The following is a 104747-nucleotide window of genomic DNA, read 5'->3' as shown; positions in this document are numbered from 1 at the left end:
GCATGTGAGTGTTTGTGTATGTGCATGGGTTCACGATTGTGTGTACGTGTGTGTGTGTGTGTGTTTGTGTGTTAGCCTTGAGCAACTGAATACATAAACGTTTCATCATGACACTATCAAACTTGGGGTGTGTGTGTGTGTGTGGGTGTTCTGCCCATCGGACACACCTGAGCAGGTACGAGAATCCTACATCTGCGCAACAGCTGTTTTTAACATCACTGCATTGAAGATGGAATCTAGGCCAATTGAATTACACAGAGAGGGGGAGAGTGAGGCAAGGGTGGAGGAGAGCGCTATGAGTCATCACCAAACTTGGGATGCGCTTGTTTTAAAAGGCAGCGATTGAGAAGGGCAGACTGGGTGTTGAGACAAAGAAAAACAAATGAGTGGCTTTACTAATTAAAGCAGCCCTGAAGGAGAGGGTAGGGATGTTACAGAGTTGGGGGGGTGGAGGAGGTCGAAGCCAGCTGAATCATTCCTTTACACCCATTTCCTGAGATCAGGGCATTTAGGGAGAAAGCGACAGGGTTAAATTATGCAATCCTTTCTCATTTCTCCTCCCCTTCAATTTATTCTCACACGCAATCGTATTATGCATGTACACTCACGAGAGCATATTTAAACACTTACGTGCAGTTTATGTATGCACACGTGTGCTCGCACATACACATGAGCCCTGACCGGTGTGGACATTTACAGGCAAATCATCTAAATACTAAGAGAGAAAACTCCTTTTCATACCTTGTATCAAAAATCTTGTACTATACTTACTATACTTCACTACATTGTCAGTCATGTTGTTTCCTTCTCAATAAATCAGTGGAAATTATAATAATAATAATTCGAAACTTCATACAACAGTGTATAATGTCAAATTTTCTAATGACTACTTTTAGTTTTGAATAGTTTTAAATTTGACAAGTGCTCACACTTATATTATTAAGTGTTATAATACTGACAGTATAAATGTCAGATTTATTCAGATTTTCAAAATAAAGCATTTCTACATTTTATTACAAATCAACTGTGCATCCTCATGAAATTCTGAGGTTACTCACTGATCCACTCAGTTAGATGTTTAAATGATGCTTTACTGAACTTCAAGGGTGTTACAGGTTTCGAAAAGGAAGCTGTGTTCAGACTTTCTACACCCAGACTGTTCAGGCAGAGTTCAAGTCAAAGGTCAGCACCTCCACCTAGTGTAGTCAGGTGCCTCCTGTTGAGATTTCATTGGAGACCTTCTGGAGTTTTGTTAATTTTTGAGAGCATTTTACTATTCCATTGAAATAAGGACTAAAAACCCGGTCGATAAGCTGTAATATTTAGAACAATACACTAGAGGGGAACCCAGAGATCTCATCAGGAGCTGCTAACGTATGCAGCCCACACAGGGGTTTCATGGAGACTATGAAACTGCTGCAGGATCAATATGATAGAAAACTGAAAATCACAGCAGCATATAGGGACAAGTCTCTGAGCTCATTCTCACTGTTGTCTGGTAGATTGTCATAATGCCATGGAGGACATTGACTACTTGGATGAGATGGACAATCGAGTTAAAGTGATGACAGATCTGTTGTTTGGTGACATAAAGGAGCCTGTGTCACACGACAAAAGGGAAGAGATAAAAATATCAGGAAAAGGTGCAAAGAGAGAGGAACTTAAAAGAATCAGTTTTGCTAAAGAGGAACCGACCAATCACGCTACTACATGTAATATTGAAGGTGCATTTCTCAAAGTGACCTGTGTCTATTGTGTGAAAAGAACCACACATTGGAAACGTGTTGTCTTGTCAGAGAAAAACCTCACAAGGACAGACTTTGTTTCAGCTGTTTGGTTAAAGGGCAAAATGGCATGTCAGGTTTACAGTCAAAAACATCCAAGTTAGCTGCATCCTTCAACATCAGAGGACAGCAAACCAGAGAAATCAAGCAGTGAGGACACTGACCCCAAATTAGGGAGACCTGTGCCTTCGTAGACCCAGGAAGCTAAATGTAACAGCGAAAAACAAAAATCTGTCTGCCCACCATCAATCAAAAGGGATTTGTTGAGAGTAACTTGTTAACAGATTTGGAAGTAAGTAGTTTAGGGGAATGTTCCTTTATATATTTTAGATCTATAGTTTTCACACAGAGCACTTACCAGTAAGCAAAAAGAGCCTCCCTCTGCAGACAGATGTGGATAAATGGCCATATCTGAAAGATGTCAAACTGCCACACTGACGTGGGACTTAACAATGGTCCCCTCAGAGAGCCAAAGGAGATCTGTTTGAATACAGATGCTGGGAACTGGAACTGTTCAGTTTTTGTTAAAGTTAAAACTGAATAATTGATATTTGCTCCATATGCACGTATGGAGCTGGGAAAGTAAGACCCAAATGTCATTATAAAATACTGTATTCCCAACCACTGCTTTTAATCATTCTCATTTTTCATGACCTTTTTCTTTTCTTCTAACCCCCTCCTTCAACTTTAAGGCACCAAACTTATAAATTGGAATTGACAACAGTCTTGACACAGATGCTCACACATATACACACTGAGGAAAGAAAGGAATAGCAGTTGGCATGTATAACAGAACCCAGACTTCAAAAGTGGGCAGTAATTCAAGACAGTCTATCGCAGCATCAGTACCACAATCCGGTCATCTGGCACCGCTGACTCATAAAGGCTAATGCTTAATACACTGGAACAGCTTAGAGCTCCACACGCGACTTGCTTTCCCTAGTGGCATTTAAGCAGTAGCTGATGAAAATTAATTGTGGGCAATCAGCTTTTTGTCTACATTGATGATAAAAGGCAAGATACTAAACTCGACTGCATCCTGCTGAGGCCTGATGAGAGTTTGGATAATGGTATCTGTACATGAATTGTGGGTCACACCACCTGATGAACACGTGCTTGCGCCACTGAGTGTGGTCCTCATTTTCTCTGAGATATACCACCGGTTTCTGCAGTGCAAATTGGTACATGGTCATGTGCTCGCACGAGTACCTAGATGTGATGCTGCCTCCCCTGCCTGGCCACCCAAGTGTACAGGATGTGAACCAATACTTTACAGTAACCTAGAGACTCCCTAGAGATAAGAAAATGGCTCAGGGATGAGTCTGGAAGGCACCCAAAGGTCTGTCAGTACTTAATACTAACTGACAGGAAAGTCCAACAGTAAGAGCAACAGGAAGAGGAAACTCTCCCCCACAACATCCTGGATGGGCTGCCTATGTGTGAATGGATATTTTCAGACACTGTGCAAGGTTTCTCTGTCTGTATTTGTACTTCACAGATGGATTTAACATGGCATACTTTGAGTGTCTTATTAGTAACTTAAAAAGCATATGTGTTCCAGTTGATGTGTGTCAACTATCAAGCAGTGGTTGGGAAAGTAAACTTATTACACCAGCAGATATTTACAGTTTGTCTTGAGTACTTGTCTGACTGCTGCTGTTTGTTCTCGCTGTCTCACCACATCAGATCTCAGTTATTCACGCCACTCGAGACAATTCAGTCCTTTGGAAAGGCTGAGGTGGTTTTCTTTACAAGCCATGTCACTTTCCACCTTATTTGCAGTGGTCTCTCGTAGTCTGCCTCTCCTTTTAAGTACTACAGTCATCTAATGGTCAGAGTGTGTGCACCCAGACATCTTGAGTCACTTATTATGTGGGTTCCCTTCTGTGGGAATGCTTGACCATGTGTGCTGTGCGCAATTTTTCATTGCTCATAAACAGTAGGAGCTCAGCCTGCGATGTAAAATAAACTAGCTGCCACAACATATCGTTGCTACCGTTAACTAGGGTGAAAACAACAACCACACTGCCAGATGAAAGGGCTGCAGCGCTTCACACAGCTGCTCTGTTTGTGCGCCTCTGTCGCTTTGATAGATAATCTTCGGGCTCTTTCTTGTTTTATGGCTGCTAGAGGGTTGGCTTTTAGCACATTAGTGCAACTGTGCAATGTGAGTGTGATGCACAACCTGTCACAAAGCTGGTGTTACTGCCAGGTCAACTAAGCAAACAAAAACTACGTTATAACTCTTAGGGGAGCTGTTGGTGTCCTCCAGAGCCTGGGCACTGAAACTGAACTGTGACCAAGTGAAATCACAGTTAAATGGAAGTTTTCATCTCTCTTGATGGTTCCGTAGGATGGTTGATGTCATAGGGTGACGTAGAGCCGTGTCTGGGGTGGTCACTGTCTATAAATGTCGTACTCTGGGTGTTCCCACACTCTTTTTTCCCTGTGCTTACATACAGTATGCAGCAACCTTTTGCCCTCACACATTTAAACCTTCTTGATTCAGTGTCTATTTCACATCCTCCACTGTCTGCCCTGCTCTATCTATCTGCATTCCTCCCTTGAACGTTCTGCCTTTCTCTCCGAGGCCCACAGACGCGGCTCTATTTGCTTGAATTTCTCATTTCCTGTTTGGGGTGTGTATCTGATCCCTTGTTCTCGTGCCCAGCACACATCAAACACTCATGCTGCTAAAAATGAGAAAAGGAGACAGAAAGGAGGACACATACACACAGAAAGCATATAAATGGCAAAATAATGTTGAATGGGAGAGGTGTGTGTGTGGGGAGAGAATCAGGATAACCGTGTGAGGGCAGTGGAAAGGAAAATCCTGAATAATCACATAGACACAGTAAAAACCAAAAACGTATGAATTGTTATCATATATGACCAAATAAGGCCAAACCTGTGCTAAACATTGACTTTATACTATAAGACTGTTCTTCAGCTTAAGCTAATTTACTAGGAATCTGCGTTCTTTTCGATTCCCATGGCAATTCATTTTTATTTATTCTAATTATCGGTTTAGTTTGTTATTTTCTAAATTCCCTTTAACAATACCATAGTGCCAGTTGGTCTAGATGGGTCTGCTGGTTACGTGCCATTTAAAAAAACACTTCCCGTAGTCTGCCCAACATTTCCGTCGTCAAGAACTGATTCCATTGGGTCTGTGTGTGGGCCTGCACAGAGGTATGGAGTTGTGGTTTCAGTGGCTAATACAGCTAACATAACCTTATAAAACTTCCTCTTTGGAAATTTTTCCAAAAATGAAAATGAGTCATATCTCAGCCTGAACTACCAGTAAATATGACGATCACCCCAAACTCTGCTCTTTTAATTTGTTATGTTGAAATGAAAGGCAATAGTATTACTGATGAGAGAGGTTATTAAATACATGTGACACCAGCCAATAACCAAACAAATTCACGTGTGTGGATTTAAGCACCAGTTTTTCCAGATTTTATGTAAAAGTTTTTTTTTTTTTTTTTTTTGTCTTACTATGGATAACTACAAACAAAACTCTCCCTCATATGTCAGTATAATAATGCTAGGATTATTATTTGCTATAGTTGCATTGGTCACTGTCTTTTAACTAAGATCCTATTTGATAAAATGTGTGAATACAGGCAAATCTTCAGTTTGCCTGTATTCAGATTCTTTGGCTCCACAGTTGGTAGCAACCTCACTTTAAAACAGCTTTAAAAGAAATACAAACAGACGCTGAACTAAATAAAAACAGAATTGTTTTCTATACTATTTTCCACTCGCCAGCTCCACACCTCGAAGTCCAACAAACACAGGAGGAAGCAGAAGAGGTTTTAATGTGGAAAGGTAAAGTAGCAGCAGGCGTTTCAGGCAGGTATGCATCATGTTTCCTTTTCCATTTACATGAAATTTCCAACTTCTCACTCCCCTGTAGCGAGCACATATTTTTAGTGAACATGTGATGTGTCATTTCAGGATGTTGATTTACACACTGGCTAATGGCTGCTCTCATCAGGAGGTTCCACTGGGACAAGGACCGACTGTTGTGCTGCTGCCATGTATTGTGAGGGATCTGTTTTGTACACAACTCAGAGACGACAAGATGCCAGCTCATAGTAGAGCCAGATCTAAAGCAAGCACATTCTCAAAGATCAGGGGTAATAAAATAAAAAATAAAAAAAGTAGGAGGATGGGTGGAGTTTTTTTCACTGAGTTATCTTTACCCTGCCCACTAGAAAAACATATGGTTCAAATAAGAGCAACCCCCCGCGGACCCCCTCAAGTCAAGCTCTCATTAGTGAATTATTTGTACAGAGTGGAGCAGAGGAGGGGGAAACAAGACTTGTTGCTATTCAACCTCTACAAAACAGAGGGTGGAGTGAACAAGTAAAAAGGGGGAGTACAAAACTCTCACTATGTAATAAATAGTATGAAGGTCTGGATCAGGCCTATGTAACGTATACTGCACTGCACGCACTCGGAGGTCTCATCATTCACTGGGTTGCAGCCCTGGAATGTCACTCACATTCCCTCTGACCTTCATCTGTCTCTTTCTCTGGTTGCTCGTATATCTGCATGCTCCCCCACTTGTGTTTGTTTTAACTTTCTCAGGACCCCTCCAAAGCCCACACTCATGCATCTTACACCCATGAGAACAGCAATTTCCCTCCTCCGTCCCGCCAGCAAGCCAGGATTTTCTTTACCTCTCTCTCTCCCACGCACCCACACCGTCTCTCCCACTCACTGTCTGCGTTTACTCTCATGTGGGGCTGAGGCTGAACGTCAGCATGTTCTCAGTCAGTCTTGGTTGTGTTTTATTTTCCTTCCCTCTAGTGCTACTAGCACAACCATCACCGAACGAGACGTGTTATGTCTCAGAGAAGGAGGCGAGTCATTGGTACTCTTGCTAAGAGAAAGTGAAGTCACACTCGGGGGCTAGTAAGCGCTCGACAGGGGTCACAGTGAGTCACCCAGCTGTTTGGCCTCTTACTCTTCACTGCGGGATGTCGTTTGTGAGTCAGGGCAGCAGACTGGACTGGGCTGTATCCTCTGTGTCACACATTTCTTTTAGATGTCTTTTAGTCTTTTGAACTTCTGACCCCAACCATCTAGAACCCAAACACATAAAACCACAAACCTTAAATCTCAAAGTGTGGACTTTTCCTTTCTGGTACATGTGACAGATGTCCCTCAGTTGAAGGAAAGGCGTCACAGCTTTGATGCGTTTCTGCTTAAGATTGCGTGATGGTTTTTGCAAAACAGTTATGTGAGTCTGGGGTGCATCCGATGCCATGTGCGAGATGAGTAAAGTTGTGGAGATGTGCACCTGTGCCATATCTGGGGTTGCCTGAGGCCGACATTGCTAAGTTGTGGCAGGAAACGTCCACTGCGAAGTCCTTAAGACTTGTGGCATCTGGAAGACGACCAAAAGGAAACTTGACTGACAAGATTGTGTTTAATGAGTCAATCTTTTAATTCATTTGGGTTTTATTGCAATTCTTTCAGAAAGGTACAAATTTGGGCTATTTATGAAAGTCATAATTCCAGGAAGCTTGATAACTTTGACTCGTAGATATATCATTTTCCTAATCTTCAGATAATGATTCAGTTGTAACACATTACTCACCTTCTAAATATTGTTCTGGTTTACCTCACACGAACACTGTTGACTCTATTAATCCCTGCTCACATGTGCAACTGCTTATGCTGTATTCCAGTGAAGGTCTATACTGACTCCTGCTGGCTAATAAACTTAAAATAGAAGTTAAATGAGCTATTTTGCTCTTTTAGATCTGAAAGCACATTGTTAGTATCTCATACATACAGTATATCCAAACACTTTAACACTGTCACCAAAATAATAACTACCTAAATAATAAAGTTTAATATCGTTAGGAAGCATTTAAACCTTAAAGCAAGTTGGTTATAATTAATGTCTTATCCTTATACTAAAGTTTCATTGTATACAGTTCACTACATAGAAAGCTATGATGTATTTTATAATTAATATTACTATTAAAATGACAGCTATTATAAATTTAACAGAGCTGACAGGACACACGTGTGTGTGCATGTCTGTGACATTTATTTAGACCTAACCTTTCACCTTTTTATCCTTAAAGGTGAAGTTCAACATTTCCTCAGACACAAAAACAACTTTGCGACCTTTACGACGTCCTTTCAATGGCGCACGTCTCGGAAAACGGCAGCGAGAAGAAGATGGCGGAGGGAGGTAATGATGCAGAGCTACTCAAGGAGAAGGCGAATACGTACTTTAAAGGTAATTTAGCAGATTTGTCAAGTTAATATCACCTGTGAACAGTTTGTAACAGATACATATGTGACCACTAATTGCTGTTGGGCTTGATTGTGCTGCAAAACTGTCGGGAGCCGGTCGCTAACTTGAAGCTAAGCTAGCATTGCTAAGCTAACTGTAAGCCCCATTCATTGGATTGCGCTGCACTGAATTGACACGGCGGTTAGCTTGTGTTGCTAATGCTAGCTAGCTAGCTAGCAGCAGGTACACAGCATCGATGTTAACTCATGCCGTCACGCGTGTCAAGTGTGGTTCACCGCTATTTTGCTCACTTTGACCCTCTAAAAGTCTCCATCGCCTGGGCCTCGAATGTGCTCAACAATCGCACTTTTTATTCCTAATCAGTCGTGTAGTTAAGTCATCTCTGTAGGTACAAGTAGAAATTTCTAGCAGCCAGTGAGCGCATGTGAGCTCCAGAAAGGGAGAGTGTCTAAAGTTCAGTCCAGTATTTCAGCTTTTCAGCACTAATATATATATATATATATATTTAATTTGATGTGTAGCTTTCATACTAGGTGGCATTTTGTTTTGTAAGGAGCAATTAAAGGAGATATTAGCAGGCACCGTGCTCCTGCTTCCTTCGTTGGACAGAAGCATCTATAATGACAGTAAAGTAGTGTGACCCCTGTGTAACCCTGCTGTAGGTGGTTGGTATTTTACTGCTGGGCTGTGTGAGAGTTGCCTGCTATCATGCTTCCTGTAGTTTGAAGTTGGGGATTTCTAAAGGCCTGGCTATTAGCTACCGGTGTTTACACCGTGATGAGTCAGAGCAGATGCATTGGGAAGGACTGTCTGAGATTTACTGCAAAAATAACCAACCATATAGGTTATATGTCCTCTCACACCTACAGCTGAGCAGTGCAGTGGGCAAATCCTTATATCATGCTACTAATGGGACTATAGGATCATTTCAACTGTCAGATAACTTCCTATTTTCTCCAGCAAAGTGTGCAGAATTGGCATTGCACACATTTTAGTGCTGTAATATTCCAAATGTGAAATATCAGTATGCACTGTAAGTTGATCCCAAATGTCACTTGTGATTTTCTGATTAAATATGTCTGGATTTATTAACATGGTTGTGTGACTGTACTACAGTAAAATGAACATTATATGTATTACTAATTACTCTTATCAGGGGCCATGGCATCCATTCATATCCACATCCACTCTGTACAACTACCACTAGCAAATTGATATTGTTTATATGTGCTGCAAATAAAATACTACTTTTTCATTACTATCTTTCAATGTAAATCATTTTTTGCATAAATAAAATAATTACTTAAATGACAAACACAGTTTACTAGATATTAGTGATCTAGTCAATTTAGTCTCACTGTCAAAAGCCCAAATATGTTGTGTTTATGGATAAAGTACTGATTATAAGTCTGATTTTTTTGTGCAAATAAATTATCCATTTTACTATTCTTAATTAGTACGTAATACTTAATTAGTTTTAGTACCAATTTTATTTTTTACTGTCCATCTTGAGCATGACAGCTGTAGGAAGTAAATCATAGTAGAAGTTGTATTGACTGTGTTTGAAGATTATATAGGAATTAAAGAACCTCAGAATGAAAGTAATGATGTAACATTAGTATTATTTTTGTTTGTTTGTTTGTTTTTTTCAGAGAAAGACTATGAAAATGCTATCAAGTACTACTCAGAGGCGTTGGAGCTCAATCCATCCAATGCCATCTATTACAGCAACAGAAGCCTGGCATACCTACGCACAGAATGCTATGGCTATGCCCTGGCTGATGCCACAAAGGCCCTGGAGATAGACAAAAACTACATTAAGGGATATTACCGCCGTGCCACATCCAACATGGCACTGGGCAAGTTTAAGGCTGCACTTAAGGACTATGAGACGGTAAGAAATATTTAGTCTTTGACTAGTAGTTGCAGTGAACTGGGAACATACAGGAAATGAGCAATGTGCACATTATAACTAAATATTTTCTCTGATTTTGTTGAAAGAAAGAGCTCTATAGGTTCATCTGTTGTCATGTCACCATGAATTAGGATTTTCATGTTGACTCAGCAGCTTACAATAGGGATTATCCTTTAATCCAGTCATGATGCCAATTAGATTCAGTCTGAACGCACTCATATCACAGCTAATTTAGTGTCTGTTGCTTTGTGCTATATTTATAATAAGCAATGTAAATATGTCAGGGCTCTGAAGCTCATTCACAGTCACAGCATATATCAACAAACATGAAAATGAATCCTTCTAAAGTTATGAGAGGTTAGAACCAGATGTATGTGTTTATAGATTCTTAAATCCTTTTATAAATGTACATCTTTACATTTACTTTTAAATGTGTAGATGAATGACAGGTCAATGCTTGGCTGTGAACATTTTAAATGTGCATTTATACTACTGTTCAGATACAGTTATCTTTTAATACGATCTGAATCTTTTCGAAAAGATCTTTCATAAACTTTTATTGCCACTTAAATTTTTTTATTTGTTGATAAATTAATGAGTTAATGTCTTTCCCCCTTCTGATGATAGGTGGTAAGAGTTCGACCAAATGACAAGGATGCAAGGATGAAGTATCAGGAATGTAATAAGATTGTGAAACAGAAGGCTTTTGAGAGAGCCATTGCTAGTGATGAGACAAAAAAGTCTGTCGTTGACTCTTTGGACATTGAAAACATGAGTAAGTTTCCTCTGTTACTGGACAAATATATTATGATTCCATACAGTATATGTACGACTAATTTTTAATTTGAATCTATTTGACATGAACCAGTAACAAAATGCAGTAACGTGAACACCGTGTCAACCATTTGATAATTTACTATACGATGTTTGATCTGAAATTAAGACGATCTTGTATTTGCAGCGATCGAGGATGACTATGTAGGACCAAAACTTGAAGATGGAAAGGTCACGTTGAAATTCATGAATGAGATGATGGATTGGTTCAAAGATCAGAAGAAACTTCACAGAAAGTGTGCATATCAGGTAGAGATGTTTGTTCCTATAAAATACATTGAAAACATTGAAGGAAACTTAACTGTGCCTGTAATTAAACATTTTTATACTGTTTCAGATTTTGGTGCAAGTTAAGGATGTTCTATCAAAACTACCAAGTCTTGTTGAAATCACATTAAAAGAGGTAAGGACTTTGCAGATAATCATAAGTGAAGTGAATAAAAGTTTATTTAATGTCATCAACAGCAAGTACAACAGATTGTAGAGATGATAAATAAAGAGTGACCATCTCTATGATGAGCCCATGCTGTAGGGGGTAGAGTCACGCCGGTTATAAAACGTAATTTTTCTTTCATGGTTATGCGTCATATAGTCCTCAGCTTTTGTTTGAACTTTGTAATATGTGTTGTTTTTCTTCTTTGCTACAGACAGAAAAAATAACAATTTGTGGAGACACCCATGGGCAATACTATGATCTCCTGAACATCTTCAAGTTGAATGGCTTACCCTCAGAGACCAACCCTTATGTATCCTTTGTTTTAGCACACAGCTGCGCATCAGGTTTTAAATTTGAGTTCAGTGCTGTTGGTTTGTTCTGCCTAAGACGACAACAAAAGCAAAACACTTGAATCCAGAACTTGTGCGTCATTGTGCTTAACCACAAAATTCAGCTGTTCAATGGTGACTTTGTGGATCGTGGCTCTTTCTCTGTTGAGGTCATTCTTACCCTCTTTGGCTTCAAGCTGCTCTACCCTGACAATTTCCACTTGCTTAGGGGTGAGAGAACTCACATTGTGTCTTTGTATGAGTTTGTGAATGCTTGTTTAGTATCTGCAGACGTGCTGTAATCTCCTCAACAAGTCACACTTTATGCATGCGTGTTGTTGTACAGCTCAACACTGTAATTCACTCATTCGTGGAATTGACCTGGACACATTCTGATTTGTTTCTGCTGTAAAATTAACTCAAAGTTATGAATACTGCATTATCTAGCATAAAATAACCAAGATTATGTCTGCAGGTAACCATGAGACAGACAACATGAATCAGATGTATGGATTTGAAGGGGAGGTCAAAGCCAAATACACAGCCCAGATGTTCCAGCTGTTCAGTGAGGTCTTCCAGTGGCTGCCTCTTGCACAGTGTATCAACAACAAAGTACTGGTAAGCAACATCAAAATCAGTCAAACTAATATTGTTGTTGTTTGTTGCTGTTGGCTAGAGGAGAATAAACAAGATTATTTCAAGCCAAATTAGTTAAACTACAATTGAAGAACTGTTGCTTGAGACAGTGTGTGCTAGTTTTGTGTAATGGACAAACAGCCACACTTTATGTGGTAACTGTTTCTGCATGTGTTGTTGTTGAGTCCTAATGAGATTCTCTCTTAGGTCATGCACGGGGGACTGTTCAGTGAAGATGGCGTTACATTGGAGAACCTCAGGAAGATTGACCGCAACAGACAGCCTCCAGATTCAGGTAGGATCAGACTCCAGACCATCAAACTGGTTCTAAGAAACATTTGTATAAAGAAAAGGAAAACGGGTACATTTCAGTGTCTTCCTCCATTTCTTCACAGGTCCCATGTGTGACCTCCTCTGGTCAGATCCACAGCCTCAGGTCAGTTACAATCTTTGATGAATCTATGATTATAGCGGTACCTAGTGTATGTTAGTGACACAGAGGTCACTTACATTTTGAATTAAGAATAAGTTTCACCGTTTCTCTCTCTGTCATGTAGAATGGCAGGTCGATCAGCAAGCGAGGAGTGAGTTGCCAGTTCGGGCCAGATGTGACGGAACGCTTCCTGGAACAGAACAAGTTAGACTTCATTGTGCGTAGTCATGAGGTCAAAGCTGAGGGCTACGAGGTCACTCACTCAGGGAAGTGTATCACCGTGTTCTCAGCACCCAACTACTGGTATGTAATCACCCTGGCTAATGTAACAGTGTTAACTATATTCAGCTCTTACTGAGTCAGCACTTAACTGTGTGTTTGCCTTCCTTTAGTGATCAGATGGGAAACAAAGGAGCATATATCCACCTCAGGGGATCAGACCTCAAGCCAGAATTTCACCAGTTCACTGCTGTGGTCAGTATCTTTATACTCTGAAGTGCAATATTAATAATTGTTTTGTTAATAAATTCCCCAAACTAAGTTAAAGTTATCTTTAATCGCAGAATGAGACTAAAACCAATGCTGAATTGCATTTACAATAGAGACGGCAGTGATTGATTAAAATGTTAATAATTCAACCAATTCAAACATATTTACACCAGTAAGGTGAGCATATGCATTCCAACTTTTAAAAGGTTTGTTTGCTGTAGAGCTCTCTTAATATTTAATGAGACGGAATTACATGTTGAATTCCAAAAGGGCTACACAAATTATAAAGTGAATGCATGTTACGTTATGTTGGTAGTTTTCTGGCTTTGTTGGCTCTATAAGTACCGCAGCTCGTTAACGCAGGATGCGGGAGATACTGCTAATCTTGAAGTTTTAAGATGAAGTTATTGAGCTAATGTATGTGTGTGGTCGAAGACACATATGATACATAGCATATTTTGGCTAGCTGACTTTTTTGTTAGTGTCAGAAATCTAACCGATTACAGTTACTCAATAATAAACTCTTGCAGTAAGCAAGAATTCAATTGTGACTGAAAGAAAATCTTACTGAAGGTTTAAATAGACATAGGAAAACCTGTGTCTGTGGGGTAGATGTTTTAAACATAGACCTGACTACTGCAGTAATGAAATACAGACCATCAGGGGCAAATGCTATTTGGTCTCCAGTTACATGTGTTTTGAGAAGGCCGTGTATAATGGCCATTTTCACTGACAACAACTACTGTACAGCACTGTTGTAGTTGAGAGTATATGACTGGGTCCTGTTTTAAATACTGTAGAGTGACAAACTGTACCAGTGAACTTTGAAATCCAAGGGAGTACAGGATGGCAGGTCAGCAGTCATGTTAAATAAAACCAGTCTGTTGTTCTCTGTTGTGAGGAATCTGGGGTCTTGTTTATTCAAAAACATCAGAAGGTATTTACTGCCTTACAGTAAATAAAACACATTGTTTTCCAGTGAAGTCTGTGGGTTCTGCAGCATTTCCTGTTATGGGTCTTGTGTGGACAATCTTTGAATAGTGACAGGATCAAGTCGGTTCATAAATTCGATTTACTGGACTTGGAATTAAATGTCATTGTGTTTAAATTATAAAATAACTTGGTGTGATCTGTTTTGAATGTCTAGTCTGTTCTGTTTCATAAAAAATAGGCCGAGTAAATGTATTTCCTAAATTGTTAACAATTAACTCATTATTGATAAATAGGACCACTGTTAATGAAGAAATTTGCTGAAATTTGCATTCCTGTTCTACTATTCTACTCTCTTGTGCCATTGACCTCCATTGCTGTCCAGCCACATTAACTGGTTGCTTCCTTTTGAAAAATAAGGGCACGGATGTTTGTGTATAAACGGCTCAGACAAATTCTAACAGCAATCACTTTCAGGGTCTCTAAGTTTCTAAACATTATCAAAAATATCACCAGCCTAATCATTTACTCAGAGTTTGCAATGTGCATTTTAATTAAAAAGATCTTTATATACTGACATGGATTCTATTTCCATCGAATTTGTCATCGTAACCATTTGTTGTGGTTGTAGTTTAATCAACAGCTTCACTGGACAGGTTTGGAACATTGGGTGAACTTATTGAGCAGCTCTATAGTGACATCTGTTGGATCCAGTTTATCTGAACTGTTTTAATGTGAATTTGAAAGCTCAAATTAACAATATTAGCAAAGCTTTTAAAAGTGATCTCATGTTTATTTTTCTCTTTCTCCTTTACAGCCTCATCCGAATGTCAAGCCCATGGCGTATGCCAACACGCTAATGCAGTTGGGGATGATGTAGAGGCCACAGTAATCTGTTTGTGACATCGACGACCTCCCATCTGACCTGAACCATCCCAGTCACCTCACTCCCTCCAGTGCTCGGACATGCCTTCATTCATGCATAGCCTAAGGGATCCCTCTCCCTGACAAACATCCGCTAGTTGTGTGCAGAAAACAGGTGGTGTAGTTCAGATGGGAAGAGATCACTTAGACCAACCCAGTCCAGAACTGGGTACATTGTTTCATGTTATTGGTTAAAACTGGAAAATTCTCATTTCCGTTGCCCGTTTGCCCACTCGTGCTCGATCTCAGAGTAAAGAAACCAGCCCTGACAATTTCAGATGAGTCTCCTCGGAGATGCTCGGTTTTTAAATATTTGATGTACTTAGCACATGGGGTCAAATATGTGGTATGTACCAAAGATCTGTAATGAAAATGATTGTTCAGTTTTTACAAGGAGCATCTAGTGACTCTAAAACCTAGAAGAATTGTAATGTTGGCCAGTGTACACAGCTTAGAGCATTGTAAACTGGTTTAAGAGGATCATATCTATCAGTGTTTCTCCAACCATCCTACAGTATGTCAGGTTATTTTTTTTATTTTACAGCAATTCAAGATTTGATTACATGTATCCAAGTCACCAAAATAATAGCTCTATTGTCACTGGGTACACTCTTAAAGGTGCTGTTTGCCATTAGTGGTGTGTTTAGCTGGTCCCGTCATGTAGGTAACATTTATTTTGCACTGCAGCACTGCTTCCTGTTGAGGAACTTACTGCTGCTCTCCATTTTTCATCCTTGACCGTCATTGTGCCACTCACCCGGCAGCTCCCGCACAGTCTACAACTAGCTTTGGTGTAAGGCAAACACAAAAGGCACCTAATTACTGGTGACTTTACCCCCATTTATGGATTTCTTCAGTACACAAACGTCCAAAACCTAATCCTGTCTTGAAACGCACAGCTACATTGTCCAATGGCCCTCAACTTTTAAGATAAAGAAATACACTTGTGTGTATATATATATATATATATATATATACATACTGTATCATTTAAAGATTCTGTGTAATGTTTGGAGAAAATTATTGAATAAAAAATGAAGTCTAGTGATTTTAGAAACAAGCTGTTATCTTTCTTTATGTCGGTTAAGATGGCTTTGACTTTAGTGTCTATATAAGTCACAAAAGTCTCTTATAAAGTAGCCCGTGAAGTTTATTTGTACTGCCCATAAAGAGATTTAAAAAACGGTCTTTCCGAAGCGTGAACATGTGTAGTATCTGATGTCTGTGCACGTTTTGTCCGTGAAGAGAATCGTCGCACACAATTTTCTGAAAGGGAAACGGCTTCCTGTTCGGATTACGGTCGCACTCGTTTGACGTCATATGACGTCTCAACAGCTGATCGTCGCTCGTCACCTGTGCGCCACGAGTTGACAACACAGCACGAGTTTCACCTTGTTGTTCACCCAGCTGGAGACGAAGACATCATCATCGTCAGCAGCAGCGACAGCATTTAGAGATGCCAAAATATTGTTCGGTGCCAAACTGTAAGAATGACTCCGGGAACGGAAACGAGAGGAAAAGCTTCTACAAGTAAGAGAGTTATGTCAAACAGGCTTTTAGCTAGCTATTAGTTTAAGGAGCGTCATCTAACTTTAACTGGAGCAACGTGTTCCTGTTCACCGAGTCTCTGACATTTAACATTTCTACTTTTAATATAAATTATTAAAGTTAGGACGTTTTACGATTTATTTCGGTTTTTAACGATTTGCTAAGTTTGTTCAGTTTTATTTTGACTTTTAAGATTTGCCGAGTTCTAGTGTACAGACTGGAGAATGAGATTTATTGACAAGCAAATTAATCTTACGATATGTTTTACATATTCGTTATGAAACTGTGCAGTTTGCGCCATAGTTTATAGATTAACAGGAAGTTCGACGGACTGTAGTGATGATGTCATCTTAATCCTGCACTTGATGCACACACACACACACACACACACACACACACACACACACACACACACACACACAGACTCCTGAAGCCCTGCATTGAAATGATCTATTCAGAGGGTTTCTCTGTTACCTGTCATTTGAACCTTTCAATCAATAGCAGTTACTATCTGTTTATTCCAGGTTCCCTTTACAGGACCCAGTCCGACTGCAGCAGTGGCTGAAGAACATGGGACGTGAGAGCTGGACTCCCTCTCGACATCAGTATATTTGCCATGAACATTTTGCACCTTCCTGTTTCAAGGTGCGATGGGGGATACGTTACCTTGAGAGTGATGCTGTGCCCACAGTCTTCCAGGATGTAGAGGTAAAAAAAACAACAAAAAAAATACTGTAGTTTGGCCAATTCTGTTGAGTAGAAGTAGGATGTTTGAAATATAATACGCTGATCTACGCTGATACTGCAAATGCTATCATGTTGCTTATAATAAACGCACCCTCCTGCTTCTTTCTAGAAACGAAAAGCGATGGATGAAAAAGAGAAGAAGCCAAAACGGCTTCGTGTTAACAGCAATCAAAGCGTAACAGCATCAGATGACACAACGGTGGCTTTTGATGCTGTGGACGTGGAAAGTATGTTGCATACAGTTCACCTGTATGAGATCACGGTCGACCCATCGCAGCAGGGAGAACCCAGCCTTGTAAAGTTAAGTGAGGTTGGAGAATCTGACTGTTGCCTCCAGACAGACCTGAACTCACTGGCAGCAGTGGACAGATTCAAAGCGGGACAACATTTCCCTTTAACTTTGATCCAGACCACAGATGATCTAAGTAACAGTTTCGAGAACACAGAGGTGGTTGTGATGTCTGAATGTCCTGCTGGTGAACGACAAGATGATCCTGTGAAAGGAATCACTGCTACCATTCTAACTCAGGGCCACGGGCTCCTCGTGAACAACTCCACGCTTGATCCAAGTGATGTTGTGGAGTCTTTTGCTGTTGAAGACGTTACCGATACCACAGAGGAATTCTCTAACACCCAAGTGATTGCCTACTTTGAGACGATACCAAACGTTTTCCCCAGTGAAAGCTCTACGCAGTTCACCTTCTCCCCAGATACAGTGCTGTCGTCTGCTCTGAGCTCCAAGCCCATCACCTCTACTCTTCCTATTGTGTCCAAATATATGCCAGCTTCTCCCACGTCACTTAAAATTCTTGCTGTAGAAGGGCTAGACACAGAGGAGGAAGAGGTAGGTGATGGCAAGTCAGAAGAGGATATAGACATGGAGCGGCAGGATCAGCAGCTAGAAGAACACTGGTGAGCCCTGACTCTTATGTTTATATTTTAATACAGGGAGTATTTAGTTTTGTTTTATGTTAAGCAGTTTAACAGCAACAATGATCATCAACGTCATATCACTTTAATTAGAACTAAAGAGTGCATCAGTAGTCAGACATTTGTCATACAGTATATTCTTTCATTGTATTATAGTTTTTGCAATGTCTTTCCTTTTTTACATGAGCAGCTACCATAAGAACAGTTTGAGTAAAGAGCAACTGGAAACGATTGTGACTGAGCTGCAGAAAAAAGTTAAAGTGCTGCAGCAGCGACACCGCCGACACCTGGAGAAACTTCTCGGACTGGAGAACACAGTCAGCCAGCTCAGACAAAGCAACCTGCTGAATGAAGAGCGACTGCAGCTGCTTGAGAGGGTATTTCCACGGTTTTTATTTTATGTTTTATGATTCATTCTATATTGTTAACAGCATATTTACTTTGAGAAAATGTCAGACAGAGCATTCAGCTTTCGTTTCCGTTCCTTTAGGCTTACATACAGACGAGTGCAGCAGTGTCGGATGGTGGTGAGACTGTAGCCATCATCTATGAAGAGGACGATGCTGCGTACTTGTATACTCCACTGAATGATGCAGAGGAAAAGCAGTGAGGCGCGCCTGACTGCAGACATCACATCTGTGTCTTTCTTCTGCTCGTTTTGCCAAAAAATCAAGTGACGTGGTGAATGCTGTTGAAAACCAAATGATAACCAAATGACGAGTTATTATTTTAGTTTTCTCTTCGTAAAAGGAGATCTGTGTATGAAATATGGTAATATGTCATTGGGTCTGGGTTGAGCTTTGCACAAATATGAATACGTAATATGGGACAATATTGAATGTGTTTTTTAAGGGCTTTGTCCTCTTCTTTCAACCACTTTTGTTTGACTTATTAAAATATTTAGGTTATGTACATATGAAATTAAAATATCTTCAATTCGAGCTTCTGCATCCTTTCCACTTTTATTATATGTTTTTACAGCTGTTAAACAACAGGCAGGCAATCAAAGATGATTTGATTTAATCATCATCGCTGTCCATCAATAGTTGGGTGGAACAAAGGAAATAAGCCAACACCCTGTTTAGTGACAGTAAATACATCACCACTCGTGGGATTTGTCTTTAGAAGTTTAAACACCCATTTTTCTAGTAACACAGAGTGTTTTTACATGTGTAGATTTGATTTAACAGTGACAGGGATGTTAAGTGCTGCTGTTTGTTAAATCATGAAAAGCACGTTCACAGTTTATCACAGTAAAAATAGGCTTTCTTCAGCTTTTGTCTTATAGGTGACTGAAATCTGAAAAAAGAGCATTCTAGCTGTACAGTTCTTGTGAACACTATTATTTCTTTTACATCCAGGACATTAGGGATCAGGGATTAGCATGATACTGATTAAATGAAGTGTATGAAGTGTTTTCTCCCCAGCAGATGGCATTAGAGGCAGCGCTATCGCACTCCAAGTTTCATCTGGATTGTAAGAGAAGCAGGAGGGATAGTTGAGTATTTAAAACAAAATAAATTATCCTAAAACTAAATGTTAGACGGTTCCTCTGTAAGTTGTAAAAGTTTCCGTTGTGTTGCTGCAGGATGTGTTAAAAGCGAGAGAACAGCCACAGCATGATTACCACCTAGTGGTGCTGACGTGAGAAGCCGGGCAGAGACGACAAACAAGCTCTGAAGTGAGGTACATGGATTTACTATTAGTGAAGTCAAATCAGGACTGTATTTGGTTTTGAATGGACCTACTTTTCAGGAAAGTGTTCAGTTGTCTCTAAACCGTGTTGTTTACCATTGTTTATTTAAGCTGCACTAATTTGTCAGACTGCAGTTATCGAGAAAACGCAGAATAACTGAAAAAACCTAGTTAGGAAACATGTATACGACATGAAATACAGGGAGTGAGATGAGATAAGTCTTTTTAAGGGGGATGTAAGCTTCTGTAGATGAGTAAGTGTTTTTTTTCTTGGAAAGACAAAATCACCAGGATTTTAATCCACTTTATGGTAAAATGTTTAATATGATACATTCAGCACATTTTTATCTTTCAATACCAAAAACTCAGAGGTAGACAAAAAAAGAAAAACTATATGAGAGTTAGCTGCTCCTTCACCTGGCAGGATGTGTGCTTCAGTTCAGTTTGTCCTTTGACGAATCTGTTGCTTTATGACTTAAACAGGGTCCATGAAATCCTCTAGATTCTGTCTCCACGTACTGGACCTTCTTCTGTGTGGAAGGAAGTGTGAATTCATCTGTTGCTTAAACTCATGCTGCATCGGATTTACCTTGGGTAACGATTCAAGAGTCACTTTAACTCTAAATAAATCACTGGGAGTTCCTTATTCTTCTTTTATTCTTCTTCTCAGAGATACTGTAATATGTCTTGAGCTGTTTCACCCCCGGATGATCCTGGTGGTGGGTGAGGGTGAGGAAGGGGGAGCAGAGAGAGAAGAGGAAGTGATGGCAGGGGTGCAGTGGATCGGTGATGCTCCACTTGGCAGTGGGTAGACGCCAAGCAGGGAGACAAATGGTGGCACTGGCTGGATGGTGGCGCGCTGGCACCGACCTGCACAGCAAGTTATACATGAAGTTAGTTAGTTTGGCTGATGTGAAACTCTAATCTAATGCTTGCGCAGAGTTAATCCAGATGAGCAAAGCTAATAAAAGGTTAAGCGTTTCCAGCGCTCGTCTTTTCAAACTTGCATTTGTAATAGAAGCATAGTTTCCGTGTTTACAGGCCTCCTTTACTGGCCTTCATACAAAGAATCTGATTAAGTGCATCTGTCAGACACACAAAGCCTTTGAATATAAACATGGCATGAAAAGAGCTTCTTAAGATAAACATTTTTGGATGAAGTTACATGGACTTATTTGACATGCTGCAGCATTTGGCACCCACAGGTGGGATGTTGCTGCCATTGTTTCTCAGGTCATCCAGGTCAGTAATCCCCAGCTTCCACCTGTGCCATTTCTTCTTTATCTCTGCCTGCACCTGCAAGACAAAAGTTACTTACAATTAAAAAGAGATAAGAAGCAGGACGTTTATGATGTTCATTGTCTATGGGGAGAATCATTGCACATGTTCTGCATGGATACACCCTCCTACGAGTTACTTATCATGATTGCCACCAATAAACGTAAAAGCATTTTATGTCAAGACTCAGTGATCCAGACCTCGACATGGCACTTACCTCCTTGTTGACAAAACAGTAAAGGACGGCAACAAGTAGACCCTGTGAAGAGAAATGACTCGATGTGTAAGCAGCAGCTTTTATCTTGAAAAGAAATCTTGTGAGTGCTGTTAATTTTTATCTTTGGTAGGTAACCTGGAAAGAGTTGAAGAAGAGCTGGAAAAAGAGGTTGATGTTACGAGGGACTCCGTTCGTGTTCTCCTCTGTTAGTACGGCAAATACAACTTCATGGATCCCAAGCAGTGGAATCAGTGTCAAGGTGGATTTGGCCAGTCTGGACAGAAAAACATACAAGAGAAATCTCTTTTGGTTTGTGCCTATTGAAGAGTAATAAGCTGCTGTAAAAAGACTCTGAGTTAATTAAGAGACCACATGTGCTTTGTAAGCAGACTCTCAAGCACACAGGTGCTGACATGAGCTCCATGCACCTCTGTTCATATTAATTCTTCTCTGATCCAGAGATGCTGCAGTGAGGAGGTTTCTTATACTGCTGTTCCCACAATGTTTACAGGTCCGGGTTCATTACACTGACCGAAAAGCCGTTCGCCTAATTGCTGTCTTGTGTGTGTCTTAACCTGAATTTGTAGTCAGTGTATCTCATCTGATGGGCTTTCAGTTTGGATACAAGGATGTGGATGATGCGGATAAAAATAAAGAAGTTCACCTGAAGAGACAAAAAGAGGGAAACAAAAGACCAGATCATTAATTCACATCCTCCAAGACTGTGTTTCAAATCATCACCTTAATTATTAAACCGCATTTTGCAGAAGCTGAGTGACAGTCAGACACAGAAATGTCTTCCTCATTACACACGCGTTTGTGGTGTGTGTTCATTACCAGAATGGCAAGAAGGATGGGGGTGCGAATTATCCACCAGTGCGCCATGTTCTCATTTATCTCCCAACACCTGGTCGTAAACACACAAAAAGCAATAATACACGAGGTGTTGTGTTTTTAATTAGATGAAATAAGGTCATATAGAGACAGAGTGTATTGTCATGTGTGTACTGTGACATGACTACTGAGCACAGAACAAAGATTGAGCAGAATAAACACGAGTTCCTGCACATTATTAGAAGAAAATACCCTGATGAGGCAAAAATAAATAAAAAGTCACCTTGTGTTTTCAAACAGATAGCGTACAATGATCCAAGGAACCACAAATAGAACCGGAGTACCTGCAAAACAGGACAAATATGTAAGAGTAGAAAGTTCAGAACACATCTGTATGATTACATCTGTGTGTGTGAGTGTGTGTGAGTGTGTGTGTACCCCATCCTATGAGTAGATATCCACAGAAGAAGCGGTTTTCAGAAAACACCATCAGCACCAGCAGGTTGTGTAGATACAGGCCTTCCACCAGCAGCCAGTAGTAGTTGGCTACCACACAGTACTGCATCAGCACCTGAGCCACACGGCAGCCAGACACTGCCTAATGTGTGTGATGAGTCAGTGTTAATAATGATGTTACCAGACTGCCACTGATCTTTTTCTATAACCTAACCTGGTCACTGAGCACTTTGGGGATGTCCCTGTTGTCTCTGAACTCCAGAGTGTCTCGGCTCAGCAGAGCATCTCTGGTCAGGATGGAAACAGCTCGTAGGATAAATGACGCAAATAAGTTGGTGTGGATGTAGTTTCTGGTGCAGTGCAGCTTCCTGCAGACATCCCATTAAATCCCCATAGACATAAAAAATGGTTTAAATTCAGATGTGACACGTTGAAATTTCAGTGCTTCCTTCTTTTATTTGCCTGTTACTTTATTCTTTTTGTTTTTTTACAAACTGTAAAAATAGATATTTAATGAATGATTCTAAAGAGAGTTGCGTAACCTACTGTAGCTTCAAAGTAAAACAAAGAGTAGTGGATAGAAATATGCCAAACAAATGGGATTACATGACAGGGAAGAACAAAAAACAGATTCGGTGTAGTCTTACTTGAAGAATAGTAGAATAATCACAGCCAGGGAGAGACTGGCCAGACTGACGCAGTAACCCACAGTGTACATGACTGTGAAGTAGGCTAAGATCATCATCTGCTTCTCCTGTGTAAAACAACCGAGACACAAGAGAGAGTTAACGTCGTGGACACACAACGCAAAGAGCAGCTGTGGTCGTTCACTCCCTCAACTCTCTGAACTCCACGTGGCAGTGAGGGTCAGTTACTCAGTGTTTTCCATGACATAACTACCTGCTTCTATCTCCCTGGAAGCCAATAACTTTCCCATGCAGCAGGTTTGGTTTTGAGGATCCAGAAACCAACAGCTGGCAGAGTTTTACTGTGACACCAAACCCCAACTGAAGAGTCAAAGGCTTTAACTAATGCAGTTTATGTCTGACCAAATGGTTCGGGGGTGAACGAGCGTCGTTACTCTGTGGTTATTACGTACTTGTACAGGACTCAATCCTCAAATACTGAACTGAATTTCAAAATAAAATACTCAAATTAAAGGCTTCTAGCAGATATTGGTCAACTGGCTCTGTAAGTTTTTAGGATGTGACTTGGATCGTAGTCCAGCAGTCAGCTGTTGGTAAGGTGAGGATGTACAGTGTGTGTGTGTGCACCTGAGCTTCCCTTTGACTGTTATCTTCACACTGGGAATGGTCTCTCCAGATGCGGCTAGAGTTGCTGGTGGCCCACTGACCATCAGAGCCGCATTCCCGCAACACAAAGCCATTCCGCACTACACAAACACACGGCAGAGGCTGTAACGCACGTGTCTGATCATATGCAAAAGTACTAAGTGAGTGTTACCTGTGTGAATTCATACCTTGGTTGTACCATGGCAGGTACCAAGGGCACGGTACCTTGACTGTAGAGTTGGGCTGTCCATCCGACCAGCAAGCGTACTTGTCAAACATACGACTACAAAACACTCCTGAGGAGAGAAGAGAGGCCACTGAACATGTTTAGACACGTTTTGGACGAACAAAAGCATAAAATCACCATTTTAAATGTGAATATAGTTATTTTTAGCTTTGGTTTCCTTTGATCTTGGTGTGTTTTACCTTTGGGAACGGGTTCTGTAGTCATCCAGTGCAGACATTCATTTCTGTAGCGTCTCCATTTCTCCACTATGTCCTCCACAGTACTCCCTGACACATCCTACACACAGTGTACTACATATTACTATTCTATTTATCTGCCCTATTGTATTTTAAGGGAAACTGTCAGAGATGTGATTTATCTAGTTATTAGTGGGGTTGTGTGAAGTAGTTGCACTCAACATGAAGCAGAGCAGACAAAGGAAGACAAGCAACAAGTACAAGAGACAGATTAAGACTGAGGAGCAATTTTGTGTGGTAAAAACATGCTGTGTACAGTACTGTAGTGGAAGGTGGTTCTAATGTTTTATCAGTGTGGATTAACTAGATAGTACAATATTAGCTTTAGCTTTTAGACTGGCTACTGTGTCATCAGTACCGTAGTCCTGTAGAGGAGGAAGAGGAAGGTTAACGTGGCAGAGGCCTTCATCATTCAGAGGTGTACCAGTGGACCAGGAAGTCATCTCAGACCAGAAAGTATATCGGGTTCACTGAGAGGTCATCAGGAGGTTCTGAAATGATACCGTAAATACTGATTAGTGGACTTTCAGTTTGCACTCCACTGCATGTAAACACAGGAATGCATCCTCAAATATAGCACGTAAAGGCCGTACATGAAGTCTACATACTGTAGAAAGAGGATGGCTTGAGGAAAAATGATTAAGAATCAAAACACATTAGTTTGTTAACAGACAGAAATAGTTTAATAATTTACAAATGATGCATTCTCTGCTCTTTACTGTAAATGTTTCCCACATTGGGTCTTTTTCTGGGTCTAACAAAGTGTTCACTTGAATGACATAACTCCCTCTACATTAGCAAATCTAAGATCAGTGAAGTGGAAATATATGTGAGGAGGAAGGAAAGAGTTGGACACAAAAAGACTGTGCTGTTTGTTAAAAGACTAATTAGGCTAAACTAATTTGAAATGATTAGCTGATGACTACTGAACAAATGATATGCACTTGACCAGCAGTGATCAGTGTGGGATGCACGACAGTTTAGAAAGCAGCGGACTCACAGCCGAGCGGATACAGGAGAACTGACCGTGCTCCTTTCATAGAAGAAATATTTATCTTACTACTCTGTTGGATATTCTGTTTAGAATAAGGTTTAAATTAGCAGGTGATGTGTGAGTGTGTTAGTGCTGCGCCATATTGTATCATCCACGATATATTATGCAAAGAATTTGTCATATTCTGATAGTGATGTTAGAGCAGCGTGACGACATGTTTGTAGTTGAGCTGCAATCAAACACATAACAAGCACATGGAAGACTGAGCTTGTATGTTGGAGTTAATTGTTTTCTCTGTCGTTTGGAAATGGTTCAGCAACAAGTTATTTAAGAAACCCTGAACCATCAGAGGGTCAAAACCAGTGACCAGTGATTCTCACCATGATGAAATGGAGCTGAGCCAAAGTCATGATTCAAGTCCAAACTGTAGACAGAGATTCAAGTGAATGATAAAAATAAGATACGATATGATAAACTTTATTAATCCCTGAAGGGAAATTCAGCATCCTAGATACTGCTATTAATGTTTTGTATTATGTAATATTACATTTTTTTAACATATGTAATTAACATAGTTAACAAAAGCCTGGAAAGACGGACTGTCTGGCAGGATGACTGCTTTCAGTGATGTGGTAATAAATCTAATGGCACCGTGATAAACAGTATCCATAAAATATTTCCCTAATCCAATTTGGACATTAAAAGGACATTTTTAAATAAGATATCAGGTCTTTTCCAGTGTAAAAATCCAATTTGAGCTTTTAATTTTTACCAAGATAAGATAAAATAAGTCAAATTTGAAATTCACAGTAAGTTTTAAAACAGAATCTAACGTCCAAGATGATTTCTAGGGATTTAAAGTTTGGGATCTTTCTACACAGGCTGGTTACAGCAGCTTTTCCAGACAACTTATCCATGTCTGTCAGCACGTGTGATGCATAAATTCAAAGCACAAAGAAAACTTGGTCATTAGCATCAAAAACCCTCAATCACTAATTTATAATTTAAAAATTATAATTTAGTGCTATTCAGTGATTTGTGAGTCTCATCGTTTTCCCAATGATGTCATCAAACTGACAAATCAAGTTGTTGTGCTTTTCCTTCCACACGGGCCAGAGGTCAGAGGACAGAGGACTTTACAGAGAATCATCCTTCATTTAAAAATCCATGATGTCATCCCTACTTGTTAAGTTCAGGACAGAGACTGTGTCATTAATTAATGAGCCAACATGAGAGATTTGATCTGTTCTACGTATTATCTCTGTTTGTTTGTCATAAACAGTTTCTGTTACCATTCAGAGGGAAAAGAACAAAGCAAACACCGTTAATCAAAGACACGACGCACAGGCACCAACATGGGACCGTAACTGAAAGAAGAAGTGTGGAGCTCACCTTTGAGAAATGAAAGCTGCACAGTCAAAGTCTGCAAACTAATCCGGACATGTCCTGAGGCAACTGTGATCATTTCAGAATACAGCACGGTTCATTCCAGTCCGAACATCACGACACATCCACGGAGCTCAGATCCACGGCCCCTACCTCCTCTCCCTCAGCTCATCACTGAGGGCTGGTTTATGGTGTTGTGCAGGCAACCTGCTGATCAGAGACATCGTCAGTGGCAGCGCAGGAACTTTGGGCTGTTCTTACTAAATGAAGCTGAGTTCCAATGAAATCCAAATCAGTTTAATGAAATATCAAATTATTTACTCACCAATGCTGCTGGTCTACCACTATTATAAGCACTGAAAGAATCTATAATATACAGATGTGACAGATGTGAATATGAAGTAAATTAAAAGCAAATGGTTCGTTGGGCATTAACCTGTGTGATCGTGGGTCTGTGTGCAAAAAGAAAGTGGTGCTGATGTATTTTCTCCCCTGACTGTGTTAATTATTAATCAAGAAGGACTGACCCTGTTTTAACACTGTTTACACTAAAACAAGCAGCAACTTTTAAAAAACAAACTGTAGAAACTTAAAGTGATTTAAAATAAAATGCTGTGTAAATCAGTCACAGCTGGTTACTGGTTTTAGCTTTTCTAATAATGGGGCAGTAAAGTATTAATCTCTCCTTTCTATCTGCAGACCAGCAGCAGGCACTGTAAACCTTTTGAGACCATTTTGGGACGTACTCGGTCGTAATGTGCTCGTGTTACATTATTTACTGTAAAGAAGATCAGTTCTTACAAAACACCTTATTTACTTTGTTACTACTCATCCAACTTGAACCGTTTTCGCCTCTTTCTCTCTCTCAGTTGCACACTTGCTTTAATGCTCAATATCGATAACACAGATGAAAGCAGTTCATCAAGTGAACGCATAAAACAGCATCAGAAGACCGGATCAGTGTGACACAACTTCACACCGGTTCTCCGAACACTGAGGGTTAATGTGAGCAGATTTACATTCTTCCAGACTGACTAAACAGTGCAGGTAGACACAGCCAAACAGTGCTGACACTTTACACTAAACAGCGTGTCACGGCGTTATTAGCACTTTGTATCCGACTCACAGTGACAGGGTTGATAATAATCATAAAAGAAAATGAAAATAGCAGACGATGAGACTTTTATGCTGCTCCAGCAGTCTCATATTTATTAGTGTCTTCCTAATGTTGTCTTTAACGTTTCAGTTTTATGTGTTGCCAAAGCAATGAAGATGATTTATAGTCAGGCCAAAGAGAAAATGTATTATTAAAATGTGCCAACATATGTGGATTTCATAGCAAAACCTTTAAAGTGTTTATTGACATAATTAAAAACGTTATTACCTTACTGTGAATATTGTTCTGGGGCTTCTGATACTTGATTGGAACATTTTACAAACCTAATTACAGATCTCTATCAGGGGTATGCTGGCATTCTTAATCAGTTTAATATTTGCTGATCATGAAATGTGATCTGGTCCAACATAGCAGACATCAGTGATCCCCAGTGGTTACAAAAATAAGCGTTTTAATAAAAAACAATGATAATAACAGATGCAGGAAGAAGAAATATAAGGAGCCTGGCAGGCGCCACGTGGGAGAAAAAAGGAAATTGTGTGCACGATTAGACAATTCGACAATCAATAGCAAGTTTGGTCTGTTAAAAAAAATCAGAAGCTCATGGAAATGTGCATCCTGCACAGGAAATAACAAACAAATGACCAGTTCTTTCTTTTCCCCCTTGCACAGCTGCAGTTGATGTATTTAGTATGTCCACAGGGGGGCAGCACAATGTTTTTCTCCGTTTCTTTGGCTTAAAACTCTGTTCATAAACTCTCCTCTTATATTGTAGTGGAAAAGCGATAAGAGTGAGCATTTCCTATCTCTGCTTTGGGAGGGATGTGGATTCACCAGCAGGTACATTCTCTGATAGAGTTTGTGCCTCAGCGATGAGCGAATCTGCTGCTGCTCCCAAACACTGCAAACACTACAAAAAAGACACACACCCACAGATACTGCCAGTACAAACTGACCTAAGTAAACCTATGACATGCACCTTTCTGCACACTCATCCTCCCTTTACATCCTCACGATACTTAGGAAAAACAATATTAATACACTGATAATGAATCTTTAATGGAGCTTTCCCTGTGACCTCAGAGTAAAGATACAGAAGATGTACCAAGGAAAGAATCCCGTGACTATGCACGATGTTTGTTTAATTGTCTTTTTTGATTAAATGTATTATATTTAATTCATTTTCTAATATTTTTTCTTTTGATAGTGACAGTGTTGTGCAGCTCTGTCACTGATAGCTCTTCCTTGGTAGTAGATTGACTCTTAATCGTTCCGACTGGCTTCTTCTGATCGACGTATCTGTTTGTGCCTCAGCTCAAACTGATTCTAAATCCTTTATTGGTTGAAACGTTTATTTTATTTTATTTTATTATGTGAGGCAGTCAGTTAAGGTTCTTTAACCTCTCTGATTCCTATGTGGGTCTACTGTGGTTTAGATTTGGATTTAGATTTCTTGCCATTGCAGGTAAACAACCTGCCCAGGTTTCCCTTCCCACTCAGTAGACACAGAGAGCCTGTATTTAGTTCAGGTATGGGGAGGGGGTTCAGGTGCCAGACAACCTCTCTGCCCTTCACATTCCCCAGTTTCGGTCATGTGACTCGAGTTTGGCCAGAGTCAGCGGAGTATGACCAGAGAGACTCACAGAGGCCTTTTTCTTCCTTTTTTTTAAGTCACCCAGGTTTAGGTATTGGAAGAGATTGAGTTCTTTTAGCCTCAGGCACTTTTGTTGAGGAGCCAGGTTTTCAACTACATGTAAAAGATTTTTGTTTCACATTTACAATTTAAATATTTCACATGCAAAAAGTGTGTAACGTAAAGTAACTGGATGTGCCACACCACACGGTTTCAGAATGGCTGTGAAGTACTCAGTTAGAATCAATGATTAAGTTAACGATGACCAAACATGCCCGAGGGTTTTACAAGTCAATGGAACAACACACAGGAAATGACACCCCATCATGATGCCTGTCACAGCTCTGTGGAAAGAGTGGAGTTAATTTCCTCCAGCTAGTTGTTCTCGCCAGAAATGTTTTGTTTGCTGCGTGACGTCCTCGACAGCCCCGTGTACTGGCAATCGATTTCAATTTACTCACAGAATAAAAAGACAACTGTAGAGATGGAGTACACTTCTATTTATGAGAAAGAGAGCGGTTTTGTTTTAATTGATGACAAATATCTTCAAAAAATGCTCTAAAACAGTAAAAAGTTGAATTTAAAACATGTGTTGAACAAAGTCCCAGGAGCAGCTGCTGTTAGCACTGGAACATTGCAGCTTTGAGCACGTGCCTGAATGTAAATCAGACAATTACAAGTACAAATGTACAAACTTAAAGATGTTTATTAAGTTGTCACATTAATATGTTTCTGAAAATCATGTTTGTTGCGAGGCTTAAAGAACTGATATTAGATCTCACCTACAGACTGGAGTTGCCCTGACAGTTTCAACTTACTTCAAATAATAAAGTAATATCAGAAATGATCATTATAATTTAAAAATAATCTATAATCTGATCTGTACTTACATGACCAGTAGTTCTTTGTTACAGAGGTGATGTTGATAGAGGAAGAAACAACAGTTGGAACGTAAAGTGATATTACAGAGACCTCTCCCATATTTGCAATTACATGTTCATTAATTTTTCACGTTGCTGCCTTCAGGTGTGACAAGGCCTGGTTCATGTCATGAAGACTCTGCTTGACAGAACTTCTGTTACTTCTTATTATTAAATATTGATTGTGGAGTTCGTATCCAAAGCAGTTAGATGAATGTGGGAAACTGATGGTGTAAGTAAATTAGAAAAACAGAGGATGGACAAAGACTTCCCGTCAGAAACTCTGACAGTAAAAATTTCCAGTGACACAGACCAGCTCCCACAAACAAATATGTGTAATTGTACACATCTGTGGCAGGATGTTAGAAAGAAATGTGTAAACTCGGCTCAGAAACAAAGACAGTTAAAGTCTGTAAATGAATGAAGCATGTCGTGTTCCTGGAATGACTCCACTGCTCTGTGCTCAGACTCCTCACCTCTGCTCGTTAACTGATCTCAAGGCTAATTGCGTATGGCATGTGTGGTTAAGTTGACAGGTGAAGGTAATGTAGACCTTGGGATTGAATGTCAGGTTACTGTTACAGAGACACTTGGGCGAAACTCATGCCGTCACTTTTGTTACCCGTTAACTGACTCATGCGGACGTGAATACGCTGAAAAGAAAATGAGAAAGAAACAACTTAAAAAATATTTAGTTTTATTTAAAGTAAAAACACTTGATACATGTACATGTACTGCAGTAGCATATAATACAAACAGTATTGTTGTGGCTGGACCCAGGTGCTTTGGTGCTGCCTCAGTACACATTGTAAAGCATTGAAAGTCCCCCCCACACACCTTTATCAGCGTTACAGGTAGTTAATGATCCATATGTTACAACACACAGTCAGTTTGGGTTTGGAGTGTACCATTGAACACATCTTTTTCACGCAGCAGTGTTTTATATTTAATGGCAATTTAGTGGTAAACAATAAGAAACCAGAATGATATAAAAAGCCAGTGATTGTTCAGTGATTTGCATTAAACCATGAAATGTCTTTAAATTTTCAGCGTCTAATTAAGAGATACTTTACATTACAGGTAAATTCAAACACATCCATTGTCTCTATCCCTTCATTGCGGAGTCTCCTTGTTTCCTTGAGGTCTTTTCTTCAGTTCACCCTCAGTTTTCTGTGAAGAGCAGGTTTGAGTTTCTGTAATGTCCGTTCCTATTCGACCTTCCTTTATACATAGTCTTTCCGTTCTAGTCCTGGACCACCTACAGACCGTGAGGCAGAGTAAGCCATTCGTGAGGAGTTGTATCTGGTCTCGCGTGGTGGACAGGAGCAGCAGAGGAGGCCGCCACCAAGAACCAGGAGGGCAGCAGCTGCCCAGCCGATGTAGAGTGCAGCTCCCAGCTCCCTTCTCTGAGCGTCATTAAGTATAGGGTTGTAGAAGTCCCTGATTATTGTGTTGGCCGACCAAGAGACCGGGATAAGCTGCATGACGCCAGAGATGATGAAGAAGACTCCAGAGATAATCATCACCTTTGCCTTGGATGCCTCATCATCAATGCAGTTAGTGCACTTTGCCCCAGCGATGGCGATGAGCACGGCCAGGATGGCTAACAGGATGGAGATGACGGTGAGGGCGCGGGCAGCTTGGAGGTCTTGGGAGAGAGCAAGCATGGAGTCATAGACCTTACACTGCATCTGGCCCGTGCTCTGCACCACACAGGTCATCCACAGGCCCTCCCAGATGATCTGAGCCGTCACTATGTTGCTGCCGATGAAGGCAGTCACCCTCCACATGGGCAGGGCGCACGCTACAATGGCGATAATCCATCCCAAAATGCAAAGCGAGATGCCTATCAACTCCAAACCTAAAGACATGTTGAAATGTCTTCCTCTGCTGTCGCCAAACGTGTGCCACACCAACAGATCACAGAAAAACCAATCAGCTGAAGGGACGAGTCAACCAGAGAGCCAACTGGTCAGTACGTTCATTTCAGGCCTCGCATCTGTGCACATGTGAAGTTCTGTTACCTCCGCTTCAGCAGTATCCTTTATAAGGCATATCAGATAGAAGGGGAGGAGTCCTTGAAGGACCTAAAAGGGGAGGAAGTTCCTGGACACTCTCAGAGCTCTCAACTATCGGCTTACATGGCCAGTTTCACAATAGCACTGTCCACAAAGAGACCTTTCACTGCTGAAATGGCACACCAGCCTAATGTGTTGTTTTGACCAAAGAGACAATTTCTATGGTTGAAAAGTTGTGAATAAAAATACGATGCTTAACCTATGTATAACCACATATTTATGGTTTATTTAACAATCACTGACGGAAAAGCATGAAAACAACGCCTAAATATCTCAGCTCACTTGCTTTAAACAAACCCATCTTAATGATTTAATATTAACAGTTTTCTTGACTCTGTCTTTTGAGCATGCAGCAGGCAGAGGACACGGTGTTTTTCAGAGCACATGTTGCTTTTGTCTTATACAATGTGTAGATCAGTTCACCATCATTAGGCCAGTAGCTTTAAAATCTAATATATAACATCATGTGTAATAATTCTCTGTCCTCTAAAACTTCTCAGTGTGGAGAAAATCTTGTATTAACTGCAAACTGATTGACTTCAGGTTAGTTTCTGAATTCATGTGAATTTTTTAAAGACCAAGAACAATGAGATTTTATTAATCTTTACCTGAACGCGTTTAGTATTTACTTGACTTCACAAAGCTTTCACTGGACAGCAGTCTGATGGACTTTAATAACGCTGTCTGTCTGCAGGATGTCCTTGAAATTTTTTGGTGCTTAGACCATTTCTCTAGAAATGCTCCCACCTCCTTTAGGCCAGTGCTGACAACACCCCCAGTTTCTCCCTCTGCTGTGAAATGAATCCATTGTTGAGAGATAGTCGAGTGTAGAGAAGCTGACAAAGCAGTGGTTCTTGTTATCATAGAGCCAACAGACATATGGGAGACAGCCAGGTGAATAGGTGCTCCCTCTCATCAGATCAATGGCTGGCTGTGCAGGCTGCATGGAATCCGACGTTCTCTTTGCACATGTTAACATGAGGATCTAACATCTTTCTGAATTAAAATACAGAGAAGCTGAGTTCAGTTTTGAATGATAAAAAGACTCAATTATTGTCAGAAGACTGAATGAAAAGACCAAAAGACGTTTAATGAAAATCAGCATTACGTCGCCTCCCATGACACACTTTTTTTTAGCTCCTTATTCAAAGGGATTTTTTACATTAAACATCACTACCACAAAAAAGTCACCTACACTACATTACACTATTAATCTTATGAAGTATAAAATACAGGTCACACTATAGATGAGTTGTTGACTTTAGTGAACTCAACAGTAACAAAGTTATACACAAAAAATATAAAAGGAAAAACAGGTTTGTTGTAGGTTCTGTTTAAAATGGAACACATAGTGACATGAATCAGTGTTTTTGCCTCTTTTCTCAATGTGGACAAAAATGTTCAAATCAAGCTGTAAATGTTGTCTTTGATCATTTCCACGGTGGTGAAGGTGTGAGAAAACGGCAGCTGCGAGTTCAGACATAGTCTCTCCTGTCATAGCCATTGCCTGGGACAATGGATCTGGTTTGAGGGTAGATCATCTTTGATGGAGGCCCGTACCTTTTCTCAGGATTCGGGGGGCAGCTGGAGCAGAGGATGCACCCTCCAATGAGCAGAAATGCTGCTGCAGCCCAGCCCAGGTACAGAGCGGCACCTATCTCCCTCTTCTGGGCCTCAGGTATGACTGGATTGTAGAACTCCATGATGATAGTATGGGCACACCATGAAACAGGGATCAACTGTGTGAGAGAAGCCAAGATGAAAGATCCTCCAGCAACTATCATCACTCGAGCCTTAGCTACCTCTTCATCCACGCAATTGGTGCACTTTGCCCCCATAATAGCCACAAGGACTCCAAGGACACCCACCACTATGGAGATGATAGTGAGGGCACGGGCGGCCTGAAGGTCTGCACTTAGAGCCAACATGGAGTCGTGGATTTTACACTGCATCTGCCCCGTGCTCTGGACAACACAGTTCATCCAGATACCCTCCCAGGTCACCTGGGCAGTGACAATGTTCACCCCAATGAAAGCAGACACTCTCCACATGGGCAAGGCGCAGGACACAATGGCTGAGATCCATCCCAGGATGGCCAGGGTCACTCCAAGTATTTCCAGTCCTAATGAAGACATGTCTGAGGTGGTACAGGTGGCGTCTTTACCTCAGTGGTCTGATGGTGATCGAGGAAGTGTGCCCCGTGGTGCTGCTCGTAAAAACAGTGGATTTGAGTGTTGCAGAAGGTGGAGTTACTTGGTTATTGGTCAGGGCAAATTTTAAACTGTCTACTATCCCACCTCGTTTGAACGTCCAAAAACCAGCCTTGACACAAGAATAGCCTCAGCTTAATCATCAACGTCTGTGACCCTGGAAGCCCTCCCACCTGTTTGGGTGAGGGGAGAGTAAACAGAAGGCCTGTATCTCAGGTCTGGAGTAGTTAAAGTATAACTGACATGGTAAAGATCTGTGGATCAATGATTAAAGGTGTTCGTCTTTCAGATTCTTTCATTATACTCTTCAACCTTAACACAAATAATTCATCATTCTAAGTCTTTTATGATGACTGCAACTGCAAGTTTTGTATAAGAACTTTATTGTCTGGGCCTGTGGAAGAGGGTTAAAGCAGTTTAGCATTTTCGGAAACCAGTGGGAATACTGTGATTATTTGAAGGGTGTATTTGTATCTGTCTGTGTCAGCCTTGTCCTTCCAAAGAATTCTTCAACGGCAGGTTTCGGGAGAATTTTTTCAGAAGAATCCCCAACAGACTTGTGGGAGAAAATGTTCAAATATTATCAGTGCAAGATAAAATTAAGGTATTTCAATGACCTTTGAAACACACAGCACCCAAAATGCTTCCAGCAACAATCCCTGACCTAAAACAGCTTCAGTCAAAGCAGGATGTTGATGATGATCATGTTATTTCACATATTCAGATCTCACATCTAACACCTATTTCCCAAATTTTATTTAGGAGCTACAAAATGGAGAAATGTTATGTAATAATGTTGCAGTGTGCGCGGCTGTGTGATGCAAAAATCTGCTTTTTATCTAGCTCACAGGTCACCCTGGGAACCTAATAACAGAGACCACATGTGTGAACTGCAATACACACAAAACACCCCCCCCCCCCCCCCCAATCATACAATATCTGCATGTGAAAAGAACCGAGACTGATAATGTAAAAAGCTTGTTTCTTGGGAGTCTTACAAAGAGTGTGACCAATGGGTCGAAACGGAAACGTTAAATCAAAACACCACTAAGGCTGCAACAGTTTGTTACTTGTCAGCGTCACTATCTTTTTCATGAGGTGTTGTACACACCTTGCATTGACAGTAAATCTGTGTTTCACTGTTATGTTGCAACGTCTATGAAGTGGGAGTCGGTTCATAACATGTGAATGCACAGCTGAACTCAGTAAAACCATCCTAAAACTGTGTCAGCTGTGACTGAAAGAGAGTTTCCAGTATCGCTCTAAGCTTGTTCTTTAGATCATTAACCTAATGTTCAAGCAAACGTGAGTCAAGAAACTAAGATTTATTTATTATATCTGTATCTTTTATCTCATTTCAGTTACAAACTGTCTGTATATTTATTAATTTATTGCTGTTGAGATGCTATAAAAAGGTTCAACACTGATACAAAAATCCAGCAGTTGACATTGAAAAGTGCTCAATGTGACATTAAATTAATCCTTAAATACTTTTTGTATCAGTCATACAAAACTGTTAAAGTGTGGAATGATGACAGCCTTATTACTACAAGGGTGTTTGAATTCACCTTCTGGGATGTGTTAGAGTCCACCTCAGCTCATCTGGAGAAACTTGTTAATGTGGTTACACATTATATAAATAACCTGTGTTGACATGTTCATACTCTCAAACAGGCTGTTTCCCAACAACAAACCAGGAGCCTGTAAAGAACCCAAAACCCTTCTTGATTATTGCTTGAACAGGGCTGTCTATTGTATTTTAATTTGCTTGTTTGTCTATATTGTGATTTTATATGTTGTATGCATGCACATGTGTCTTAGATAAAATAAATAGACTTGTTGACACCTGCAGCAGACCCACTGTCTACATGTTGCTCTGTTCCTGTGTATGCTACAAACATTAGACAACAAATATACGTTTCTCAGGGTACTTGCTTTTATTTTACAGTTTCGATTTACATTTTCAAGGTACTTTCATTGAGCATTGAGATACAAAGTTATTAAAATGATTCCCGCTCTGGAATAAAGGTAAACAGTTGTAAACCCGCTGGTCAATAGGGCCGTTGTTGCTCAGTTTGGTGCAGGTTACATCCCTTTGCAGATGGAGACTTTTATCTCTGAGCCAGTTTCACTCTTGCAGATGGAGCTAGAATGGAAGAGATGCTTGAGGTGATCTTCTAAAACAAACCACCCATTGTTCCTTTCTTCCATTTACACTGAAATCAAATCCCTCATTTCGGTATGCACCAGTTCGGGTCTTATTGGTCAGACTCTGCTGACCTCTACAGCTGGCATGTGCCCCTGTTTCTACATACCAAAGAACTCATGCAGAAATTGTTGTTATGGTTCAGACATTTAAACTATACATGAAAAATGCTTGAAAATAAATACATTCTATCACAAAATTATTTTATTTATATTCTTATACAAACATACTTTAATCTGAAATTGGCAGTATTTGTTATCGACATACACACTGTGTGAATTTCTGAAGATCAGACACGTCCTAATAGTTAAAAAAAGAAATCCAGAGTCTACAAATAAAGTGTACTGATATTTAAAATGAAATCTTAAAAATAGAAAGAGAGATTAGAATCCAAACTTCATGTTCTTGTTTAATCTGCTGCGTTACCACCATCAACCTACTGATCACTGTATGTTCACCTGCACTCACGTCTTATGTTCACACATAGTCTCTTCTGGTGTATCCATTGACTGACATGGTTTTAACAGCAGAGTAATCCACCTTGGGTCGCACAGATCCACCACCACTTGGCGCTGTAGCTGATGTAGGTGGGCAGGAACAACACAGCAGGACCCCCCCTAGAATGAGCAAGCAGGAGGCAGCCCATCCAAAGTACAGGGCATTGCCAAACTCCCTCTTCCCTGTTTCCTCCAGCAGTGGGTCGTAGAAGCCCAGGACGATGGCGTGCGCTGTCCAGGACACAGCCACCAGCAGCAGCAGTCCAGCCACCACAAAGGTTGCTCCTGCACCGACCACAAGTTGCGGTTTACTGCTCACATCCCGGCTACAGTTGGTGCACTTGGCACCGGCCACTGACAGGCCAATGCCCACGATGCACAGCACCATGGAGACAATGACCAATGCGCGAGCAGCCTGCAGGTCTACTGGCAGCCCCAACATGGAGTCATGCACTCTGCAGTGCATCTGGCCTGTGCTCTGCACTGAACAGTTCATCCACAACCCTTCCCAGATCACCTGAGAGATGACAATGTTCTGACCGATGTAGGCAGCCACTCGCCACATGGGCAGGCCACAGGTCACCATCACCCCCAGCCAACCGGCCACAGCCAGGATCATCCCAAGAATCTCCAAGCCTGTCGAGTACATATTTGTCCGGAGCTGGACGAGACTCACTTCCACGGCTCTGTAGGATAGAAGGCCTTCTGTGTCCGCAGGCTCAACCCTCCTGAGATGAAGGCGATATTGGATCTCGTTGACACAAAGTCCTGTGTAAGACTTTTAGTGAGAGAGAAAGAGAGAGGGAGAAACAGATTGTACCTTCTTTATACAGCTTAGACAGCTGAAGGTGGAGTCAAGTTAAGGTGGCTCAAAATACACTTGCACATAGGGGTACTTAATGTTTTTTTAAATAATTATTCACTTGGACTTTGAGTCACATGAAAAATCTCAATTCTTGCAGAAAATGTTTTGTTTGTACAGAAATAAAACTCTTATTTTGTGCGAGGTCTGAACCTTTTCTCTGAAATCCTGCAGTGCACATGGGAAATGCAGTGGTCGGGGGTTTCTGCTGAATGAATGGTTGCAGATACAGAGATAAACGCATCAGTCACAAAGAGTAAAAAATAAGATGTACTTATAAAATACAAGATTTAACGTAGATGTCTGGTATTGTTTAAAATAAGATGATGCAGTTTGCTTGTGGACAAAGTGATTTACAGTTGTTGCATCAGAGGAGTCAGTGTCTGGTTCCCAGGACCTTCAGAAGCTCATAAAATATCCTAATTTTAGACAACCTCAAGTGCAGTGAACAAAAAATTCAACAGACAGTAGCAGCAAGATATCATCATTTTCCATTCCTCTGAAAAAGCATAAGAATGGTTTATATTTATGTGCTCAGTCCGTTGTGGTTACACTAAGATGCTGTGTACCACTGTTCTTTGCAAGTCTTCTGAATTGGAGAGTGAGTACATATCTGTATAACTGTGAGATGTGACAACCCTGAAGAAAAATGCTGAATCACCATCTGAATGAGATCTTCATTCAAGAGGAACAGGGCAACAATGACAGGCCTTGTGGTTGTTAGTCGGCTACATAATCCCTCCTAGGAGAAAAAAAAACACACTAGCCTCATTATCAGCCTATAAATGTGGAGGGTTTGTTGTAAATTCAATTTATATACTAAGATAAAGCAGAAACCCTGTGAATACTGAGCTGAACCTCTATGGGATACATCATCGTTACCTTTGTAAATGCAAATTTTTGGGAACTTCATCTGCAAATCTAACTTAAAAAGACAACACACAGCTGTGACAAAAATGAACACATGTCGTGTCCTTTCAGCAGCTGTTATATCTTTATCTTATCACTTTTCATCATACGCAACACATGACGGATCAAAAACATCCCTCAGTGGATTAGAATCACTCCTCCGACATCTTGAATATCTTTGTTAGACCAATGTTGAGGTTGACTGACCAGCAGGCTCTCTGTCATTACAGGCTTTTCTGTAATTAAGAGAGGTCACTCGGGGTCAGCGTTCAGAATGAGCACGTCTGTTATCTTGTGGTTAACCCTTTACAGATGTACACACATACACACACACACAGTCATTGTTAGGACACATTCCTGAGCCCCTACTGTCTCATCGACCATGTTAATCTACTACACACACACACACACCTGCCTGCACATTTAGTATTTGGGTCGTTTTAATCTGAATTTATTGTTTTTTATTTTAAGTGTTTGTTGATTGGGTGTATTTCTGGTGCCTATTGAGAGAGGACCGGTTCAGGTTTTAACAGGTAAATCACTGTAAATCCAGGAAATACTTTAGTTAAAACGGCTACAACATCCACTTAGATTATAATATAGAACGAGCTCAGAAACAATGCTCATCATTAGCAGTGTGGTTGACACTCACAGAGACTGTAAGTGTCCGTGCACACTGGACTGTAGACGTGTGTTTTTACAGGCAGGGGGAGCCAGTATTGCATCTTCGTTCTGTAAATTATTTTTAAACGTGTTTGTACTACAGTAGGATGTTAGTTGTATCTGTCAATCAGACTGTTTCTGCGTTTTGTTTGCACTGAATTGCCTTTTTTCTGTTTTTTGTTAAAATTATTTTTTTTCTTACATAACTCACATTTTTAAAATAACCGGGTTTATTTTCATTATTCGTATTTATTTAATGATTTTATCACTGACTTTAATTCAGCTGCCTTGTGTGGAGCACACTGTAACTTTGCTTCTCGCTCTTATTCCAGTGGAAGTTACCAACAAGGTGCTAATGTATTATTTATTTTATTCCTATGCTTTTCCTATCTGCAACATGCTGCAGCCCCTGAAACACAGGTGCTTAACAGGGTGTGTCTATATCCAAGAAAACACCCATTGAACAGCAGGACAACGTGCAGCTCTGTTGATTACCAGATAAAACCAGATCCAGCTTGACTCACCACATGTGATTGGCTCACACATAATGGAACCTGCCTAGTTTTGTTACAGGACGGTTTCTACAGGTGTGCAGATGTTTTATCCTTTAGGTAGCAGTAAACTGTGTTTTTCACATAATGCTGATAACAGGTTTCCACAGTAACACATTTTAATACAAGGCAAAAACTAGAATTCAAATACCACGTGTTGAACCATCAATTGAGTAATCGTCTCCATTCTGTGAGTTTTGTTAACATACACCCCCCATCGTTATGGGATGTACATCACTCTGATCCAATCACTGATTCACATTTTAGATGTGTCTTGTCTTGACTCTCACAGTCCTCAGGGTCCTCCAGGGTTTTGCATGTTGAACAGTAAAATTAACATAAACCCATAATGTAATTTTGTATGATGGGAAAAAGCTTTTTTCTTAGAATTAACTTACTTTGATTAAATAGAAGGTGAGAGCGATATTAAAAAGCACATCTGAAACCAAAATGAGTTTCAGTCCATCAACGTTTACTGTGGGTCAAACATGTCACAGTCTATTTATTTTAGCATAGTCAGTGTAACATGTTTGTTACCAATGAACCGGCTGTTCTATAATGTTTTATCCACAACAAACACATCCATCAGGAAGGGAGTTGACCACATTTAGAGCAGGTGTGCTTTTCTACCTGAGTTTCCTGAGAATATGCATGTTGTCACTTGCAGAGCACCTGAACATTCACCTGTCACAGGAACGAGTCGGACCAGTTTCCGTGACATCCTGGTGTCTGTTGGTTGTTGTTTTTTGTTTTCATGATCCTAACAAGTGTCTTCTTTGGGACTTCTAGTTCTTCTTAATTTAGAAAAGTGTCCTATAGGATTTGGCAGATGAAGCCTCCTACATCGTTAAAATGACAAAAACTAAATTTTAGGAGCTCAAAGTTCGAGGCCAGTTCGATATAGAATGAAACATAACTTTATGTTTTTAGATATGAAGAGATATTTTACATCCTCACTGTCAAACACTCACAGATTTCTTCTAAGGGTCTCTTTCACCTGCTTTGCAGACTCACGTCATGTCCAAACACCTGACTCACTGAAGAGCCCACAGAGATACTTAGTGTGCTCACATTACCCACTGAAACTCTGACTGTACCTGTTGTGATGACGTCACATAGAAACACATGCTCACGCTGCCCAGAACAATTCTCATTACATCACAAAACAGAATTATTTTGACAAAGATATATTTTTTCTTACACGTTACGTTTCACTCTGCCTGAAATAAAACTGTTTTTATAAATGGGATCATAATGAATAATTAAAAACAAGACAAGTGTTACGCTACAGTATTTCTATGTATTCTAAGATAAATATGTAGAGTGTGTTTTCCCATAATATTTCTGCTTTTGTGTTTTAACCACGATTGTCATTTAAATGAAAATGAGCCTACCTCAGATCATGTTGAAAAATACAGATAAACATGTTTTAAGATTAAGATGTTTTTTTACATGATATTATTTTCTACCACAGCACTTTGTATACAGGGACATTAGAACTGTTTTATCTAATTAAATACCTCAGCATGAGAGATACAGTTTTCTATATTTTCAGTTAGTATCTTAATAAATTACAGTTTCTTACATTTTTACAAGGTTGTGCTTTTTCTTATAAAAGGTTTTTAATCTGAACTCTGACACCTGAACCATAACCACCTGCGCTCATGTGACATATAAACATTTCTTAATTCCTTATAACATTGTTTAATGACCCAGCCCATTTAGCTAAACAGTTACAAACCTGATTGAGAGTCAAAGCCAGCCGTTATTGTGAAGTCTCGACTTGCCTCCAACTACCTGCTGGCACTTGTCACTTCACCGCCCTCTGGCATTTTCACACGGCTGCTGGAGTCGACTTTATTTTTTTTGTAGCTGCAAAATTTTAACGGTTACTTTTGCAAAAAATGTCTCAACAAGCGACTTGAGCAATTGATCATTACTTGTGCAAAAATCTAATGAGCACCAGTTTCTAGTTTCCAAACAGACAAATAATTTCACATGATTTGTGAACGCTTCTTAAAACATGAGACATGTGAAAATGGCCTTTCTGAGGGTCGTATATGAGGACTAATCTCACACTGAAACCATCTTTCCTCAGAGCCTTAATAGTGGAAATTCCTCCCTGCCTCCTTGTGTGTGGAACCCAATCTCCATAGCCAGGCTGAAGTAGCTTTAATGATCTTACCTTGGATAAAATGGAGGCATTATAGTCCTAACGGCAGTTCTGGCCTCTAAACACAGCCTCCATTCATTTGTGAAACAATCTGATTATCTCTCTACCTCTCTACCTTTTGCAGAGTCTCACTATACCCTGTGTTAACCCAGTCTATTAACTGGAATCACTTGGCATGGTGTTTGCTGTCTCCGCAACATCTCACGTCTGCATGTTTTCTCATTGCTGTGGAAAACTATTCATAATTCAAGTGGGACCTTGACATCAGCGTGCACCTTTACCGCTCAGACAAGCTATAGGACACGACTGCGACCCCTCAGCCTTTCAGGACTGGCGACACTGAAAGGTCAGATTTGATCTGTTTTGTTTTCATTTATCTCTTTATGCATTTCCTCTTCAGTAGTTAAGTAGCAATTCTTAGGGATACTGAACTTGTTTGTGCTGATCATATCAAAAACATTGATCATCGTCCACTCCAACTTATCACAACATGGTTACATTTATATTTTAACCTAAAATGTAATTGTTCTCTGACCGAAACCTAAGGAAACCTTTACTGCAGCGTCTGCTTTTCCTCTGAGGTTAATTTTAATCCTGAATCTACTAAAGCTGTAGTTTAGTTAGTTATGTAATATTAAACTGATTTAAGTTGTAGCAGATGACATATGCAACTGTTTAGTTGGGAGGATCACTTACAGTTAAGAGATAAATACTAATGAAGTCATGAGTAATTTTTGCCCTTTTATGCACATTTTATTTTGTACATTTTGCACCATTCACCCGTACGAGTTTCATTAGCCGTGGGCAAAACTGTTTTTTGTGTTCTGCCTTTGTCTCAAACAGAAACTCATTAAGCTGAAAAGATCAGAGATCAACAGATCAACAGACCTTTTTTCTCCAAAAAACCTAACTCGAGAGCTCCTTGTGTTCTTCATGTGTTCTGTTTCTACATCGCAATATAGAAATAATAAAACTGACAAACAATGACTTCACTGAGTGTGTGGTACTGATGTCGCAGGGTACTACGTGGTCTGTGTTTGATGAAAAGCCTGAAACTTCACAAACACAATCTGTAGATTCAGGAAACAAACCAAACCTAAAAAGCAGGACGTTTAGTCTCTGTTTACACATCACACAACAGAAGACATCAAATACCATCATTTCGAAGGGTGTGGCCAGTCATATATTTTTTAAAATGTGCTAAAGTACCTGTGAGTCAGTGTGGTTTTTCCACCTGCAGCAAATAGATGAAACCAAACATGACATGATGACACACGCCTGGAGCTGGGAGTGGGGGTGAGCCAGGTTATCGCGTCACAGCTCTGTGGGACAGTGTGCGTGTTACTCAAACACTCCAGTTCAGTATATAAGCATCCCTCTCCAACCTTGTTCAAACATTCACTCTTGAGGATCTCTCAAACAAGACATCCAGAGACAGCACTTTTGGACCTTTTTCTTTTTTGGACGACTGTGCAAGAAGCTTCCTGAGGAGACATGGTGTCGGCCGGCCTGCAGATGTTGGGCACTGCCCTGTGCATCATTGGATGGATTGGTGCCATCGTTACCTGTGCTCTACCCCAGTGGAGAGTGACAGCTTTCATCGGTCAAAACATTGTCACTGCTCAAACCACTTGGGAGGGCATCTGGATGAGCTGTGTAGTCCAGAGTACCGGACAGATGCAGTGCAAGGTTTATGACTCGATGCTGGCCCTGTCCCAGGACCTCCAGGCTGCCCGTGCCCTCATCGTTATTGCTATCCTGACTGGCATTCTGGGCATTCTTCTGGCCATTGCTGGGGGCAAGTGCACCAACTGTGTGGAGGATGAGGGTGCCAAATCTAAAATTGGTGTGGCGTCTGGTGTGATCTTTATCATTTCTGGCATTTTGTGCCTGATCCCTGTTTGCTGGACAGCAAACACAATCATAAGGGACTTCTACAACCCAACAGTGGTGAGCTCTCAGAAGATGGAGTTGGGAGCGTCACTCTTCATTGGCTGGGGGGCCTCAGCCCTTCTGATCCTGGGTGGTGGACTTCTCTGTGCCAACTGCCCTGCCAAAGACAACTACTCAGCCAAATACAGCTCAGCTCCCCGCTCATCTGCCCCCAAAGGCTACGTCTAAGTCAAACGAGAAGCCAAGAGACTGAAAAAAAAAGACTTGAAATTCAATATGAAATTGAATTCATATTCTGATTTAATTGATTAGAATTTCAAAGTGATTTTATTTTGCTGAGTTTGTTTCATTTCTTCTATGTTGACAGTATTTCAGGATTTGTTTGATCAGTGCTAAGACAAAAACACGTTCGCCACACCCTGATAACCGTTTCTGTGGATGGAATTAAATGTAAAGCATGAATGTGGGAACATTGAACTTGTTTCTTGGATGAATTTTACTTTTATTAACCTTTGTTTTAAACCATTTCTGTCATTTACATATCACATTTTTTTTAAAGAGTGTTCTATACAGAACAGTCTAAAACTGTAAATAAATGTTTTTTTATCAACATTGAATTGTTCTGTTTTGGATCTTCTGAATGATGAATGTTGAATTTAGTTTTTTTTTAGCTCAATCTAAATCTAAAGGGAATCTTGATGAAGTTGATTCAGATATATTCAAACCATAGATTTTAGATGATTCATTTATAAAAATAGAGAAATATTTTGCTATTATATTTTTTTAGTAATGCAAAACTATAAAGAGGAACAAAACTAATTCCTCCTACAGTCTGCACACCACAGCTTAGAATAGAAATCCTCCTTTTTAAGGGTTTGAGTGGAAGCAAACAACAAAATTAAAAAGTGACTTGAGATGATGTTTTAATACAGACTAAATAAAAAAGCAACAAAACACCCTGTGGAATATCAATCAGAATTTGTGTATAATCCTTAGAAATTATGAGCTTAATGTAGACTAGGACATAGACTTTCCTAATGAACCTAAAAACAATAGGTTGGATGTTGGAACTAAACGTTACTCTGTTGGAGACTTTTGACGCTGTGTGCTGTGAGTCAGTGTCGTGCTTGTTGCCTGCCCAACACTGCCCCATAGTGTTCAGACAACAACACATCTCCCAGTTTCAATTGTGCTTGTAGGTGATTACTCAGTTAGCATTGTTCGTCCTTGTGCACAATTAAGAATTTCAATCTTAAAATTGAAATAAACAAAAAGCAATGTTCACTAGCTTCACTGGAGTAGGTGGGCTTAAGGTCCTTGTTCGTGGAAACCTCACTGATGCCAGCATCTACACCTATGTTTTTACTCACAATGGAGTAATTTAGATATTGGATATTTAACACTGTTTAATGTTAATGAACAAAATAATGTATTTACTACATTTGACATCCATTTGAAAAGTAGCTTATGCAAAGACATAGATTTAGATGAAGCTCTTTTGTTTAGCTTTTTATGCTTGTAGCCAAAGGTTTGTGTATAAAATCTTTGGTTAATGGACAATGAAGAGCTCTTTTTTCTATTATGCATCTGACCTTCAAGCTCTCTGTTTGTGTGTAAACTCTGTCTTGCCAATGGGAACATACCCTCATGTCAGGGTAGCTTGGTCTCAAACAACAGTCTCTAAATACAAGCATTCAGCATTCAGTTTGTGTTACTTGTTGTATTTGAATGTCTGAGGAACAAAGGCGAAAAAATGGCTTCTCAGGGAGTTCAGATGCTCGGTGTGACGATGACATTGATTGGATGGCTCATGGTCATTGTGGTGTGTGCCTTGCCCATGTGGAAGGTTGCTGCTTTTATTGGAGCCAACATCATCACTGCCCAACTCATCTGGCAGGGAATATGGATGAACTGTGTGGTGCAGAGTACAGGCCAGATGCAGTGCAAGATATATGACTCCGTGCTGGCACTGCCCGAGGACCTGCAGGCCGCTCGAGGCATGATAGTCATGTCCGTCGTGACTGGAATCTGTGGCGTGATCGTCTCAATCATTGGCGGGAAATGTACTAACTGCATCGAGGACATGCAAACCAAGGCAAAGGCTTGCATCCTAGCTGGAGTTTGTTTCATGATCTCAGGGTTGCTGTGTCTCATTCCAGTCTCATGGACGGCCTACACCATCATCACCAACTTCTACAACCCGTTGCTGAATGAGTCCCAGAAGTACGAGTTTGGAGCAGCGCTGTACATTGGCTGGGCGGCTGCTGCACTGCTGCTGATGGGAGGAGGACTACTGTGTTGGAACTGCCCACCCAAAAATGAACACTATGCACCCAAATTCACACCTGTGAGGTCAATGGCCACATCAAGAGAATATGTATAAACTGGTCGGTCCTGTCTCTACTGGTCTTAGGATGTCATCACACAGAAAGTTTCTCTGAGCTCACCTTAAAATCTTAGAATGTGCACATATACGAATGCATCACAATTTTCTTTTAAGCTAATCACGAGGAAGTGGGATGTTATGTGCGTTTTACTTTAAACACATGCAGTGCACAATTAGAATAGGTGTCTGAGTGAAGGTGGCTTGTTTTATACTGTTAAGATGTAAAATAATGATGTTGAATATCGAATTATATTCAATCATGACAAATACTGATATTCACGGCAGACTACTTTTATCTTAATACATGCTGGATGGGACCTTCAAATACATAAACTTTTCACATGGGATGTATTTTGTCTTGTTATACCTGCATCCCATTTAGTTGTGCCAACAGACCCTTACAATGTGGATGTGGGCTGTCACACTTAGATGGAACAATAACATCATCAATGTTACAGCTGTGATTAATTCATTTATTTACAAATTTGTGATGATTATAACTGTATTTTATGTTTTTTTTTCAATTAGATTGTTGCAAGGATTTGATTTTTCAGTAAAGATAAAATAAAACATGTAATTATCGTGGTTTTCATTCATCATATATAACTACAGTACCTAAGCAGGATGTACAGTTATTACATGTGTCTTAATAAAAAAGCTGGTGGGGGTAATCATTGTCGTTTTCACTTCTGCAGCCAAACACCACTTTATTGAGGTTGTTCTTTTCTATTACAGTAAATAAACCCTATTGTTGAGACTTTATTATTGTCTTGATTATGCTTCCTATAATTCTACAGGTGAGCAGACAATATTGCAGTTATACGCTGGATGTACTATAGCAAGGAGTTGGTTGAGTAATAGGAACGATGGTAGCTCAGTTGGTAGGGGCAGTTGTCTGTGAATCTCAGGGTAGGGAGTCTGATTCCTGGCCACATGTATTGATCCTGGGCACTGAACCCCTAACCCTTGGCGCCTCACAGGGGCAGTCTGTCCCAAATGTAATTTCCCCTCTGTGGTACTAATAAAGGTTTAAGGCTTTAAAATCTACCTCTTCATCTAAAATTGTCCTTACCCAACAGAGGTAAATGTCACCGTATGTGTTTTTAAAAGGCAAAATAACTGTGTCACTTGAATTTTATGTCCAGTTTATCACTATCAATGCTGAAAAGTAGAATTGTTCTTCCTCTGCCTGGGGCTGATGACCTGTTTTAACTGGGACATATCTTGTGCCTTGTGTCATCTTGTGTGTGTTTTGGCATGAGCTATGTTATGGTTTGTTGTCCATGCTATTAATGAGCTGCCAGTGAACATACACAAACATAGAGAGAGTGTGAAGGTACAAAAACAACTGAAGGAGTAGAATAGAAACTAAAATTAAGATTAAATGAGAATCACACTTTTATTCAGAAGACCATTTTAGATGTGTCATTTCATCATTTTCCATCTTACCCTGTCTAAATTGGTTTCAGGATCTTTACGTGTTGTTACTTTAGAGAAGTCGGTTGTTTCAAACTGCCCCACCTCCAGCTCCAAGAAGAGGAATCTTGTCCAGCCAGTAAAACTCGCTTGACTACAAGACAGCCCTCATCCTGCACATTCTCTCACAAACAACAAGTTAGGAAGCTGTATCAGTCGGAAAGAGATCCAGACCTCGGCACCGAAGCACTTCTCTCTCCTGCCGAAGAAAAGCCTCTTCACCATGGGGAGGATTGGCAAGGAAGTGGCAGGTCAGGTCTTGAGCTTCATAGGCCTTGTTGGGGTTGCCGTTGCCTGCGGGGTCCCCATGTGGAGAGTGACCTTTTATGTCGAAGCCAACATTGTGACTGCCCAAACCGTGTGGGATGGTCTGTGGATGAACTGTGTAATGCAGGCCACCGGGCAGATGCAGTGCAAGCTGGATTGGTCTTTGATGACGCTGACTGCAGATCTACAAGCCGCCCGAGCTATGGTCATCATCTCTCTTGTTTTTGGCTTCATTGGCTTCGTATTTACCTTCATTGGAGCAAAGTGCACTGGCTGTCTGAAGACAGACGCATCAAAGGCTAAAGTGGTGATTACAGGAGGCTGTCTCATCCTTATTGCTGCTATCCTGGTCCTGATCCCTCTCTGCTGGTCTGCAGCTGTTACCGTTGGAGAATATCTGAGCCCCTTCACGATTACCACACAGAAGAGGGAACTTGGAGCCTCCATCTACATTGGCTGGGGTGCTACTGCATTTCTTCTGATCGGTGGGATCGTCTTAACAACCTCCTGTCCACCTCAAAAACCCATGTACGGATACCCAGGATACCCACCAGCGCCAATGTACCCTTATGCAGGTCCAGCGACCTATGCTCCTGTATATGCTCCCCCATCCAGCAGACAATACTCAGGCACAGGGACATATGTACCCAACAAACCATATGCTGCACCAACCACAAACGCTCCGGGACAGTACCTTTGAGAGCTGAATGGACAGAAAGAGGTTAAAGACTGACAATCACAGTAAACTTTGATTATCATGAATCTGTAGGAAAATGTTTTCTGTTTGATTTCTAAAGTAAAACTTTTTGGTTGATGAAAAACGTTTTGATGCAGTGATAACGTGTCAACATGGCTGTGTGCACTGAAGGTTTTAGTGCTTTTCATAAAATCACTCTTGCTATATTTATTTCCTTGTCTTACAGACATATGTCTATAAATATCACTTTGTTTTTGTTAAATAATTCAAAATTATTTCGATTGAAATAAAAGTTTTGCTTTCTAGAATCACTTGTCTGTTTGTGGAGTAATTTTCTTATCCTACTGTTACTGTTTTATACAATATTATAATGGGATCACTAACTATTCAAAATAAGTGTTGCTTTACGTTAAGATAAACAGAATTAATTTAAAAAAGGGATAGAATTATACTAATCCAATAATGATGACTTAATAATGATAACTGTACTAAACATAAACCTACTAAAAATAAAAGGTTTTTATATGGGTCCAATCAACAGCAACCTTGGTGACAGTGGGTACCTCCATTCTGACAATAAACAAATAAATTAGTATTAGTAATTTTACTTAAACACAAATTGTTTGCTGGAATAGTTAAAAAGGATTTATGGTAGCAATTACATAGTATTCAAGTGTAGTATTCAGGAAGCCAGGAAAATGGAGCCATAAATGGCCAGTCCTCATCGTCTGGCATCCGGTGATACTTCAACTACACTACGTCTGTGCTTTTTTTAAATCTGAAACGAGTGACTGGACCTGATCTTCCAGTATCCTGTCCAGTCAAAGGTTGGCCACTGGCAGTGCATTGTTTGAAGGTGGAATGCAGTGACTTTTTTACGGGCCTCATTTACATAGAGTTGTTTCAGACTGATGTTCATCTCATCGAAACTGCTCTTTGTCAGGAAACAGATAATGGGAAGATTCTGGTCGAGCAAGTAAGTCAGTCCCTGTACTGGTTTCAGGTCAGAGGGAAGGACACTTTGACTCCACCTTCACAACAATGTCCTTATAACCGAGGGCGACATGCCACAGTCTTGTTTCAACTTTACAATCTGAACTGAGCGAACCAGCTCCCACGTCTTCAACTCTTCAGCTTTCCTTCAGCCCTAAGAGACTCGAACAAGACCTCATCATGGTGTCAATGGGACGACAGATGCTGGGCTTTTCCCTGGCCGTCATTGGATTCATTGGGGCCATCGTAACATGTGCTCTGCCCATGTGGAAAGTCACAGCCTTCATTGGAGCCAACATTGTGACAGCGCAGATCATCTGGGAAGGCTTGTGGATGAACTGTGTGATGCAGAGTACGGGCCAGATGCAGTGCAAGATCTACGATTCCATGCTGGCTCTGCCTCAGGACCTCCAGGCTGCCAGAGCTCTTGTGGTCGTTGCCATTGTGATTGCAATCTTTGGTATCATCCTGGGTATTGTTGGAGGAAAGTGCACCAACTTTGTGGAGAATGAATATTCCAAAGCCAAGGTGGCCATCGCCGCTGGAGCTGTTTTCATCTGCGCCGGCGTTCTCGTCCTTGTGCCTGTCTGCTGGTCTGCCAACACCATCATCAGAGATTTTTACAACCCCATTATGACTGACGCCCAGAGGAGAGAAATTGGGGCTTCACTGTACATCGGCTGGGCCACAGCTGCACTTCTCATCCTGGGTGGTGGTCTTCTCTGCAGTTCCTGTCCACGCAAAGACAGCCCAGAGTATCCAGTCAAGTACGCTGGTGCCAGATCTGTTGCTGATAGCCGAGCCTATGTCTGAGGGCTCCATTCTCCTGAGAAATACTTCTGAAGTATTTTATTTATCTACAGCATCCATTTAATGCGAGTTTCTGATCGCGCCACAAGATGTGTCTCACTTTTTTTAAGCTGACAAACAGTCAGAACTGATTTTCTGAAATTCAGAATTGTTTGGTGGAGGCAAAAGTGTTTCATTATGAACGAGGAACACATTACAGAGATGTGGTGTGAAGCTGGAGTGGTGGCAAGAAAGACGTCCTACAGCTTTACAACTGGACTGAATGAGAGCTTGTATCAAACCACAAAAAATGTAAAAATGATTAAAAAAAAATGTAAACTGCTTAACGGCTGTGATGGAAGTAAATTTGCACAATGCCACTATTATATTGTTATAGATTTGCTAATATCATTGTTTTCTATCAATATCAAATTCATTCTGTTGTTTATTGTGAATAAAACACGATTCACTGATATTCTGTCGTCAAAGTGTCTTTTTAAGTACCTGGGCTACAAGTCAGAGCAACTTAAGTAAGTAAAAGTATTACTACCATAACAATTATGTAGTTCGACAAGTGAAGACAACTTCTGAAATAAATAAAAAACACTCTATATTTCATGTTTGCAGTCTCAAATCAAAAGGAGTGACAGTATGCATTTGAGCAGTGAGCCAATGATGAACCCTGTTCGCTCATGCCAGACTGAAAGCAACAGTTTTTACTTTATCAATCTTTTTCGAGCATTTCTTTTAATCTACAAACACTATTTTTTAGAGGTTTATAACTTCACTAGGTCACAAACTAAAAAGTCTAACGAGCAGAAGACGGCACAGAAACAAAACGTCTTTAAAAACATTCAGTTTCCTGAAGCTCTTTGTCAGATGTTAAACTCGTTCAGCCTGTTTTACAGTGAGAGCCTCTTTCATAGGATTGGTGGAGACACAGTGTTTTAGTACCTTTCACTAGCCCTACCCACATACCACCAACATTTAATCATCAGAATTAAAAATGTTTTTTCTATTTGAATAAGGAAACAACCAAATAAACGGAACTAGCTAATCAGACAGGTCATCAGGGGGCTGACAAATGAGAGTAAACACATTTTGGGTCCACACAACATTTGTTTCTCCCATAGAGGTTGCTTTAAAAGAAAACGTGCTGTTCTGTGCAATTAGTAAATGGAGACTGATTTTCTGGTTGCCCAGGCTCTGAGCTTCAGAAGCTCAACCAGTTTTAAAGATAAGGTCTTAAAACTTCGTCAACATTTGCTTTACATATCCCATGACTACGTCCTCTCTGTACTTTCTGACTTTTCTTTCTTGTCTTATGGCACAATGGCTTTTAGCAAATCATGAATCATGAATAATGGAAAACTACAATACTTCAGTGATGGATGATCCAGTGGTTATTAAAGTAGGATGAACCCGCTAATTTCATTCTTTAATGGTGTTTGTTGACAAGAAAATTAGACTAGAATATGTGAATTTGTTAAAACAACAAAACCCCAAAGTGATGAGATGAATGAATTTAGTCAGACTTAATATGGTGACGTCAAATAAATAAATGTATTTGTCAGTAGGGTTTTTTCTGTCAACCCTTTCTGGACATGAGTTTAGAAAAAAGCTTCTTGCAGTGACAACACATGTCTTTTTTCATCTATGCTTGAGAGTCAGAAAGTGATCTCTGCATGTATCTTACATTCCAAACACACCTTATTACAAACATAATGTCAGCCGAGCATTACAGGTTGTTTCACTGGTGTTAACACATCCTGTTCTGTTGCTACTTTGATTGGTTTCACATTCCTTTCAGAGTTTCTTTGACACCAGGGAGAAAATCTACCTGAACCAGTTAGAGGTTCATGATTCACTGACTCAGTAATGTAAGAATAGAACAAAACAAAAACTTCTGAATCATGGTCTGTTTCACCAAAACGAAAGAGAAAAAAGGGTTTTAATCAACAAATCATGACTAAGTATTTTTCTAACTCTGACTTTTCCCGTTCAAATATTGTTTGTTCTAAAACACTTTACTTTTAACTTACAAAGCTTCCATGTGTTCATCGTAAGCACCCTTAAAGATGTTTTTACAAAAGTTTACATGATCTGTGCAACTTGAGACATTTTGTTTAATAAGGAGAAACTACAATAATCCAAAGGCTTAAATTAAGTTTGCAATAAACCGAAGAAAAACCAAATCTCAAACACAACATAACACGCCAACAGTGCTCAGACAGAGAGGTGCCTACAAAAACTGACTTGTACTGTAAACGTGTGGTCAAAATGTTGTTTTATTATTATTATACATATTCACTAGTAGTGTTCAGTCATCAGGTTGATGCTGGTTCCAGAAAATGTTTGATGTGTTTTGATTTGGAGGGATTAGTTTGGAGTGCCGCACCTCACTGTGTGTGCGTTCTCACGAAAAACACAAAATACTGTAGCAGGTATCGACGAACCGTTCTGGTGATTCTGTTTTAATCAGACCGTTTCCATACAGCTCGATGAGGCAGCATGCTGCAACTCATGGGAATATTTCCTGAATAAACCCAGTGCTACAACAATGACGTCTTCGTAGGTGAAAAAATGAAAACACGCAGAGACATTTCCTTGAATTTGAACCCCGATAACGTTAGTTCGAGCTACGGATCTGTGATTTTACCACCACTGATTATTTTAAATTTTAATTCATTGATCCCATGAACTGTACAGAAACATCACTGTTTGTCCTGAGAATGCAGTGAATCACACGTTGGATTCATTTTAATGTCACAGTTTGCAGACTTAGCCCTGTTAATGTGCACTCTACATTCATTGTGCCTACATTTGCAAGCTGGTGCCTTTTTTTGCTAAATAAACCAAAGCCCAGCAAAAACTTCAGCTCATCGTTGTTCTGAGGAATAACAAAAAAATCCATCTGCATCATTCTTTGTGTACACACAAAATGCAGGTGGCTTCCTGGGCGGAGCAAAGAGTTCGACCTTTATAGCCAAGCTTTTTTCGCCTTCCATTCTCACTCCACTTTCCATTACCACCTGAGCACCTCTTAAAAACCTCCAGAGACACTAACAAACAGAAGACGATGGCCTCCGCAGCAATGCAGATAGTGGCCTGCGTCCTGGCTCTCTTAGGCTGGATTGGGGTGATCATTGCTTGTGCCCTGCCCATGTGGAGGGTCAGTGCCTTCATCGGCAGCAACATAGTGACATTCCAGGTCATGTGGGAGGGCATCTGGACGAGCTGTGTGGACCAGAGTACCGGCCAGATGGACTGTCAGGCCTACTTCTCCATGCTGGCTCTGAGCACGGACCTCCAGGCGGCCCGTGCTCTCACGGTGATGTCCATCGTCACAGGCTTTCTCGGGCTCCTTTTGGTGTTGGTTGGTGGAAATTGCACTAACTGTGTTCAAGAGGAGAGAGCCAAGTCGAGGATTTCCATAGCAGCAGGTGTGGTGCTGATCATCAGTGGACTCCTCTGCCTTATCCCTGTTTCCTGGACTGCATGTGTAATTATAAGGGACTTCTACAACCCCACACTACTAGATGCTCAGAAACGAGAGCTCGGGGCCTCTCTTTACATCGGCTGGGCGGCTGCGGGACTGTTGATCTTGGGAGGGGCACTTCTGTGTGCCAGCTGTCCACCCGACGAATATACCACCCCCCCTGTGAAGTACTTCAAACCTTCAGGACAAAGCAAAGAAAATTCCTTTCGATCCAAAACACCTGCTATGTCTTATATTTGAGTCTTCCAAGTGGAAGTGTGATTAATTTTACTCTCAGTGAAAAGGTCCTAACAGACACTTTCGGGTAAAAGTAGCTGCTGTGAAACATCATGAAAAAACCCTTTCACACAGACAGTTCACTATGAAGGACGTTTGCACTATAATGACATGATGCTCTTTGTCTGGTTTTGCTTTAAACATGGCTCTTACTGTTGGTGATTCACATCTAAATGGGAATAATATGGAAACAAGTGTTCGACATGTTTGTCTACCCGTCATTTTATGCACAATAAAGGACATTCTCTCATGCCTCTTGTTTTTATACATTTCGACCATGCACACATTGTTATTTGAACCAAAACTGACAGAACCAGTTGGTCAGGTACTTTACCTGAGATCAGTGTCGATGAAACAAACGTGGTGACTCAGGGACTGTTATCTGATGACTTTAGTCAAGCGTGACATGAAGTTTCATCCAACGCGGTCAAAGTTTGCTTTGAATTGAATTAAACTAATTGGATCATCAAGAATGGAGCATAAACGCCTGGAGACATTTACTGTACTTTGATGTTGATACAGTTCCACCAGCTCGATGGGAGTGTCTTGTGTCAGACTGCAGGTCAGAGATGAACATGGTGATTAAGCCGGTGTGTTGATCTCTTGTGACATACTGCTTCTAGTGGCCTTTCACTTCCATTGTTAATCTTTTTCAAATGACGTCAGTTTACGGGAAACATCTGACTTTCTGTTTATTTTCTAGTTCCTGTTTCTTTCGTTTGAACAATCCCTTACATCAGTTTAAAAGGTTTCTATCATATATATCTACACAGTATTTGATGATATGTTGACCTGATGCAGACGAACAAATAGTTGTTTTATTTTTATGAATCTGTGGATTCTCAACTCATCTCAGCAAAATGTAAGGATGTGATAAAAGGGAGATTACATCAGTCCACACTAATTAAAATCTCCTTATGTTTTTTCTTCCAGACGCTTAGTCTGCCTGTAGTCCCACATGGCTGTACAGGAACTGGGCATCAGCCTGTCCTTGATAGGTCTTGCTGGGACCATCCTGATCTGTGCTCTACCCATGTGGAAGGTGACAGCTTTCATTGGCACCAATTTGGTGGTCATGCAGGTGTTCTGGGAGGGGCTGTGGATGACCTGTGTCAGCGAGTACACGGGTCAGCTGCAGTGCAAGCTGTATGATGCCCTGCTGGACCTGTCAGCAGACCTCCAGGCAGCCCGGGGCCTCATCTGCATTAGCCTGGTACTGGGGTGCCTGGGATTCCTCATCTTTCTCCTTGGAGCCCGTTGCACCAACTGCCTGAGTCACCCAAGAATAAAAGCTAAGGTTGTGGTGAGCTCGGGGGCTATCTTCTGCTTGGCATCCCTCACCTCCATAGTTGCTGTTTCCTGGACAGCTAACCGCATCATTAGTGACTTCCACAACCCACGTGTCCCTGAGGTGCTGAAGAGAGAGCTTGGAGCAGCCATATACATCGGCTTTGTGACTTCTGGGTTGTTGTTCTGTGGGGGAGCCATTCTGTGCACAAGTTGCCCCCCACAGAGAGCCAGGTTCCACTCCAGTGGGTACACACAGGCCAGGATGCCCTCACACAGTAGCTATGCCATGAAGAACTATGTGTGAAGTGAAGGGCTGAACACACACACACACACACACACACACACACACACACACACACACACACACACACACACACACACACACACACACACACACACACACATTAGTTCATGTAGTTCTGGCAACTGGCCACATACTTTGTACAAGAATTTATTTGATATCAAATAACATAAAAAAAGTAATATTCACAAAACGTGAACATGAGCCAAGTGCAACCATCTGTCAATCATTGTGTTCTTTCAAAGTGTTGTCATAAAACATGCCTCTGAGTTATTAGATCACATTATAGATACAGTATATTTGAATCAGACAGTCTGTCTCAGTAAATCAACATCTGAAAATTAAATACTCTAGTGAAGAATTATTTTGTTGCCAGTTCGTCTGTAGCTGAATGTGCATTCAGTCCTATCCTGCAGAAAATTACAGAAATGCTTGTGATTGCATCACAGAACTCAACATAGTGTAAATACTGTGTCAGATATATACTTCAATGAAAATGGTGCCATTGTTATTTTCCACCAAGTTGCCAGTAGTAGTCAGCTACACGTCCACTGTGATAATACAGATCCTAACATCAGTCAGAAACACAGCCCAGTGGCAGAAACATGTGAGCACAGTTGAACCTTTGTTTTCCCCCCTCAGCACAAAGTGGGAGAGGGATTGTTTTGAAACCATGGCAGAGCAAACAGAGGGATTTCCCTCCTCCACCCAGCTGCAGCCATGCCGTGCCTTCTTCTTTTCATGAATAGTAAAGAACTGGTTTTTCCTTTCTGAACAGATATGCTAACACACACACACACACACTGCTTCTGTTTCGCTCATGCACACACATGTTAAAATAACACCACACCCCACCGTGCTCTGCTACCAGCTGTTTCTGGTTTCGAAAATCGGGCCTGCAGTAAAGAGGAGGAGCAGGCAGGCTGCAGTTATGGAGAGGCAGCTGGAGCTCGCTGCCCTCGGTCTGGCCCTCTCGGGGTGGATTTGTGCCATTCTGACCCGCTGCCTGGCCCTGTGGAAGGTGAGTGGCACCCTCAACAACATCACAGCTACTCTGCCTGCATACTGGGACGGGGTGTGGCTGGAATGGGATCACTGGGACTTGGCCCATGATGGCAGCCTGCATTGCTCCTTCTACCAGTCTCTCATGTCTCTCTCTGGAAGTTTCCGGACGTGGAGGGCGCTCATCATGGCAGCCGTCGGAGCTGGGGCTTTTGCTGTGGTGACTGGTGCAGTGGGGGCAGTGTGGTTCCCAGAGCGTGGCCAGGTCAAAGTGTTTTCTGGAGCTCTCTTTGTTTTGTCTGGGATCCTGCTGCTGGTTCCCATAGCCTGGACATGCCATCACACCAGTCAGCCACTGGAGGGGGCTGAGTTGCTGAGGAGAGACTGGGGCCCTGCACTGTACCTTGGATGGATCTCTTTTGCCTTGATAGTAGCTGGAGGCGTGTTTCTCATGACCAGATGCCACAGTACTGAGAGGCAGTCACAGCAGCCTCAAGGGGGCAGATACCCAACTCAGGATGAGGGGGCTAATCATCCACTGAGCACGATCAACAGGACTACGTTCACACACAGCCAGTATGAACGCAGATCAGTGCCCATCTGAGAGGAGTATAAATGACTAAACTGGAAAATCATTGAGACTTGAAATGTCTGTAGACAGAGCAACGTGTCATCTAATAGAGTTATTAAGTATTCATTATTAACAGGGGTGTGGGTAGCACTTTGAATCTCTGAACATCTCTGAACATCTGCTGTGTTTGTATGTATCTATCTGTGTCTACTTGATACTGACACTAAACTAATTCTGACAGTAACGGTAGTAAGATTTAATACACAGTAAAGTCTTAAATGTATGAGTTAGTAGTGATAAAGCCAAATACTGCACCACTGTAGACCATTACATTACAGCAATCCAATTACTGTTGTTTGGTTGGTTGAGAGGAGGGAACGTGTTTACATCTGACATGAATTCTTCAGCACAAAAAATACACTGTGGAATAAACTGTAAATGATTCAGAGGTTGTTTATAACGAGTATGTAACTTCACTTGTGCATCTAGTGTTTGAAATCACAGAACACTTGAGTTTTCAAATATTCCCTGTTATCATCTATTTTTATTAAAAATAAAGTTTAGGGCTCATGACAGAAAAGACGCAGTCAATGTCACGAGCAGGTTAATACATTTATTCACATTACACTGGAAAATAATCACATGTAAATCTGGACTTCACACTCCTATTTACAGGTCTACCTGTAGTAGATTTTTTTTTTCCTGACTGAAAGAATTATTTCACTCTGAGCCAAATTTTGTAACTGTAAAATGTAAGTGTTAGAAAAATAATAGAGAGAGTTATCTTTTACATTTGTTTCTCTTGTGAAACGACTTAAAGCATGCCCTTTTCCCTTGTGAGAGAATGCAGCAGACTTTTTTCTTAGGGAGTCAGATAAGCTGTTCCGATCAGCATGACCATAAAATATTTGCCAAACCATCTGAACCTGGTTGTTTTTCCACATAGAAACACTTGAAATCATGATGATGTATGAATTTACTATACACTGCTTGTTTCTTAGTTATATTTTTCTACTCCCCAATTTGTGATAAGAAAAGAAACATTATACTCCTAAGTCCAAAACTGTATTAATTTTACATATTGTAAATATAAATTAATTGTGCAATATTAAAGATGATGTGGAAACTATTTACCATTATTGTGATTATCTTTAATCACAATATTATCATTATCTTTTCTAGGGGTACCATCATTTTTGTCCAGGCATTAAAATACGTGTTCAACCACAACTCAAAAGCAATGTCTGAATATTATGAGTACATTTTTAGTAACTTTTTATCAGTTTCAAATTATTTCAGTGACCATTGTGGGTTTTTCTTACTTTAATGTAAGGAAACCAACAATTTTCCATGTCTGCAAATGCTTTAGGCAACATGTTAAATCTGGCGTTCAGCAAAACTATGATTAGATCTCAGGTGAATCACTGATTATGCATAGAGAATAGAATTGTTGTTAAATATTTATTTGCTACACAGCAAACTCTTTAATTATAACACCATATAATACTTGTTAAAGAAATACATGGCACAAATGTCTGATCGAAGACAGAAACAGCCTGGTCAGCTGGAAGTGCTGATCATGGCCCAGTGCTACAAGCATGGAGAGCTAAATGAATAACTGAATGCAGCCAACAGAACTGCAATGAGCTGCAAGTTTAAGGATACATACTCAAATGTATTTTTAAAATAAATTTCACCCAGCATCAAAATCTTTTTCAGTGAAATAATGATTTAAACACTGAGAAGCTGCAACAAAGAAAAAGCTGAAATTGATATGAATCTGATCATAAATACAGTCTCTTAAATGAGTCTGCAGTTTGTTGCCACAGTGAAGCGTGTTAGTGTAGATAAGGTGCAGTGTCCCAACATGATGGGTTACTAGAATTTCTCATCTCCTTCCTCCACATCCTTCAGACTGAGAACCTCCAGAGTGCCTTTGCCTTTAGTCTCGCAGCGGATCAGCTCATCGATCTCCCTGAAACATCCTGGATCCACCAGACAAACCTACAGGAGACGCACAGAGGGGAACTAATGAATCAGTTGAGAGAAAGCAGAGCGTCCGACTGCAGAGATCCAGAGTTTTTCTCACCATCTCCAGCTCCTCATCAAAGTCTTCACTCTCCACAACCTGCAGGAGCGGTTTCAGCTTCTCCTTCAGCCTCTTGGCCTCTTTGGCTGGCAGCACCAAGCGCAGCCTCATGTGGGCTCTCTGGATCTCCATGGTCTCCTTCAGCTGCCTGATCACTTCCAGAGCCTGGGAAAGGAGGGAATATACAAAAAGATCATCATCCCTTGTAATTCAGGGCTGAACGAAGTCATGCATAAGGAAATACCACTTTGGAAAGCCTGACCAGGGCAACAACAGAAGCAAGCCATCTAAAGACAATTCAATTCAATTCAATTCAGTTTTATTTGTATAGCGCCAATTCACAACAGAAGTTATCTTAAGGCACTTTACAGTGCAAGGACAACAAGACAACTGTTGCTGCTGTAAATGTGTCACTGTTAACTGTCAGCTTGGCAGCTGTGGCTCAACAGATTAAGTGGCATCGGTGGTTTGGTGCTCCACGCCTAAAGTGGGGGCGTAAGTATTTGCAATAAAAAACATTTATGAGCCAACTTACAAGTGATAAATAAATATGACAAAGCTAATAAAACAAAGCTCTGTCACAGTTCTAGATAGAAAACACGGCTTTGAGTCTAGAATCGTGACAAAGTAAACCAAAGCGATTTGCGTCTCCTCACCTGCTGCTTAGTGCTCTTGTTGGCCTTGACAGAGTAGTGGATGTCCTTCATCGCCCGCTCAATGAGACTGACTGTGTACGGTCTCTTCGTCTCAGGGTTGACACACTTCTCTGCCACAATAGTTGCAATGTCCCTGAACATCGTCTCCAACTGAGACTGTCTCTCCTTGTCTGACACCTGGAGCTCTCCTTTGGCTAAGATCTGCCATCAAGACATTTTTAAAAAAGCTGATAAGAAGCAACAAGAAGCATCAAGAGACACCAACAAGAAGCACCAAGGTAAACATGTAGTTCCTCACCTGTTTACATATTTCGGTCAAATCGTCTGTTCCAAAAGCTTTGGTCAAATCATCTTTCTTCGCCACCTGACCTTTGGACACATTAACGAAAACTGAATGTGTCTGCAAAACCTCATCGAGGTCTTTCTCTCTGGAAAGAAACACAGTGTTTGGACTTTACGTATGTTTGTTGTTTCATAACCAACAGCTATAGCTGACAGAATAGTGGATTTAATTAAACATTTATAAAGCAGAACAACAAATATCATTTACATTTCACTGCCAATAAACACGATTAGTTAACTATTGAGAAAAACCCTCTTTTCGTTGTTGACATTTAACGTTCATGTTACTCACGCTCCTGATCTCCAGCTCATTACTTTATTCTTGTAGCAGGCGATTTCAAACCGTTTCCCTCCTTTTTTTATCCTGACTACAGCCACATTTGTCAGCCGTATTTGATTTGTTGGCGTAAATATAGACATATTTATATTTAACAAGACAGAAGACTCTGTCCAAGCTGTTCGAAAATACGCTGTCAGACTACAGCACTGTCGTTGCGACACGAGTACGTTCCCAATGAGTGTCCGCTACGAAACACGAGTTGAACAAAGGTTCCGCTCTTGTTTTGTTTCTTGCGTGTTTGGCGATAATTAAAAATAATAACATAAAACAGTTTTATTATTGTAAATATAATACAAATAAAATATATTTAGAGATTTAGAAACAACTTTTGCGAGGAATGTGCAGTGATTGTTGTGGTCTGAGAGTAAAACCTTTAAAAATGTCAATTTAAATGTGTCAGAATAATCAATATTTTGAACCTTATGTTAGATGATGATACATGTGATTAATAAACAACACTGCAAAAACACATGTTGTTATTAATTACTTATTTAGGTGTATTACAAAATGAGGGCTCTGTTATGCTCTAAATGTACTTCAGTTAGAGTAAAAAAAGTGAAGTGGTACTTTTACATCTAGTAGAACTTTTTATGTACTTGTTATTACTAAAGTAATGAGTGTACCTCTGACAGTCAGGTAAAGTTAACGTTTTTTTAAAGTATTCACTGGAAACAGTAGTATGTCTGCTTTTTATTAAATATTCAGGTTCATTTTGCGACCAAGAGAGGGAGACAAAAGAGTTTAAACCATCGACAGGCTACGTTTAACTTAACAAAACAATTAAGAAACATTTTCCTGCCAGCAGCCTTAGTATTTATTATTTATTTTTTAAACGTTTTTACACGTTTTATACGTTTTTCCCTCCTGAAGTTACACTAGGGAATTTACTGTTGCTGCTGCTGAGTACCCGAATTATCTATCTATCTATCTATCTATCTATCTATCTATCTATCTATCTATCTATCTATCTAGATAAATATAGATAGATAGATATATATATATATATATATATATATATATAGATAGATAGATAGTTTTTTTTTATCACAATACTACCAGTTTAAAGGAAACTGCTTCGAGCGCGTCGATAATATGGAGAACTACATTTCCCAGCATGCTTGTCGGCTAAACAACATGTTCGCGTACAGAACCAGGTGCTGAGAACTGTGTGTTTTGTTGTATTATTCGTAGCCATGCAGAGTTTCTTCGCAGTTATTTTGCTTTTCATACGTCGTGTGTCTACCTCGGATACTAAAGGTATGAGCTATTTGGTTTGTTGACGGAACCAGAAACTAACTTTACGTTATATTTAGCTAACGTTGCTAACGTCGGCAGCTAGCATGTAACAGTAATTGCTAACCAGTCATCCGCCTTTGACTTGCTGCTGCTGAGCTCTGTTGAGTTTGAGGTTTTAATCCTGTTGTGTGGCTTGTTGTTGATTAAGGATTTGTCCTTGTCTTTAAAACCACAGCCGTGTTGCATTTGTACAATTTCCAAATGAGGCGAACATTTATTATTCATGTGTCACCTGCCTGAACACAGAGGATCCAGTTTGTACACCTTTGTACACCTTTTCTCACCCATTCTCACCTTTTCTCCTTCTAGACCCACAAGATGTCCACAGTTCCAGTTATTTCATGTCCATATGGCACAACAGGTTGTACTTGTATACAGCTGCTGCACTTTTCTTTGGGATCTGGTTTGCACTGAAGATCTCACTGAAAAAGGTGAGTTGTTAAAACCTCTTCACTCAGGTGTTCTTGAGCCTTTGTCTTATTAGTCTTTGTGCAGATGTTTGTGAAACATTTCTAGTAATCTTCTATTTGTGAATGTCCTCTTTGAAATGAAAAAAAATATTTTTTATTTTGTTTCCAAACTTGCATAATTTCCATTGTATGCTTTCAGAAAAACTCCAAAGATGTCAACTCATCTGTCAACAAAACTGAGAAGAGCAGCGAGCGCTCTGACAAACAGAAAGTGGTTCATGTTTCAGGAGTTAAAATCTTCTACGGTTCCCAAACAGGAACAGCAAAGGTGAAATGCTGCACATTAAATCATGATGTTAACATACAGTCGAGATGGTGTAGGTACTTTATTAATATCCTAAAGAGAGCAAATAGTTGTCCAGTCAGAATGAACATACAGACATGTCCACAGCAATAATAAATAACAAATCAAACCATAATACATTATTTAAAAACCCCATAGCAGCAGCAGCGACAATCGAGTTTTATTTCTGTCTTACATATTGGTGCATTATATCAAGTTAAATGTAGATAAGGGATGGCTAAAATCAGCCAATCAGCCTCCTTTTAAAAATCTAATTTTATACAGGTTAGAAATGTAAATTAGAGTCATTTATGTTATTTTACTACACACAATGCTCTACAGTCTGTTTGTGTCTTTGATGTAAGGACAGACTCTAAATGAAACAAGACTATGAAACTCGAATAAAACATTTACTTTATTTTAAGTGTCAATACCAGTGAGAAGATTTAGTTTTTTGCTCACCTAAGGGTAAACGACCATTGGATCTTATTATAATGTTAATTTCAAATACACATACCAGTGATATTTAATTGTTATGTATAATTTTATTTTCAGGAGAAGGAAAAATACTGATTAAAGTAATTAAGTTAGGTTTAATAGCACAGTTCAGTGTACTTAAAGCTGAATTGGTCTCTAACACAGTTTCATAAACATCTGAACACTATACATTTTACTAAAGTGAAATTTTATTCAGGGATTTGAACGTAAACCTTAGTAAATCAACATTTTGCACAAATTGTGACTTACAGTTAATTCAAGGCAACTCTGTGCAGACAGAACTATAAATTTACTGGTGGATAGTGAATGTATGATTCTCAGAAGTGGCATCAACTGAGACTACATCTGTTCAGGCCTTTGCAAATGAGCTGTCAGAGGAGGTGAAGGCTCTCGGGATACCAGCTGAGGTGACTGACATGAAAGAATACGATCCAGATGATCAACTTGCTGATGAGGTAAGCCTCGTCCTGCTCCTGGTTTTTCCTTGTCTGGTAAAGTCAATTTGAAACTGTGTCCTTGAATAAGAGCCTAGCGGCTACTCAGTATTCACTGTAACTCTAATAGCGATTCATTAACGCACAATGTAATTGCTGCAGCTCTGTTAGGAGGATAAGCTTGCTTTATGATGTATGAAGAAGTTGCTCTGGGGTGTTAATTAAATCTCTAAAATGTAAATTCAAGCACGTTAAGTCCTAACAACACGAGGTTACAGACAATGCTTCGTTAAACAGAATTAATCAAAGTATAATAAGTCAAAACTGTCGTTTTTATTTAAATGCTTGGGTCAAACATTACAGTAAGTTTTGTTATGTCGAAGCTCATTGTTTCTTTCATTTTACCCTGATTTGATTTGCTGACCAATTGGCACATAGAACAAGTCCCTGATCATCCAGTCATGTATTAGGAAATTAAAGAAGTTCAGAAGAGTCAGAAAAGTTAAATATTAGATTAGTTTGTGTTTGTGTAAGATTCAGGTTATGATATGAATTCAGAAAAATTTTCTTTTTAATGTCCTTATTGCATTCATCATGACCAGAAATTGTTTAGTAAGCATGACTCACACATTTGTTTACTATATAATACTAATATAATACTGTATATTGATAGAAGATGCAGCTTCCTGACTTTTTGAAACTGTGTGTGTTGGAACAGAGCGGTGGGAAAAGAACAAGCAGGCAGACAAAACAGAGCTCCTTTTCACAGCACAACATTCAGTGTTTAACAAATATGCTGCAGACAGAGATAATGTCCACAGACTACTTAGTGTTTGTAGTTTCACAAAAATGTCAGTAGTTTTACTGAAGCCAGCTATTTGTGATGCTCTAGTGTTTAGTAAGGTTTATCTTTGTTACAGTAGCTGTTGAGGTTTTCCTCTGCTTCTGTGTCTTTATTCTGTCTTCATTAAGTAATCAGAAATAGCAGTTCTTGTTGTCCAAAGTCTTGGCTCAAGTAATCTTTACAGAGAGTATTTACTGATGTCACTGTGTTTCCTTCTCTAACCAGTGCACCAGAAAGTCGGTCTGCGTGTTTCTTGTGGCCACGTACACTGACGGACAGCCCACAGAGAACGCCGAGTGGTTCTGCAAGTGGCTGGAAGAGGCATCCACTGACTTCAGATATGGAAAGACCTACCTCAAAGGCCTCAGATATGCAGTGTTTGGTCTCGGCAACTCAGTCTATTTTGGCCACTATAACACAGTGAGCAATCAGGATAAATGTGCTACTTTGTCAAATGTTTAGCATCACTCGAATCTGTAGCTCAGCAGTGTTAAATTAATCCATGTCGAACTTTGACTTCATATGCAGCTCACCTTTGTAACCTTTCTCTCTCCAGGTGGGCAAAAATGTAGATAAGTGGCTTTGGATGCTGAGTGGCATGAGAATCATGACCAGGGGAGAGGGCGACTGTAATGTGGTGAAGAGCCGTAATGGCAGCGTCCAGGCAGACTTCCTGGCCTGGAAGGTCAAGTTCCTGAAGCGCCTACAGGCCCTGGCCAAGGGTGAGAAGAAGAAGTGCAGCGGGAACTGTAAAAAGGGAGGCTCCTGTAAGAACAAGAGGAAAGACAGAAAAGTGGAAGAGGAGGGGGAGAAAGCAGCTCAGCAGAATAACAGCTCTGAGGTAATATTTTGAGTTGTCACTATTTTAATGACTCATTGTACAGAGGTAAAGAGAAATGCTTTGTGTGTTCTTGAGCAAAAAGCTGAATGTCTTACTTCTCTACTTGCCACTGGATCTATGTTCTGATCATTTTTTAATGAAGAGTTCTGAGAATTTTTTGCTGGGACACTGTGATTCAAGATCCAAAATGGTAAAATCCATAACTGCGACATCACAGTTTCAGACTGACTGGCCAGAGAAATGTATGCATTATTCTAATGTATGGTCCCAGGTTTGGTATCTTGTGCTTTCCGTTTTTGAAATCCCAATGTAGTTTCCTCTAACTATTTCTTGATGTCTTGTAATTCTTGGATGAAGAACCTGTTCTGACCTCTACTTACAAATCTCTGTTTTAATAGACAGGATGTTGGTGGCCAGTGTGAGCTGTGAATAATACAGAATTTAAACATGAACTTGCTAGGTTGCAGTTTAGTTATTTTCCCACATCACTGAACCGTAGAGATGATATAGCACCTCTCTAAGCTTTCCCCCCTTTGTGACTATAAGAAGAAAAGAGCCTGAGAAAGTGTGTAGCTGACAACTAATTAGGAAATATCCTATAGCTTATAATGTTGTTTTCTCAGAAGGGTACTTCACATATTCAGGTTGCTCTTATCAGTGTGTGTGAAGTGGAGTAGCTGGGCTATTGGTCTAATGTTGCACTCCAGCAATCTGATTAAAATCATAAAAGGACTTTAAATGTCTCAGGAAGTGAAGTGTTACTCTCCGCTTTTCAGGTCAGCTCTTCATGGCTCACATGAAATCTGTTATCACTGCATGACGATCATATGAAAATATATATATATTTTTTTAACCAATCACAAAAATTACAGATTTTACAAGAAGGGAGGTACAAACACAGACACATTATATGTACACATGCACACATTTACAGCTTTTATATGCATCACAGCGCACACAGATGACCAGTTGTCATGGTAGCGGGCACCTCAGAGCCAACTCAAACTGAGACTACTTCCCCTCTGTCTGCAACAGTCGGTGCACTCAGCAGAGGTGACATTCAACCGGAACCAAGTGGAGCTGAGAATTGTAGCTAGGGGACCATCATTGTCATTTATCTATCATGATGCTTTTTATTGTGCTGCAGAACTTGTGATAAATCTTTTGAAATGCCATAATCACGCATGTGGTTTTCTTTCTTAATCAGGCAGCCCGAGAAGGGTCAATGATGTAAGGTAAATGTGTTCTGTATGAGTTCCCCCACTCCAGTTTTAATTGGTCATTGTTTGAGCCATATGTTAGTCTCTTTACTTTGGGGTAATATTTAAATTTTCCACTCACCCACCATGTCCTTGACCTTTTCTGTTGTTTAATCATATGTGTTTTTTGTTCTGTGTTTTTTTTTTTTTTTTTCCATTTCAGGAGGATCTGATGGAAACCAGCAGTGACGAGGAGGGGTCTGGCCTGGAAGATGAGAAAAAAACAGGTTCGGTGGTTGACATGGAGGATCTGGGAAACATAATGAACAGCGTCAAGAAAGCAAAGGTCAGACTCATTCTTTATTAGTACGTTAGCTGATGTACAAATTAGACGTAGAAAGACCATAGTGCTCAGTGCCACCTTTCTCTAATCTCACACCACTACCACTATAGCAGTTACATGAGCCTTTGTACCACTACGAATTCATGTGCTGCATCTTCCTACTCGTAAATGTGAGGTAGATATACAGGATCTACTTAGCTGCCTGCCCACCAATTTTACAGTTGGCCTGTTGAATCATTTTAAACTGGAGCTGCAGTCTCACCATTCAGCAGGTTTATTTTCAGTATTTCCGTGTTAAGAGCTATAAGCGCGCACCATCGTGGCATTAAAGCTTAGTCCAATTTAAGTGTGTTGAATTAAGAGAAAAAGTGGTATCACTGAAGCAGAAGTAGCAGATGGGTTGATAGACACCAGACCCCAGCAGGCGAGAAGCAGAGGCTTGCGTAATAGCGAGGACGCCCACTTCACAGACTTGTGAGGAATGAGTGACTCAAGAAAAGCTGAAAAAATGAGGAGGAAGAGCCTTTATTGGTCCCTTTTTATCAGCAGTCGTATAGGGACCGGGGCAAAATATTGAGTTTTGAGAGTGAAGAAAATAAAAGGAACAGACATATACAGTGGCAAGAAAACGTATAAAATGTTATCTGATCTTCGTCTAAGTCATGTTTTTATGATGTGCTGTGTCTTCTTTCCAAATAGTTAAATCTTAGTTTTAATCAGTCCACAAAACATTTTGTCAATACTGCTGTGGAGTGTCAGTGTGCTGTTTGTCAAACTTCAGGCATTCAGCAATGTTCTTCCTCTGTGGTGACCTGCCATAGACACCCTGCTAGTTCAATGTTTTACCTACTGTAGACTCATGAACACAGATGTTAGCCAGTTCCAATGATGCCCGAGTCCTGACTGGTTCCAAATCTTTGGCTGTCACTCAGGGTTCTTTCTTTATCTTATGAGTGTTTGTTGTGCCGCCCACTTCTTAGTAGAGTAACCACAGTCCCAAAGTGTCTCCATTTGTAGATTGTTTGCCAACTGCAGACTATTGAATTTAGTTTTAGTCTTTGACATCAGTTTGTAAACCTTTCCAGCTTTATGTAAATCAACAATTCTTGACTGTAGATCCTCTGAAAGCTCCATTTGGCTCTTGACTTATATGACGACAAAGTAATGCAGAAAAGCATGAAATTCCAAAAGGTTCACATACTTTTACTTCCCACTGTAGGTATCTAACCCTGTAACATTCCTGTACTTTTCAGAGACACATCAGTGGGGAAAAGATCTCTTGTACCTAAAAAAGGAGCCACCTTATCAAAACCTGTGAAATGACTTGTTTCATATGGCATTAAATGTTGACGTAAAATCAAAGAAAACATCCACGGGTGCACTGAATTGTGTAAAATCTATAATCCTCATCTTGATTGATAATTTTTACTACCAACACATTTTTAGTCTTTAATGTTTTCTGTTTCATCAATTTTCTAATACTGGGAAAACTGAGTAAGACATTCAGATTGAACAAACACCCCACCTATCAGTGTTGGTCTGTGAAACAATCCACATTTTAACAGTATTAATTTTGTACTTAAATTATTTCTACCTGCGCTACTTTTAATGCTGTACATCAGAACTAGGTGTTATTGTGGCAATAGTGAACTTCCACTTAACTTTACATTCCAACTTTTTGAAAGACTTAAAAGACATAAAGATAAAGTAATAAAAGTAAGTAAAGTAAAAAATAAAGACTTCCTCCTGTTAGCCTTGTTGTGGTTCTAAAGCAACAAGTTAGTGAGATTTTCTTCTTCTTCAGGAGTAAAGTTACTTTGGTGGGAACACCTACAGTAAGACAGCACATTTTATTTGACTGCTGTTGACAGGAACCTTTCTGATTCCAAAATGTCCAAATTGTCCCGGGCTTGTCCGTTTCAGTTGTGACATTAATATTACAGTGCATTATGTGTAAGCTTTGATTGGTTCTGACAGGCCCCTTTTGTAAGTCCTACACAGATGTGTTTATACATCATGACAGGATGTTAAAGAGACATCAGCGGATGACTTAAGGAGCTTGGGAAGCTCAGTGCTTCAGTTATGTCGAACCACACTGGGAAGAGCCTGAAGGCGGTTTTAAAAAACATCATGATGTGTTTTCATGTTATTTTTATGAGGAAGCTATGGGTACCTTTTGTTATTCTGTTCCCCAAACAGAGATGGACAACAACTTCTATTTCACCTGCTGTGAAATGATTTTAATTCCATTTTGTCTAATTAATTTAGTAATTTAAATTGGTTTGTATCATCAGATTGGGCTGTGAGGATGACAGCTTTGCTCTGTGTCTGTGGTAACAAATTAGTCTTGCTTACGCCTAATTTGGTGCCACAGAGCAGGCAGCGCAAGATACAATTAGTTTTTTACATTAAAGATTAGCTATTGCCAAGAGACAACAACAACAAGTACTGTCCAAGCTGCAAATTAAGTGTGAACAAGGATATTCCCCTTGCTGGAAAATGTTAGTTATCTAATTTACATTGCAGAGGAATGTATTGTCCCCATTAGTAACCCAGACCTGTAGCATTATTTTACTTTAGTCTCATGTTATAAAGGTTCATTGTCAGTGTCCTTTATTTAAAAAGGAACTGGAGCTATGTACCTAACTCCTGTTTTTGTCCACTTGAGACACCTTTAAGTGTAACTACAGGTGGAAACTGTGGCTGAATCTGACCACTAGGTGATGGCAGAGACTCTCAGTTGCAGGCAGCTTGACAACTGGGCTTTGGCAGATCTGCAACATCTGATATTAAATACCACGCTGTTATTTCACTTAGAAAGCTATTGGCGTGAAAACCCTGTGCAAGAAAATCGGCCAAACCTAAGTCTAAAAAGACAGACTTGTGTTTAAGTCACTTTCTCTGGGTTGTGTCCATGTAATCCTCTAACCCTAATCCAACAAACTGAGAGAAACTTCTCATGTTTATAGCAACATCATAGAGATAACCGGCTTTTATTGTTGGTTTGCTGCAACTATTGTGTGCACGTCTGTTGCTGCTTTCAACATATTTTGATTTTGAAAAAGATTGAAAGTCAGTAGTACTTTATTGGTCACAACCATTAAAAAACACAATATAAGGGACGTTTATGAAGACGTGGATTCTGCATCATTTAAAATATAGATTTCATGGTATTGATCAGTCAAATGATCATAACCTCAGATTGTTGCATATAATCATCACTCAAATAAACATAATCTACTTGTTTAAAGCTTACAATTACTATAAAGTAAAGTGGTGTCTGCTTTCCCCTCAAATCATCACTCACTACGATTCCTCATCCAACCCTAAATGCTTTATTCCATTTTTTTTTCATTTGTGATTTTTGATGGAGGCCAAGCGAAGCAGAAGGCAGTTTTCATTCAGATGTACCTAACAGACTTGCAGCAATAGGTTTGCTGCCACAGCTCAGAGCTCATATTGCCCAGTCTTAGTCTATATGTTTTGCTATAGATCATTTTGTATTTCACCAAATGCCACTAAGCTTCATTTTTATTGTTGCTGAAATTGCTTTTGCACCATTGCATTATCATCCAAACCTTGTCCTAAGAGACTTTGGTTTCTGCTATAGCAGTCTGTTTCATGCTGGTGCCAGGGCTGGTGCCAGACAGGAGTAAGTGTTGAGTGCATCATAAACCTAAGCAGCTGAACAGTTGTCAGGGCAGAGTTGTGATGTTTTCATGTTAATATACAGAGAGAAAAGTGCTACTATGCTACTTAAAGAGTTGCATGAACCCACAAGGTTAGTATGACATAAACTAAACGGAATAAACTGTAAAATGTTTGAGGCATAAGACTCAACATAAGTAGAGTGCCTGTTTGTTTTACAGAGTACTCAGCTGTCCAATTTGCCATTTGCCATGCTGCAAACAATTGACTGTTTTTGCATTTTTAAACAAACATGACAAATTTATTATTGTTGGTATTGTGATCCTTTGTCCTTACAGACTTCTTTCTCCCTTTCGACTTGATCTCTCTCTTCTGTGCTTCCTCTCCCACGTGTATCTTTATGTTTGTCCCTCCATCACTCACTTGTTCTGTTTGTTGCTGCTGCACTGTCCGTCTGCATCAGCCCCATGTAGTGTCATGGTTCCAGAGCACAACATGGTGCTGTAAGATGTCCCAGTTCTGTTAGTCCAGACAGACCTGGGCATGACTGGATGTCTGTGAGCTCTCAAGCGAGGGGGAAAGCTAAGCAGTCGGAACCAGAGAGTGGGGCCAGATGAATTTCTAGGGCTGCACGCAAACACCGCAGGGACAGATTGTTGCACTGTTGGCTACATGTTGCATACGCCGTCAGAATATTGCAAGTCAGGGATGCAATAAGTGAAGGTGGAGATATGTGCTGGCCGACATCAGCAAACTAGTTTAATACATTTTGCAGGTTTAAATTGCAGGTTACAGAATTTTGGTTTAATTTCTGACCAATAGTTATTTCAGGTCCTTTCACATCCTCTCTGAATCTGCAGCACTCCTCAACCTTACAGAGCTTTATAGTGAGTTTGAGCTCATTTTAGTTGTCTGGTGAATATTTACTGTTTTGATTCACTCACTGCTGTAGCAAAGCAGTGGTGTAAGCTCACTCTGCACTACCTGCTCAGCTACAGTGGGTAGATACAGTCAGTGACTTATTAAGTGATGCCTCGTAGCAGCTAAATGGACATACAGTATGTTTCCTTCAGGAGTTAATAGAGACTGAAGAACAGAACTGAAAGTTAAGGGAATATTAGACTTACATTCATCAAGTAGCCAGAAACACAACTCCAAATTAATGGCATCTTGTACTGCCTCTGCTGGACGTGTAATTGCTAGTGAGTGTTTGAGAATGACAGTCTGTCATAGTAACTTTCAAAGTGGCACAAACTCAGTATGGTGTGGAGAATGCTAACTCCAAATGCACAAATCCACTGGGGATTAAGTGGGAAAGATGGAAATCTGGATTGTTCAAGTGGTTGTCAGACTGGCTTGGCTGAAACACATAGGTTATTCCACCACGGTGCTCATAGCTGTTATCAACACTCAATGGCATTTAGAAATAGAAAGTCAGTGAATGGTATTGGGTTATTTCCTCATAGAGAAATGCCCAGGAATCAGTGAAGTGTCACAGTTCTTTAGGAATATACGCATGTGGACATTTGTCATTATTTGCTGACAGAGTATCAGCCCCTTGTGAGCACTGCTGTGCTTAGAAGGTTACATATAGATCCCTATAGACACGTTGAAGCAATTGCAGCAGTACAGTAATTGGGTTGAGCTGTCACTTAACATGGTTAATGTCAAAGTCAGCTGCTCCGTCATCCCTGTCTGAGAAGTAATACCTTTGCCCTGGGCAACTTTTCTAGCAGGACCTATCAATCATCTGTTGTATCTGTAAACAGTACATCTCTGAGATATTTAGATTTACATATAAATGCTCTACTCTACAATAATGTAATCCTGACCTGAAGGAAGTTGTTCATCTTCCAAGTAAGGCTGCATCAGCTTTAGCACTGAAACATGATGGCCATCAAAATGTAATTTTCTTTAATTATATTTTTAACGCTTTATTCAGCTGTAGAGTTCTTTTGTTTAACATAATATTGCTCCTCTGAACGTCCCTAAACCAACTCCGACAGGGTGATGCCCCTTTATTCAACTGTGATGCTTGTATGGTTTTCTCCTCACTCCTGTTCAGCATTGCAGTACAATATGTTAGAGAGCTCTCTGGACTTGGTTTACCTTTGTCAGTTAAAGTTGTGAGTCTCAAATGTAGTGGCATTGTGTTCAGACTGGCCTTTCAGGATGCTGTTACCTACTCTTGGGGGTGTTTTATGTTTTTATTTTGAAGTGCACTTTCATTGACTGTTGCTGCTAAAGTCATAACATTTCAGAGCTTTTGTCTTACATCCTACTGTAATTTAATCACTATCAGCAGTTACAGACTTTATTTTATTTCAGTGACATGGGTGATTAATGGATATGTTGTAAGGCAGTGTCCTAACACATTTCTCTGTTTGTCAGCATTCTTCTCCAGGGAACATTTAATCCCTTGAATGTCAACCAGTTATTTGGTGCTTGATGAAATTAGCAGAGGAATATTGTAGTGTCCTGCTACCAGGGCTGCGCACATGATGCTGCACATCCTTGACTCAAGAAGTATCAGCATAGTGACAGGTGATAGATGACAGTTTGGTAGACTCTTCTACCTTATTGTAAGTGTAGAAGTCATATCCTTAACAACTTCAGTTTTTTTCAGTCTATTTTGAAATGTATTTCTTACACCAATGATACAAACTAGTAATTGAATTTGTGTAATCTCACATATTCAAGGCAGACTTGGAATACTCTTGATGTTTCACCATTGTGATAAAGAATATCTGGATGTGCATTTGGTGTCTGCCACAGAGCAAGGAGGACGTGCAGACAGACGACCAGATAGTGAAGCTGTCCAAGTTGAACGGAGTGAAGAACATTGAAGATGAAGGAGAAAGAAGAGAAATGATCACCCCAGCCCTCAGGGAAGCACTCACAAAACAAGGTGAGGAAAATGGAGGCTGCTGCTTCAGTTACTGGTAGACCTTTAGTCTCTAACTTATAGCTATTAAACTGCATAGTTGTTCCCAAAAGAACATCTGCTGGATGTCACTGGTGACTATAGATAATATATTCACATTATCTAGCTGCATTGCTTGGCAATAAAAATAAATAAAATCACACTGCAGACCTAACGCACCAGCTGCTTGTCAGCATACCATTAACCTTGCTCGTTTCACGAGGGTAGCAGAGTTGTAATTCACTTTAACAGATGAATTATGAATCATGTCATTTTAAATCCCACGTGCAGTAGAGAACTCGGGTTAGATTGTATTTTCCTTAAACGTATTCCCCCATTATCACAGTCATTGATTGAGGTGACTATGTTCTCAAACTGAGTTACTCTAAGTACCAAACAACAATGTTGTTTATCATTCATTAAGCATCCACTTAATCAGCTGCTGAAATTGCATCGATGTCTAGGTCTTCTGTAATGTCCTGACAGAGAATGTAGTTAGTTAAAGCTGGTCAGAGGTGCTGCATGAAAAGTGCAGCACTAGCCGCAGACTGTTTATTGTCTAATAGCAGTTAATGATGCATTGCAGTCCAATTACCCTCTCTGCCTCCTCCTCTCCTCAGGGTGCAGTCCAAAGAGTTTCACTCCTCTGTCCTCCTACGCCAGAACTTCAGTAAAACTAGCTGAGGTCAACATGGCAGATTTCTTAAAGTTCTTAATTTATTGTCGACACCATGTATTTTTCCTAATCCTGCAGCTAGAGAAGATGCATGTTTCTAATCGCACCTTGTGTCTCCCATAAAGCAGCCATAGAGTCTTAGCTGAGTCTCAATCATTAGCTGAAACATTTTACTTTTCTACTCTTTTACTGTTCAGTCCATTCACTGCCCAGGAATTCATTTCCAGCCAATAACCCCCATGGTTGGCTTACACAACACTCTATAAATAGACCTCTGTAAGACTTCACTTCACTTGACCAAATGTTGACCCATTTCATGGTCTTTATGTTGGCAACAGTCAGTCCTGGTGCACATTTTGTTTTAGTTGGAGTGAAAGAATGAATGATGAAAGTTTTGGCACACTCTTTTCATGATACTGGGTCTCAGAAGGCTTTTCGGTATAGCCTTTTTTTTGGCATGACATGGATGTAAGTCACACAGAAATTGAAGCACTCATCTAATGTCCTAGGGAGTTTTAATATAGTGCTGCACATTTAATGGTTTGCCTCAGGACCTAGAACTAAATGGGAATCCAACATGTGTATCTGCACTTAAAATGACCTTTTATTCAGGATTCAAAAAACTTTATTAACCCTAGAGGGAAATAGTTTCTTTCATTTGCACTTGCTACTTTAGACAGGGGCACATACATGTTGTCAACTATAATCGATAGCAAAACTATATTTGCTTTTTCTAATAGAGGAGCTGCTGCTCTATTGTTGTTCCATTAGAGTTGCAGGTATGAATAAAGATACAGTATTGCACATTTTACATTAATGCATTTTTGCTGTGCAGGCATTGTACAAGAACACACAATACACAAGTGTTTTGATTCATATCTGTGCATGTACCCATGCACTGGTGCACATTACTGTCACTTGTGCTGATGCCTTGCACATAAAAGTATGATTATTCATAGCACTTGTTGTACCTTCTCTGCAGATGCCACCTCTCAGAGATTATAGAGAAGGTGGAAATAGAAAACCTTTCTATTGCTGTCTCCATCCACCTCCCCCTCACTTTAACTCGACCTTCTCCATTGACACATTAAAGGACGCACGGGCATTGGAAATCAATTTCCCTGACAAACACAAGGAGTAAATGTTGCTCACATTAAGATCATTAATAGTTAAATAAACAGCAATCAGGTACAAGTCCTTACTGTGGTTTGCACAGTGTTGTAGATCTGGATCATATACAGTATTTTATGTGTCTTGCAGTTGCTAGGAGCAGGGTTAGAGGAGGACACTTTTTCAGGTGGAAAAACAATTTTATGCTAGTCGACAAGTTTCTGGTGCAAAGAGAGGAAAAAGAACTGCAAATATCAGATATATGAAGGAAAAAAATAATTGTGTGCATGTAATTGTGTTTGTGTGTTTTATATTTTCTGTTAATCAAAGAACATCTTTAATCGATGGATCAATCAGGCAGTAAATAAATGTTTTCACTCTACTAATGTACTCATAGATGGCCTTGATAGGGGGGAAAAAAATGCATTTGACTCATCCAGCTTCAAAACTCAGAACTCTTAAAGCAGGGAGAGTGCACTGACACAAATTTCATACTGTATTTTAATTAGATATTTCCTGTATAAGGCTATAAGAGCAGCTAAATACGTAAATAAGATTTAAAAACAAAAAGTTACCACCTGAAAATCACATCAAGCTTTTTTTGCCACTGTCTGGCTTTACTAGAAAGTCTTTTTAAAATGTTGTGATTTAAAGGAGGAGGCCCGCTTTGATTTATCAATAAATAATATAATTAATATAATAAAATTATTCTTCGACAGACCTCACAGAAAGGGAGAAGCAGAAGCATGCCAGGGCTCACTCAAATGTGGCCATTTGCAGGTATGAGGCTGTGGTAATAAAAGTGGATATAGAGGCAGAGCTGGGTGGAAAATTGATTTGAAACACTTTATCCTCCCTTTGTGCAGAAAGAGAATTTGACACTACCCTCTTCTTCCTACCTTTGACATGCCCTTGAGCTGCCGCTATTGACTTTATTGGAGGTGTTCAATCGCCTTTAGGAGAGGACCGAATTAATATTACTTTGTGAATGTTGAGCAGAGTTTTATTGATGAACCCCTCAAAGAAAATCTAAGTATCTTCTGAGTTGGCCTGTGTGGTTCTTGGTCAAAAAGGGGTTTTACTGATTCAGTGTGTTATTCTTCTCATGTTTTGATCTTTCTTTGCAGGGTACAAACTTATTGGAAGTCACTCAGGAGTGAAGCTTTGTCGATGGACCAAGGTGATGAAATCTACTCTTCTAAATAAGGCATTAGACATTTTGACAACTGAATGCATGGATGACATTAAGTGTTGTTTCTGTTGATTAGTCTATGTTGCGAGGGCGGGGTGGCTGTTACAAGCACACTTTCTATGGTATAGAGTCCCACCGATGCATGGAAACTACCCCCAGCCTCGCCTGTGCTAACAAGTGTGTCTTCTGCTGGAGGTATGTACCTTAAGAAAAAAAGATGCTGCAAAGTACAGATCTAAAGTATCATGCAAGAAAACACATTCAGTAAGCCTGGTTTTGGTCTGACTCACTTCTGTTGTTTTAGACAAATGTGTGAATATAGACAAGTTGGAGTACTCACTCACTGCTAAAGTCTGATCTTTATAAATTCTAAAAATGACTACAACATAGCATCTGCAGGCCTTAATGAAGTTGCTGACCGTCAAGTAAAGCACAGCTTCAAATTGAATTGTAATTATTTAATACATTAATGACATTCAAAATGTTACACATGCAAACATACATGCCAGGAGGGAAGAAACGTAGGCTAGCTATGCATAATTCAGGGTTTATCCACATTTTGCTGCCTGCATTCACGATCCAGATGAGTGATATCAATAGACAGGGTGGGTGTCAGGGGACTTGGTGACACTGATGGAAAAATCTCCATAGTGGGCCCATTAACGAGGATTGTGGGAAATTGAGTTGCGTTAAATAGAATTACTAGGTTCTTCCCTTAAGTTAAGTTGCTGCAAATGAATCACGAGTTGTCTGATGTGGTTGGGACTAGACCTACCGCTAAAACACTGGTGTCTTTTTATGTGAGCGATCTAGTTACTGCAGTTACCCAATCTTTCAATTAGTTGTTGAAAATTGTACTTGAACCATAGTGGCATCTTTAATTAGTAGCTAAGAATTGGCTTTTATAGCATTTGGGCATTATTGCTTGTTTTCCTCTTGTGTTAATAATCATTAGGTTGTTTATCTTGTTAATCAAGAATGATGAACTCTCAGTGGAAAACTAGTCAATGATTTATTTGCAGAAGACTAATGGCCACATAGCTGTGAGGCCTGAAGGTGGACAGTGATTCATGATGACATTGGTGAGAGACCGGGCCTTTTACTCCCCTCAAGAGATGACGACTACTGAAAGGTCGCTGTCAGAATGTGCTTTGGTGAACTGCATTCCTGTCACCACAGATATGCCAGTCTCTCTTAAATCAGCTATGTGGGATGACAGGAAGTAAGCAATTTCAGGACACAGATGTATTGTTGCAGCTGCTCTCACCGTCCGCATCTCTTTAGCAACAGGTGAAATTAGATTTGATGGGCAAAGCCAGGATGTGTGATGTGAGTGTATGCATATGCATGCGACAGATTGTCTGAAATTCGCTATGCCTCAGGATTTGTTGTTACACCTAGACATCACACTTAGGCAGTCAGAAGGTGTTATTAACACCCAAAGGAAGCGCTGATTTTTTTTACAGTAGGATGCATCCTTTCACTTTGTGTTTTTATAGGGTGATAATACACATGGCCCTTATAATTCACGTTCAATTTGTGTTTTTATTTTTCACATTGTGATAAGGATTCTCCACTGACTCGAGTGAAATATGGTTTTAACTGTGTTATTGGTGTTAAATGACCACGGCCTTGGAGCAACACTATATGCCAGTTGATAATTTGTGCTTCAGGAAACACTGAACTGGTCCTATAGCACTGCAGCATTCCTAACTCAGTGGTTGCATTATGTCTGCAGCTGCCTACTTACTGTATATATGTGTGTCCCACAAACAGACATCACACAAACCCTGTGGGCACGGAGTGGCGCTGGAAGATGGACCCTGCTGATAAAATCTTACAGGACTCCCTGGAGAAGCACCAGAACATGATTCGACAGTTCAGAGGTTAGTGCGTCAGCAGGTGACTTGTGCAAACATTAGTTTTTTCTCCTTTTCCACCTCTATCCCTACGTATAACTCTGCTTTTATTGTTTTTTAATCTATCCATCAGTGCATCTTCATTGTGCATTGTGCCTACAACTTTGACTAGCATCTTCCATTACATAAAAATGTATCGCCTACAAAACTTAGCAAAATTGTTGTTTGGCCTCACAAGGGCTTCTGTTTAATTATATTGGAATTACAGCCTGTCTATACCTACATTTTTGGGCTCCATTTGTACTACTCATACTAATACTGCTGGCATTTGGGACTTATTTCTCTGGCTGCTGCCAGCGTTGGCTGAGTACGACTGGTTGGATGCACAAAGCTCAGTGAAAACAGATATTGGTGATTATCCTGTGAGTATTCCCTAAGCAGATTTCCTTTGAGAGGTTTCGAGAAATGTTGTCAAAACATGGTGGTGACACATTTATCAGACATTTATTTAAACAAATAAGTACTGATTGGAAAATGTTTTGTACTCTACATGGATTTAAAGGTTTAGAAAAAGATCACCTTCACTTATTAAGAATATGTTTTGTATAGTTAAGGCTGCAGCATCTGTACTTGAATATTAATCTGTGGGTAATGTGTTTAATTAAACAATAAATCATTTCATCTTTCATTTCCGCACAATCTTCCAAACTTACAGTAGTTTCAAAAAATCTAAATATTAAATAATACCATGCTCATGATTGGAAACATTGGATTATTTGTCAGTATTTTTAAATTTGAAAAACAAATTATTACTGCACTAAATGCTTTGTTAAGCATATGTGTTTTGTTGTTTCTCTTTTGTTGTGATATCTAGGATGCTACCGTTTTCTACATATCAAAGGTAGATTAAACACACACAATCTTCTCTGCATTATTCTATTAATTCTTTAATGCTGCAACAGTAACCTTTGATTTTTGTGACAAGAATGTGTCTGTGGAGTTGTACTCAACCTAGCCACAGGCACAAACACCTAAAGACTTTCCCTATAGAGCCCAGACTCAGATTGTGCAACTGTCCAAATGTTTTCTTTTTAGTTCAGTTCATTATTGATTTATTTTCTAGTTTTCATACAAAACCTCTGCCAGAAGTGTCCTTTGGCGTCCATAATCTACACTGGCTGGCACTCGAGATTAGATTAAAATGTCACCGTCGATGCTCAGCATTTAGTTTGAGAAAATCTGCCTCTCCAAAATAGACATGTTGAACTGGCTCCTTCCAATTATTTAGACCTGGCTTGATCCTGCGTCCTTACAGAAGGCTACCTCTTTCACCTCAAAGCTACTGCTGATCCCATTATAAAACAGAAAAGCTATTGTACTTAGGAAACGACATAGATGCCAAAAGCTGAAAGCTTCTGAGACATATCTTGTTCAAAGGGCTGCATTAAAGCTAATATCATTCTCAGAGCAGTCATTCGTAATATATTATAATGCATTTCATTACTGAAAATGTAATTTCCTGATAGGATTATAATGGAACAATAGGACAGATACACTTATGTCGTATGCTGCTTCTTAATTCATTTAGATAAAAAAACTAACACATTTCACACTGAGATTGCAATTGTGATGTTTTGTGCAGAAAATAAAGAAGAGGACATTTTCAGATGCTTTAACAAAGCAAAGGTTTACACTTCTAATTAGACACATACTAGAGCCAATCGAAACCCTGTTTTGTCATTATCATCTGTAATTTTCTTTCCAGTTGCATTATAAAATCACATTAGGCAGCCTTCAACTCCATTTAGTATTCACAGTATTACATTTTACAATGTCTAGTTCAATGAATTATCCAGATGGTGCTTCTAAAAACCTTGTGTGTGATTAAACACGGTGAACCTCACAGGATGCTGTGAAAAGATAAGAAACTAGGGATTGTTTATACTATAACTAAAAAGAACACTGGTTTGATTTGGTCTGGAAGAGCTAGAAACCTCCTAAATGTGGTTTTATGTAATTGGACACACCTTGTCATAGAGGAATAGTGGTTTGTTGAGTTTTTGGCAAGTAGTTTGTTTTGTTTTGTTTGTTCATTTATCATGTTTTTTGTCTTTTGCCCTTAAGGCTAACCTTTCTGCATGAGTGTGTGCTCTAGGCATTATGATAGATTTCACATGAAGCTGCAATAAGTCACTGTACAGCACAAATCAAGAAGAAGCATGGGGATTTTGTGACATTTGCATCTAAGTTAATGCATGAATTAAATATTTTATTTTCTTATTATCTGAGCACACTAAACACATCTAAGCGCCTGAGCCACAGTTTAGTTCATAACTCTTGTTTTGTTTTTTATTTTTGGGATGTTGGAGCCTTTCTAAACACAAATGGCCTACACCTGTCACAGACTGACCCGTATACTCATCACGAGCACATCATCTACACTATTGTACTAATGTACATCAACACCTCACAACAGGGGGCTCTACACTCTGCACTGTCCCTGAATGCAGCGCCCCAAAGAGGCAACTGAAGCGACATAGAACACGTGGACAGGTGTCGTAGTTTTGGTCTTGGCTTCAGAACTTTAAACACCTACAGAATAAGAAAGTAATTATCATTATACAATTTGTAGTAGAGTCTGAAAGTATGTCTTTGCTGAGAATTAATTTTAAGTAATCCACTACAGAAACTATAAAAACCCTACAGAAGACCTTACAAGAGTCAGCTGTGTTAGTGTGTAAGGGAATTTCACCTTCGTAATACCACAAGATAAATACGTTTAATGAGATTTTACACCCTTTTCTTAACACACGTACACAATCCCCTTCAGTCAGCATTTATGAGCAGAGTTAACTGATTCCTCCTGGGGGACAGTTTGCTTTTTTTATGTCTTTGCGCAGCTGTTGTGTGATTTAATTTGTCCTTGAAAGGTGGCATAGTAACACTTTCTTTCTTTGCTTCAACCATAGAAAATGTTTGCAAAGTTATCAATAATTCATACAGCTTTGTGAAGCACATGAAGACAACACTCCAGCGCTTTACTTAGTTTAGATTCACTCCGTGTACTCTTAAATTAAATGACATCTGCTCTAGCTACTGCAATATCACAGTAAATTCCCATGACAGTGTATGAAACTTTTTTTATTGGTTTATTCAAATTGTTGCTGTCATTCTGCATTTAAATGTTTATGCTGTCAGCAGAAAGGAAATATATATGATACTGTTGCATTTGTTACCATCTCAAGACCTTCAAGTTTCACATATCTCTCCAAATCCCTAAAGCCGACTTGCTAAAATAACAAATCCTAAGTATGTGTGTATAAATATATAAATCAAGATTTACATATTGCCATTATGTCGCATATTTAGTTTATCAATCTATATTTATGTCTATCTATTGTCATGATCTAAAATGGACTTTTCCTCTTTTGATAATTTCAAATACACTCACTCAAGTACATTTATTGGGCAAATTGTGCAACACAGAGTCTGTTTACAGGAAGAGAGAGAGCAGACTCTACTTCTTGAAGAAGCTTAGGCTCTTTAATGTGTGCAACAAGATGTTTTACCAGGCTGTTGTAGCCAGTGCATTTTTCTTTACTGCTGTCTGCTGGGCAGCAGCAAAGATTCAGGGACAACAACAAACTGAACAAACTGATCAGGAAGGCTGGCTCTGAGCTGGGGACTTCACTGGAACCCTTGGAGCAGGTTATTGAGAGGATGATGCTGGTCAAACTGCTGCTTATGTGTTTAGATGTGTATTTTTTGTGTACGTGTTATTTTTTCCATGTATTATCCTCTGCACTTTAAACCTGATGCTGTTATTTCTCATTTTTCTTACATTGCATTGACAGTGTTTTGATGTATGCTTCCCTATTTGATGTATGCTTCCCTCTCTCTCTCCCACTCCCCCGTTAGGCGTTCCGGGAGTGAAGCCCGAGCGGTACGAGGAAGGTTTGGAAGTCAAGCACTGTGCCCTCTCTTTGGTGGGTGAGCCAATCATGTACCCTGAAATCAATGCCTTCATCCGCCTCCTCCACTCCCACCGCATCTCCAGTTTCCTTGTCACCAATGCACAGTTCCCACAGGAAATAAGGTAGGGGCAAAACACCTACACACACCTTTTCTCAGTGTGTGTGTTAGACTTTTTCCAGCCAATCTGTTTTGGCTGGAATGTGTATGATTATGTTTCTCTAATATACTTGTATTCCCTTCCTTCACAAGCCTTTTTCTTTGAAGACTGATGGATGAATTGGGAAATAAGAAGCTTCTTGTGGTGCAGACTAAAACATAAAAACCTATAACACATTGGCAGTTTAAATGTTCAGTGCTTTGAGTACAAAGTCATGGCATATTATACCAAAACTGTAACTGCATTACCAGATGACATAAAGGATAAGTTCTTGGTCTAGTGCTTGAGTGCTGAAACATGCATTCTCTCTAATGACCACTTGCTGCTGGAGCCACATAAGCTGTAACTGTATTGTGCAAAATCTCCCAATTTCTTTGAAAGAATAAAACAGTTTTTCCATAAGATGTTAGGATATCAATAGTCAGTGATGCCAGAGATGATAAACCTAGTTTTTTCTTTATGATTTCTGTGAAATGTTGCATTGCAATGCAGTTGCTACCAATGTGCAAGTCTCCAATTTCTGCATCCAATATTTTTTTGACAAAGAAGTTCACCAGCAATTAGGTGCGGTCCGTAGAGACATACATAAATATCATATATACATATATGATGTTCATAAATCATAAAAGAATATCACCTTAGCTAGCTTTACTTGGGATGGTTGAGCACCAACATAAAAAGTTTTGTGTCTAAGGAATAAACATACTGACATGACCTCTGCTCTGCACTCTGTCGACACAGCAGAAACAGCTCTCTGACATTCCTTATTGTGAAAGATGCAAAGTATAGTGAGACGTTTGAGACTAACCTACCAAACACTGTTAAACATCATGTTGAAGCATCTTTCAGCATCTAAATAAAGATCATAACATTGTCAGTGACGTTCGACGCTGTCCATATAAATGTAAAGGTGAAGAAAATACAGTGTAATGTCGAAATGTTCACACTAACTTAGACTGAAGACCTCATACCGTACGTCCATCTCTTGACCTGTTTGAAATAAACTTTAAGTTTTGTTGACATTATGTCTGGACATGCCTCTCTGTCTAGAGGGCTTGCAAGCTGCCACCAGAACACACAGTGACATATCTGACATGTCAGCTAACTAACCTGTCACAGGCTGAGTCGTATACTCGTCAAGCAAGTTGAGGGAGGGAGAGGACAGCAGCCATCAGCCAATTTTCCCTGTCTGCCAGAGCCACCTGGTTGGAGCTGATCTGTGTCAGTCTATTGAGTCTCTTTGATAAGTGGAACTTTTGATTTTGTCTGCAGAGACTAAAATAAGAACTAAATTTCTTGACTTTCTGCCTGTCACTGCTCATTAATTAACACTGGTTGCTATTTGCGGCATCTTTACATAGCTGTCAAAGAAAGAAACTGCTGTCTTGAACAGCACACACATGAAGTTAGTAAGTAAGCACAGTAAACTTCAACCTATCTCTGTTTTTGCAACTGAAAACTCATATCCCTAATGTCAGGGTGAATAAACCCAGTTTCCACTAAAGCCACTGTCTGAAATATCCCCTTGATGTGTCCTTCTGCTGCTGCTGACTGTGTTAGAGATGAGCTGCATGCAAAAAAATCCATTTTAAAATTGATGAGAAGTACCCTTTGTTCACAGCTTCCTTCTTTACAAATCTGTTGCTTTCAGTTTAAGTATATAAGTGTTTGATGTATGTTATTGAACAGAGATGGGAAAAGTAAGATACACTGAGTGGAGCTGAGTGACACATCTACGTTCAACACAAATGTTTTCTGTCTTGTCTCAGACTAGAGGAGTACAAGTTCATCCTTCATAGCTGACAGAAATGCACTTATGTTTTCTTAGGAGTATGTGAGAACTTGTTGACACTGAGGGAAACTGAGACTTAACTAAACCTGTCTGCAATTTGCAGGAGCCTTGTGCCAGTTACCCAGTTGTATGTGAGTGTGGATGCGAGCACCAAAGAGAGTCTGAGGAAGATTGACCGGCCACTTTTTAAGGACTTCTGGCCACGTTTCCTGGACAGCCTCAAGGCCCTTGGAGAGAAGGTAAACTGCCCATCGAGCAAGTTTGTTTTCTAGTCAGGAAGTCAGAGAGGCAAGCTTGTGAAGAAGAAGTCTATGTGTATATAAGAAAGGTGCTGCTCAAAAATAATGCCCACTTTATAATGTAAACATTCAAAATGTGTTTTTGTGCTATTAACCAGAATTTTGTATTTATTTCAATGTCCATAAAACAATAACAATAAAATAAAACAGTAGTTTATTACCTTAAGCTTTGTGTTTATTCAGTAATCTCTCACCTTAAGGATTTTTAATCACAAGTACACATATTTACTTAAATTACACCTAATCATAATAAATTCAGTACTTGATTAAGTCTTTAATTAAAAGTGGAACTAATTCTCCCTTGAAAATGTTGGAATGCTTCATTACTTGCATTAATGTTATGAGTGGACAGTTTTCTGTAATTATCTTCTCACTGTTTGTGCCCAAGTTGTCTTCAGAACAGTGGTTTTCTGCATTATTTTGTCATAAAACATGATCTGATCTTCATCGAAGTCAAGAGTATTAAGAATTCTGATCTTTCATGACTTTATTGAGAAGTGGAAAAACTATGTGAACCCTTGGAATTAATAACTGGTTAACGCAAGTGGCTCTGCAGGCAGGGCAGCTTCTGACAGCACATGTGTTCAGTGGAGGAGCCACATGGCATCTTGGCAATTTTCCTGTGTAAGACTGCAGCATTTTCTCTGAGATGTATTATAGACTTTGGAATTGAGAGGAATGAAAGGAATGCATATGCTGCACATTTTTGACACATTCATATTCCCCTGCAGTGCACACTTACTGCTGGACTGTATCGAGAGGGGAAATGCCAGTAAAATATGCATATGCATACTTATGGTTATCTTATCTTATATGTGCCAACCAAATGAATGGAGAATGGATAATTGGACCTCATGTAGAAGTTTAGATATTGTTATTACTTGTGATGGAGGCTTGTGGTGCAGTATTGGTAATACTTGAGTGGCACAAAGTCAGGAAACAAGATGGAGTTTAAAGGCCTTTGTGGCACAAAAGTCCCCTTATCAGTCATTACTGGGTAGCATAATCATGTTTTTTAGTAATGATGTTTTGTTCACACACAAACGTTAACAAAAACTCAGTCTTGTTGTAGGCAATGGCTTTGCCTGAGAGATTCTGTTTTATTTTTGATGATGAAAACAAAAACAATGGTGGAGATGATAAAAGCACTTTGAATAATAATTTGGTTTTGATTAAATACAAAATTAAAACAAACATACTTGGATTTCAATCAGTTCTGTCTTACCTTGCCCCTAAACACGCCGTGAACAGCCAAAGATCTTGATGACACAAAACCAAAACTGACTAAAATATGCTTTGTGGTGGTTTTTAACGATTTGTATCTTTTATCTCCAACTCACCGACAGATTGGCAGATTTTCACCCCCTGTGCAGACTCATCTTTTTGTGTTTTGAATGAATTGGAACAGCTGATGAAAGCTGTTCATGTTGATTGAGTCCTCTCAGAAACCACAGATTGAGATGTCCTCTGTATTGACAAAATTTGTGTGCAGTCGCAGCAATACATGACAGAGCACTACACGGCTTTAACACTTCACTGAGTTGGGTAGGGTGGCTTTTTATTGATTCTTAAAACGTTTAACATTTTGCCTCTATCGGACTTGATAATGTCACTGCCCTATTCATAGGAATAACACCCAAAGGTGTACATTTATATTTAATGTGTGATCTGTGTCCTCTGCAGCAGCTTAAAAAAGTTAATCCAATAACCTTTTAGGCCTTTAAATCGTTCATGACCAGAGGGAAAGTCTATTATCATATCCTGCATCTAGCCACCAGGCAGCTTGTGTGAATCGATTTTCTCTCTTAGTGTTTCCTAAAAAGACAAAGTTAGGGGAAAAATGTGCTTAAGTGCACTGCCAAACGACCTTGAGGAAGATGTGTGCTGTGAAGTCTCTCAGAGGGACCCTTGATTACAAGCATCTGTAATGGGCCGGCTTCCTCTTGTTTAATGCTTCAGCAAACAATGGACAAATTCATTACCACTCAGCCTGAGGTGTTGTTGACTACATGAGTTCAGCTAACTCACTGGCAATGGATTGTTGCACTTTAAGTGCATAATAATTTTAACCACACAGCAACATCAAATATCAACTGCAAGGGTGGACAAATACATCAGCAGCCTTGGAATAAATACAATATTAAAGAGTGAAGGGTTTTTGTCAGCACTCTATCAATTCTGGTCATTTAGGCATCTACGCACACTACACATTCACATGATGATTTTTAGTGGCTAATTGTGGCTATGATCGTACCACTGGTTTCCCACTGTCTTAACTGACTAAAGGTTAATTCAGTTTATGGCAGATGGTTAACTGCTGGAGCACTGGATGACACTTTTTCCCCCACTGTCACCAATACTACTCATTATTTTGAACAGTGCTTCGCTGTCTGTCAGTAAGAGTCGCCATCATTCTGAAGAATTGCTTTTTTTTTTTTAACTTGGTGTCAAAAACTGTCTAATGATATCAGTGTTTCCTAGCTCAGCATTCTGTGCATGTCTTATGTTCGACATACAGTGTATGACACAAACCATACAAATGCTGTAATGTGAAAATGTCAGCAACAACAATCACACTCGCATATCTCTGTAATATATGACTATGTGGAAGTGTTACACAGCTTATTTTCTCTAGAATCACTTTCTTCCGTGAAATTATGTCTGTGTATGTGTGGTGCGTTTGTGGAATGATCCAGTGGGACAGTTCTCTGTGGCAACCAGCAAAATGTGAGCTTATACTATTTTGGTCTTACAACCGATATATTTAACTGTAATACAGAGTTGTGTTGGATTATATTTTTGGAGGTATGATTATATCCATGGTAGGACATGGCTTGGCTCTTGGCATATTCACGCTTGGATAAAATGAAATGAAATGCGCTGAATGTTTGTGCATTTTTTATAAATGCTGTTAATATTTTATCTTGAGGCCTAACTTTTAAATAACAAACTCTTTAGTCCACGAAATGTTATGACCAGTTTTGTATCAACACCTAAATAACCCAACACCAAAATAGAAGCCTTTGTGCATATAATCATAACCGGTTATTTGACTTTATAGTTTAGTATATTGTATTTTAAATTTGTACATTTACCTCGTCTGTTTGCACATGTATGTCTCTCTGTGACAGTCTGGTTTGTCTGTGTACAACTTCCGTGTTTCCAAAAATAAGGTCTCTCTGTGCTCATCACCCCCTGTCTCCCTGTCACAGCTCCATATTCCTAAGTCTCCATTTCATGGTGGGCTCTATCTCCATCCTTCCTAAGCACTTATCCCTCTCTGTTCTCTGTTTGACAGCTCTCCTCCTCTCCTGCACCTGGCCTCCGTGCCAGTGCACAGGGGGATTGATCGAGTTGTGTCTCGGTGTCGGATTTAGACTAGAGGCAGCTTGAAATACCTCACCTTCCTGCTTCCACTGGCCAATTATCCCCTTCCCTACTGGGCTGAAAAGACCTACTGTTATAGATAACCTTCCAGTTAGAGAGGGAAGGAATGAGGGAAATGGTGCACTCTCTTCTCCCATTGTCATCTACTTGTTTCTTTGTATTATCCAAAGAAACAAGTCTCCTTTAACTTTTTTTTTTTTTTTTTGCCTTTCTTTTTCAACAATTCTGTTTATTCTGCTATACAGCAGCAACAATAGCCTGAATCTACCCCATTGTACTGTAAGCAGTGTTTTTTTGTACTGTATGTAGGAAGTTTTCTTCCTGTTGACTTGTTTATCATGTTGTGGAGTTCCAATACTTTGTGGATGCAGTATGGGGCATGTTTGGCTGCTGGTGTCCCATGGAATTGGAAAAGGTGTCACCTAGTAGATCCACATCCATTAAAACAGTGTCTGGATTGTCTCTGATTCTTAGCCTCCAGATCAGCTTGTGAAATCTTTAACAGATGCTGTTGGGTTGTCAGAGCATTAGTAAACATGCAAACCTTCCCCTATCTGCTCTTTTATTATTCAGACCAAAGGCAGGTGGTAGACAGGGCAGCTGTGGTGCCTGTGGAGGACAGATGTTGGTGACAAACTTCCACTGAGAATGAGAGCAGGCGTAGTAAAGGTTATTGGGAGAAATTATTTATTACATCGTCGGCAGCATTAAGAATATGGCAGCACTCAATGTTCTAACACCTGATCTATTTCAGGTTGACAACAGCAGCCAAAAAACAGTGTGAATTCAGTTAAAAAGACTAAGTCGAGGTTTACTCTTTCTCATTACAGTTATACCACATTGTCACAAAAATGTGCTATTGCCTGAGAAGCATTTGAATAATTCCAATGCTGCTTAAATTGTACAGTACATTAAATGTGCATTGCACTTAATGGTTGGGACCTCAATGTTTGACCTTGCAGAGACAGAGGACTGTATACAGACTGACGCTGGTGAAGGCCTGGAACGTGGAGGAGATGCAGGCCTACTCTGAGCTCATTGCTGTGGGGCAGCCGGACTTCATTGAGGTTAAGGTAGGACTCATCATCATTATATCTATGTCATATTTCTCAGTAATCACGTCATCTTTTCTTTATGCTTCTACTTGTGTACTTTTCTTTTTTTAGTTTCTGTCTGTGGTTTTGTTTTCCCATTATTTTTCTGTCCTGAGCTTTGACGTGTGTCTGGAGTAAACCATGCTAATAGCAAACCCTGTCACATTTGCTCCCCATGGCTGACTTTCCTATAAGCAAATGAGCCAATAGCACTGGCCACCAGACAGTTTTTACAGCTGCAATTTATTTTGTGTCTCCAACCAAACACACCTCATTTGCAATTTTGTTAGCGTACAAAGTTATAACATTATGTAAGAGCAGTAATGTCTCAGAACGATAGTCTCTCTGTATTCACAGCTGGAAGGAAGTAATATTAAATGGCAATTTAATGGGAAACATTTGCATTGAATTAGTTCAACAGCCCGAAACATACGTAAATATTTCAAATGTAAGCGAATGATCAGCTACTTTCTCGCTTGTCTTCTTGGCATTTTATACATGAAGAGATCAGGCTGAACAAACATCCTGATAACTATACGCACAGCTTGACTTTAAATAGAGGATTTATCATTTTCTAATGTTTAAAATCTGAAAGTATTAGCATATGAAATTTCAACACTCGCCTCAATTCGAAACTAAAGGAGTTTGAATCCTTCTTATTGTATTTCACAGTTTGAGTGCAGGAGAACTCCTGTTTGTCTAACTTCAGGTTGTGAGTTTTCTATTCAGTCAGTTGGATTTTGAGTGACTGAGTGTACTCTACCAAAGGGCAGGCACACAATGGTGTCTAGACAAAGACACTGATCAGACTGACATGTCTTAATGACACCTTTGGTTGTTCTGTGCCAACACTCTTATTAGGCACCCTGCAGGTTTTATGTAAGCAGAGTTTGTGTCCATTTTTACAGATTGTCACTAGATGAGTGGGCTTTTATAGCTTACTGACCTTATTCTGGTCATTTGGCGGGCATGGTAATAATAGGATAAGACCTGGGAACAATTTGACAGATGGTTACAAACTAGTCTGTGTTCATTATTCATTCCATCAAATCAAGGTTTAATCTAATAGTAGAATAAAGTACTGGTTGTAGTAGCAATAACTGCCAACATCTCTCCACATGTAAATAGTAGAAACATCATTTAAGAACCATATTCACTGAGATTATGGCCAAACCATGGTCAAATCATCCTTTCACATATTTTGTTCTAATAGGCTTTTTGTTGCACCTTTCGTTAATATTATTTCATTTTGGAGAGTGTGCTGCATCTCTGAAGTTTTCAGCCCAAAATACACAGTGGTCTTTTTAAAGAGGTGAAAAGGTTTGGCGGGCCGGTTGCTTGACAAGTACTTGGCAAGCAAAGTGCAAAACAGATCAAAAGGTTTCTTCTCACTTAGTAATATTTCAATAGACAGGGAGAGGGTTTGACAGTACCAGTGGCTAATCCTAGACTAACAGTTTCTTTTATCCAAGTGGAAAATTACTTCATGACCTCAGAAAGTTTTTCAATTTGAGCTTCATTTTTATCACAGATATATTTTAATTGGATGTCGTAATATGAACTTCTTTTATTTTATTATATACACGTTTATCTACTATTTGAAGTGCACTGTGTCCCCTCTTAAATCTTTAATCTTCAGTTTACCTATTTAAACTTGTCACAACACTACAACTGTCTTCTTCTTGTTGCATTGGTTTTTAATTTTTACTTTGCACATTTCTTATTTGTTAGTTTATGTGTTGCACTGAAATAGACTCTCATTTTACAACCTATGGCTACATAAAGTAGTTGAATATAAAACAGTGTGGATTAGGATGTCACTGTTTCAATCTACTGTGTCAAAGTTTCCATCATGCATGAGTATTATTCATAATTTGTTGTTTGAGGCTGACCAGACATGGTTTTTTGAATTATGATGAGCTTGTCTAAACGAGCTGTGAGTGTTAAGACACTGAGCAGTAGCTACAAAGTCTGAAATATTAATTCTTAAAAATGTGTTAAAAACCTTTTTAAAAACTTTCTCCACATTGCTTTTATTTCTGAAGGTACGTCAAACTTTTAAGTTGAAATTGCTGTTGCACATTAAGTGTTGCACTCAAATGGAAATATTGGTTCATTCTTTGTTTTAATAATGTATTTTTCCTACTCCTAGTAAATACTTTACTCAAATTTGCTGTCTGATGCAGTTTCTCTGCTGTTTCATTTAAACAGTGCCTAGACTCTATAAAAATTAGGCCAGAACAATTAATTTTCTGAACCACAGATAACAGAGATAAGAGAGAGCCCTGATCTTTGAAGTCAACCAAAGTTGAGATTCAGTTCTGTTCTATTTTCATTCCACTGCAGGGGTGCAAGCTAATTGGTTTGAACAGGTGATCTGCTCATTTGTCAGGCCATATCCTGCCTTCCACCTCACACGAGAATACACTCACCCAGAACACCTCATCCATCCACTTGTGTGTCCCATTCTGTATGTCCCTCATCCTACACAGTATGTCCTGCTGGAAAGGCAAAAGAGCATATGAAAGACCTCCCACTGATAAACTTAGCATGTGGAACACCTCTTCCTACATGGACCCAACCCATGGGAAAGCCTCCCCCCATCTTTCCATTCATAATCCAGAGCACATCTCTCCTAAACTACCTGGTAGCAGAGCTCCACCACTGGCCAGTCTCCACTGGGATCTCCCCTTGGCTACTGCTGTTACTTTCTTTAACCTTCATTTATCCAGGTTACGGTTACTAAGCTGATGGTCTTTTTCTGCAGCAGGCAGGTCACAGTTACACAGAATCACACCTGGGAACAGCCCAGTATGAGCACATTGTTATGTGTTGGCCAGCAGCACAAAGGAGAATTTGGGGGTTAAGTGCCTTACTGAAGGACCCTTTAACAGTGAGTAAAGAGGGCGTGCAGCAAATGATAAATAATCATTGCCAGATATGTAAGCTGTCCCATTCATTACATATCCATCCCACTGATCTTAAGTATCCACATTTGTAACATCTAAATCAAAAATGTTTTGTCGAATAACAAATCCAGCACAGTTATCCTGATTTCTCATCATACTTGTAGTATAGCTTCACGTGCAGGTGACAGATTTCCAAAGTACAACGTTGTTTCCAAAAATGTTAGGACGCTCTGTAAGTACAGAATGATTGATGAAGCTGAAACTGAGAAAATTTTAAAGTTTCTTGGAAAATGTATGGTCTTTTTTGTTTTTTGTTCTTATTTACATTTTATAGAAACAGGCTTGTTTTTTCTACAATAATGTAGAATTGCAATTGTGCTGCCAGGGTTCGTACTGAAAATAAAAACACATTCTTCAATTTTATAACAAAACTTTAGCCACCAGGTGCACAAAATAAACTTTGGGCGCTGTCAGAAAAATGCAGCAGTATACAGGTTTTCTGCTCAAAATAATGAGATGTAGCAGTCGTTACTGTAATGAGGGGTTCCTGCAGTCGTAGGCATGTGGGAGGAAACCAAACAATTTTTTTTCAATTGCGCCCTAATTAAGTGTTTTTGGTAGTCTTTCTGGTCTGGCAGTATGCACCCATATTAAAACTAACAAGGTCGCTCTCCTTCCATCAATCATCCCCCTAGAACCTTGAGTGTGTGTTTTTATTTTGTCACTTCCCATCCATTGTCCATACACTGAAATATTTCTGCCCCCATTTGTGGACCACCAACACAAACAATGGTCTGCAGCATGTGACCATTTATTCTGGAGTTTAAGCTCCAGAACTACTGATAATCTGGTCACAGGCTCAGATTAGGTTCTTAATGATAGGCTGATGCTACTGGAGCCTGATGTGCAAATTACAACTGCCTTAGAGCAGTTTGACTCACTTTTACTGTATTGATGCAGGGCAGTCGTATGCAGCCAGGCTTTTTAAGAGTCCGTCTTAATAATAGCAAACAGACAGTTGAAACCTATGGAAGAAACACATCAAGGATTGTGCAGAAATGAAATTCACACAGCCAACAGACGTATTTCTTTCCATCCAGTACATCTAGTTCATGCTTTCCAGAGTGTCTGTATTTCTCTCAATATATCGCTTGCTTTATCTTTTTATTTTTTCTCGGTCATTGTCTTCTTATGTCTGTAATCTGTGATCTCCGTGCAGTGACTCATCCGTGCTCATCTACCTCCTTTTGCTTTCATCTGTATTTTTGTCTTTGTCTCTCTTTTAGTTCTGTTCTCTGTGTTCAAATCTGCATTTCCACTGAAGTCTGTCTTGTGTTGTTAACGTCACTGCAATGTGTTTTTTTTTTTTTTTTTAACCATCTGTTGAAAAATAGATTTGACCAGCTGTGTGACAAGCTCACATCTTTCTATCTTCTCTTCCATTCCTTTACATTAAGTAAATGCACCCACTTTCCACTTACAGGCTTTGTATCATTGCTACTTAAGTAATTATCACCGTGCTTCAGGTAAGTCTTGGCTTCAAGATGGAGATTTTCATCTGCAGTTAATGGGTGAAAAACATACACTTCTGACTCTGAGTTGTCCCCTGAGACTTGGTGTTGGCTTTTCTCTTAAAGATTTCTTGTAGGAGTGTGTATTGAGGCACAATTGCATGGCATTTCATTATATCAGGGAGAGCACAACACTAACAGGACAGCAGGGAGCATTAGATTGGACAGGTAATCAGAGATACTCATCAAGTGTGTTTTATAACTGAGATGTTAATATAATTAAGTTCTACAGGGTGTTTGATCACACAAGTGGCACAGCAAACCAAATCAAAACACAGAAATTATTTATACTAATACTCTTGAGGCAATGAAGATGAATATTAATGAAACACAAAACTCTCTATGAATGTTATGTAGAATTGTAGTGATAATTAGTCACTGTTTTCTGACATTTCACAGACTAAACAGACTAGTCAGTTGAGAGTTTACTAATGTTAACATTAGTTTCTAACCTACTCCCTCCAATACCCAGGTCCACAGTAGATTTATCTCCCTGTCTTTTGTAAATTGTATTAAGCTTTTTATTTTCCCAAAGTTTGACCTTCAGAACATTGCAAATCACAGAAAACCCTTTGCCTCATTGCATCAATTTTTCAGCAGGTTGCTCTGGCACAGGTAAAGGGTCACTGTTAGAGTGAACTCTCTCTTTCATGTCTTTCATCCATAAATTACTCCTCTGTTTCTCTTATCTCTCAGTCCCCCACCTCCTTTCATTGTGCCTGTGAGCAGTATGACTGAACAGACGAACCCTTCTGGCTTCTGAGCTTTGGGCAACTTTTTGACTACAGCATCGTGAGCAAAGTAATTGTTGTGTCCGAGGATGGATGGGTGACAGTATGATAGAACAAGTCGCTTTATCATATCATCAGCTCCTAAATTAGCTTTCGCTGCTGATTGATGGGGAGCCTGATCATTATCACCAAGTCAGACGAATGACTTTAGTACTAATAGTGCTGACTTTGATATCTGAGTGTATATTGCACTAGCGGTAGTAACAGAGTTCCTCATTGACAGTGACCTTAGTAGAGAAGAAACGCTTATAAAAGATAGGTAGTTATTTAGGTTTAAAATATGTGGTTCTCTATGTGGATGCACCACTACGATTTGATGTGCTCTCACTTTTATCCTCCATCTCTCCCATACTCTCATAACTTTCTCAATGAGACACTATAATTCATTCCCCTAGTATATCTCAGAGATCTTTTCCCATCTCCTCCCAACACTCCCATCTCCTGCATTCCCCATTCCTGGTGATTTATATTGAGTCCTGGATAGTTGATCTTTATTTAGCAGGGCTACAGGCAAGGCTGATAACACCAAGGTCCCTCATCAATTTTATCCAACATCCCAGTCTTTCCTAGCCCCGAGCCGCACCCTTTCACTCTCTCCAAACTCAATTCCTGAAGAGTAGTGTTAGATGTTGTTTGTGAGGGGAATTTTCAAGTAGCCCTACAAGACATATGTTGATAAATTATTGGAGAAATGGCTGGGGTTCACAAGTGGAGTCATCTCCTGCGGCTGCTGTATAGAGAAGCTGGAACAAATGTGAATGTCCCTTTAGAGAGAGATCACTGGTCAGAATGTTTTTTGTGTAACTTAAGAATGTAAATAACCTGAAAACAGTTTTGTCCGCTTTGTTAATGAAAAATGTCTTTTTAAGCTGATTAAAATGGTGAATATAATGGGGGGCTGTTTTCTTGGTTCTGTCACCGCACACTGACGTTCAGGTTGTGTGTCTGTGTGCACACATTCGATAATAAAGACTGAAACTTAATAGAAAATGTTGGGCAAATTAAATTTGACTGATTCAAATTTAGCACGTTTGCGCCAAAGGCAAAGCACATGGTGAAATACAAAACACAACATGGTACTTGTGCAGGCACCACAATCAGAAAACAGCTGAAAAGTAATACTGTTATGATGAACACTTTTGTGCAGCCAACACAACACATACTATAGCCAGAATATGTGTAATTCTTAAAAATATCTTTCCACTATTCATTTGTTCACGTTGGCGGCTTCAAACTGAAATATATTAGAGGTGGGAAACCCTGTTCCTGATTCTGACTGAACACACTTGATCCAGGTGTGAAGGGCAGGGATGGTTGGAAGACAACCAGGGTAGCAATCACCACTTAATGACCAGATACTCTTGAATCTAGACAACTTAAAACTAATGATGTACTGTATCTGATTGTTAATGGAGGTCTGGTATTGGATAGCGACTGTTAGAAGCATGTTACAGATTCCTTCAGTTTGTACAAAATTAGAAAATATGCTTACTCCCTTAGTGGCTCCCTCACACCTTTTTGCTCTCAGCTCAACTTGTCAATAGTTTGTCTGTGCCATAGGTAGCTGTTGTTCTCCTCTCAGTGCCTAACCACAGTACAGATTTGCTGCTATTGATTAGAAAATACTTTAGCCTGCTGTTTTGATTGATTTTTGTGGCCAAGGCTAGATGACTTTTCACTTCCTACCCCAATTCTCTCACTGGCTGAATTGGAAATTTATATGTCAGCTCTGTAGTTTACTGGTCATAAAAGAGTTTGAAGCAGTGGGGGCCTGGTGGCTCGGTGGTAGAGCATTGGCTTTGGATACAGAAGGCCACCACCATGGGCAAAAATGGCACGCGGCTTAAAAACACATGCCAAGTCAACGTGCTAAATATGTTCCACTGTTCCTACTTGAATTTGTTCAGTATTTCATCTACTGATCTGTCAGCTTGTCCCATAACCTTGCATGAATTTAGAAGTATTCAGTTAACCCTTTTTCATAGGTCAGTACAGATGAAATTGAAGCTCTGTCTTTTTTCTGCTTTGTTTCTGATCATGTGCTTATGTTATCCAGGGTGTGACATACTGTGGAGAAAGCTCTGCCAGCAGTCTGACCATGGCAAATGTCCCCTGGCACCAGGAAGTGGTCACCTTCGTCCAGCAGCTGGCTGACATGCTGCCTCAGTATGAGATCGCCTGTGAGCATGAGCACTCCAACTGTTTGCTCATTGCACACACCAAGGTAAGAACACGGATTCACAGGGTCATGTGTTACTACATAATAGGACTAATACCACTAAAAATAGTGGATGCAGATTTAGTCATAATGAAAATGTTTGTTAGTTGCAGCCTTTGTGTTAATATAAGAGGTAGGTGAATCACAAAGTAGTTTTAGTGTCAGTTCCTGGTGTGTATTTAAGGGAATCTGTATCCGTATACTCTATTTTGCTGACACATGTTAATTAGATGCAACAGTCTGCTGGAAATTTATTAGGTTCAGCTTACTAGACCCAGACAGTGGATACTGCATTATCATCCCTTCACACATAACAATGAATAATGTGTACCTGGTGATCCGCTCTGCATCTGTAGTGATTCTGCAGGAGTTATTTTCCAGCAAAAACACACGCATCATTTTTCACCACTTATTTTTACTGACAGATCATAGACTGACTGCAGGTTGCTAGTTTTTTAATTATTGTTTTCATATGTTTTTTTATTATTTATGTAATTTATTCTCCTCTCTGTCCTTGTTTTAAAAAGAAGATTCCACATGAGTGGTTTTCAGTCAGTGTTGGGTTCTGCCAAGGCAACTGTCTGTCAATAATTAATGAATGATGATTAATTGCTGTCTTGGCTTCCTCTGATGGAGTAGACGTTCAGACCAGTCAACTAGGCACCCACACTTCCCTCACACACACAAATGGTGTGTTATCACAGTTTATTTAAGCGCACAAACTCCTAATCCTCTTCTGTTTTTAATTTACCAGAGCTTTGTTTTCATGGGGCTGCTTACAGATTTATTTACTTCTGTGTCTGTAGGCTCTTTCTGAGCCCTCAGTGAGAAAGAAAGAAAGCACATTTTAGAGGTTTTCTCTACACAGTGAAATGCTCACAGTATTTCATCTTTTAATGCCAATCGTTGTGCAAGTTTCTTAATGGTAAGGAAATCACAGTATTCAGTATACTGTGATTCAGTGTATATATAATGTTTCTCTAATTTTAAAATCCTGTCAGTCTAGCTCCAACAGGATGTTAGCAGCACATATTTTAATAATAGTAACATACTTTATTAATCACCTCTGGGAAACTGTGGTTGTGCAGCTGCCAGACAGTACATATCGGTGCTACTAAGGGGTTTCGTGTCTTGCCCAAGGACATGTAGCTGGGAGAAAGTGGGAATTGAACCACTAACCCTGCACTACCACATGAGCTACTTCCGCCCCCCATATACTGTACGTGCAAGTGTTAATTGACCTCTGACTTTCCTATAGTTCCACAGTTTTAGATTTACCATGATTTGGAGTTGCCAACCTTTTCATCTAGAGACGCCACCATGTCAAAGTTTCAGCTTATCCAACACTTAAGTTTATGTCATCTACAATCAACTACATTTACTCTTAGTTACTGAGCTACAAAGCAAAATATCTAAGCCAATATGCTTTAAATTGCTCTAGAAAAACGGAGAACCACAGGAAGCCAGTGCAGAGATCTGAAAAGTGGTGTAACGTGCCTTTTTTAACTGATCAAAAGTGAGACGTGCTGCTGCAGCTACCTGCAAAACAAATGATGTTCACACCTGCCTCAGCTGTACTTTGTGTTTTTTGTTATTTGCAAATGTTTCTCTGTTAGACAGATAAACTGTCACGCTATATTATCTCTGTGATTACCTTCTTCAGGATGACACACACACTATTCCTGTCAGTGTCTCACGTCAGCCGGGACGCTCTCAGTATTTCACTGACTTGATTTCAACCCTCTGATTTCCATTTCCCCACCTTATCCCTCTTTATTGTCTTTCCATCACTCACCAACAAAAATATAACTGGCCATTTCTGCACCCATCTCAAACACCTTAATTTATTTTTCCCTTCTCTTGTGCAACTGTCAGTTTTTCTTAATACACACTAACATATACACACGTAGTCTCCATTTTGTTCCACTTCCTGCTCTTAGACGTGTAGATTGCAGTATTGGTGCTTGATGCTCTGAAGTAGGATCTCTCCACCTGTAAATAATAGACCCTGTCAGAAGAATAAACAGCATTTTTCAGCATCTATAAAAGGTTTTTAAATGAGGGGAAAAATAATGGCTGCACACTGCACCTCCAATTATGCTTTTCCACACTCTGTGTCATCGCTTTGTCTACATGTGAATGCACATACACTCGCTGGCAGAACCTTATTTTATTTCCGAGTTTTAAAGGACATAGATTAATTTATAATGTTGCCAAGAAGAAAGTGTGTCCAGGTTATTATAGTAAAATGAAATTAGAGCTTAAACATAATTATTCAAATGCAGTAAAGCATTGAAGCAGAATCTGCAACACAAGACAACAGGAAAGACTGGCTCCTCACATCAACTGTTCCTTTGAGAAACAATATTTGATTGTTTTATTTAGTGTTTTAATTAAAGCTTAATCAAACTAGAACCTTCAGATGAGCCTCTCTCTGTGTTTCTGCTGTATGTAAATGTGTCGGCGCTGGCTGGTTTTCTGTGTTCATCAATAATCTAACAGAGTTTTGGAACTCAGGGCATTTTTTAGGTTCTTCCTGTGAACGAGAGAGTCTGATGTTTTTCTGTTAAGTGTCTTAACCATGCCGAATGCCTTTGTGCAGAACAGTCTCAGCAGGAAGAGAATCCAGAATATGTAGTCCTCCAGGTTTTAATGTTAACTTACATAAGAGCAGATTTTAAAATGCATCACAGGAAAGCACATCAGTCTCATTGTGTGTTTGTGTGTGCATGCTTACTTCACAGTCCTCAGAACTTCAAGTTCCAGTTGAATGCTATCACTGTTTGATGTAGTTTTATAAAACACATCAGAGCTGTGTGTGCGATCATTCTATAGCAGCGAGTAGCTATTGATCCTCCCTGCACTGACACATCATCATCGTTAGTTCCTCTTCCTCCCATAGGCATTTCTCCTTCTCTGCATCTCTCACTGTGTCGCCCATTGCTCTACTTTCTCCACCAGCTGTGTTTCTGTTTCATCCCTTCTTTTTATTTTCTCCTTCCATTCCAACACCTTTTTTGTCTCTTACTTTCCATCCACCCATGAATGTCCCTTTCTCACAGGGGACAGTGCAATGAATAAAAATTGTTAAGACAAACCTTGCAGATCTTTGAGCTGGGAATTGTAGTGTGAGCCAAGACAGCCAGTGTCTTATTACCACACCATTTGGCATCTGAACTGTCCAATCATACCAGTGACAGGAATACTTTTAAGCTGTTTAGTTGTATTTTAAGTCCTAAACCAAACAAGCTCTCCTACTACCTATACAACAGCATTATGGCCATGTCAGCAGAATTTATTATTATAAAATATGAGCATTTTCTCACATTATTGTTAGCCTCTCAGTCACATCAGTAAATTAACCCTAAACATGCCATTTTTATCATGTATGTTGAATTGGTAGCTGGTTCAACAAAGCAGTGAGCCATATAAAATATTTATTATGTTACAATGATGTTAAATGGATGACTGATTGTTATCTGAGAGTGTTAGACAAGGCAGGAAATTTGATGTCAGTTTAACTTAAAGTAAGGAATAAGATGTGATGTTCCTCCATGCAATTCTTTGATTGTGTGTGAAAGTGTTGTACTGCTCAGCAGCTTGTGCTCATACACGAAGGCACCTCCTGTAGTGCTCGGTGTCCTCAACATCCTCAAGTCGCTGTTAGTAAAAACAACAGGTCGTCTTGTTGTCTTCCCAGACTGCACAGCTTTGTTTTGTTGCTTAGAGACTGAAATTGTTAGCAGAGATGCTGGCTGAACAAATATCATCCTACCTACCATCTTACCGGAAACATCATCTTACCGTAAGTCTGTAATTGCTAGGACAGGTGCAGGACATGTAATGGCAGTAACTCCAGCAGGAATGTCTTTAATTGGGAAATAAAAGCTAGTCCTCCATGAATACATTTTGTGTCCTCTTGAGTTTTGTTTGCTTAGTTGTTGTTTTTTTTCTGACAAAGCCAGTGATTTAATGCTATTTTCCCTCCCATTGTGTAAATTACAGCAGTAAAAGCAATTTGGTGTAAGTCCTAAGAATTTTAAGAAAGCAAGCCTCATGCACACATGGGGGTCTGCAGCCATGAACCTGAAGGAGCTTTTAAATGCTACATGCTGAGAGCTAAAAGCAGAAAAACAGTTGTCCCCAGTGACAACTGGACAACATCGTGCATCCAGTTAAAGCTTATCAAAAAATGCCAAACAAACCCAGGAGTGGGTTCAAGTCACCGGTTTAAACAGCTAAAAGATCAGACTGTGTTGTATGCATGCATCTTTTTCATCTCAGTCTTCCACCTTTACAGCCAGTCAGGAAACATAGTGTTGTCCTGGAAAGCAGTGTTGCATGCTGAAGAAGTAGAGGTCACAGTCTTCACCCTCTGAGATACCTTGGGAAAGCAACATGTTTTAGAAAGGCAGAATGATGTTGGAGGCCCTCCCTGTCACTGTCCTCAGATATCGTCTCTCTGTGGTAGTTAGTATCCCTCTCACAAGGAAACACATTGTTTTCTGTTCTTCACTGTCCCTCTGTGTGTTTACGTCCCTCTTTTTCCTCTACAGTGGATAGAGAATTAGGTGAAGGAGTATTGATAAGAGCCATGACATAAAGCAAAGAGGTGGAGCTGAATTAATAATGGATTGTTTTTATTAAATCATTAAAATCTTCTAATTCAGAATATACAACACTTTGTAGTAAATTATTATCATAATTTGATTGATCAGTTCTGAACTGTTGCAGATTTGGAAAGTTACTGTACAGTGAGCTGTGTGCTGAGTAGAATCACCGGTGTATCTTCTATTTGGGTTTTATCACTGATGCCTCCAGGTGGACTGCTTGTAGTTGCGATTTTTCTTGGCCTCTTTATTTTGGTCTTTTGGTATTAAATTGGTCTTCAAATATAGCTTCTCTTCTTACGTCTGTGATTGGTAGCTACTACTATTTTGTATTGTTTACCTCATTTGTTTGCTTCTAGTTCAAGGTGGATGGCGAGTGGTGGACGTGGATCAACTACGAGCATTTCCAGGAACTGGTCCAGGCTTACGAGGAGAGCGGAGGACAGCAGAGCTTCTCAGCCTTGGACTACATAGCCAAGACTCCCAGCTGGGCTCTGTTCGGAGCCAGCGAGCAAGGCTTCGACCCTGCTGACACACGCTTCCAACGACGCAACAAAACCAAAGACATCACAGGATGTTGATAGATGAGACAGAGACGGAGTGATATTTATAGCAGAAATAATGATGAAAGAAGGCTTTAGTGTTTTTAGTCCTATTCACGCTGAGTTACCTTTTGCTGGATAGATTTTCTACTGTCCACAGATGTTATGTGAACTTAAACTCTTTCTCTCTTCATTTCTCTTCAATTTGGATCTTTAATTTTATTGATTTGCCCCCCAACAACAGACAAACCCTGCAGGACCTGCCTTTACATTTACTTTAAGTGCTTCATTTGCTTTGAATCAGAACATAAATATTTGATATTTCCCTCTTTATTTGAAGGGGTGTCGGTGTGTTTGCTCTTTATCTGGGACCTGGCAGATAAAGCTTGGTCATCAGCCTCATTTCCAGTATTTTTTTTTATGCTCAGCACAGAACTTTAAATCTTACTGGGAACAGATTCTTTACATGCAGTCCAGCGGAGCTGCAGATCTTTCTCAGAACTCGTTTTTTTTTTTTTTGCTTAAGCAGCGAGAGAAGAGCATCAAGTCTGCATCTCCACTGCAAGTTTCTTAACGGCAAAGGCTCCTTATTGCTCTTTCTGTTTTTGTGGTTGTGTGTTTGTTTGGAGTCCAAAGATTGCATTGTTGCACATTCTTTATTGTCAGGTTTCCGTTCTCTGAGTCTGGATGGTAGAAATTAACGCAGCTTTTTATAGACGGTCCTGACATTTTGGACATTCAGCCACCATGGAAAGGTATCAATATGAAACAGCATCACAGTTGTTGTCCATCAGGTCGGTCTCTACTCGCGCACACCTCCTGCAACCCTGCATGCCAGGAAAAAGCCTTTACTGATATTTTAGGAAATGTCGAAGTCAAGTAAATTTTATTTGTTTTAGTTTTTGTTTTAGAGACAAAATTCAGATGTTTAAGTCAGTTTTAATTTGTGAAACAGCAGGTGTGAATATGTCACTGTAATAAATGTGTTTGGATTAAACTGCTTTGTCCTTTGTCAACATTTGATTTCATATGGAGCATGAATACATATACACGACAGTACACTGTAGCACACGTGGCTTAATATGTTTCTGCAAGGCAGCATGTTGTCGTTTTTTTTTTTTTTCTCGCTCTCTCTTTTCTTTGTAGTGGGAACAAAGTGGGACGTTGACATTTTAAGACTACTGTAATAGTGGAAAAAGCTTTCTGGACTGCACTTAGAGGCCAACAGGCCAGCTCTAATTGAACAAGGATGGAAGCTGAAGCTGAAGGTGAAGTTCAAAAGTGACATAACTGTACAGTACGTTGCATAATTCTTTAAGTTCACTCAGATCTAGTAATCTGTTTCTACCTTTGAATATTTTGATGAAAGAACATGAAGAACAAATTGTAGAGATGACTAGTAGTAATAACCTCATGACAGTGGCTAAAGTAATATTTCATACTGTGCCTAAAATTCAGTTATTTCCAAATTGATCCAAGGTTCTTTTACTGTAGTTTATGCAGTAGCTTAGTGCATTACTTTCAAAAACCTCTTAGGGTTTGTGCAGAAAATAACATGTTTTGCTTATTTTGTAATTTTTGTTTTTTATTAAATTGAAAGTAATAAGAGGAAGTCAGATGCAGACTGATCCAGTTTTTAATTTTCACCAGTGCGATTACCACAGACGAGCGAACAAAACTTTTCATATAAGTTGCAAAATAAGAAATGCAAACCGGCCTTAAAAGCAATTCACTTTCTGTGGATCTTTTTAAATAAATGCAACATGAAATCGTGATTAATGATAACATCATACTGCACGTCATGGTCTTTGAGAAATTAACAGCTGTCATGCAGAACTCGTTTTCTGTCAAAGCTCAGCACAGAACTGATCTTCACTGTGATGTTTTAAATGCTTTAGTTTTTCTGAGAGGAGAGATTACACAAGGGAGAACACACTCCTCAGTGAGTTCACAGTAGATGATTGAGGTTGCCAAGTGTGAAGTCTTATAACTATAAATATGTATCAGCAAGGGCACTACTTTTATTGTGTAAATAAAGCTTGAAAAGGTTGATGAGGAAAACACTCATCATGCAGCTGCTGTGCCAGAAGAAAATCAAGAAGTATTCAAACCTTTCTTGAATAAATGGAGGTTAGAAAGATGTCACTTGAAGTAGTTTCTACTCTGATACAGTAGTTTCTGCTTCATTTGTGTCACTGTACATCCACACTGGGAAACTGGTTGCAGAGGTACAATGTGTTTAGT

General features: G+C 39.8%; 15 protein-coding genes across 16 annotated transcripts; 10 read left to right on the top strand and 5 right to left on the bottom strand.

Annotated features, from left to right (window-relative positions):
• The first annotated feature begins 7925 nt into the window (after nt 1–7925).
• Nucleotides 7926–15940, top strand: ppp5c (protein phosphatase 5, catalytic subunit). Its single transcript, XM_026367612.1, has 13 exons — nt 7926–8052; nt 9723–9964; nt 10613–10760; nt 10947–11068; nt 11157–11222; nt 11467–11565; nt 11710–11815; nt 12060–12202; nt 12428–12515; nt 12616–12656; nt 12778–12956; nt 13046–13127; nt 14890–15940. Exons 1-13 carry the CDS (start codon nt 7956–7958, stop codon nt 14950–14952), a joined length of 1476 nt encoding a protein of 491 aa, XP_026223397.1. The 5' UTR covers nt 7926–7955; the 3' UTR covers nt 14953–15940.
• A 249-nt stretch (nt 15941–16189) lies between these two features.
• LOC113167200 (THAP domain-containing protein 5-like) lies at nt 16190–19147 on the top strand. Its single transcript, XM_026367624.1, has 5 exons — nt 16190–16526; nt 17069–17252; nt 17401–18203; nt 18412–18598; nt 18712–19147. Exons 1-5 carry the CDS (start codon nt 16453–16455, stop codon nt 18829–18831), a joined length of 1368 nt encoding a protein of 455 aa, XP_026223409.1. The 5' UTR covers nt 16190–16452; the 3' UTR covers nt 18832–19147.
• A 1060-nt stretch (nt 19148–20207) lies between these two features.
• Nucleotides 20208–27307, bottom strand: gipr (gastric inhibitory polypeptide receptor). Its single transcript, XM_026367599.1, has 16 exons — nt 27182–27307; nt 26863–27063; nt 24835–24967; nt 24420–24516; nt 24182–24289; nt 23976–24094; nt 23349–23455; nt 22916–23069; nt 22684–22843; nt 22529–22589; nt 22249–22318; nt 21987–22075; nt 21547–21685; nt 21412–21453; nt 21120–21212; nt 20208–20786 (listed from the first exon to the last, which is right to left on the bottom strand). Exons 3-16 carry the CDS (start codon nt 24886–24888, stop codon nt 20583–20585), a joined length of 1497 nt encoding a protein of 498 aa, XP_026223384.1. The 5' UTR covers nt 24889–24967; nt 26863–27063; nt 27182–27307; the 3' UTR covers nt 20208–20582.
• Nucleotides 27308–31248: 3941 nt separating this feature from the next.
• LOC113167211 (claudin-3-like) lies at nt 31249–32811 on the bottom strand. Its single transcript, XM_026367635.1, has one exon. It carries the CDS (start codon nt 32395–32397, stop codon nt 31750–31752), a length of 648 nt encoding a protein of 215 aa, XP_026223420.1. The 5' UTR covers nt 32398–32811; the 3' UTR covers nt 31249–31749.
• Nucleotides 32812–33660: 849 nt separating this feature from the next.
• On the bottom strand, nt 33661–34926 carry LOC113149643 (claudin-3-like). Its single transcript, XM_026341862.1, has one exon. It carries the CDS (start codon nt 34737–34739, stop codon nt 34080–34082), a length of 660 nt encoding a protein of 219 aa, XP_026197647.1. The 5' UTR covers nt 34740–34926; the 3' UTR covers nt 33661–34079.
• Nucleotides 34927–37322: 2396 nt separating this feature from the next.
• Nucleotides 37323–38283, bottom strand: LOC113169145 (claudin-4). The gene has a single exon (XM_026370327.1). The coding sequence runs from the start codon at nt 38164–38166 to the stop codon at nt 37498–37500; it is 669 nt and encodes a 222-aa protein (XP_026226112.1). The 5' UTR covers nt 38167–38283; the 3' UTR covers nt 37323–37497.
• Nucleotides 38284–43988: 5705 nt separating this feature from the next.
• LOC113169139 (claudin-like protein ZF-A89) lies at nt 43989–45180 on the top strand. Its single transcript, XM_026370315.1, has one exon. It carries the CDS (start codon nt 44170–44172, stop codon nt 44794–44796), a length of 627 nt encoding a protein of 208 aa, XP_026226100.1. The 5' UTR covers nt 43989–44169; the 3' UTR covers nt 44797–45180.
• Nucleotides 45181–45321: 141 nt separating this feature from the next.
• On the top strand, nt 45322–47716 carry LOC113169131 (claudin-4-like). The gene has a single exon (XM_026370302.1). It carries the CDS (start codon nt 46322–46324, stop codon nt 46949–46951), a length of 630 nt encoding a protein of 209 aa, XP_026226087.1. The 5' UTR covers nt 45322–46321; the 3' UTR covers nt 46952–47716.
• Nucleotides 47717–48547: 831 nt separating this feature from the next.
• cldnf (claudin f) lies at nt 48548–49705 on the top strand. The gene has a single exon (XM_026377143.1). The coding sequence runs from the start codon at nt 48654–48656 to the stop codon at nt 49395–49397; it is 744 nt and encodes a 247-aa protein (XP_026232928.1). The 5' UTR covers nt 48548–48653; the 3' UTR covers nt 49398–49705.
• A 747-nt stretch (nt 49706–50452) lies between these two features.
• Nucleotides 50453–51651, top strand: LOC113173664 (claudin-4-like). Its single transcript, XM_026377156.1, has one exon. It carries the CDS (start codon nt 50568–50570, stop codon nt 51198–51200), a length of 633 nt encoding a protein of 210 aa, XP_026232941.1. The 5' UTR covers nt 50453–50567; the 3' UTR covers nt 51201–51651.
• Nucleotides 51652–54172: 2521 nt separating this feature from the next.
• LOC113148293 (claudin-like protein ZF-A89) lies at nt 54173–55201 on the top strand. The gene has a single exon (XM_026339952.1). It carries the CDS (start codon nt 54256–54258, stop codon nt 54913–54915), a length of 660 nt encoding a protein of 219 aa, XP_026195737.1. The 5' UTR covers nt 54173–54255; the 3' UTR covers nt 54916–55201.
• Nucleotides 55202–55288: 87 nt separating this feature from the next.
• Nucleotides 55289–56546, top strand: cldnj (claudin j). Of its 2 annotated transcripts, none has more exons than XM_026339972.1 (2): nt 55289–55513; nt 55885–56546. In XM_026339972.1, exon 2 carries the CDS (start codon nt 55910–55912, stop codon nt 56543–56545), a length of 636 nt encoding a protein of 211 aa, XP_026195757.1. In that variant the 5' UTR covers nt 55289–55513; nt 55885–55909; the 3' UTR covers nt 56546. The 2 variants fall into 2 exon arrangements, with proteins under 2 accessions (XP_026195757.1, XP_026195749.1); XM_026339964.1 differs by having other exon boundaries at nt 55289–55541.
• Nucleotides 56547–56617: 71 nt separating this feature from the next.
• On the top strand, nt 56618–59861 carry LOC113148260 (claudin-9-like). Its single transcript, XM_026339893.1, has one exon. The coding sequence runs from the start codon at nt 57363–57365 to the stop codon at nt 58146–58148; it is 786 nt and encodes a 261-aa protein (XP_026195678.1). The 5' UTR covers nt 56618–57362; the 3' UTR covers nt 58149–59861.
• sbds (SBDS ribosome maturation factor) lies at nt 58709–61710 on the bottom strand. Its single transcript, XM_026339905.1, has 5 exons — nt 61495–61710; nt 61159–61288; nt 60861–61061; nt 60205–60369; nt 58709–60119 (listed from the first exon to the last, which is right to left on the bottom strand). The coding sequence occupies exons 1-5, from the start codon at nt 61620–61622 to the stop codon at nt 59994–59996; spliced, it is 750 nt and encodes a 249-aa protein (XP_026195690.1). The 5' UTR covers nt 61623–61710; the 3' UTR covers nt 58709–59993.
• Nucleotides 61711–62670: 960 nt separating this feature from the next.
• tyw1 (tRNA-yW synthesizing protein 1 homolog (S. cerevisiae)) lies at nt 62671–103500 on the top strand. Its single transcript, XM_026370173.1, has 16 exons — nt 62671–62799; nt 63148–63269; nt 63448–63576; nt 64443–64544; nt 65593–65787; nt 65924–66208; nt 67631–67753; nt 74174–74306; nt 77235–77287; nt 77376–77494; nt 79076–79185; nt 83077–83254; nt 85186–85321; nt 89731–89841; nt 97190–97357; nt 102321–103500. Exons 1-16 carry the CDS (start codon nt 62736–62738, stop codon nt 102540–102542), a joined length of 2250 nt encoding a protein of 749 aa, XP_026225958.1. The 5' UTR covers nt 62671–62735; the 3' UTR covers nt 102543–103500.
• Nucleotides 103501–104747: the final 1247 nt, after the last annotated feature.

Source organism: Anabas testudineus, chromosome 13 (assembly GCF_900324465.2).
Source record: "Anabas testudineus chromosome 13, fAnaTes1.2, whole genome shotgun sequence".
NCBI lineage: Eukaryota > Metazoa > Chordata > Actinopteri > Anabantiformes > Anabantidae > Anabas > Anabas testudineus.
Note: the sequence above shows the minus strand (reverse complement) of the source record. Positions and strands in the feature narration are given on the sequence as shown.

Bases quoted from the DNA above. Each gene is read 5' to 3' on its own strand.
- ppp5c (XM_026367612.1), top strand. From the start codon at position 7,956: ATGGCGCACGTCTCGGAAAACGGCAGCGAGAAGAAGATGGCGGAGGGA. The intron at 12,203-12,427 runs GTAAGCAACATC...ATTCTCTCTTAG, and splicing joins GTATCAACAACAAAGTACTG to GTCATGCACGGGGGACTGTT. The intron at 12,516-12,615 runs GTAGGATCAGAC...ATTTCTTCACAG, and splicing joins CAGACAGCCTCCAGATTCAG to GTCCCATGTGTGACCTCCTC.
- LOC113167200 (XM_026367624.1), top strand. From the start codon at position 16,453: ATGCCAAAATATTGTTCGGTGCCAAACTGTAAGAATGACTCCGGGAAC. The intron at 16,527-17,068 runs GTAAGAGAGTTA...TGTTTATTCCAG, and splicing joins GAGAGGAAAAGCTTCTACAA to GTTCCCTTTACAGGACCCAG. The intron at 18,204-18,411 runs GTGAGCCCTGAC...TTACATGAGCAG, and splicing joins CAGCAGCTAGAAGAACACTG to CTACCATAAGAACAGTTTGA.
- gipr (XM_026367599.1), bottom strand. From the start codon at position 24,888: ATGATGAAGGCCTCTGCCACGTTAACCTTCCTCTTCCTCCTCTACAGG. The intron at 24,517-24,834 runs GTACTGATGACA...CACTGTGTGTAG, and splicing joins TCCTCCTCTACAGGACTACG to GATGTGTCAGGGAGTACTGT. The intron at 23,456-23,975 runs GTGCACACACAC...TGTTTTACACAG, and splicing joins ACAGTCAAAGGGAAGCTCAG to GAGAAGCAGATGATGATCTT.
- LOC113167211 (XM_026367635.1), bottom strand. From the start codon at position 32,397: ATGTCTTTAGGTTTGGAGTTGATAGGCATCTCGCTTTGCATTTTGGGA.
- LOC113149643 (XM_026341862.1), bottom strand. From the start codon at position 34,739: ATGTCTTCATTAGGACTGGAAATACTTGGAGTGACCCTGGCCATCCTG.
- LOC113169145 (XM_026370327.1), bottom strand. From the start codon at position 38,166: ATGTACTCGACAGGCTTGGAGATTCTTGGGATGATCCTGGCTGTGGCC.
- LOC113169139 (XM_026370315.1), top strand. From the start codon at position 44,170: ATGGTGTCGGCCGGCCTGCAGATGTTGGGCACTGCCCTGTGCATCATT.
- LOC113169131 (XM_026370302.1), top strand. From the start codon at position 46,322: ATGGCTTCTCAGGGAGTTCAGATGCTCGGTGTGACGATGACATTGATT.
- cldnf (XM_026377143.1), top strand. From the start codon at position 48,654: ATGGGGAGGATTGGCAAGGAAGTGGCAGGTCAGGTCTTGAGCTTCATA.
- LOC113173664 (XM_026377156.1), top strand. From the start codon at position 50,568: ATGGTGTCAATGGGACGACAGATGCTGGGCTTTTCCCTGGCCGTCATT.
- LOC113148293 (XM_026339952.1), top strand. From the start codon at position 54,256: ATGGCCTCCGCAGCAATGCAGATAGTGGCCTGCGTCCTGGCTCTCTTA.
- cldnj (XM_026339972.1), top strand. From the start codon at position 55,910: ATGGCTGTACAGGAACTGGGCATCAGCCTGTCCTTGATAGGTCTTGCT.
- LOC113148260 (XM_026339893.1), top strand. From the start codon at position 57,363: ATGCACACACATGTTAAAATAACACCACACCCCACCGTGCTCTGCTAC.
- sbds (XM_026339905.1), bottom strand. From the start codon at position 61,622: ATGTCTATATTTACGCCAACAAATCAAATACGGCTGACAAATGTGGCT. The intron at 61,062-61,158 runs GTGAGGAACTAC...TCTTGATGGCAG, and splicing joins TGACCGAAATATGTAAACAG to ATCTTAGCCAAAGGAGAGCT. The intron at 60,370-60,860 runs GTGAGGAGACGC...CTCCTTTCCCAG, and splicing joins ACAAGAGCACTAAGCAGCAG to GCTCTGGAAGTGATCAGGCA.
- tyw1 (XM_026370173.1), top strand. From the start codon at position 62,736: ATGCAGAGTTTCTTCGCAGTTATTTTGCTTTTCATACGTCGTGTGTCT. The intron at 64,545-65,592 runs GTAAGCCTCGTC...TTCTCTAACCAG, and splicing joins ATGATCAACTTGCTGATGAG to TGCACCAGAAAGTCGGTCTG. The intron at 79,186-83,076 runs GTTAGTGCGTCA...CTCCCCCGTTAG, and splicing joins CATGATTCGACAGTTCAGAG to GCGTTCCGGGAGTGAAGCCC.